General features: G+C 33.0%; 2 protein-coding genes across 2 annotated transcripts; one reads left to right on the top strand and one right to left on the bottom strand.

Moving 5' to 3' along the window:
* Nucleotides 1–38,546: 38,546 nt before the first annotated feature.
* On the bottom strand, nucleotides 38,547–107,395 carry LOC129222211 (zinc finger MYND domain-containing protein 11-like). Its single transcript, XM_054856686.1, has 12 exons — nucleotides 107,133–107,395; nucleotides 62,342–62,622; nucleotides 60,981–61,127; nucleotides 58,663–58,758; nucleotides 57,536–57,719; nucleotides 54,453–54,589; nucleotides 51,108–51,226; nucleotides 50,675–51,020; nucleotides 48,085–48,183; nucleotides 46,734–46,901; nucleotides 44,242–44,427; nucleotides 38,547–39,442 (listed from the first exon to the last, which is right to left on the bottom strand). The coding sequence occupies exons 2-12, from the start codon at nucleotides 62,612–62,614 to the stop codon at nucleotides 39,320–39,322; spliced, it is 1,878 nt and encodes a 625-aa protein (XP_054712661.1). The 5' UTR covers nucleotides 62,615–62,622; nucleotides 107,133–107,395; the 3' UTR covers nucleotides 38,547–39,319.
* A 583-nt stretch (nucleotides 107,396–107,978) lies between these two features.
* On the top strand, nucleotides 107,979–140,696 carry LOC129222489 (formimidoyltransferase-cyclodeaminase-like). The gene is made up of 13 exons (XM_054857003.1): nucleotides 107,979–108,066; nucleotides 108,929–109,112; nucleotides 117,434–117,562; nucleotides 120,111–120,199; nucleotides 121,306–121,485; nucleotides 123,911–124,030; nucleotides 128,784–128,933; nucleotides 129,235–129,423; nucleotides 130,863–131,024; nucleotides 132,338–132,381; nucleotides 135,352–135,490; nucleotides 136,479–136,574; nucleotides 140,604–140,696. Exons 1-13 carry the CDS (start codon nucleotides 108,007–108,009, stop codon nucleotides 140,688–140,690), a joined length of 1,629 nt encoding a protein of 542 aa, XP_054712978.1. The 5' UTR covers nucleotides 107,979–108,006; the 3' UTR covers nucleotides 140,691–140,696.
* The last annotated feature ends 3,483 nt before the right edge of the window (nucleotides 140,697–144,179 follow it).

Below are 144,179 nucleotides of genomic sequence, written 5' to 3'. Positions count from 1 at the left end.
ATTAACGTTTTTCAAGTTGAATTCCTGTGTAATTTTTCGAGAGTGCCCACCGAAGGGGGGGGGGGGGGTCGGAATCATAGTCTCATAGTAATGATAGCTTTTCAACGGCTATAGTTATAAATAACTGTGCCCTTGAAATTTTAAGGGAGATGAGATGTTTTGGGGTTTTCTTTTTTTTTTTTTTTGAAGTTTTCATAATTGAAGGGGGTAGGGCACCGTCTACTTTGGGGGATGGCACCCAAGTATTCACGTCTTTTGAAAAGCATAAATTTGCTCAGCTAAGTTAACATTAATAATATGGTATTATGTACTTTAATTTGATGTTATGTCTTTGAAACATATTGCAGTCATGTTTCCCGTTTTCTTAAGTAAAAATGTTTATTTATTTTTTAAAATTTCATTTAATTCTTATTCAAATACAATAGTAATATTATTTTTTGTTTTGATGTAATTGTAAAATGAAAGTTCATTTATTTATTCCCTATTAGCAAAATTTCTTGCATCAACCTTGACAGATCTTGATATTATACTGACGGCGTCAATATTGACGTGTTTCATACTGCATAAAGCTTGCATAAAGATTAAAAAGCAATATTACAATAACAACACGTATGCAACATTGCATTCATCTTAAAATATCAATATTGATATTACCTTACAATAACAACATTGCATACATGTTGATGCCGTCAAGATGATATTGATTTCATGCTGTCGCCGTCAAGGTAATTAGTACACAATAGAACAGGTGGATCTTCGTTGATACTTGCGCATGCGCACAGTTATTTCTACCCAGCGTCCCTCGCTTTGTTGGCACATCTTTCTCCTTCGATCTCCGATTCAGTCGGTTCAGAGGAGCAGGAGCAGCACGTGGCGTTGCATTTCTTTAGGCTTCGTTAAGTTGGTTGCTTAGTTATTAGTGTGGAATCGTATTGTTTTAGGAATAACTTATGAATGACTGGATAACTGCTTTTGTTTATTAATATAATACTAAACAAGCCATATCGCAGACGATGTGCGATCAATGTTAAAAATGGCCGAAAATAACTTTTTTCGTCCTTAGACTTTGAAACAAAGGATATGAAGCCCAGAATTTCGTATTATCACTTCAATCTCATGAGTAAGATTAATTTTATTCAGTGGTTATTTATGTTATTCTTTAAGATAAATTCATGTGTTTTGTCAATGGGATATTTTCAATGCTGACATCCATTTGGAAATGTACTTAATGGTATTTATTTTCTTATTTATTATTTTGCTTTCTTTACTCCTAAATGTGTTATAAAAACTTCCGCAATTATTCCTAACTAGGCATTTTATGTCTTTATAATACAATTAGAAGCATGAATTTAAAAAATAAGTCAAGTAGTACGCAAAACGAAGAAACTTTCATTTTTTAAATTGAATTGCGAATACTATTAATACCTTTATATGAATTTCCGATCAGATGTCAGCTTTAAGAAAATATTCTTAGGCTAGAAAACTCTCTTGAAGAATAACAGAAATAATTAAAGAATGAAATTTAATTCTCGAGGTTGAAGTGAAAATAATACAAATAAATAAATAGATAAAACACCTTGCAAACGTGCTGATTTCATACTGTCATGTCAATGTATCCTGACATTTTCCTGTCATATCAATACGTATGCAATATTACAAAAGCAAGATCATCTTGCCTAGACCTTGATTTCATGCTGTCATGACAACATCTTGATATTATCCTGTCATATCAATACGTATGCAAGATTACAAAAGCAAGATCATCTTGCCTAGACCTTGATTTCATGCTGTCATGACAACATCTTGATATTATCCTGTCATATCAATACGTATGCAATATTACAAAAGCAGCCTACCTTGATATTTTCCTGATATTATCCTGCATACACCTTGTCAGTCAATATTGTGGCAGCCTGCTGACAGCATAAATGGAGTAACATAACAACATTGAGGCAGCATTAATGCAAGATGATTTTTCTTGCATGTCAACCTTTATGCAATACTGAGGCAAGATGTTTTGCTTACTGGGTTTGAGTACTTCTTAAGACTTAATGTTTCAATACAATATACAAGTAGTTAAAATGCAATTAGTTAAAAAACAATTTCCAATGAAAAATAAAACTGTGTTTATTTATCACTTTGTTTTAACATGATTGTAAAATAAAATCGTGTTTAGTTATTTGAATACTTTGTAATACTTATAAATGTTTTTATGTCAAATACTATGAATTAAGCTCAGTGTATTTTTTAATGTATGATTATCGGTTCCTTTTTATGTTTTCAAATGAAAAAGTAGAACTTGTAATGCTACTAAAATAACAGAAGTCAATAATAAATAAACCAAATAGTTTTATTTAACCAAAATATTAATCGAAGTGCTCACTTCCCAATATCATTGTGGATCGACAAACGATGACGTCATTTGCTAGTTGGATGGCCTTCCTATCTCGAAGGCCTCGGTTGCTGCCTCAGCGAGAAATGGCGAATAATCAATCTGTTAGACGACATCTGGATGTTTTTACCCGAGGTCGAATCATTGGGAAGTTGGAGGAAGGCCGCAGTGTGATAAGTGTGGCTGCAGAGTTCGGAATTGCTCACAGCATCGTTTCACGACTTTGGAGACAATTTCAAACTACAGGAACAGCTATCCGGGGGTTCAGTAGTGGTCGTCCACAAGGAACCGCACCCGCAGATGACCGGTATATTGTCTTACAGGCCAGAAGAAACAGGCGGCAGACAGCGGGAGAGATCGCTAGACACACGACACAGGCGAATGGACGACCGATATCTCGTTTTACCGTGGCCAGAAGACTGCACGGTGGTGGCAGGGCCGGACTAATACTCCGTCAGTCCGTGCCCCGGCACGGAGTAAAAATTTTTGAGGGGCGCAAAATCGCCAAATCAAAATGAGAAAAATATTTGCAATGAGCGACTGAAAAAAAAAAAAAAAAAAACCTAAGTTCTCTGGAAAAAATACTGGCACTATCTACAAATGAAGAGGGCGCATCGCGATATCCCTTTATCTATTCTATAATCGTAGTCTGCATAAGGTTGAAGTAAAAGGTGTTAGTTCTTTTACCTATTACAGAGACTTTAAAATCATTTTAAATGAAGGAGAATAATCTGTAGGATCAACACCAGCCGGGACGCGTCCCGAACTGAAATTTTTTTTGGAAGATCACAGTGACTTCCCATCGGAGTGCCCATACTCTCTTGGAGGGGGAAGGAGAGCGATGTAAACATCCCAGTTTTTTTAGAAAACGAGCAGCGAATTTGATTTTACTTATGTAACGAAAGGAAATCCTTCGTGGCGTTAAAGATTTAAAATAAAAAAATAACGAAAATGACAATTTTTTCTGTAAAATTTGAGAACAAAATGCAAATTAATATATATATATATATATATATATATATATATATATATATATATATATATATATATATATATATATATATATATATATATATCTTTAGTAATATATCAGAGAACATCTGTACTAATAAGAAAAACAAAGAGCCGCTGAGATGAACGTTTCAAACATCTTTAAACAGGGAAAAAAAAAACTACTGTAATAGGACGAACTTTCGCGAGCCGTAATTTTCACGAAAAGGAAGATAACGGTGATTTCGCGAGCTGAAAATTTCGCGATTTTTTTGTAAACAGAAGCGAAAGTTGAAAACTCCGACATAAAAAGAATTTTTGCGAGGTTTAAAATTTTCGATTATGACAGGGTTGCGAAAATTAAAACCTCTCGAAAAAAGTGCTTTTACAGTATTCAGTGCAATTTGGAAACTCATGGCAAGCTTTAGACTAAAAAATGTATAAATTTATAAAATAACAAGATAGCGTCTGGGGAGCTAATGTTTTTCTGTTTCTGTTTTTCTTACTTTCATTTTTTTTTTCTTACCATGAAAATCTCACAGCCAAATGCTGAAAAATGTATGTGCCGCTGAAATATGGTTCAAACAGATAAAAAATCAAAGTAGAGAGAAATGGAGAGAAGTGAGATTTAAACGATTGTTATGAAAAAACGCACCAGAAGTTGTTAAATGGTTGAAGGGAAAAAACGAAGGTTAGAATTCTACAGGAGATTAATGAGGCACGATATTTAAAATGAAACATAGTAGAAAATATGACCATAGTTATCACTCAAAAGTAAAAAATAAAATAATAAAAAATAAAAACACCTCCGTCCAAAACTGTGAAATATTCTACTGGGGCTGTAAGCGTTTGAATTCAAACATATTAAAATGTAAGGTAAGGGTGAAAATTGAAAATTTTAATGTTTGCATTTTTAGGACTGTCATTTCGAAAGAGTTCCAAGGGTTAGGGGAAATCCTAGAACCTGGTCCCTATAACATCATCAAAGATTGTCTACAGTTGTTTTCGAAACTTTATTTTTGAAAAATTTCCGAGGAAGTCTCCTCGAATCTTACCCCTTCCTCTAACGTCATCAAAGATTGCTTACAACTTGCGTAGTTATAATTTCAATTTTGAAACGTTTTCGCGGAAGTTTTTTCGAACCTTCCCTTTCCACCATTAAAGATCAACTTTTGTTTAAACGATTTAAATTCTGAAAAATTCCGAGGGGCGAGGCACTTAATCCTCTTCATCCTGACATCCCGAAGATCGTCTAAAACTAAGATTTTCGAAATTAAAACTTCTGACAATTTACTATGAAGAATTCGTCAATCCCAGACCCCATCCCGTTCCTCTACTTCAACAAGTGTTGCCTGCCGACTGAGTGGTGTAATGGTTAGGAGTTGGCATCTTACGCCTGAAAACACAGGTTCAAACCTGGCTCCAATCGCTGGATTTTCAAGATGCATAAAATAGACAGTGCTCGGATTGTATGATTTTTCGGCATGTGAAATATCCTTCGATTATTCATTTGGCTTGAAGTACTCTCGGAAAAATTAAATTCACAGCTCAGTTTCGCATTGTAAGAACTCAGGTACCTCCATCTGATACGGAAACTGGGCGTCGATATTATCGTGGCACGGTGCCACGTAAAAGAATGGATGCTACATCGGGAGATCGCACTAGGTCTACAAAAGTCGATACCTCTAACACAACCTCATTATAAATAAATAAAAAAAGACAAAAATTGCTAACAACTGCATTTTTGTTTTGAAAATTTTCCTCTCTAGACGTTTCAACAACCCTTTCTTCCCCTCCTTTTTTCAAATTTTGTTTACAGAAAAATTTCGAATGGTTTAAAATTTTGTTCTGAGCCTTCTAGTTCGAAAAATTCCAAAGTAAGGTCCCCTTAACATTTCTTCTCTTCCTAATATCATCAAAGATTGTCTAAAATAACGTTTTCAGAGCTACAATTCAGAAATTTTTTTAAGGTGTAACCCCTAGACCCCTTCATTATGCGAAAAGTTTACCCTTGACGCAATGTTCACATTGCTCTTTTTTTTTTTTTGAGCAATTATGAATTGCTTATTGTTTTCACTTGACCGTTGAACGACGTCCGTCCCTTGATTTTATTTTTCTATTTAATGCAGGCGTCCACGTGCCTCAGAACCGAATTATTTATAAACAACCTTCTCGACTGTACAATTTTTTTTTTCGCGAAAAAAGTATCCAGCACATAGCATTCAGCACATAATTTGAGTCTTGAGTTCCAATTTTCGTTACGATAAGAGCCATTAGTAGAACCCAACGAGTAGGGTCCTTTCGCAATTCGTAATTGCAAAAAACATAATCTGATTTTAAAATCTCAAAATTGAAACTATTTTATTTATTTATTTGCACATAGAAAAAGGATTATTAATATGCATGCAACACATAAGCATAATTCTACTAATTCCAGATCCCACATATAGATAACACAAGTCCCTTTATTTATATGCTCATATTCTAGTAAGGACTCCCACTTAAACCAGATGTTAGACAGCTCTCTTTGAGACCGCTGTCATATGAATGGAGAATTGGAAATCATCAGAATCAAATCTGTCAACCGATTTGAAAATTATTATTAATATTTACAATTTACAATAAATGCCAAGTTACTTTGACACATTTTATGCGTTTGCCAAAAAATGTAAAAAAGAGCATATGTTTTTTATTTTAAGGGGGGGGAGGGGGGCTCTTTATACATGCAGTTCAAAAGGGGCGCAAATTTTCCTTTTGCACGGAGTGGTTCAAAAGCTAAATCCGGCCCTGGTGGTGGTCTGTTTGCATGACGCCCTATACGGTGTGTACCTCTAACGCCTGCCCATCGGAGAAGGCGTTCTCTGTGGTGCCGGGAACACCGGAATTGGAGAGACAATGAATGGGGATGAGTACTCTTTACAGATAAGAGCAGATTCAGTCTGAGTAGCGATTCTCATCGCATACTCATCTGGAGAGAGCGGGGAAGCCGCAATCTTCCCTCGAACCTCATTGAAAGGGACAGATATGGAGGTCGCAGTGTTCTCGTTTGGGGAGGCATCATGCTTGGTAGTCGTACAGACCTTCACATCTTCGACGCAGGTTCAGTTAACGGGACCCGTTATTGTAACGAGATTCTTCTTCCGTATGTGCGTCTTTTTAGAGGCGCTATGGGTCCGCAATTCCTTTTCATGGACGACAATGCACCATGTCATCGCACAGTAGCTGCCGAACAGCTCTTAAAGAGTGAGGATATTGAACGTATGGATTGGCCGGCACGATCTCCGGATCTCAATCCCATCGAGCATGTATGGGATTTTCTAGGCAGACGCTTGGCAGCTCGTACCTTACCACCAGTAACGATTTGGGAGCTTCGATTGGCGCTCAAGACGAATGGGCAGCAATGCCTCAACAACTCATTGACACCCTCATTCTCAGCACGGGCAGACGCTGCGAAACCTGCCTAGCAGTCGGGGGAGATCATATCCCCTACTAAAGACCGGATGTTTCGACCTTCAGTCGCATTGCGCTCCATGCTACTTTTTCAATAAAGCTTCTTTTTATCCCTCTGATTTCTCTTTTAGTAAGTGTTGCTTACATTACACATGCCCTTACGTATTGGGGATCTTACGGTATTAAATGTGTTGATTTGGAAAGCTTTTGTACAAAGTTATATTGAAAAAACCGTCTCGTCCTTAATTTTTGCACACCAGTGTACATATATATATATATATATATATATATATATATATATATATATATATATATATATATATATATATTTCTATTACGCCCGTAAAATCAAGCCTCTAGACTAGAATACCCCCTTAAGCGAAGCAAAAAATATGAAGAAAAAAGGCAAGAATATCAGATTTAATAGCGCCACCTATAAAACAGCCAGAATGGCGCAGAGATTTTTCTCATCTCAAAAACCTTACTTTCTAAGTTCTAAATATTTAATGAATTGTTTAATTTATTTTTGACCATTTTTTTTGTTTGTAGCTATATTTTTAAGATGCATTAAAAAATATATATAAAGTTGCATTCTAATAAAAAGGAGGAGCCTCCATTGCTTTGCAGCCCACAATACCATTGATTGGGCAGATGCATTGAATGTAATTTAATGTAGTTCTGTTAGCTGTAGCTGTAACTGTTAAAAATTGTGTCCTCTGAGCTCTGATTTTCTAGATTTATCTGTAAAGACGTGAAAGGTTAAAACATATTTCAATAAAATATTGCTCGATGGCTGCTGAAAAGCTCAAAGTTCACGCATCTGAACCGGAAGAGGAGGAAGATTTGGTTGATCCTATGGAAGAAGTTAGGGAAGAATGTATCGCACAGCATTGTGCCAATTTAAAAGAGTTGCTGGACGAATGCACCCAAAGAGTGACGAGCCGAAAGAAAACAACAGAAACTTGCACCGAAGAACTTATGGACCTTCTACACTGTCGCGACCATTGTGCTGCAGAGAAAATTTTTAAGCATGTTAAGTAAAGGTAATATTTATTTCATTTTCTAAAAATATACTAACACTTAGCCTACGCTATTATTTTCATTTTTCTACTTCTCCAAAGTTAGCCTATTTTTATTACATAACACTGTTTAACTTATAAAGTTCACAGTTCAAAATCATAGAAAACATAAATAATGGAAATAAACTCTGGTTCCTACCAGACCACTTTCGGATAACGGATATTTATTATTGAAAACCATATTTTTTTCAAATAAAAGAAAAAAAAAATATAATATCCACTTGCATACTAGCCTCTGCATTGCATGTGCACAAAGCTACTCTTCTCAGAAATACTTTTTGCATTTATTGCATGCAGCCAGAAAGGAGACCCCCCCCCCAAGAGAACCTCTGATCTCTTTGCTTCTCTCTAATGTAACAAGAAAAGTAAAATATGCATGCTTAGGACTTCAATTTAAAAAAAATTATGATGGAGAACCCCTCAACTGCCTTTTCCCCCTCATCTGACCAAAAATATAAAAAAATGTTTTTTTTTTTACTTTAAATTTCCGGATTCAATCTTATTGCTCCCTTTTCGCTTTCCTTAGGTATAGTCGCCAAAGATAGCTTAAAAAATATTTTTTTTTGCTATAGGAGAACTTCCACTCCCCGATCCCTTCTCTAAACATTACCAAAGATAGCTCAAATTTGGTTTTAGTGCCTCAGTATCCCAAGTTTTGAGTAGGACTTTTGCACATTCTTTTTTTCCCTAATTTCACTAAACAGACATAAAAAATGGGATTTTAGAACTTCAACTGCATTTTAAGAAAAAAAAAAGAAAACAAGGTCCTTTAAAACTCTTGAATTTGGCTATTATCTCTTTTAGGGCTGGGGGATGTAGGAATGTCTACATTGTGATGTATCGCCAACCTTAAATTGTGATGTACCGATGCATCACGATGTAAGTTTTTTTTTTTTTAAACTTAACTTGCTTTGTTTAAGTTTTAGAAACTATAAGGTAGAAAAATATATATCATGCTAGATACGAATTAATAGATTTCAGCACCAGAAAGAAATTTATTTGATTATATAGCAGTGCTAAAAGCACAAGTTAGGGAAAAATATGGAAGACAAGTTTTGAGTTTACAATGAGCCTGTTTTTTCAATGCAAAAATATCTAAGTAAATGGACGCAAAGACATGCATTCCATTCAAAAGCTCACATATTCTTGCATCAAAAAAGGTTCCTTGTAATCAGTGGCGGAAGAGGGGGGGGGGGGACGCACCAGGTGGACCCTCAAAGAGGGTTTCATAGTTTATAAAAATATAAGTACTTTGATTCTGAACATTTTTCCCAATATATCTTAAATTGTATTAAATTTAACAAAAATAAAGTGCCCAGTGTTGCAGGGAGAGGGGGAGGTTGTACAGTCGGACCCAGATTTAACAATCCTCTATTAAACAAATTTCGCACATTTTTCTTTTTTCCGTACTGAATTGAAGGCAAAACCCCCTATTTACTGAATAATAAACCCCGAAATAACAAATTATTTTAACAGCCAAAACAAATTTCTTTTTGTTAATTTGAGTTAGGAAATATTGGATTGTTTTCCAAACGTTAGATCCATATTGTCCGAAGCAGAAAAAGACTTCTTAGAATCAGCAATTTTTGCCGGACGAGAGCGAAGGGGGTAATCAACGAATAGTAATTCTGTTTCTAAAACCGATAGTGAAACTCCCATTAAAACTTACTTTTTCAAATGCTATAGGGGAGAGGGGGGCACATGTAAACATGGGGCACATGTGAACAAACCATATTTTACCCAGATAACACGAGGAAAAAAATCTGAAAAAAATTCATGTAGATGACAGCAGTAGTACTGTATGCTGCCTGAAATTTCAAAGATCTCAACCATTCTGTTTTTTAGTTATCATAATAACTTCTGTTTTGGAAGGTGCCAGTAAACTTTCATGTTCCAGTTCTTAGAGTAAAAACACATTCAACACTATCTTTATTGTGATTTGAACTTTATTCATTTTGAAGTGGGATTTATAAAGTAAGTTTTTGTACTCTATTTTTTAAAAAAAATTTGAAAGTAATATTGCTTTTTATCAGATAAGGCTTAAGTTGTTGTATGGGGCACATGTGAACACACTATGTAGGGGCAGGTGTGAACTGTTTACATGTGCCCCATACTGTTTTTTTTAGTTATTTCAATTTCAAAAATTGTTTATTTTTTTATTTGATTAGGTTAATTAAGAAACATTGAATAATTAAAAATTTTAATAATTGAAGTTAGTATCAGCTGTATCGCGACTGTGTTGGAGGCTCCAAAAGTGATCACGGTTTGTGGAGAGAAACAAGTTGGACAAAACGTTTCAGGCGAGAGAGGTGAACTAGTATCATTTTGTGGTATAGTTAATGCAATGGGAAACACTGTACCTCCTGTTTTTGTATTCCCAAGAAAAAGATACAAAGATATTTTCTTAAATGGAGCACCATCAGAAAGCTTAGGGTTAGTATCCAAAACTGGATGGATGACAGCAGATATGTTCCTAGAAGTTGTAAAACACTTCCAAAAGTACTCCCGCTGTACCGCAGCAAATCCTGTTTTGCTTCTACTTGATAATCATGAAAGTCATATCAGTTTGGATGTAATATTATTTTGTCGTGAGAATGGAATAGTACTCCTTACATTTCCCCCTCATTGTTCACATCGCTTACAGCCTTTGGATGTAGGTGTTTATAGCCCCTTTAAATCTGCACTGAAAACTTCTTTCAATGACTGGTTGACATTACACCCAGGAAAAAGAATAACTATATATGAAATTGGTCAGTGCTCTTCACCAGCTTTCACAGCAGCCTTTGTTTACATCCAAAAATATTAAATCGGGTTTTTCTAAACCAGGAATTTGGCCGTTATCTCGGCTTGCTTTTACTGACGCTGATTTCATCCCAATTCAAATAACAAACTTGATGCCAGTTAATCCTGAGGATGCCTAAACCAGCTGCAATGCACATTCAAGTCCTACCCCAGAATGTGCGAGACCATTGCCTAGAATAGAATTTCACGATTCCACTCTAGGGAAAAGTAAGCAGCGTCAAAAAAGAAAATCAAGAATTTTCACAGACACCCCCGAAAAAGATATTGTTGTCAAAGCTATGGAAGAAAAGGCAGAGAAAATGAAGATAAAATGTGAAAGAGTTGCAAAGAAAGGAAAGTTAGAACTTGCTGAACTGTTGAAGAAGGAGCAGTGAAAGGTTGTAGTCAGTGACTCCGAGTCCGACATTAGCTTTGAAGAGAGTAGCCATCAAGAAATTTGTGCTGAAGTCAACCTTGCACCAGAAAATTTAGTTGTGAATGACTTTGTCCTCGTAGAATTCACTACAAAAAAGACAAATTCACTATGTTGGCCGTATCGAGAAAATGGAGAGTGATGAAGCAAATGTTAAATTCGTGAGAAAGCAGAAGAAAGAAACCTTTGTATTTCCAGAAACAGATGATACATCGATGGTAAACACTGATGATATTCTGCTAAAATTACCCCCACCTACAATTTTAGGTAGCACATATCGAGCTGCTTCTTCAGTTTCTTTTTCTGTAAAACTTGAAGGCTATAATGTTCGTTGAATCAAGTTAATTTATTATGTACTCAATATTTATATTTTCATTGTGTTTATTAATGTGTAATAAAGAGTACTTAAAGATATGCTTAGGTGCATTTTATACCATTTATGTATCTGTTCACTTGTGCCCCAGGTGTGTTTACAACTGCCCCCCCACCGGGGCAGATGTGAACAAAATGTAACATATTTTAAAATTATTTTTTAGGTTGGAATTTACTCTTGTAGAAGGGGGATAACTGCATGAAAATATTAGCAAATGTTTGATTTATCATATTTAGCACCTTTTTCTTTTTTATCTCAAATCAATAATGAAAAATATAGAAAAATGTCGTTTTTGTTCACATGTGCCCCCCTCTCCCCTACATGGCCTGGAAACTAACAACATATCTCACAAGGGCGCCCATATGCAAAATTTAAAGGGGGGGTGCTCAGATATTTTCCCCATGGTTTAGCAGGATATTTTCCCCAAAAAAAACCAATTTCAGTATAGATTAGAGCTATTAATTTTTAATAACTTATTCATTAATTGCTGGAGAAGAAATGTTTTTATATTTTTGCCAAGAAAAAAGTACTAAAAGCAAGGAAGTTCTAATTTCAAGGAGGGGGGGGGGGCTTGAGCCCCCACTTGTCCCCCCCTTCCCCCTATTTGAGCCCCCTTGATATCATGCAGCACAGGCTGCAAAAAACACAGTATTTACTTCTCTCTTTAAAGTTAAAAAAGAGAGCTATTTCGAGTCAAATATCAAGGAAAGTCCAAATATCTATTACTCAGTAGTTAAAAATTTCAAATTAATTAGCGTGTAATAAGTTGTGGAAGTCTGAATAAAAAGTGTAAACTTTCTAATTATCGATATTTTTGCGCAGTTGCTTATTAGGGGTTTGAGATAAGATAAGTGAAATTGCACCCCGATATTATGAATAACCCTGATTTAACGTATAAAAGTTTCGGTCCCAGAAAATTCATTAAATCGGGGTCCGAATGTATGTATCATCTAGGACTAATTTTGCATAAAATGGATTTGCAGTTTATATTTGTCTTCCAAACTTTTGTTATGTCACAAAAATAGAACTGAGTTGTTTCTAAAAATTATATAAATTTCATATTTACATAAAACATTTATTAAGTTTTTTACTTCCTTTTACAAAAAAAGGAAGTATTGTATTCGCGAAAAAATTTTCACTCAAAAATCAACCTTAATTTCCATTTTGCTCACCCCCAAATGAATGTTGAGTTTTTTTTCGACCCGACCACATGTACATAACATATGTACCTAAGAACGTATAGACGCCCGAAATATCCATTTTGAGGTTTCCCCGAGTTAATTACCACTAGTTTTCTCGTGACGTCTGTATGTACGTGTGTATGTATGTCGCATAACTCAAGAACGGTATTCTTAGAAAGTTGAAATTTGGTACATAGACTCCTAGTGAGGTCTAGTTGTGCACCTCCCCTTTTGGTTGCATTCGGGTGTTTCTAAAGGGGTCTTTTACCCCTTTTTTGGTGGAAATCATTGTTAATTTTAATGCAAACTCAAGTGGCGTTATAATTTGGCGGGCACTTGGCGATATATTGCCAGTCTTTTGGTTGCCAATTTGGCAATTATTTTATTTTTTTAAATATGGTTTTAATGTGGCCATTGTTGGCAATATTTAGCGAGTTAATTCTTGAATCACATAAAAATTGCAATAATGGGAAAATAACATAAATTGGTGTAAAAGGAAGTCATGTGATGCACACATCAGCTCGTTTTTTTTTTTTTTTTTTTTTGAGGAGAGGGGGTCGATGACACAAGTTACCGTTTGCTATTAAAATTTTACCTTTTTTCTGGCAAGTGACTATATGATGAACTTAATAGTTCATCAACATATCTTTTGCCTGTGACCAAGAACGCATGTGCAATTCTTACCTGTTTTGGGAGACTTTCATTGTTAAACCAGATTGGATTGACACACTGCTAATTAACATTAGTATGAAAAAATTAGAGAATATAACAGCAGCAACTCCTTACAGATGTCTGCACATCGGAGCAGTATCGATGCATCAGTTTAGAGAAAAATTCTAAGCTCGTTTAACGATGGGGGATGCACCCCGGTTTTTAGCTATGCGTCACCCACCTCCTTAAATAATCCTTTTTTTTTTTAGTTCTATAAATTAGCCTCCTTATGTTTTTTTACCGCTAATCCCAAAAGTTGAACTTATTAATGTTTTTTTCTTCTTAATTTTATCAAACATAATGGAAATCACACATAAAATAGCTCGACCTCCACCAAATTCTATTTAATTATCTACATCAGAACAACAACTTTATTTTGCAATGTTATTACATTTCTAAAAGTTTTAAAATTTAATTTATTTCTAACCTTTTTGAGTTTTTTGAAATTGATATTACTAAAAAAACTAAATAAGTCTAAATTCTGTACCTCGGAGTCAGACTGATGTCAGTCTAAATATTGCGATTTTCAGTTTATTAGTGCATTGCATGTGAACCTTATTCTAAAACTATTTACTAGTGTTAAAAGAGCTTGCATCCCATCTTTTGCATGCACCAGTCAACCTCTTCTCACCTGTAAAGTCTCGATTATGTGACTTATGTTGTTCTGGGTCTAAGGTACAGAATTGCCTGTTTTGGTTTAAGTCTCAATTGGATTAAAAATATTTGATTTGCAAGTATTTATTTTTTGATCACTGATGATATGGAAAGGCAAATATCCGGCTTATAGTTGGAAATGGACGCATCTATTATTTTGCAGGTATGCCCGCTTTTGTTGATGTGCGTTAGTCTAACATTAAGTTGGGTTACATTGAAAGGAATGAACCACAAGCTCCCAAGTATTTTTATTTTCCCCCCTCTTTCAGAAAGACTTGTCTAAACTGGTCATTTGCCATTTCCATATCAACTGTGATCAGGTAGTTTTTGTTTATTGTGTAGTATTTTCAGGGCTGTGGAGTCAGGCAGATTTTGGGGTAAAGGAGTCGGGAGTCGATCGTTAGAAGTTTTAAAGAGTCGGAATCTGTCTTTTACTTTCAAAGTTCGCAACTCTGCCAGTGCTTGCAGAGTTGGATCGATTTTGTGGTACAGAAATCGAAGTCAAAGCCACCAAAATTCCCAGAATCGATCATTTGTCCTCAGACTCTGCAGCCCTAGTATATTCTTATGTATAGGCAGGGTGATTCACCAGTAATTGACAACTCAAGCACAAAAATGTACAAGACAAAAATAAATAAGTAAATACTCTTAATCTGATTGATTGAACTAATTTTTAGCATGCCATGAAATGCTATTAATATTTATAGTTGTAACTAAAGTTTTGATTGAAGGTTAGGACCGTACACTTCGAAAGTCACTTTTCTTACAAGAAACTTTTTTTGGTATGAAATGAAATGTTTAATTGCATTTCTTTCAGGTTAAATTTTATTTTGCAGGTTCATTTACTGAGACATGCTGATTATCCATGTTTGTTCTAAGTAAATGAAGAAAACTGCATTTAAGTATACTAACCAATTATGTTTGGATTAAGGGGTGGTTAATAAGTAGTCATCTATAATGATCTCAGTAATTGACAAAAGTGATCAGTAATGAACTTAATAAGTTCACATTTTTTGTGCCTAAGATAAAATATGATAGAAGTTTCATTCAGAAAAAAGTATTTTTGCTAGTAATTGATTAGTTTGGCTAATTAATGGCACTTGGTCAACCTTTAAATAATTGTAGAAAATCGCCATATTTCTATAGCTTATTATTGATTTTTTTTTCTTCATAAAAAGCATTCACTATTAGCAGGGAAAACTATGTCAAGACTGCCCAAAGAGTATGTCAGTGAGTTCGGAAACGAAACTTCTGCTGGAAATTGCTATATACAGTAAAATCCCGTTACAATGAACTTCAAGGGGCCAAGAATTTTGTTTGTTGTGGCAGAATCCATGATACAGTAAAACCTCGCTTAACGGACACCCCTTTAAAGCGGACACCTCTCTTTATGGACAGTTTCTTTTTTTCCCGTCCCTTTTCTATAGTTAAGCCATTAAAATGCCCCTCATTAAAGCGGACACTCACTTAACCGGACACGGACACAACATTTCTTGGAAAAAAGCTCTTTCTTCTCTCATTAAAGCGGACACCGACGGACTATTTCAGCAAATCTGACTCTTTCTCCTTGAAAGAAAAAAGAGAGAGATTTATTGAACATCCTAGATTGGGGTTCACTTCCAATACAGGACTTTTTCAATAATTGATACAAAGAGAACCAGAGATAACAATGAGCAACACCTTTCCTCCTTCCACAATAAACCATAAAAGTTATTTACCCCATTGCGAAAATGCACAACCGGTTCAGAATCTGCCAGGAAAAAATCTGCTGAGGTGGGAAACGAATGTAGAACCCATTGTTTGGGGGTAGGGAGTACATTTTAGGCTCCTGGGGACAGCTCGGATACCCAGAAAGGCAATTGTTGGTTATTGAGTGCGGCTTAAGTGAACAAAACGCATGGTACACTGGCCGAACACCTTATCTTTCCCAAGAGTAATTAAACTGTCCGCCATGTGGTCTTCAGAGTTTACAAAAGAGAATTGGCGATTCGTTTATATATTTTTAAGTTTTATTGCTGCGGCCTTTGCTGTTCTTCATCGGCGCCTTTTAATGGACGGGGCCGATGGTTGAGAAGTGATGCGTTCTTAATTCCAGTTATTGAGTTTATTTTAAAGGGAAAAAGAAAGCTGAAAATTTATGGATTGGAATAATGGGGGATCGTTGCCAAAGAAAGGGGGGGTGGAGCAGCTTCCTTGGAAGGATTATTTCTTTTTAAGAGTTTTTGGAATAAGTTTTGCGTTTGACCCTGTAGTGGAGTGTGTCCTTATTCGAATCGACGTTGGAAAAAATGCCTCACAAAGCTTTGATTTTAAAAGAAAAAATTGAGGTGCTTGAATATCACAAAAGTGAAAAATGTGGTGTAAGAAAATTAGCAGAGCATTTTAACGTAGGGAAAACACAAGCGGCAGAAATTGTAAAAAATAGAGAAAAGTTAATGAAAGCTTGGTGCGAGAATGGAAACAGCAAGCAGTACAGAATGTCATCTGAAAAGGGACCTTCATATCAAATTGATAAATGCGTGTTCGAATGGTTTTGCCAAGTGCGAAGCAATCAAGTTCCCGTGTCAGGACCAATGCTGCAAACAAAAGCACTAGAAGCTGCGCAGAGCCTTGGAGTAAAGGATTTTAAAGCCTCGAATGGATGACTTGAAAGATTTCGGAAGAGACATTCTGTTTCTTTTAATGCAATAAGTGGAGAGTCCGCTACTATAAATCCAGAAACGGTAAATGAATGGGTCGAGAAACTGTCATCCATAATTAAAGACTATGATCCCGAAAATATTTTAAATGCCGATGAAACAGGGCTTTTTTACCGTGCATTACCTGAAAAAACCATGTGCTTTAAAAGTGAAAAATGTCATGGTGACAAAATGTCAAAAGAGCGTTTAACGGTCTTATTATGCTCTAGTATGGATGGTGTTAAAGAGCAACCCTTAATTATAGGAAAAGCGGCAAAGCCAAGGTGCTTTAAAGGTATGAATCCGCAAAAATTTGGCTTTCAATGGAAAGCGAACAGAAAAGCCTGGATGAACATGGATTTAATGACTGAATGGCTAATGGAACTAAATAAAAAAATGAAACGTCAGAAGCGCACAGTTTTTCTTATTCTGGACAATGCAACCTCTCATCCAAATGTGAAACTGAGCAATGTAAATATTGTTTTTTTCCCTCCAAATGTTACATCTGTCTGCCAACCTTTGGATCAAGGTGTCATAAAAAACTTCAAAGTGTTTTATCGACAACTAATTTTAAAGCACATCGTTTCAGGTTTAGATGGAGGAAAATGTAGTGCAAGCTCGGTAAAAATCGATGTCTTACAGGCATCTTCATGGATAAATGCAGCGTGGCAAAAAGTCAAGGCGACTACAATTACCAGCTGTTTTCTAAAAGCTCGGTTCAAAAAAGGTCTACCTGTTGCTGAAGAAGGAGCAGTAAATGACGAAGAACCCGTTAATGATTTAACAAAATTAATACGCCTCAGTGGTGAAAATGTTTTAATTGGCAATGAATTTGCTGAAATTGATGGTGATGTTGAATGTGAAATCAATTCCTTAGAAATGGAGGAGATAGTTGAAAGCATAGCACATAACGAAACCGAAAGTGAAGGAGAAGACGACGATCCTCAGATAGTAGTGGAAGTATCTTCTGAAGAAACGAAAATTAGAAGCTTATGTGATGCTCAAATATACATTGATCAACTAAGACATTTTTACACCGAAAGAAATGATGAAGTAGGGGTAAAATTAACGCAAGAACTTAAAATTTATCATGAAGATATGATGAGCAAAAACTACTCAAAACAAACTTCAATTACATCTTTTTTCACGAAACTGACATAGGTATGTTTTTGTATTTTCTCTGGGCGTCTTTTATAGTTTATTTCTTGAAAACCTTGAATTGAAGCATACGTAACACTTATTACATTTTGTTACTTTTCTGTAATTACAAGCATATAACTTTTGATCTCAGAATAAGTTTTCTTTTAAGAAGTGTTATTAATTATTTTGTAATAAGTAGGTTATTTAAAAACTCGTTTTTTATTTTTTTACGTGTCCCTCGGGAAAGCGGACACCCCTTTAAACCGGACAATATTTATGTCCCCGTAGGTGTCCGTAATAGAGAGGTTTTACTGTATTATGAAAATTAAATCAGAATTGAAAATTAACTTCGTTGAAACAGACATTTTGTTGTAACAGGATTTCGCTGTTGTAGATATTCTGGGGTCGTCGATTAGGTACTGGTACTAGGTTTGTCAAAATGATTGAAAAATATTTGCTCAAAAACTTCATCTTACTTTTTTTTTTGACTTGGTAAAACTATAGTTTCATTATATGTATAAACACATATGTCTAGAGTTATTACTTAACTTTCCCCTTTGTCATAACCAAATTTTATACTATTTTTACAATACCCCCCAAAGCAGAATACTACTAAATTTGCGACGCACGTCGCAGAACTGATGCCTGAGCTGCAGAAAAATGCTACTCAAATGTGAGAGAAAAAACTCAGACAAATTTTCTGCAGAAATTCTACAGATTTCTGTGGAATTTCTGCAGAAAATCTGCAGAAACTGCAATTTTTCTGCAAATATCTTCCAACTCAAGATAAAATTTTTCAAAAAGTCTGCAGATATCTTTAAAATACCATTAAATCTAAAATTCTTGGAAATTACAATAATTCGGCGGAAAACTCGCAAAAAATGTTGAATTCGATAAGTCATCTGCAGGAACTTAAGATTTACTTTGAACTTAAAGAAATCTACAGAATTTGCGCAAAGCTTCTGCAGAAATTTCATATTTTAAATCTGAAAAGATTCTGATTTTTCTAACGCTTTTAGTTTTTTCCTGAATCGACCCTCATCCACTGCAGTTTCCTCCATAAACCTTTTTTTTTTATACATTCCAACGTCTATCGCCGAAAATTACATGTCTTGTTTGAGATTTCAATCCTTTTGTATCCAGAAAATAATTCAGTTATTTAGAAAGTTTTTAAGTGTTTTATTATTTGCTACCCTAATTTGACTCATTTTACTTATTATTTAAGTAATTTATTATTTTTTTTAACATTATTTTAATTTCTTAGAAGAATTTTTAGAAAATTTAGTATCTTTGCTCTTTTTATGCATTTTAGGAAGCATGTAAAACATTTTTGGAGAATCTCAATCGGTTTAGGTTCCACAGAGATGCACAGCAGCAGTAAAGTTTTAAAAAGAGAAAAAAAAAAAAAACTCCTGTATGAAACGATTTTGATTTAGGGCTCCCGATTTGTGGAAAAGATCACATTGGTTGCTTGTGCATACAATGCTTGAAGTACTTGCTGAACAATTTTGGTCAAATGATTTTACGTTGCAGAACATCGTCAAGTATTCTGCTTTGGGGACAATACCTATTAAAGATGAGTTCTTTTGTTTTTTGTTATACTGTTCCTGAACTCCTTTTTTTACTTCCTTTTACAAAAAAAGAGGTGTTGTATTCGCGGAAATTTTGCACTGAAAATTCGGCCTTAATTTCCATTTTTCTCACTCCGGAATTAATGTTGATTTTTTTTTTCAACCCGACCACACGCGGATAAGTGCCTAAGAACGTATAGACACCCAAAATATCCATTTTGACATTCCCCGAGTTTATTACGGTGACTTTTCTCGTGATGTACGTACGTATGTGCGGATGTGTGTTATGTCGCATAACTCAAGAACAGTATGTCCTAGGTAGTTGAAATTTGGTACGTAGACTCCTAGTGGGGTCTAGTTGTGCGCCTCCCTTTTTGATTACATTTGGATGTTCCAAAGGGGGTCTTTTACACCGTTTTGGGGGAAAATCAATGTTAATTTCAATGCAAACTCAAGTGCTGTTATAATTTATGCAAACACTTGGCAATATATTGCCAAGCTTTTGGTTGCCAACTTGGCGACAAATTTGGCAATTTTTTTTTTTTAATCTGGTTTTAATTTGGCCATTGTTGGTGATATTTAGAGAGTTAACTATTGAATCAGATTAAAGTTGCCAATAATGGGGAAATAACTTTAAATAGGTGTAAAAAGAAGTCATGTGATGCACACATCAGCTTTTTTTTTTATTGACCTTGTAGGGGGGACTGGGATGAGGATTATTATGCATGGACGGACCCCCTTTAAATGTAGTATAGAATAACCCCAATTGTAGGGAGTCCCAGAAAATTTTTGAATAGTAGATTTAAAATTCTGTATTTTTAGGCCTTATGGGGGACGGGACTTTGATTATAAGGACAGAGGGTTCAAAGATTCTCCAGAGGAATTTTTCGAAAATGAAGTTGTAAATATGCAATTGCATATCACATTTGGTTATATAAGGGAATGTGGTTCTTTACTTTCCCTAGAAATTCTTTCGACATGATAGTCCTCAATACATAATTAAACCATCTTTGACAAATTTAAACAAAGGAATGGAGTTCTAAGCTTCCCCAAGAAAATTTTGCAAATAGGAAGTTTAAAAAAACCTTCACTTTAGAGGATCTATGGTGATGTTAGGGAGATATTAGTCCAAAAATCGAAAAAAAAAAAAGACCGAAAGAGGGAGTTTAAAGAAAAATTGTTCAAAAAACAAGGGGCGTCCATCGTTTCCAAAGCGGCTTGAAAGCGGCTCCACCAATCGTCACAGTTAGGCAAATCAGAAGTGATCTTTGGACCGGTGCCCCAATTTAGCGTTCGTTAGTCGTATTTTGCGACTATAAATTTTGTTTTGACGACTGCGATTTTTAACTTGGTTGTCATTCTGACGCCAAACTTTTTGCTTCCCCCTCAATGTCTTATTCCCAGTTTCACTTTCAGAAGATTTGTTTTCAAACATCTACTTCCTACTCTTCCTCAGATTATCACTGTCCCCCCCCCCCCTCCTCGCATACAACTGGAGCGCACTAGCACAATGTTTTGTTTTCTTTCAGCTCCCTTTCCATCTTTTCTTCCTTTCATTCTGTATCATGGGCTCTCTGGAATTCCTTCCCATTTCAGTCTTGCCCTTTCACCTGTCCATTCCTTACCAGCATCATACCTGCAATGTGATAATGCTCTTAGTCGAAAAAGCCAAGCTCACCGTGTTTCCATTTGTAACTACCTTAAACATTCAGCCGTTAGTAGCCACACATACACATTCTTTGCAGGGGTGAATCAGAAATCCAGCAGAATTAATTGAGTTTACAACTTAGTAAAATTGTAAATGTACTTTTTTCCTTCATTTTTTTTAATTTCCTTATGATTTTAAAATGTTATAGATATTCAGGTATGACTATTTTCCGTGTTTTCGCAGGATCAATCTAAATCCGTTGGGGGATTCGTGACTTAAGTGTAGGGAGGGGGGGGGGGGGGGTAACATTTAAACAGATTTCTTGTAGTGTAGAAGTTTTATCATTTCAAACTTGTATAAGTGAAAAATGAATTTATTTTGGAAACATGCCAACATCACACACATGCATGTCCGAAAATGGGGAGCTAATTTTGAGATTCCAATCCTTTTGCATCCGGAAAGTATTTCATTCTTCTGAAAGTTAAAAGCTGTTTTAACCCTTGTTACCTTTAATCGGAGTTCGAAAATATCGAAAGTATCCAATATTTTGTTACATATCGGACATTTTGATTTATATCCGATATTTTCAATCAACACAAGATTAAGTCAGTAAATTGTAACTGCTTCCTCAAATCACTGATTTTAGAAGAAAAAAAAAATATATATATATATATATATATATTGTTCAAGCTTTTTAAGTTTAACTGTAGGTGACGCAGTTGGGACACCGATATATATTGCATGTCTGTTTAATTTGTCTGACTTGTTATTTTGTTTCTTCTGAGTTCTTGTACTTAGTTTATTTAGCCTTGTTTGAACTTTATCTCTTGACTCTTGAAATCTTGGATTGATATAATTGACTTTAGTTTCTTTAGTATTCTTTACAAAAGTTTTAGTTGCTTTTAATGTATTAAGTAAAATAAAGGACGTTTTTACGAACCTTTTTTGAGTTGTGAACTGCTGAAAATAGCCCATGTAGTTACGATACATGTTTTTGGTGAACGTGGACGTAATATTTATGCAAGAAAAACCTGTACAGCGAAGGTAAGCTGTTGAAATATATTCTTACCGTAAATAATTAAATCTTTTGAGAATGGAATCAGTTGAGTTGACAAATCGAAAGCTAAGCGACAATATGTGCGCGCAAGTTGCACTAAATTACTTACAAAATTAGAGACTGCTTTAACTAGTGATATTGAAGAAATTGATGTGGAAGAGCTTTTGGAACTTAATGAACATTTTCTTGAAAAAGAAGGCTTGTTGAAAACATTAAATTCGGAAATTGAAAAGCAATGGACTGAAGCCGAGGGCTTTGAAAAAGAACTTGAAACTTGCGAAAAATATTCTGAGCAAATTTTGTCCGCCAAGTTTAAAATTAAACAGCGGATTAAGAAGTTAAATAAGGACCAGGGGCGGCTCGTCGCTATGGGCAGGGTGGGCCCGGCCCACCCAAAAAATTGTGATTGATAAACTACATTATTAACAAAAATATCATTTTGTGTTTCAGTTAAAAAAAGTAAAAAGTAAGGCGCACAACAGATTTCAAACATCTAGCCCACCCCCCTCTCCGCATATCTCTAAACATAACCAGAAAATTTTTAAATCCCATTAATTTTAGCGCTGTGCACAGTTTTGGGAGCTGCGGGCTCGCGTGAAGCTGCCCCCGAAACTAAGAGTCAGACCTCTGCCCTTAGCCAATCGCAATGACTGAATCAGAAAGCGAAAAACGGCGGGTGATAACACCCAAAGGAATTGATTGCAACTCAAGGGTGGGCAAAATTCGCCGAGCCCAAACGAAATCGTAGTTGTCTATAGCGGTTTGGAGGGAAGAGTCGAGGTCAGCGGAGAAGAGTCTAGCAACGTCGCTCACTAGAATAACATGTAAAAGGGCAGAGAATCGGCTGCCCCTGCCCATGTGTCAGGGAAAACCTTTTATCATACCGTTCCGCTTCTGTTTTTTCTTTTTTTTTTTTTTTTTGTCTTAATTTTTTCCTCTTCAACAGCTATTACTATATATATATATATATATATATATATATATATATATATATATATATATATATATATATAAGGCATGGAGATTGCCGGTTTCATGAGATTCCGTACATTTGTTTTACAACGCATGCATAATTTTTTTAGTTATTTGTTTCTTTTTGGAGTTAGAGATGCTTATTTTCAAAATTTCTGTGTAACGACTTTCTTTTCGAATAGTAGAGCAGCCCGGTGGTCTGACGCACCGGCAAAAAAAAAGGCTGATCCTCAGATTTTTTTGGTCGTCCACGTAAAAAATTAAAGGAAAAGAAAGGAAACTCCATAATACCTAATGATAATATTATCCAACACTTGATCTTTTACGTCAGTTTTAAGATTAATTTTCATAATTTTTTATGATTTCTCAGTAGCTTTTTTAAAAATTGTGTCCATTTTTTTGACCATAGTTACTTCTTCTCTTAACATTTAAATACTTGTGTAGCAGTCATTTAATAGAGTTTTATTTATATATTTACTTATTCATTTATTATTATTATTACTTTGTAAAAAAGGAAGGGGAAAAAACTTCAGCCGTTCGTAATTTTTTTTTCATTAGTTTTTAACGGTTCGCGAACATTTTTTTTTTTTACAAGTTAACAAGAAAACAGCACAAGTCCACGTGAATTTTTTTGAAAAGCTTTTGCAGGCCCGCATGTCAGAAAAGGTCGAGAGACACTGTAGAAATTACATTACTCTTTTTCATCAGATCGCAGTTCTATTGGTACGTACCTTAGCTTTTTTTCTCTATCATATAGGATAGGTATAGTTTTGACATTAATTAAAATATTTAAGATCCTTTCAAGCTAATGTGCCTATAACTAGTCGATTAAATATTTTGTTAAGGGTATATGTGTGACCGTAATTAATTTTTCAACCACTCTTACTCAAAATTGTTATTTAATAATGATGATAAAACATAAGTTAAATTTGAAAGTCGATTAGTAACAAATGCAGCAATAGAAATATTATGTTTATTTCTTTTATTTCATTTACTTATTTTTGTTGTTGTTCAGACGGACCTTTTAGACGCTATTTGTCAGTTATCCATGTTTTAATTATAAGGTTGCTTGAATTATTATGTCAAGATGCGTATACTGTAATTAAAGTATTTTTTTTTAAATATTGTTGAATACCTTTTTATGCCTGTCCTGAAAATAATTTAATTCACCAAGCAAAACCATTTTTCACGGGGGTGTTTTTAGTGGTAAGGGGTCTTCCTCTTTTTGAGAGTCTGGTTCCTTAATGTTTCATGGTGTGCCACCTCTCTTGGAGGGAGGGGAATGGCACAGTTGATGAGATTAATATTTTTATTACAACATATTATTATTATTATTACTGCTGTTAATATTATTATCAATTTGATCGCTTAAGGGAAGCCGAGTGTTTCATTTAAAATATGCAGGGTGTTCCCCTGCATATTTTAAATGAAACACTATTGGTTTTAACCAATAAGACCTTCATTTTCGCAACTGTTTGTTCAAGGTGCATACTTCCAATTGCAGAAATGTTCAAAATCAGATGCAGAGTTAAGATACTAAAAGTTTAAAGCGAAAAAAAAAAGAGTCAAAAACTAAAAATAACTTTTTATACTGACCCTAGGTCTCCTAACTTATATTTAGGGAAATAATCTCAATTGAAATATATTACTAACAGAAACAATTTGACATTTATGCGACCAAAACTCAAGGAGATATTCGAGTTTAAAGTTTTAAGGGACCAGATAGAAATGAGATAGGAACTTATCATCCTTTCAGAAGAATGATAGGTTATCAAAGTTAAAAAACAAAGTATTTATGTTTTTTAATGCTATTCAAAAACAAATGCAAATTTTATGCTGTGATACGCGAAAACACTACAAAACATTAATCAATTTGAAAAACCAGTTTTGCACACAAAAATTTTAAGCCTTTTTAAACTGCTATATTTTCCCTCAAAAGGTGTTATTGACAGTGAGTGTGAAGTGGTGTAAGTCACGAAACGCTGCGTTTCATATCTGGATGAACATTGGTCGTACTAATGTCAAACTTTTTGTGTTGGAATTACATTTTAATGGTGATGACTTCTCTGAATATAAGTTGGAGAACCTAGGGCCCGTATAAAAAATTGAATTTTGTATCATTTGACTCATTCTTATTTTTGCTTCAAACTTTCAATTCCTTAACCTTGCACCTGATTTTGAACATTTTTGCAATTAGAAGTATGCATCTTGGACAAACGGTTGCAAAAAAGAATTTTTTTGTGTGATTTTTTTTTTCCCGCGATATATGAAAATTTCAATCAGATTGGGACTCAATTGACGAAATTATTTATGAAACAGAGAAAATGTTTTTTAAAATGAACGAAGTTATCTTTAAAACGAACAATTTGTTTTTATGAGGTTCTTATCCACCGTACAAAAACAGGTTTGGGAGTATTAAATCAAGTGGTATAATTTTGTAGGGCTATCTGAAGTTTGTATTAACTGATTTAAGTATCATTTTATGTTCCTCAGCATTAGTTTACCAACCATTGTTTTCATCATTTTATCTGTGTAAACATATAAGGGTCATTCTCCAGAAAACGTAACTTTTGAACGCAAATATTTTTCAATTTTGAAACCTTTTGTTTTCTTTTTTTTTTCATTCCTACAAGAAAGTGTTACCTTCTAGAAATAACCATAAACCATTGCCCAGCTAAGTTCCAATTATTTTACTCATAAATAAAAAAAAATAAAAATCATAAATTTTCATATTATGACATACTATGTATATGTTCACGTTACACAAATTGTGCTTAGTAGATTACTGGGAGTATACCCTCAGGAAAATTGATGGGAACATCACTGCTTTTAATTAAACAAGTTATTAAGCAACAAAAACAGTTACACAAGAAGTATGACACGCCACAAAGGTTGTGAACCAAAAATTTTCTTTAAAAAAAAATTAAATTGCTGTCAGGTTTAAATAGATATATTTTTGATGACATTAAAAATCATCGTTAAATGAATTGTTCAATAAAGTTTTTACTGTAAAAGCCGTGTGACAGAAAAGTTACACTTTTTGAAGAATGACCCATAAACATAACTGCGGGCCCACCCACTAAATTAAGGCACGAGCCGCCACTGATAAGGACAATACTTGCAACGAAAGTGCTTTGTTGAACTCGATTGTTTCTGAAACAGGTGCTTCTAACATGAAATTGCCTAAATTACGAATTGATAAATTTTCTGGTGATCCTAGTTCCAGGGTTCATACTCTATTTGGATAAAAAAATTCCATGACTTTTCCAAGACTTTTTCATGACTTCAATGAAAATTTTCATGACCTCGTTACACGAAGAGAATAGCACTATTTAATCTCAAACTTGGTAATATTTGGAAATGAGCATTAGCAAAACATCCCACAGCCTCATTGAAGCACTTACTCGTTGTGGAAAAAATATAAGTGCACACTTAAAAAACTAAACTATTCTTATTTGTCTTTATCATATAAATTTAAATACAGTAAAAATGCAGTGAAAAAAATATGATGATGCTTAAATGTATGATTTTTTAAAAAAAACAGACAGAATGATATTGAATGGGACAAAGGTTGAATGAGTCATCATTAAGTTTCAATAAATTTGCTTCAAAAGTTACCTTTTAGCGTCAACAGTGCCTTTAATCATCCACATAACTTGACAGTATTTTGGTTCTTTAAAGTAAAGCCACATAGTTTAGTTCTTTATGTTTCCAAACCAGATCTTTTTTGAAAAAACCATTCAGTAATGAATCAATCTTTCTGATTCAAAAGTATATTTGTTTTGTTTACAAATTTGCATTTTCAAATGCATATAAATTAATAGGTACAGAAATTTCAGAACACATTTAATTCCCGACATTGAACGTAGCAGTGGGTCGCATGGATTAGTTTTGTGTGCCGTATGTTGGGCACTACTGTTTTAGAGCATTCGAATTCCTCTTTTTCTGTATTCTGTCGCCTCACTTAATATCTATATTTTCTAAAACATTCAATAAATTAAGATAAACTCTGAAAAATTTAATAATAAAAGTTCTTACAAGTGATGGAATCGAACTCGCATGCAACTGAATTGCTTTTTTTTGAGTGGGCGTGGCAAAACTAAGAATGTGAAATTTTGCTACTACAGAATATGAAACATAAGAAGTGTTGAAAATAACAGAAAATTCAAAATAAATGACGTCCAGGCAGTAAAATCACATCGCAAAAAATGGCAAGCGGCTGCAACAGAAGTGGATGCAATGAGATTTCAAATTTCAGATTTGATTTTTGGATCGTTCAATTTTCCACATTTAATAGCTTTTATGTGCTATACTGTTAAATCACTCAAGATTTCTAATGCTCCTTTAGTTACTGTTCCTTTCTCTTTGTCCAGGACATTTTTCCATGACTTGAAATAAATTTCCATGACTTTCACTGAAAATTTCAATTTTCCATGACTTTTCCAGGTCTGAAATTCTGTTATTTTTTTCCCATGACTTTCCAGGATTTCCATGACCCGTACGAACCCTGTAGTTCATGGTTAGAATTCTTTAACAGTTTTCAGACATCAATTCATCAAAATAAATCGCTGAGTAAAATTGAAAAATTTTCCTACTTGAAATCACTGTTAACTGGACAAGCTTACAATGTTGTGAAAGAATTTCAACTTTCTGAAGAAAATTACGAGTCGTGTCTTGAGCTTTTGAAGCAGTGTTTCGGTGAAACCGATCTTATTATAAACACTCACGTGAATAATCTACTGGACCTTCAACCCGTTAAAAATTCTTCAAATTTAAGCGGTCTACGGGAATTGCAAGTCCAGTGCGAAGTTAACATTAGAAGTTTGCAAAATCTTGGAGTCACATCTGGTTCATACGGTCATTTATTGAATCCAATTCTTATGAAATTACTACCTCAAGATATGATGTTGGATTTTCATCGTAAGTGTAAACCCGAAAGCGGTAAGGACGTTTCTGAATTGCTTAATTTTTTGAGAAATGAAATTAAGTGTCGTGAAGTAATGTTGACTGTTTATAACTCTTGTAGTTCTAGTAAAGTATGCAGTGAGTCGAGGACTAAACCTAATAATGGTCAAACACAGTACCCACGATATGGGAAGGGAAACATTTCAACAATGACTTTAAATACAGCTCAAAATGTACTAGCAGACAAATTGTTTTGTATATTTTGTAAATCTCATAATAATCATTTTTCTAATAATTGTGACGTAGTAGCAGATAATGTTAAAAGACAAATACTTAAGAAAGAAATTCGTTGTTATAAATGTTTTCGTAAGAACTATCTTTCTGCTGAATGCAGAAGTAAAATTGATAAATGTAACTTTTGTAATGAATTTAGTCATAACAAATTGTTTTGCAAATTAAATCAAACTTCTACCAATAATCCTAATACAAATACTCTTGTATCTCTAACGCAATCTGAAACATCTAAGGAATTAAAGCGACACTTTTGCAGACTTGCATTGTTGCTATACCCAGCAAATAGCGGTAAAGAACTAGTAAATTGTTTTATTGACCCTGGAAGTGAAAGGACATTTTTAATGAGAAAACTTGTAAACACTTTAAAATTAAAACCAATTAGGAAAGAAAAACTAATGATCTATTCTTTTGGTCAGCCTAAACCCCAAGAAATTATTTATGATGTTGTGTCAGTGGAGTTAAGCAGCATATTTAATTCTAGTTCCCTGAAAATTGAAGCTCTAGTTACAGATGTTATTACTTGCGCAAAATTGAAACAAGCTCCTCGCGACCTTCACAGACTTCTTTGCTCACAAGGGTACAAATTGTGTGATCCTAAAAGGAAAGATGAAATAGGAATCCTGTTAGGCTCTGATTATGCTTGGCAAACTATGAGGGGTGAAGTTAAACAATTACCGGGTGGGTTGTTTATTAGTGAAACTATATTCGGACATACTGTTCAGGGCCCCTTGGAATCGGAAAACTTTAACTCAACAGCGGGAGTGCATTTTATGAGCACAGCTGATGCAGAATTAAACAATGAAATAAAGAAATTTTGGAGTTTGGAATCGCCAGGCATAATAGCTAACGAGGCAAATAATTCAGATTTGGCTATCGTGAAAGATTTCAAAGATAACCTAAAATTTGTCGATGGTAGGTATGAAACGAAACTTTTGTGGAAACCCCATGAACTTCCGTTAAGCAATAACTTTAAGATTGCAGAGTACCGTTTCGAAAATTTAAAACCTAAATTATATAAAAACGAATGGTTGCTGGAAAATTACAATGCTATTATGCTAGAACAGTTAAGAGACGGTGTAATTGAATCATGTAAATGTGAAACGCGTGATACAAAAAGTTATTATATGCCGCACAGACCTGTAGTAAGAAAAGAAAAATCAACGACAAAGGTTAGGATTGTTTATGATGCCTCATCAAAATCAACTAATTGTAACTCTCTTAATGAATGTCTTGATTCAGGACCGAATTTAAATCCAAACATTTTAGATGTCATATTAAAATTTCGAAAAAATAAAATAGGATTTTCCGCTGATATCGAGAAAGCTTTTCTCCAAATTAAAATTGCAGAAAAAGATAGGGATTACTTGAGATTCTTATATTTTGAAAATTGTGACAGTAGCAAAGAAACCAAATCTTATCGAATGACTCGTGTCCCCTTTGGTGTGACGAGTAGCTCCTTTATTTTAGCTTCCACTATTAAGTATCACATAAAAAAATACGAAAAAAGTAATTTTGAAACATACAACATGCTTAACACTTCACTTTACGTGAATGATTTATTTTTTGGTTCTGAAACTGTTGAATCTGCTGTTAAATTGTCCACTGAAGCTGTTACGATCTTGAAAGAAGCGGGTATGAATCTTAGAAAATTTCAGACTAATTCAGTTGAATTAAAAAATGAATGGCATAAATCTGACTTTTGCGTAAGTACGGAGGAAAATACAAAAAAGCCTTTTCAAGTATTAGGTATAAATTGGGACACTGATAATGATGTTTTAGGACTGGAGCTAATGCCTCTATTAGACATGTTACAAAAACCCTTAAAATGTAGCAAAAGAGTTGTGTTACAGACAGCGGCTAAATACTTTGATCCTGCTGGATTTATTTCTCCTTTCCTAATTCGAATTAAGTGTATTGTACAAGAACTGTGGGAAATAGGACTTGATTGGGACGAAACGTTCAATGCAGAAATTAGAAAGAAGTGGTCTGAATGGTGTTCTGAGCTAAATGTATTAAGACATTTTTCAATTCCAAGATATTATTTTACACATTCTTCCGAAGTAGTGGAAGAAACACTACGGTTGCATATTTTTTCTCACGCTACCCAAAGGCGTACGGGGCAGTAGCCTATTTCAGATTTATTTCGAAAAATAATGTGATTGAAACAAGTTTTATTATGTCAAAATCGAGAGTAGCGTCTCTGAAAAAAATAACTCTTCCAAGACTTGAATTGATGGGTGCTGTAATTGCAGCACGCCTAGGAAAATATCTTGAGAATTTATTTAGTGTTCACACTATTTTCTTTTGGACTGACAGTACTATTACTTTGTGCTGGATTAAGGGATCTGCTTCAAAGTGGAAACCGTTTGTTTCCAATAAACTCTTGAAATTCAAGATTTAACAAGTCCTCATACTTGGCGATTTTGAGATAGCAAGAGCAATGCAGCAGATTTTATTTCCAGGGGCTGCAAAGCTGAAGAGTTAATTGGTAACAGAAAATGGTTACACGGTCCTGCTTGGTTATCAGAAAACGAAGAATTATGGCCCAAACTTCAACTTAAAGAAAGTGAAATTGATCTAGAAGCTGAACAAAAGAATGTCAGAAATTGTACAGCAATTAATCTAGTTCATTCTGGACAAGAAAAATTTAACCTCTTGACCAAATTTTCCTCATGGTCAAAGCTTTTGCGAGTGACCGCATGGTGCCTACGGTTTTTCACGAACTTGAAATTGAAATCAGTTTCTGTCATAAAACGTGATTATTTGACGTGCGAAGAATTGAAAAAGACATCGGAAGTAATTATAAGAATTATTCAGGAAGAAGAATTTTCGGAAGAAATAAAATGCTTGAAACAAGGAAAACCGATTACTTCTAATAGTAAAATTAGTTCACTTAATCCATTCATAGATAAAAGTAGAATACTACGAGTCGGGGGAAGACTAAGAAATGCAGAAATAGCTGAATCGCAAAAATATTCTATTCTTCTACCGAAAGAAAATTTTATCACTAATTTAATAATCAAGTATTATCACGAAGAACATCTTCATGGCGGAGTCCAATTGCTGCTATTCGTATTAAGACAAGAATTTTGGATCATCAATGCTAGAATTGAAATTAAAAAATGCGTCTGGAAATGTGTGAAATGTTGTCCATTCAGGGCAAAGACGCAATCACAACTAATGGGTGATCTACCTACCAACAGAGTTATTCAAAGTAGAATTTTTTCTAGAACTGGAGCTGATTTCACTGGGCCATTCCTTGTGAAAATAAAGAAAAGAAGAGGAGTTAGACCAACTAAATGTTATGTTTGCATTTTTATTTGCTTCGTTACTAAAGCTGTACACTTGGAATTAGTTGGAGATCTGTCCAGCGAATCAATTATTGCAGCTTTTGAAAAGATTTACAGCAAGAAGGGGAAGACCCGAAGAAATAAGTACGAACTGCGGTACCAATTTTGTTAGCGCTGATAGAATTTTGAAGAAAGAAATTTCTATTCTAAATTTAAGTCCTGAATTCCGTAATTGGATTTTGGCGGAAAATATAAAGTGGAATTTCAACCCCTCATCAGCACCACATCATGGAGGACTTTGGGAAGCTGCCGTTAGGTCCATGAAATATCACTTACGCCGGATGATTGGTTGTCAAATCCTCGCCTATGAGGAATTCCTCACGCTGATCACTCAGGTTGAAGGGTGTTTAAATTCAAGACCGATTACCCCAATTTCTAATGATCCTAATGAGTTGGGCGCCCTCACACCGGGAACATTTTCTTATTGGGGCACCTTTGACAGCAGTACCAGAACAGGGCTTGACTTCGAAAAGAGTAACCCCTCTGCAAAGGTGGTTGTTAACGCAGCAAATATTACAGGGATTTTGGAAACGTTGGTCAAGTGAGTATTTATGTCAGTTACAGCAACGGGGGGAAGTGGAGAAATCCTTGTGAGAATCTTCATATTCATGACTTAGTGTTGATAAAAGAGGATAATCAACCACCATTGACTTGGAAATTAGGTAGCATCATTAAACTTTTTCCAGGAGCAGATGCGAAAGTTCGTGTTGTTTCAGTAAAGACATTAAATGGTGAATTGAAATGTCCAATTACAAAATTGTGCAAATTACCTATTGATAATATTGAAACTTGAAAAAAAAAAAAAAAACTTTTATTGTATATGAATTTATTATGATTATTAATTTTATAGGCTAATCTACGAGGGATGTTTTTAAAGTAAGTACCGTTTTGAAATAAAAAAAGAACAAGTAAAGATAGAGCAAAGAAATTTATTGCACAAAAATCTACCTGCCTTACGCTATTTTTCAACATTGCTCCCGTGATTTTCCAAGCATTTGTCATAGCGTGGTACAGGTTTTTGTGCACCTATTCGTAGCAAGTTGCCGCCTGTGTAGTCAACTCTGGGGTAGCATGTTCTCTGAGCTCATCATTGATGTTGTGCCATCGACCACCAAGGAAAGACTTTACATGCCTAAACAAATTAAAGTTGCTGCAAGCAAGGTCGAGTCAGTCCGGAGAATGTTCAAAAATGTTCCAACTCAAGTCACGTAAGAATCCTCACAGTTAACTACACAGGCGGCAACTTTCTACGAAAAGGTAAACAAAAACTTGTACCACGTTATGACAAATGCTTAGAAAATCACGGGAGCAATGTCGAAAAAAAGCATAAGGGTGGTAGATTTTTGTGCAATAAATTTCTTTGCTCTATCTGTACTTGTTCTTTTTCCATTTCAAATCGGTACTTACTTTAAAAACATCCCTCGTAGTTGATTGCTTTGAAATATTGATTTAATTGTGATTATTTTGATATGAATGTTTAATTTGCTTAATTTTAAGTTAGCAGTTAAAGGAATTATTGCTTCAAAATATTAAAATTTTAGATTTCAGTTTTTTGGAATATTAATTATGATATTCATCCGGGGGGGGGGGAGGATGTTCAAGCTTTTTAACTTCATCTTTCTTTTTTTACCAATTAAAATTGTTGCATTACAAACAATTTTATGAATAGAAAATAGAGAAGGAAGTTGATTATATTTACATTATATTAATGATACATTAATATGTTATATGAAAATATTACTTTTGATTATTTATAATCATAAAACAAAATTAATATGATTTTAATGTGATTTAACTTTTATATCACAAATGTTGAAAAAATAAATAATCGAAAATATCAAAACATCATGATACATATATCGACGATCCCTGCCTTTAATCGACCCATTTTATTTTTTGAATTATTAAGAAATTTATTTATCCTTTCTTTTTGCTATTAACTCATTGATGCGTCCCAATGTAATTATTTGCCTATAAAAGTATGCATTTAATTAGGGGTGCCCATGTAGGAGGTGGGGTCATACGCCATTAAAACTTTAAGAGGAGTGTTTTAAGTTTTTTTTTTTGGGGGGGGGGTGCTCCTGTATTGGGTACTTTGTGGTAGATTTGCTATTAAAAAATGTATTGTTTTGCTTGATGTGTTGACTGTTGCGGTGTAAAATAATATTTTTATCCCCTGTTGTTAACCATTTGTTATGTGGATCTAATCACTGTAAATTGGAAATTGCAACCAAACCAAACATTTTGGCAATTAAGAAAAAATATTAGGTGCCATTGCCACCTAACTGATGGATGCTGATTTTAACTTCTACTTTAGACGGACATACATACATAGATATGGCCGAATTTAAATTTTTTAAAATTTTTTTACTGCATTAAAAACTGTGAGCCGGACACTGGTCAATTACTGGTAAAATCTCTTTTTAAAAAAAACTACCATTGAAAATAGTAAATAGATTAATTATTGGTTAATTCTGATAGTTTTGATATATATGGAAATATTTTTTAAATTAATCCTTTAAAAGTAAATTTTTATTGAAGTCAAGAAGAAAGGTTTTTGATTATTCATTTTTTCCCTTTTTATAGGTTAGGTCAAAATGAAATGGAAATATTATTATGCATCTAAGTTTGCAAGTAATTTGAACATCAGAAAAATACTGCAATTCTTTCTTTGGATGTAGATGATTTACTGAAATTTTTACTAATAATAACTTCAAGCATTTTCTGTGTTATGCGATAGATCAGTCATCAATGCAAATGTTCTCTGCAGACACCCAATAAAAATATCATACTGTCATTCCTTTGTATTTAATCAGTAGTCAAGTCTCAAACCACCATCAGTAAAATTAAGTATTTTTAAGATGGGGCGTCTCTAACCACTTAGATCCACAAAGCACTGTTTAATATCAGATAGTGAGATTTCAGCCATATAATCAATGAACCTCGTAAACCTTTATTCAAAACGAAATAATTTAATCAAGAATTGGTTGTCTTAGAATTAATTTCTATCCTTAAAAAAGTTTGCTATAACAATATGTAGCAAAAAGACTAATTCACTTATACTAGTTTTAAAACTTTATTACCAATCACCAGGTCAGACATTTAAATTTGGTATAAATACATGAAAATTCAATATATATATATCGAATACTAACAATTTATTGTATCACTTCATACTAAAAATACTCAAACAAATTGGACACAATAAGTTTTTCCAAAGACAAAAAACAAAAGCATCTAATACTCATTTGAATGCAATAATCTCCAGAACTAAGCTTAAAATGAAAGCCGCGCTTCAAAACGTATAACTTTTCTTAAAAATTGCAACATAACAAAAATAGTTTTTCTTCTTAGAAATGACTTCAGTTTACAAATGTTTTTCATATATGTACAAAAGAAAACAAACTGAAAGCTACTAGTAAACACTTCTTGGTAGCAATTCATATAGGCCGGACAACTTATATAAAGCTGCAGTAAAATTAACATCAACAAGTAAGCTGTCAAATAATGAATAACATAACTTTTACATGATGTTAATCACATATATTTGCAATGAGCTGGTTCTGTTGAAATTAATTTTTTAATTCCACTAAATTAAATAATTAATCCAGATTTTTTTTTTTTTTTTTCAAAAAGTGAAATGAAAGGCACTTACAAGTTTATACATTCAACTCTAAAATTTTAAAGCAATTATTAAACAATTTATAATAAAATTGTAAACTATTTGTCGAATTTTCATTATTTGTAATTGAAATTCAACTTTTTTATGCAATGTGAAATTTAAAATAAATAAAATATTTGTTCAATTTAGAAGGCACTTTTAGAGAAAATCAAAATATAAATTAAAATTTCGCTAAACAGCTTTTACACCCTTTTTTTTTTATAAATAAATATATCACCCTCAGATTTGAATACCAAAATAAAAATATGAATTGTGTAAAAACTGTCAAAATCAATGCATTTTAGAAGTTGACACTTGTGTATTTTATCTGCCATAAAAAGAAAGTAATTTAAACTAGAAACAAGGCAAATATTTTAAAATAAATCATTTTTACAAGCAGCTGTATACATTTTTCTACACTCAGATTTTGATAACACAAAAAATAAATTTGTTATTTTCAGGAAAACAAAGCCTGCTGCTATTTTATCCATTTAAAAAGATGACTATATTTTCATCACTTTAAAAAAATGCTTAAAAAAATTGCTGGTATCTTTGGAATTTCCAAGAGTCTTTGTGCTTAATCCATTGTTGCTGAAGTGACATTTGAACATACACTGGGATACAGAAATCTCCACTATTCGGGAGTGTACGTTAAGGGAGGTTTCACTGTACTAATTTACATGTTGTGGGTATGATTTCCTAAGTCACATCTTGAACATGCACAAACTATTATTTTTTAAGAAAAAATGCTCTTAGATGGTTGAATAAAAATCACTATTATGCTCTTCTATATAAAGAGTTCAAGTATATAAAAATTAAAAGCCAAAATTTAAAATTCTTGAAATAAAGAGCTAATATATTGTCTTAGAGCAACAGTAAGACATCTGATCCCAGAAACAACACTGAGATATCTTACTGTTGCTGTGAGGCGATATATGCACAAATGTCACAATTGCAACAATGAATTTAACATTTACTGATAAGAAAGGTGATGGAAAAGTACACTTTTAAAGGAATTTTAAACTAAAACAGCTTCATGATGTAAGAGAGTAAAAAAGTTTCTTTAAGACACTCAAAAGTTGAAAAAAAAACATAAACATCATATGTATATCAAATGCACTATGTTTATAACAAATTATCATGAATTTCTACTAAATAAATTGGTAAATCTTCGTTATCTGACTTTTTTATTAGAAGAAAACTATTTAAAACTTTTAATTTCAAAAATTATAACAATGAAGGCTGTGCCTTTGAGGAAATAATTATAAAATAAATAAAAGAATATTGTATAACAGTTTTTAAAAAAAATCCTATTTTTACTGTAATCTAAGCACACAAAATGATAATGATTTAATACTTTACTAGTCAAATGGATATAAATAAATTTATATTCAGAAAAATTCACTATGATTGTCATCCCCCTGCAATGTAAAATGCATCATGATGTGTTGGAGATTATGAAAGCATGAGTCAAATTTCACATTATTAAGGTTTTCACATACATAAATATCAACTAACAAATTTTAATCTTAAATGCTTTATATTTTGATATAAATGTACATATGTTTTTGAATATATTCTTTTTTGCAACAGAGTTTTCAGTTTATAATCAACCTGGGATTGGTCAAATTCTTCTCCAGGTTTTTTTTTGTGTATTTTTTATAATACAAATAACTACACCTTTACCATCAATTTCAAAAGACAACCTATAGATACACACATGCATATACACTAAATGCAATAGACTATACTATATGTTTATTTTTTCTTCGCCTAAAATGCTTTCAAATACAATAGAATTAATGATAATAATATAAACGGAACATTTTGAAATATATCCAAACTAACGCAAAAAGATACTTAACCAAAGTATGTAAGATTTTATTGATTAGTTGTTAACATTGTTAACAACACCAGATAGGATAAGGGAACCAGTCACAAACATGCTTAAGACATCCCATCTAATGTTTGGCTGCTTCTGGATCTTCTGAATTGATTAATTCTACTTTTATATGCTCAATTTAAAAAAAAGTTCCGACTCCTCAGTAACAGACACAAAGAATCTGGTGATAACCAGGAAAACACACAGGCTAATAAAATGATGAATAACACAGGGGGATTAAGAGACAAAATTGCGATTTTCTCTTCAAGATTAGCAAAAGTTTTTTACTTTTAGAACTAAAGCTTTATTAAATTCAAATGAACATGAAATACCAGCTAACCTCATGGTAGCTGTTCATAACCTTCCACTACTGCCTTGTAAATACCAACTGGTTCATGAAATTCACTCTGATAACACTAGCTGGCTTCACCATATTCATGGACTACAGCAACATCAGTTTTGCCTGCCTAAAAGGCTTTATTTAAATTCAAACTTATGACTGTCTGTTACTGGTGACCTTACCCTAAAACTCATAAAAGCTTACAGAATTTAACGAGGATCCTCAGACTTTGAGTAACTAATTAAATGCAAGGTTTTTTATTAATATGGAATTGCCTGAGCAACATTCAGGTAATTCTGTGAACAAAGAATTTTTTCTCTACATAGGTTTAAAGAAACATTTACACGGCAATATAAAAGACTAGATATAAAATAATATATATATGTACAAAATGATGCAAAGTGTTAGTCACCGCAATGCTTACATCTTGTAATTATAAAAATTTGGTAGTTGTAATCTTTCTTGTGTACAAACATACTGAATAAATTAAATTTTTCAGAAGTTTTGATTTTATCAAGAAGATCGGTGACTACAAACAAAAATTAAAGAATATGTCTGGATGTGGTGTGAACCGCTTGTAATTATAAAAAATAGAAGCATTGCAATAACAAACCAAAACAGAAAAATTTACTATTTTGATTATCTGCAAATACTGCATATTTGATCAATTAAGTATCTGAAAGTGTTGCATAAACAAACAAAAGAAACATCTGATAATTTACTAATTTCAATAAAGTTGTGATTCTGATGCTATTGCTATGTATCACTTTGGAAAGGGAAAAGATTATTATTGGTTTATTGCTAGTTTGTTTGCAGCATTTCTATTCAAATTGGATAAAATAAACACAAGATCTTTGGTTTTTTTCTCCTTTTTTAAATATGTATACAGTATTTGGTTCGTAATTAATTTCTGAAAAAATCACTTATAGAGCAACTCCAACAACAATCAATAGATATTTAAAACATTACGAATAAAGATAGGGTTTAATGTCTTATGAAATAATTGAAAAGTTTTTTTTAAAGGGTTTGTTTTTATTTTTTATTAAGCATATATTAGAAGAAGAAAGATCACTTCTGTAATACTTATTGATATTTAAAAAGGAAGAAAAAGACATGCATGATCAACTTTGAAATTTCAAAAACTATGCAGTGTGCTCTATTTCTTTTCAATATATTGGATCTTAATGGTGACTGACATTCTTAAAAGAAAAGTTTAAGAGACCTTAGTTCAAATACCATTTTAAAATCTTATTCTTCTTATTTCCTACTGGAGTCTTGTATGATTTCTCTAAAATCAATGAAATGTAAAAACAAAAAGCTGATACACATTAACATGATTTGTGAAACTTATATTTAAAAATAAGTTGCAGAAAATAATAAAAACTTAAAATAATTATGAAATGAATGTATAAAAATGAATGCAGATGTCAGGAGAATTTTTTGTCATGGAATGTTACATTAATTGAAAAGATTTCCATGATGGACAAAAAATTATAAATATAAAAAATCCTCATGATACATATGTATGATGCTGATATTCTGATGAGTTTTGACCCTGAAAACACTCGAAATGAAATTGCAAAATAGGGTTTTACAGTCACATGTACATAGGAAACAATTTCATTTAAATAGTGGGACAGTCTTGCACAGATGATATCAGGACTCAACAAATGATATAAAATGATAGTTACTCTTTGAGTTATGATGGAAATGGGCTTTGGCAAAACTTGTTTCCCTTGAACCACAAGAGCCAATGCATGGGGAGAAATGGAAGGTATTATCGTTTTCTTCGACAAGTGCGTTTGTGCTCTTTGTGCCAATGGACTTGTTGACAATCAACACTGCAATAAGAGGTATTCCAGCAACAGTGATAAATGGCTTCTGCTTCACAATTGTAACACTGTATGGGGGGAAAAAACTTCATTAGGAAGATAATATCATAGAAATTGATTTCATAGCATCAAAAGCACAGAGTGAAATTCCGAGTGAGAATCTCTCCTTGAAAGTTGTCTGGATACTCTCATGATTATACATCATTACTGATTACTCTCATAATGTAAGATTCATCAAAGCCTAGAGCAGTGGTGCTTAACCTACAGCCCGCCCGCAAAGATGACCAGAGTGGCTCGTTGATTTTTTCAACTTAACTAGGGATTGCAATATCGGACCAAAAATGCAATACCGGTATTCGGTGTTTTTTTTTTTTTTTTAAGTGATACCGGGATACCGGTATTAAAAATTTCCCAAAAAACATTAAAAACCATAATATTTTTGTTGCCATATTTTATTGTTTTGTTCAAAAAGAGCATTATTTACTTATAGTGAACAAATCTTTACTAATAATAAAGCTGAAAGTCTCTCTGTCTGCATATCTGGATTTCTGTTACGCACATAGCGCCTAGACCGTTCTGCCAATTTTTATGCAATTTGGCACAAAATTAGTTTGTAGCATGGAGTATGAACCTCAAAGCGATTTTTCGAAAATTCGATTTTGTTCCTTTTCTATTCCAATTTTAAGAACATTTTCCCGAGCAAAATTATCATAAGATGGACGAGTAAATTACCAAGTTATCATAAGGTGGAACCATAACATGGGCAAGCCAAAAGACCTTTTAATTTTCTACAATGGGCAAAGCCGTGCGAGTGCCACTAGTTATAAATAAATGGTAAATTTTACTAACAAAATATTTTTATGATTACTTAATACAAGAGAGTTTATCCTCAAATTGACAAGCATAGACATTCAATGCAGTCAAAGCCAGATCAGTGAAATGTATCATTAAATTGAGGAAATTGTCAAATTGAATCTATACTATATATGGTGGCCTGCCACAACCACTTTAATATGAGGTGTGTCCCTTGAGTAAAAACAGGTTGAGCACCACTGGCATAGATATCAAGTATAGGAATATGGGACTAAGTGAAATGGTGAAATATTTACTGGTTTTAGCACCACCTATCTTCCAATATTTTAACCATGTATAAACACAAATCAGGGGTCTGTCCAGGATTTTTCACAGGGTCCGTTTTTTGTGAAAAATCAAATAATTTTGTGAAAAATGAATTAATTTTGTGAAAAATCAAATAACTTCGCAAAAAAAAAAAAAAAAAAAAAATTGTTAAAACGAAATTTTAGAATTTAGAGATGGCACGAACTGCATCAATTCAACTTAAAGTTAAGTGTTTTCCTCTTCTATGTCGAGAAAATCATTCTGGAGTGTTTTTCCGATATTTGGCCCGGGGGGGGGGGGAGCATCGCCCTCTCAAGTATCAATATTTATCTACCCTTCTACATTATGTCAAATTATACCAGAAATATTTCTGTACGGCATTTAAAATAATTGTAACAAAAAAATAAGTAAATAACATAAAGTTCAGAATAGGGGGTTCAGCATTTAATTTTTTGACCCAAGACACTCTTAAAAAAGCACAGAATTTCGTTTAAAACTTATAAATTCCGTGATTTTAACACAAATAAAAGGATATTTTAATTGTTTACCTCTTAACAAAGCGTAATAATCATCAAAAGTTCGAAAAATCGGATTCCCATAGCGGATGCAAAGAAATCGCAATTCTCAAAGTGAAGGCATCAAAAGTATAAAAACGACTTGTAAAAAAATATTTTTGATAAAATTATTTTAAAATTGCATTTTAGAGACCTATGATAAACAGTTCATTAATATCTGTGGACACAGTTGATGCAAATAAATAAATAAATAAAATAAAATAAACCATCTACTTAGCATTTTAATTTTTGACTCATAACAGAAAATGGAATTTTGCTTTAAAAACTTGAAATGAGAGTCCTAACAGAAATAAAGAGACTTTTCATTTATTTGCATCCTAATAAAGCGAAGTTAGCTTGAAAAAAGAACAAAGTATGATTCTCATATCGGATGTTAAAAGATTGCATTTTTCAAAATGTAGACATCTAAAGAAAAAAAAAACGTTAATTAAAAGGGTTTGTTTAAAGTTAATCATCCTTGTTAGCATCCAAAAATCAAAACCCATATAATTTTCTCCCAAAATAACAATTAAACATCGCATCGCACCCGTAAAAACGCAAATATTGACAAGCTGGTAAAATGATGAGAATATTTTCGAGTCAAGTCATTATAAAGGTTCAACGCCAGACGCTAAGTGGTGATAATTTTGAAGTTGGTAACCCTATCTGAAGCGATCATATTTTCCCCCACCCTTACTATCCCTTTGCAGTTCTAAGTTCATTTCGCAGATATATATTATTATTGTTTATTAAATCATGAGTGGGGAGAAAAGTGCTTACCAATTCCTTTTCAGAAAAGTTTACAACACCGCTGCTAATTAGCTGTGATAAAACAAACAACCATTATATTTATTTGGCAGTAGCAATTATTTATCGCTTGCAGGGAGCATCGCAAGAGAGCCAGCCGATTTTTTTTTTTTTCAAAATTAGCCGATTTTGATCCTTCTAATTTGACTTAAAAAAAGGTTCCAAAAATTATCGGTTTATACACAGAAATATGCGTTATTTTGCTTTCTGATTTGCTTTTTCAATAAACAATTTGTGAAAGATCCGATCTTGTTTATCAGAATTTTGTGAAGGGTCCGTTTTGTTTGATCGGGATTTTGTGAAAGGTCCGTTTTGTTTGACCGGGGATTTTGTGAAAGGTCCGTTTTGGTTGATCGGATTTTTGTGAAGGGTCCGTTAACGGACTCAAATATCCTCTGGCCAGACCCCTGCAAATAGTCTATTATAGTCATGAAAAAGACACACATTTGAAGATCAAAGCCTATAACAATACAAAAATTGACATTTTCAAAAATTGATACTCATATTGTAATATTTTGGATTAAGCATTTTTGTCATTATAAAATGAATATAAGTTCTTGTAATTAACATTTTGAATGTTAGTTGAGACCTACTAATATTCAGTGCAGTATTAATTTATGTAATATTAAGCTAATTTTTAGAGTACATTTTTTGTGCAATACCTCAAGTGCATGCGGAGTTAAGTGAAATAGTTCTTTTTGTTTACTTATTTAATCATTTGTTAAATAACTAACATTTTTATTTATTAATTAGTTTAATTGCATTCCTTCATTTAATAATTCACTTATTTATTGATTCATTCACTTACTTTCTTATTCATTTTCTATTTTATTTCCTTATTTATTTTTTCTCATACATTAATTACTTTATTGGTTTATTCCTTCATTACCTATTTATTCCTTGCTCACTGAACAGTTTGATCAAAAATATTTTAATGATTCCCAAATAGAAAAATATTTTATTTTTTATTTTGCACAGCAAAGGGGGAAGATTTTTACTTTTTTTTTTGGAGAGGTACACATTAACTACCACACCTTTTTTGTTATTTCAAAATAAATTTCCAAAGTGATTTAACTATTTCACTCTTTGCCCTACAATCTTCTACTTTAGGTTTGCAGCAATGTTTAAGCTGTTTACACAGAAGAATAAAAGTAAGCAGTTCTGAACAGCCATGAAAGCTGCACTGGTTGAAAGTATGTGGGAACATTGAATCCAAAGGCGACAATTTAAATTTTACAGTTCAATGCAGTGTAAGATTCTTGAATGAAACACTTAAAATCAAAGTTCTTTCATTTCAGTTGATGCACTGATGCACAAAGGACTAAAAAAGTTCAAACTGTTCAATAACAAAATAATAATAATAATAAAATAAAAAAAAAAATTTTCTTATGAAACTAAAGTTTTGACAATCATGGATTGCTGCCAGGATTCTGATTTTTTTTACCTCCTTTTAAACTTCCTAAAAATGCAATTGTGTCCCAAATTTTTATCAAAACAACAAAATTCCTTTAAAAAAAAAAGGATTTTCAGAGATAAAGTTAAGAAACGATTCTTACAGTGAAACAATAGTGATTGCAAAAGTGAAATCTCTCTTTTGCACAAATATAAAACTGCAAGTCATCATTTTGGAAACATTTTAATTTCATTTTCCTTCTTTTAAAAACTTGTACATTCCAAAAATGGGATAAAACTCTCCCAATTCTTTTCTAATTTAAAAAAAAAAAAAAAACTTGTTGCAAGGCATGTTTAGAAAGTAAACAAACTTATAGTATTTAAAAAAAATTTTAAGCCTAAATGCTATAGATTGCAGGTCCTCTACAGTCTTAATTTTAGATAAATCCTACTCGCTTTTAGAAGTTAAATTCCCCCGGCTTTCCAGAAATATTTCCACAAAATTCTAGGCTCTGTTTTTGAATTGAGGTTTTCTTTTAATGAATCTAAAAATTATGATTTCCTTTGCAATATTACAAAAATAAACTATTAAGCATTTTATAATGTCAGATCCCTAATAATCATTCCTTAATTCTGAAAAAAAAAAAAAAAAAAAACTTAATGCAAAGGGATTTCTTTGTCAGCCCATTCCAAATTGTAAAGTCTTTTAAAAACTCATCTTGTAAATTTTGACTAACAAAAATTTATCTGATAATTTCAGGTTTACCAGGTATGTTCTGACCCATGGGAACTCTAACTAAGCTTATTATCAGTCAGTTGTCATGTTTAAATCATGGAAAAATAAAAATATTTGAGGGAGATTTTTGTTTTCGATTTGATGTTGCCATAGCTTTTCATTGCTTGTTTTCAAAGTAACCACGTAAGCAGAACACTGGCAACCAACATTTAAAAAAAATCTAACTGAAGTGCCTTAATTCAAAATAAAATCAATTTACCCATTGTTTTTTCTTGATTTCAGACACTTCCATCCGATGACGCTCCATTATTTCACTGACTTCCATTTGTTGAGCAGATCGAAGTTGATCTTCTGATTTTCTTTTTTCTTCACCTAAATCTTGTTCTACTTTTTCCATTGCAGCTGAAACAACTCTTTGCTTTTCTTCCTCAAAATCTTGCCTTAACTAAAAGGATTTAAAGTAAAATGTCAATAATATAACCATACCGCATAACATGTTGAAAAACTACCCAAAAACGATTTTAGGAAAAGTAGACAATATTTACACCATAACCAATGCAAGTATACCACAATTTTAAATTTTTTGAAACGTGTTAAATAACTTTGTGCATACAAAGTAAAATAAGAAATAACAATGTCAAATAGCACAAATTGCAGATTACTGCACACACATGTTTCAAAAGCTTTTTTTGAATGCCCTTTCATCTATAAGCTCATTTTTGCATTGAAAATGCGTTTTTTGTTACACCAAAACAAGTGTCTGCAGTAATCTGCAATTTGCGTAAATTGACGCCGTTATTTCTTATTTTTCTTTGAAACATGTTCATATTATAGTACAAAATAACTTTACAGATTTTATCAACTACAGGGTGTGATCTGAAAGTAGTAGAACTCATTTTTAAAAAAAATTCACTAGAAGCTCAAATGATAAGAATTTTTTAAAGTAGAATTCATCTGCATCTACACACTGCTGCCAACGAGTTTTCCAGTTTTTATACGCCTCTAGGAATGCCTAAACGAGAATGCAGTTTAGCTCCCTCATCACAGCCTGTTGAACCGCCTCTACCCAGCCATGATGCTTCAAAAATTGTCTAAACATTTGGGTTCCTTGCTCACATAATGAAGAAGATCCTGGCAGTTAGTTCCCTTTCCGGTTGACCTTATGCTCCTTGGACAACGCTTGCAACACAAGTTTTGTGCACTTTCCTCAGGACTAAATTTTCTGTCACAATCTCAAAAACTTTGGTTTGCAAAATGCTCAATTCATTAGCAATCAATATGATACTCATCCTATGATCACTGTTTAATAATCAGATCACTCCCGACACATTTTTGTTGGTCTTGCTTGTCTGGAGCAGTTGCCATTTCAGATTTTAACCCTAACTTCTTGAAACAGCTTGTGCCACTCAAAAACACTCAATCTACACATGGCAGCACAACCATAGGCCTCCTAAATCATGTCATGAGTCTCTTCACCCGTTTTACCAAGCTTTACACAAAATTTGGTCGCATATTGCTGCTCCAGAGAACGCTCCATAATTCTCCATAACAAGGCATATGACAGGGTAGCACTGCACAAGTGACCTGTTCTCTTCAACGCCCAACTGCCAATTTTTTCCAGCGTTCTTGATATCCGCCTTCTTTAACTGTGCCCCTCTCGTCTGAATGTTCTCTCAGGAAAAAAACAATCCTACTACTTTCAGAACACCTCTCTGTCTTTAAAAAAAGAAAATTGTGCAAAATAGTAACGCAGTTAGTACATGTATTACAAATTTAACTGTTAGTTATTAACACTATTTAGCATACGTAGCATCAAGTTGACACTTAAAGTATGGACAATTTTTCATTCAAGTAAATTAGCAGCGCTGCCGTTGTGTTCTGCTACTGAAAGTAGTTGCTGTAGTAGCCTGTAATATGAAAAATAGTCACCAGATGTTGTTTCTGAAATAGTTTTCTTTTTTTTTTTAAATATCATTTATATCATAGTAATGTAATGATACTTCTATAAATAAATAGACCTATCTTGACTGTGTGGTATTTTATTGGGACCACTCAGAACAGGAGGCTAGATGCAATACGGATTTTTAAGATAATTATCCCTAAGCAACCATTTTGGGGTGGGGGGAGGGAGGAAAACTGCTTTATATATACTTTTGTCCAACCTTTTAAATGAACACCAAAAGGAACAAGTACTAACAAATTCTAGAATTATTTCTCATTGCCTGACAACAGTATAAGATTGACCACATAAAAGAGCTAGAAACGCTTCATGATGTTTCCTTACATTAATAGGTTAAGTAACTAAGTTACACAAATTCTAATTTTATACAGGGAAACACCTTTTTATTATTATACTATATGACATTATTCAGGAACTAGAAAATCACCCACCAAGGTATTACGGGTGAAAATTGCTTCTACATTTGAAAAAGGCAATTGCCTGTTTGGTGATATTTTGATAGTTGAAATTTTAACCCTAACTCCAGTGGATTAACCCTAAAATCCAGTAGATAGCATTCATTGTTGAACCTTTTTATGTTTCTTCATTATCCTAAAATGACAGTATTACCAGTAAAATGGTCAAGTTACTGAATCCAGTTCAGCCCTGGCAAAATAAAGCATGTCAAATATTGCCAAAAAATATTATCAAATTATCATGCCATGGCACGAGTTTCATCGTTGATGGAGTCAGCGTTACTCGATCATTCGCTATTATATATATGAGGATGAGCAATAGCAATAAATACTTACTCTTTCTGCTAATTCTCTGAGAGATCGTTCTTTTTCTTCTTTCTGTTCAGCTTCAAGGCGCTCTTTAAACTCCTTAAACATTTTACTATATTTCTGCTCACAATCACATGGAGGTATTTCTTTTTCTTCAGGTTTGACCGGTTTCGGAGGTATTAGAGAAGCTAAGAGCTGAAATCAAAGGGTATATTTAAAGAACAACACTAATAGTTCTTTCAATGTGAAATTTAATTGTAATAAATTGTATGATTTTCTGTAATAATTTGTTTAATAAGCAGATAAGGATTGTTCAAATGCTGTAATGTCACAAAGTTATGAGTTAAAAGCATTAAAAGCAAAATTTATATTCTTGACAAGATGTAAAAAGCTCAAAAGAAGGAAATAGACAGTTTGAGAAGAATGAAAATAAAATGCAATGAACAAATTAAAGATCAGATTTTATACTTGTATTATCTTCTTAGAATCTTGATTTTTTTTTACCATAGGCACCCATATGGGGGGAAGGGGGCAAGTGGGCTCATGTTCCCCTTAGAAATTAGAACTTCCTTGCTTTTAGTACTTTTTTCTTTGCAAAAATTTAAAAATATTTTTTCTCCAGCCATTAATGAATAAGTTATTAAAAAAGTCAAATTTTAATAACTCTATTCTGTATTGAAATTGGTTTCCATGGGGAAAATATCTGAGCCCCCCCCCTCCCCTCTTAAAGTTATGCATATGGGCGCCCATGTTCTTTAGTGTTATGTGGACGCCAGTTGATTGAATGAAACACTGCAGCGGTTGATTCATTAAACCAGAGCATCATTATTGGATTCATTAAACCATCGTGGTGGTTTAATGAATCAAATTGTCAAAAACAGAACAAAATCCAGTTTCTTTGAATTAGCTGCTTTATTGAATTAGCCGCTTTATGGAATCAAAACTGTTTGGAACAAAGGTAATAAATAAAAGTGTCGGCCACTGTATTAAGTTCATTTTTCAAATTACAAATACTGTTATTCATGTTGCTTGAATAAAGAAACAGTTACACTAAAACTTTGATTTTGAATTTTGTTTGCATTATTGAATTAAATATTTAAAAATTAATTCAAGCTGGGAAAATTTAAGTATTCAAAATATTGGATTCCTGTTTTTTCTGGCGATAAGCTTTAGTATAACTCCGAATGCCTAACAATAAATCAAAGATAGTATAAACGCAAACTAAAAAGCATTACTGAAAATTGAGAGTTGCGAAATCCTAACAAAGACAATTAGCTCATTTAAAAAAGGCAATTAACCTTCAAGCAATTAGATAATTTTATAAAGACAATAGATTTAAAAGGAGAATCATCAAGTACAAATGACTCTAAATGGATACCTTTTTATGAGTCTGTGTAGAAACAGTAACTTTAGCACATGGAGATGATTCTTGGCAAGAAGAAGAAACAACATTGTGATCCTCTGGGGTGGGAGCATCCTAAATGAAAAATGTTAAAACATGTATGAATAAATAAAATAGAAAAATATTTATTAATAAATAAAATAACTTAGCTTAGATAAAAACACCTTTTTGTGTTATTATGGGAGTTTCTAATATTTCATTAATTAATTTATAGAAATAGCAGCAGTCAAGTCTTTAAGAAATTAAGAAAGTTTTCTATGGATGAACTTTGAATTAGATGAAGCAGTTATTTACTTTATGCGCTAAATTGTTTATCCAGCTTTTCCAAAGAAAAAAAAAACCCTATTTTATTTTTCATATTTTCAAAAACTTTTTGTCGCTCAACAAAACTATACAAATAGCTCATGTCTATAAACATTTGAAATTATATTTATTACTTCTTTTTCAACTGCTGATGAACTACTGTTACTATTAGGTGTTGTTACTATGCCTGCTTCATATTCCCACAAAGCAACAATGCTCGTAGCATTGCGATTTTTGACATGCTTATGGTGGCATTGGACTTACTCTGTCAAAATGTTTATTTATTGTATCCTGCTGATTAGGTTGAACATGGCCACAGCAGTTGCTCAGCTCGTTATGTTGTTTCAATAATGAATTTAAACAGATTGTAAGCATTTTTTTAAAAAAAATTTTACATGGTACTATGTGCCTGATAACTTGCTCTGTGCATCAAAACAAATCTCAGCATCAATCTGCCTCCATAACACCGACGAAACTGCAATCTCTAGACGTCATTACAGGATGAAGGTATATTGCATGCAGTGCTGTCTTAGCTCTTGTTTAAGGGCGGTAACTTACTGCTTACAAAGAAGAGTGTGTACTGTACGGTGGTTCAAAAATACCTGTAAAAAAGTTTCTCCTAGATAACAGGAGACCCCTCAATATTTTTAGACTTGTAGGTAGTAATATACTGGAAGAATTTTATTTTCTATTTCAAATGAAAGAGGGTGCTCAACCCCTTTTTCCCAAACTTCATAAGTATGGGGAGGGAGGTTAAAAATATATATTGAACTGAAAAAACAATGCTACATATTATAATATACACGAGTAATGTGTATATACATTGCAATAAAATAATTATTCACAAAAAAACAGCATTTGGGTCATTGAGCACCCTCTTAAAATTTGAGTAAAAAGCTAAAACTTTTACAGCATAATATTATTAGCAAGTCTAAAAAAATAGGGGGTGTCCTGGACTCTAGCTGAAAAAAAGTTTTTTTGAATCACCCTAGTTTACCTGCTTACAAAGAAGAGTGTTTCCTGGATATACACAACACTTAATTTATCTACTAACCTGATAAGATCACTTGACTTTTTCGGTATTCAATGCTGATGCTGGAACATAGCATGGCAAAAAGTAGACTTAACATCAATTTTACTCAAATGCATAATGTAAATATGACAGAAAATCTTACGACATAGGTTTTGTTTAATAATTATCCCAACAGAGAGCAGTATGAGTCTGCACATGCTTCGAAAAACCCAGCGCAATAAAAGAGGCTTTTGTAGGTAGCCAATCAAGTATGTTTTCACTACAACAATATGGATTTTTAGCCAATAATTGACATTCTCACGCCTTCAACCTTTCTCAGCCAAAAGACAAGTAAGGATCGAATTTCTATAGTTAGTTGCTATGATAGATGTGTTTCACTATGCTTTTCTGGAGGATTCTCTTGTATGGATGGGAAACACAAAAAAACAGCAGCATTTTAAAGGAAAAGAAAATATCCAACTATTGTACTAATTTGATAACTTATGTGGCTAAGAAGAACATTCTGTGAAAAATATAAAATCTACATTTTAAGATCTAGTAGGATGCATTTCGAACAACTACATGGGTCATAAGGCCTAATTCCTGATTTTCAGTTTGATAAGAAGTATTATTAGAGAAAAGCAGACTCTCTCAGTAATTGAAGAGCTGAATTTCTCACATATATAAGAATAATCTGAATTCCAAATCCTTGTGAAATTTTAACAGGAACTCTTTCTGCTTGAAAGACTTTGCAGACCTTCACAATGTTCTGTGAAATACAGTGAAATCCCGTTACAACGAACTTCAAGGGACAGCAAATTTTGTTCGTTGTAACGGGAATTTTGTTGTAATGGAATTTAAATAATGCAATGGCAGTTATATAGGGACTGAAAATGTATTTCGTTAAAACGGAACTTTCGTTGTATTGGTATTCGTTGTAACGGAATTTCACTGTATTACTATGCCTTTTAATTTTTAAAACTATACACACTTAATAGGATTTGATGACCAAGCATGCATTTACGTTTTAATAAATAAATATAAATCAATAAAGCATTCTTTAATTATTTCATTATTATTTCTTGTGTTAATTTCTGCTCCACATTATCTAGCTGACACAACACAATTCAGGAATTCAATTATTAAATTTTTCAACTAAAATTTAGCATTCATATAAATACTTTAACAGTAAACATCTAGTCAATCATGCTACTGAAATAAATGTCATAAAACGAAAGGAAAGGTACTTGCCTTAAAGCGGGCTTGTTTCGGTGATGATGAAGAGGGACATTCATCTTGTGAAGAATTGCCATCTTCAACTTCATTCTCTGACATTGCTTCACTTGAAACAGAACCTTTGCGTGAACGAGATCTTGACCCCGAATTTGAACGTGATGAGCTGGTAGACCGTGGACGTGATCTTTCTTTTTTATTAGTGTTTTTCTTGGGTGAAAGATCTTTAGCAGGTGTTTGACCTAAGAGCTGCTGATGACGTTTCAATTCTTCCAAAGCCTTATTGAGTCCAGCACTCCTTTTTAATTGGAGTTGTTGCAAACTAGTGGTAATGGGTTTAATATGGTCTTTTTCAATATTAGCTCTGTGAAGGAAATAATAATTAGCAAAAATTAATTTTACTTATGAGTTTATTTTCATTATGGAAAATATAAAAGTGATTATTTCCAACCTTTGGTGATATCCTCCAAAAAATCGAACATCATATACTCCATTGTTCACACGAATTACTTTTGCTGGCCAATATGGAAAACCCTTTTGTTTTGCATACACTAGTTCATGAGGAGGGTCCTATAAATATTTATTGCAATGAATTTTCAAACAAAAGAGTTCATTAATATTTGTTTTTGACTAAAACTTTTTTAAATTGAAATGTCCTGAAGTATATTCATTATGTATTTTCTTTAAATTTTAATGAGGTTATGTAATGTCATCAAAAGTACATATAAAGAACAAGCAAAATATTTCAAGATAAATGAGTAGATGAGATGAGATAAACCAAGTACTTCTTTAATCAGTTAGGGGCCATTTCATAGTATTTTGTCCTAACGTAGAAACCACAACATCACATTTTTTTGCCATACCTTTTTAATTTATTCTTTGATTAGCACATTGTTTTATTTTGAGTTAGTGTGTTGGTAGGACTAACTTGAAGTAAAATTTTGAGCTAATAAAACAGTAAATTAAATAATTATAGCAAAAGAAGTTTTATGTTACGTACTCTACATTTGGACAAGATACTGTGAAACGGCCCTTAGACAACCCTAAAGGTTCCAAAGTCTAAAATGCCTAAATAAAGACACCCATTCCCTGCACTCAATTACCTTGTTAACATTAATAATATCATTACAGGAAAAACTCAAAAGTTTTACCTTTGTAGTTTGTAAAAAGTAGCACTAGGGTTTGAAAAACAATGTATTCTACATTTAATTTTTCAATCAATATTATAGAGCTTTAAAATTATAAAGTAGGAAAATGTGGGGAAAAGTGAAAAAGTCCTTGGGCCAAAGTAACCCAAACATAAGTGTGACAATGGCCCACACAAAAGCAATTAAAATGAGTACTAACACTTAAAAAATAAATAAATTAAGAGTACAATAAATGTGCAAGAAAGGTTTTCATAGCTTAGAAATAGGAATAGAAATAAAATTAGGAAAAGAAAAAAAAAGTTCCAAAAATGTGAACCAAACTATCCCATATTTAATCCTTTGTCAGTGTTACGTGAATGTTAGTTGTGAGGATTAATTTCACTATTTCATTTAGTTTTAAGCAAATTTTGCATTGATTGTCGTTATTTTAGGCAGTTCACTTTCATGTTACATGTTATACTTACGTTGAAGAAAAGTATTCATTAATTGTTAATAAATTTATTCATCTTGGTTTTTTGTTCAAAGAATAGTCAAAGATTTAAAAATAAAAAAGTATTTTTAAAATATTTCCCCCTCTGATTAATGGGCAAAATTTGAACAATGAAATGATCACTAAAGTGACCAGTTACCGATTACTGCCGATTAATTTGCATATCTCTAGTAAACATAATAAGCATTTTGTTTTTGTCTCAGTCCACAGCTCTGGAAAAGTGTGATGCATATTAGCAAATATGAGACTGACACATAATACCTGATAATATATTTTAACAGAGGTCTTGATTCTATCCCACAGCTTTTGATTCTTGACTATGTTGGCCCTCGGGAAAAGGACCAACGGATGTAGAATGGTAAGGTTGGGAGAAATGAAGCAATGGAAACTGAATTTCAATTTAAACAACATTTTATTTAAAACATATGTATATGTGTAAACAGGAAAAACAAACATTCAACATTTATAAAATCAAATCCCCATAAACAAATTAAATATATTTCCCCCCAACATATATCAACAAGAAATATCACATTATTCGTTTTCTCTAAATTTCAGTTCTAAAACGTCCTCAATCAACAACCCTAAACAGCATGCCACATTTCCAAGAAAAAACTATTGGAAAAATTTCATACCCTTGTAAGTCCACTCACAAGCACTTGGCACACAAAAACATGAAGGCCACATCCATCAATAGGATGAACTTTTGAGTTGAAAAGAACCACACGTCCACTCGTGGACGACAGACCATCCTCTGTCAATGGTCACTGCGTTCCAGGCACACCCATACCACAGTAGAGGATTCCTCACCATATGCAGTACAGGAAATTATTTACCTGGTTTCTTTGCCAAGCAGGAGAACATTCAGTAGTAGAGTCTCTTAGAGGTCACCTCACCATTCGAAGAAATGCCTCACCCTACACTGAACCTGTACGGTCCGACCAGCTCGGAACCTAGGATGAGCAGCTTTGGTCCTCCGGTCCTGTTAAGCCTATTTCAATACATCAACTCTTTCTTTCTAATTTTATTTTTTTACAAAACCGCCTTCCAAACATAGGGTACTGTTTCAGAACTTATCCTGCACTACTAGCAGGCAAAACGAATTTAATTTTCACATTTCTTGAACAAACTTCCACGTCCCCTGCGTGGACAAATCAACCAGAGCTCACATGCTCATATCAAAACAAACCATCTGCAGAACGGAAGCAAATCATAAGAGATCGATTGATCGATTGACTTTCTATTTAAACTATCACTGTTTCCCCGACGCAATGACGTGACGTCATCAAAATTTGCATCTACTGCCTCTCAAAGCAACTCAACAGTTACTACTTTAACTGTTGCTATTTTAAATTATCTTCTTCACTGCTTTCAGCAGAAAGATCCTCAACTCCGAGTTCTGACATGACGTCACGTCCGCCGACGGGCGAAACACGTGATCGACTTGTTGGGTGTTTAGACACTTGGGGATTTTATACGCCTGCCGGATAATTTACGTCTTTTAAGACCGGGAATCTATTTTTCTCGGATAGGTTTGATTCTGCAGGTAAGTTTGAAACAATTTAAAATACAGTCAAGCTTTTTACGAATCTCTCCAAGAACAAAAAAAAAAAAAAAAAAAAAAAAAAAGGCTTTTGCCAACAGACTAAGTTCTTGTCATTACATAGTTACAATTGATCATTAAAAACCTTCTATGAATGATGTACCAAAATCGAGGACAAACCTGAATTTTTCAAAAGTGCAAGCAGACATAGAATTGTCCTGAAAATGTGGCTGTGTCCACATAAATGCTGAAATATGGTAACTTTAGGCAAGACATGTCAATATTTGGACGATATTGTCAGAAACACTTAACACCATAATGTTCTTCATTTTTTGCATTCGTCAGTTACATATTGGCAAAGGAGCAACAAATTTTAATTCATATAGTTTCCTTTCATAAATTATTATTTCGAATAAAAAGTTTGGTTATACCTCTCTCCCTTTTTTAAGGAGAATTGTTGAATTTTTCAAAGAAAAAGAAATAAGAAAAACATATTCTACGCAACTGAAATTAAAAACATGGTTTCAAAATAACACAAAAGATTTCAAAATGTACTACAAATGAAAATAACCGGAGAAACAAATAAGAAGCAATTTTAGGAAATGCATTTCTTACACAAGGCTGGCAAAACCAGTGTCGGTCACTTTTTTCATTGGATGTGCGGTAACAATCTCTGCATTGCCTAATTTCTCCAAGGTCATAACGACAATCTCTCAACATTTGTCGAGCTGTATCTGCCAATGTACTATGAACTAAAGAAAAAACATACATTTTTTTTTCATATAAAATGGGATTTCTATGCATTGAAATTTCAAGATTCTTTTTAGAATTATATACAGTGCTGTAGCTACGGAAAAAAATATTTGGGGAAACTCACCTTGGGGTTTGGGAGAATAACCAAAAGAAAAGATTGTTTGAAACAAATCTATATTACACTAGCTGCATCGTCTGGCTTTGCATGGTCTTTCTCAGAAAATAAAAGTTTCGTCAAGCGACGTGTGTTCAATAATCAGACTTGAACAAATTGTTTTAAAAAAAAACTATTTCACGGTGGAATAATGACCAGTCCCTAAAACCCCCATTAAAACGTGAATGATAGTACATAAAAATTCCCATTTGAGTAACAAAGCTTTGTAAACAAAATTAACACAACCATAAAAACTTTAATGACAGACCTGAAAACCTTATGAAATGAAAAAACAAGAGATTGGGTCAAAGTTTCAAGGGAAAAAACAGGAGATTTTAAACAACGTTACTGGAGGAAAAAATATGGTTTTATCAAGCATTTTTAGTTTAAAAACTATTAATTTAATATAAAAATTTAATAACATCTCAGAGTTCTGACAGATTCTTTATAAAATAGATTGCAAATGACAGAAGCTTTATCAAACATTAATTTACTCAAAAAAAAAAAAAAAAATCATTAGTTCAAATAAGACACTTATGTCACCTTAGTTACAATTTTAATTATGTTAATAAGATAAAATATATAATACAAGTTATAAAATGAAGTATATCTACTGAAAAAAATGTCATCAAACACAGTTTTCTACAGAAATGCACTTCAAGTAGAACAATAAATAAATTGCTATTAAAAATGCAATTTTTCTGGCGGGGGGGGGGGGGGGGTAATAGCAAGGGTTGCCAAAAATAACGTTATTCGTTTTAGCTCAATAGGAACTGCACAGTGTACAATTCAGGAAATAATTTGAAAAAAGACAAACCAGAAACAGATGTCAAAAGATTGCTGCTCAATTACGTGCAATACTCTGAAAATTGCCTAAGCATTTTTCCTATGTACATACGATATACTGTACAGAACAGTGGTTCCATCGGGTCTTGGAAAGGTTGAGAAGTTATGGCTGTTTCCTTTAATAAGGATCAGAAAAACTTTTTCTCTTACAAATGAAAATATGGATAAATTACAACCAAATGATGATAAAATAAAAAATCTAAACAACTCCCCCCCCCCCCACCCCCGGGAGAAATTGATACTCAAACCTTAACACGTGGGAAGTGGACAAAAAATGGGAGCCTCTTATGAAAAACGAGAGTTGGCAGGTCTGTAATGAGTATGGAGCAATTTATCTTAAAGGGTCATTAGAATTACCGTAAGCGTCCCAAAATAGCATCAGAAACAAACAATATAAAAATTGAATTAGGACAACAATCCTCACTGAACAGAAGAATCCAAGAATTCAGCTATAAGCAATCAGGAAGAAAATATTGAAAATAACTTTATTCTTTTCATTTACTGAACCCTCAAACACCTTTGGAACTTTGAATTTATCTTCTGCTACTACTTGCCTCAAACGAAAAGGTTTTTGCAAACAAATTTTACACCAAAACTACACCAAAACGCTTTTATCCGCAAAATTACCATTTTTACTTTTTTTTTAAAATTAAAATATTAACATTTTCTAAAACACTCAAGAGTACTTCATCACGATATCCTTAAGCAAATGATTTTAAACTAGAATTTTGTCTATGTAAAAGGCATTTAAAGACGTTTTAATGTTAAATTTTTTTTAAAAATGAGTCTCCAAGTCGCAATCGTTAAAATAATGAGATGCACTTCTGCTGTGACAAACATTTAGAATGTTCTATTTCGATGCTATGCTCGTTAAATGAATTTTGTGCAACATAATATAAAAATATTTTGTTTAAATAGATATTTATCTAAATGGTTCAAGCAATAAACTAAACTGCAAGGAAAAAAGAGAGAGAGAGAGCTTCCCCTACTTCAATTCCAAAAATTTCGCACTTGAAAATTTAGTAACGGTGAGAAATCTCAGCCTACTTTTTCACTTAGAGTGAACATAACATATGCACATCCTTAAGTGCAGTGGCATACCTAGCATGGGTGACACCTGAGGCGGTAATTTGTGATGACACCCCACCCCCAGGAGAATTGTCAAGTCTGTAGTCCCTAAAAATGCATTTTTGCTTTATATCTCTCAATTACTTGCAATTTCACTTTGAGAGTCAGCCCCCAGACAGGTGACACTCAGGGTTAACTGCCCCCCCCCCCCAAGTACTGATGCCACTGCCTAAGTGGTAGCATAAATATGTTACATGGATGGCTTCACTTGCCAAATCGATTAACTCCATAAAACAAAAAGTCGAGAAAAGTGATGAAGAAGATAGCGTTTTACATAGAAGTGAATGGGCCCTCGTGTTACATTTTCTGTAATCGCAGGATCAGAAATGTACTGAACCAAAAGTTTAATATAAATCCACATTCTAAGCATTAATTAAACACTAATAAAGCAGAAATGAGGTTTTTTTTTCGATGTGGAGTTAATCGATTTGGCAACTGAGGCATCCACATGTTTGGTTAGAGTTACAAAAGATAAAAATTTTTTTTTGAGATTTATGTAACAAGTAAAGGATTGAAAGGATGACAGTATCAAAAAGACAACATGAGAAAATTCATTTCAAAAAATATTTTCACAATTAGGATAAATAATTGATTATGAATTTGGTAGAAAACCCTGCATAATTAAATGAAAAAATGTTTCCTACGAAATGTATAGAAAGAAGAACAGTGAAACGGTAAGAACCCGAGATTTCAAATTAATACTGTAACTATTCAGTAGCTTCTATTGATTTTTTCAAATAAAGGAAGGCAGAATAACTAATTACAAATGCTAACATCAGTAATACTTAAAGTTTCAAAGCTCTAAAATAAATTATACCTCCATAGTAAAGTACAATATTATGCACTAATGTCTGAGCATCAACTTGGAATTCTTCTATAGATTTGTAGGCATTTTCTTGTGTTTTATCTTCTATAACAGTCAAATCCATTTCTTCAAAGATTAGGTAATTATGGCGCCATTTTTCATCTTCTGTCAGGGGCATTTTGTGAAGTTCTCGACACTAAAAAAGAGCAAAAATTTAACAAACAGCAAAATTACAATTTCAACAAAGTGCATTAAAGATTAATGGGTATACATTTTTTCGAAGTAAATAGTTTGAGTCTTAATCCAACATCTACTCAATATCACAAAAAAAAAGAGACTTTTTTTTTTAAATTTCTCATATTTTAAATTAAAAGCACTACCCTCATTAAAAAAAAAATGTGCTTTTCAAATAAAACAGTAAAATACTGTCATGAATGTTACCAGATCAATTAGTTATAAATAACTAGACTATTAATAGAAAAATGAAGAAATGCGTATTAAATTAACACAAAGGTAACAGACAAGTTTGATTTTTATACGATTAAGAAAATGTCAAAACTTTGCTTCTACTAGTTATTCTGTTCAACCCTTTGTGTTTGAACAGAGGAAAATTTATAAGTTGATTTCAAACTTTATCAAATTTTTTATTAAATCACAATAAAATTATTGAAACTTGCACGAGTATAATACAGAAAACAACACTTTATGAGCTGAATATTAATAAATACCTTTGTGCTGAAAAGTAAAGTAAGAAATAAGAACGTCAAGAAGCACAAAATGCATACTGCAAATTTGTGCTTTTTGACTATCTATTTCTTATCTAACACTTAATTAAATTAATAGATTCGAATGTGATTAGACAGTGGAATATTTCATGACTATTTATTTCGAGTCACGTAAATTTACATTCTGATACTACACTTCTTGCTAGCAAAATAAGTACTTTCCTGCAGTTTAAAATTTTCTGCGTGCAGAATGTTGGATTTTTCCTGATGGATTGTGTCATTAAGTGCCTTCTTGAGTGAGAAGACCATGTTAATGCACAATTCTTTGAAGGAAAAAAAAAAGTTAAGTCGCAAGAGAGAATTTTAATTGAAAATAGCAAGCAATAAACAGAAAAATATAAACTTTATACATACATTTAGGGCTTTTTCTTTCATCCTGAGGCATGCATATCCTAACAAGAGGTTTAGATCATCTTTTTTGATCTTCAGGATGTCCTTTGTTTTAACCAACTATAAGAAAGGTATATTATATATATATAGATGTCAGGCTTTATTAATCAATACAACATTCAAACTTTTTCTAAAGGAGAATTTAATTACGGTCTGAATCTTTATGTCTTTATTTTTCATAGCGCTTAGAATAACAAAATGTTAAAGAGAAAAATAACACATTTTACAGTATATGTAAACACAAAACTGCTTTGTTTAAGCATTTGTGGTAAAATTTTAATTGATACCATTTTAAATACATCCATTATGTTTTGTAGTTTGCTGTCTGTCACAAGTTTCCCATTTCATACGCAAGCAATTATGTTGCACATACTCATTAAATCTATCGGCATTCTATTTTGTTTAACTAATGATTGTACATAAAGCAAAAATGAAATGATTCAAGGGCAAGAACTTTTATAAAAAGTTTTTCTAATCTAAATTCTACAAAGCAAAAATTAATTTCTCACAGTTGTCTTGAACTAATAACATGTCATGGCTGTCTTAAATCTATTAGAAATCTATTACTTATCATCTCCGACTCCAAAAATGATCTCAGTTTTAGTCTATCCCGCTTTTTTAAGCAACATTTTGCTCAAAGTGATCAATTTACAAAATATAGGACATCTTTAAAAAATATAGGACAAATATTAGAATTGTCAAATAAAACTAATTTGAACAACAAACTTTATTTCCATTCAACAAACTTTAAAACACAAAATGAAAAACAAACTTTATTTCAAACGTTCATTTCAGCCAATAAAAGAGCAATAAGGCTTTTTGTAACACACCCTCCAACATGGAGTGGTAGAGAAAAAAACTTGGCATGATAGAAGAAAACTAACTTAGTTTTGAAATCAGCATGCCTCTGTTATTCTAAAACACCTTAAAGTTTCACTAAAACACCTTAAAGTTTCACCACTTATGCTTTAACTTTTCCTAATTTTTAAACTTTTCTTAACAGAAACTAAAAAACACATCACAAAATTATAACAATATTTCTTCCTAAAGTTGTAACATACCTCTCAAGCTTAAAGCCTTGTTGCTGAAAAAACTTCATTTCCTCAAAAATAAAGTTTCTAATATTGATGAAGATAAAGTCATCTACTTTACCGTAAATTGAACTATTCGGACAATATAATTGTTATTTTAATATGTTTGAACAGCTGCTTTGTGTTTTGTTGGGTTCATCTGGTTCCTTCCAGTTTTTTTCAATTTCTTCCACTGTCCTGGAAAAAAACTGGTTTCTTCCAGAAGGAACCCAATGCGGTCTTATAATTCAAGGTTTATTTCCAATCACCTTTTCCTGCATCAGAACATGGATAGATAACAGAAATGTGCATAAAACTATTTTTATTCAGTAATGAAACTGTGGACATTAACAAAATATTACGGTAAAAATATTATCACAGTTGGACAAACTCCAAAAACCTAAGAATATTAAGAAACTTTCAAGTTGAGAAATGTAATCAATTTTCAAGAATTTAGCAAATTTAGATTAGGAACAGTCAACATATTGAGAAACAGATTTTTGGATTGCAGTAAATACCATGCCTTGATAAAAGCACAACAAGTTGATGTGTGCATCACATGACTTCCTTTTACTTCCAGTTTAATGCCATTTTCTTACTATCGGCAGTTTTAATATGATTCAATAGTTCACTCTCTAAATTTCACCAACAGTGGCCAAATTAAAACCAGATTTAAAATTTAAAAAAAAATCTCCAAATTTGTCGCCAAGTTGGCGACAAAACTTGGCGACCAAAAAGACTGGCGATATATCGCCAAGTGTCTGCCAAATTATAACATTACTTGAGTTTACATCGAAATTAACAATGATTTCCTCCCAAAAAGGGGCAAAAGACCCCCTCTGGAGCATCCAAATGCAACCAAAAAGGAAGGTGCACAACTAGACCCCACTAGGAGTCTATGTACCAAATTTTAACTTTCTAGGACATTCCGTTTTTGAGTTATGCGACACACATACATACAGACGTCACGAGAAAACTCGTTGTAATTGACTCAGGGATCATCAAAATGAATATTTCGAGTGTCTGCACGTTCCTAGGCACATAGCTACGTGTGGTCGGTTTGAAAAAAAAACTCAGTCATTTGGGGGTGAGCAAAGTGAAAATTAAGGCCGATTTTTGGGTGAAATTTTTTTTTGCGAATACAATATACTTCCTTTTTTGTAAAAGGAAGTAACAATACCCTGGTATGGAAATATTTAAAAGTTACTTTACCTTACATGCATCACAAACAAATTTTTCATTTTCTGAGGCAGATTCTTTTATGCAATCTTCATGATATACTCTGTGACACGTTGAACAATAGATAATTTCTCCTTCTTTATGACATTCAAAGCAATACCAGTCATGCCCATCTTTTTCCTGAAAGCAGAATTAAAGAAATTATGTTTTCAATTAAATTAATCTTCAATTTGAATGCAGATTAACTAGTCTATTTATGCAATTCAAAGATCAAAACCTCTTAGCAATAATAAAATTTTAAAAGCTGTATTAAACATTGATTATTAAATATTGGAAATAAAGTTTTAGGAATTTTTATCTTTTTTTATATCAAGGTCACTTTCTTAGTCACTATCTACTTTTTAATATGTCAGATATTTTAATTAAGGCTAAATGCTATTATCAAACAGAAAAAAAAAGAGGGGGGGGGGGACATTTTAAGGACCTTTTAAAAATAAATAAAGGACCTCAGAAATATTAACTATACTCATCAAATACACACATATTTTATAGATTATATAGACATCAGGGTTTTCCCTATGATTGCATTTTTTGTGAAAGTGCCGTTTTATGTTATGAAAATGGAGGGATGCATTTTCGCTTTTTTGCTCGAGAAAAAAAGAGAGAGAAAGGGGGGAACCAAAAAGCATGGCAATATTCAATTCAACTTGTTATAAATCTTGGCAAAAATGTTTAAATTACTATCAAGTTCAACAGTGTTACTTAGTTTTAATGGGCATTATATCCCCCCCCCCAATAAATGCATTATTGGGGAGAGGAGACTTCTAACGTTTTCAAAATCAAACTTTGGTTTTCTCAATGATGAGTACAATTTATTTCAAATCAAAAATAAGACAAAAATCTTAACCACTTTGTATTTATTTCTTCAAATATGCCATATAGCTGAATATTGAATTTAGTTTTCACTGGAGATGAATCACAGTGAGGAAAAAATTAAAAGATATGGCATTCATTAACCTTTGACATTTTAGCATATTGCTAAAGAGTTTTTAAACTCGGCTTAAACCCTGAGAGACATTTTAAAAATTAATTTACAAAATAAATCAAACAGATATTTAAAACTCAAAAAATCGTGTTCTGAACTTTCTTCCTTTCCTTGCTAATTCCAAGATTAGAGAGAATCTTAAGTTGTAAACTGGACATTTTAATATTAATTTCGAATTTAAGATGTATGAGAATTTTTGATGCAACATCATGCAGAAAGAAGTGCATCATGCTGTCCCAAAAATATGGTACATATTCAAAGTTAATGTAAGCGAAAAAAGGTCAACTCTTACTGTTTTACAAAAAATATGTTTAAATCCATTTCACTACATAACAAAAAATAGTCTCACCACATCTTTTTCTGGTATTCTGTATGTATCTTGTTCAACTCCAACTTTAGAACCCTTGCAACCTACTCTTTTCTTCATTTCTATGAGAGTATCGTGAACTGCATATTCTATTTGCTTTTCCAGTTCTTCAGGAGAAATGTGATGCTTTCTTCGCATGTAATTAGCAATGCGCTCCAAATTTGGGACTTGCTTCTGTTGTCGAACATATACTATGGCATCCCATAAATGCTGAATCGTCTCTGTGCTAGCGATTCTCCGTTTAACAACTGTCATCTTTAAACCTGCAAACATATGAAATTTTAATAAAATGAAATTTTGGGTGTACAAGGCAGTTATGGACACTCAAACAGTAATGGGCAGATTCGTCTAGTATTGACCATAATGTTAAGTCTGTAATGGATATTCCAGGAACACCTGTAATGGATTCTCAAAATAGCATCTTTCAAGATCATCTCCTACCGCATTTTCCTCAAACACAAGCAGGGCTTGCATTTGCCTGCTGTACTTAGGTTTTTTAGTCGAAGTTGACAGAAGGGGACCTAACTTCCAAGTAATTTCCGATCCTGGGGACCCAATAACCAAAACAAAGGGAAACCAAAAAAAATTTGGGGAAAATAAAGATTTATTTAAAGATTATGCCTTTTATGTTTCAATGACTAGGAGTATTAAACAGAAAGGGATAAAAAGAATCCTATCTCCATATCAGTTATTCAAATACATCCCTGTTGACCACTCAATCCAGATTTAGGGGTGGACAGAAGATTATGATGACCTCCTATGGAGTCAGAGAGTAAAATATTGCACCTGCTGTTCAATCCCAACTGTAATCTCAGAATAAGGCCCACTCAACTTTATCAAGGGGAAATTTCTTAAAACACTAATAAAGGGTAAAAATAAAAGAAAGTGCCGCTTCAAAGGAACCTTTTGGATTAGTATAAGACAGGTAAGGTAAAAGCTTACCTATTCACATGCACGTAACCAGAATTTCTCCTAAAAATCATTATTTTGCCACTCCAGTAAAGAGATAAAAGAAAAAAATGGATCTTTCTTAAGGACCTGATTTTGTTGTCTTGATCAGATCACAGTTTATTGGTCCGTACTCATTCCTTGTTTTTTTGAGCGATCACGATTACTTATTGCTTTCATTTGACTATTTTTGGCGTCCTATCATTTGATTTTTCCCACCGCCACCCTCCGCACCCGTCAACCGGCTCCTCACAATGCTGTTCCTATAGCGAAAGCCGTCTCTAGGTTGCATCCATATCCTACACACAAGCGCATACACACACAACTACACATGCACACACCACACACACACACCAGGGGTCTGTCCAGGATTTTTCACAGGGTCCGTTTTTTGTGAAAAATCAAATAATTTTGTGAAAAATGAATTAATTTTGTGAAAAATCAAAAAATTTCGCAAAAAAAATTTTTTTTTTTTTGTTAAAACGAAATTTTAGAATTTAGAGATGGCACAAACTGCATCAATTAAACTTCAAGTTGAGTGTTTTCCTCTTCCACGTCGAGAAAATCATTCTGGGTTTTTTTCCTGATATTTGGTGGTGGGGGGGGGGGGGCATCGCTCTTTCAAGTATCAATATTTATCTACCATTCTACATTATGTTAAATTATACCAGATATATTTCTGTACAGTACTTAAAATAATTGTAACAAAAATATAACTAAATAAAATAAAATTCAGAATAGGGTTCAGCATTCATCTCTTAAAAAGCACAGAATTTCGTTTAAAACTTATAAATTCCGTGATTTTAACAAAAATAAAAAGATATTTCAATTGTTTACCTCTTAACAAAGCGAAATAGTCATTAAAAATTCGAAAAATCGGATTCCCATAGCGGATGCAAAGAGATCGCAATTCTCAAAGTGAAGGCATCAAAAGTAGAAAAACGGCTTGTAAAAGAAATATTTTTGATAAAATTATTTTAAAATTGCATTTTAGAGTCCTATGATAAACATATCATTAATATCTGTGGACACAGTTGACCCAAAAAATAAAATAAAATAAACCATCTATTTAGCATTTTAATTTTTGACTCATAACAGAAAATGGAATTTTGCTTTAAAAACTTGAAATGAAAGTTCTAACAGAAATAAAGAGACTTTTCATTTATTTGAATCCTAATAAAGCGAAGTTAGCTTGAAAAAAGAACAAAATATGATTATCATATCGGATGTTAAAAGATTGCATTTTTCAAAATGTAGACATCTAAAGAAAAAAAACGGTAATTAAAAGAGTTTATTTAAAGTTAATCATCCTTGTTAGCATCGAAAAATCAAAACCCATACAATTTTCTCCCAAAATAACAATTAAACATCGCACCGCACCACCGTAAAAACGCAAATATGACAAGCCAACAAAATGATGAGAATATTTTCTAATCAAGTCATTATAAAGGTTCAACGTCAGACACTAAGTGGTGATAGTTTTGAAGTTGGTAACCCTATCTGAAGCGATCATATTTTTTCCTCACCCTTACTATCCCTTTGCAGTTCTAAGTTCATTTCGCAGATATATATTATTATTGTTTATTAAATCATGAGTGGAGAAAAGTGCTTACCAATGCCTTTTCAGAAAAGTTTACAACAACACCGCTGCTAATTAGCTGTGATAAAACAAACAACCATTATATTTATTTGGCAGTAGCAATTATTTATCGCTCGCAGGAGCATTGCAGGAGCATCAGGAGTGCCGATTTTTTCTTTTTTTTTTTCAGATTTTTTCTTTTTTTTTTTTTCAAAATTATCCGATTTTGTATAAGCTGATCCCTCTAATTTGACTTAAAAAAACGTTCCAAAAATTATCGGTTTATACCCAGAAATATGCGTTATTTTGCTTTCAGATTTGCTCTGTCAATAAACAATTTGACAGATCCGATCTTGTTTATCGGAATTTTGTGAAGGGTCCGTTTTGTTTGATCGGGATTTTGTGAAAGGTCCGTTTTGTTTGACCGGGATTTTGTGAAAGGTCCGTTTTGGTTGATCGGATTTTTGTGAAGGGTCCGTTAACGGACCCAAATATCCTCTGGCCAGACCCCTGCACACACATACACATACAGACAGACAGACATCTACACATACACACAACTACTCACACACTTATGCCAGCACACAGACACAAACACATATACCCCCTACACACAAACACACACGCCTACATACACACACTCGTGATTGCGAAAAACATAATTTGAATTCAAGATGTCAAAATTCAAATTAATTTTTCTTTTTTTATATATAGATTTATTTTTGACATTAATCAACATATTTTAGATCTTTTTGAGCTAATGTGCCCAGAACTAGTCAACTAAAAATCAGTATTTTAGTTTTGGACAAATATAACCATAATTAAATTTTAGGTCATTCTTACTCAAAATTATTTTGGATTGATGATAAAATACAAGCAAAATTTGGCAAACAATAAATAAAAAATGTAGCAGTAGAATAGCTCTATTTCATTTTCTTTATTTATTTCCTTTCGTGGTTGTTGTGCAGATGAACCTTTCAAAGAGATTTCTCTGTTCTCCATTTTTTAATTTTAATGTTGGCAAGTCAGGATATTTGAAATTTGATTAAATTGTAAGAAAAATAAGTGTTTTAATATTGTTGAACACTTTTTTGGTGTATTTCTAAAAAATAATTCGATTTAGCTAGCATGATCATCGCTAGTTTTTTGGTAGGGGGAGGTGGGGTACATTGGACCGCGGGGCACCTTGGACTGGTCTCAATTATTTTAATACTATTAACATATTTTTTGTTTATTTTATGACTAACAAACAGCACCTATGGTCCTACAAATCTTATAATAAAATCACATGGCACAGTTATATTGAACAAATTTTATTCAAGAAAGTGTTATTTCAGTAGTCCTGAGTAATTTTCAGAAAACAGTATTTTTATTTTTTTTAATGGTTTTTTTCTTCAAGATTGCAGGGGAAAAATTGAACTCCTTTCTTAAAGTAACTTCCTTTAGTTCATAATAATTGGCAATTTTTTTCATTTTTTGTCAAAAAGAAAAAAGTTATGATATCACTTTTTTAGACCAAGAAGGTGGGGTAGATTGGTCCACTCTTTGTAGGGCACGTTGGACCGGACCAACCTACCCCAGATAATTTTTAAACATTTTTTTCCTCTTAAATCTCAATAATTATACCAATATTTTATGATTTTTAAAAAATAATTGTGTACTAATGGTGAACGCTTATTGCTGTTTTTAAATAATGATGATTTATCAAAAAATCAATTCAATATGTTATATTGATCTTTAAACTTAATATTTTTCACTCGACACACAACAGAGAATAAGGTAGTTACAAAGTTTAATAGTATTTATCATTAAAATTATAACAAATGTTGTTTGAGTTATGGGATCCAACGTGCTCCACCAGGCGGACCAACGTACCCCACCAGTGGGGAACGTTGGTCCACTTTACGAGGATCCATTAAAAAAATAATATTAAAAAAGTTTATCAATTCAACACTTTCAAAAAAATCTGTGGGATTGAGAAGTGTTTAGCGAAAATTATTGTAGAAAATCAAACTGATCATTAAATTTTTTGATGAGATAAAAAATTACTTTTTATTCATAGTCCCGTTTCACTCAAATGCGGTAAAAAACTTATTTCTTCAAAAGTTAAAATAAATTTTTTCATTGTATCTATGATAAGTGAGCTGAAAATTTCATACACGAGAATATGATACGGAATTTGCTGACATTTGTTGTTTCAATATATTCTGTACACAAAGCTTTGATTCCTTGAAAAGTAAAAAAGCAGACCAACATGCCCAACATCCCCTTATGCCCAGAACTAATTGAGCGTGTGTGACCATAACTGGTAAAAGCTACTTGAATATTCCAAATTATTTCAAATGTATTTTTTAAATCATAATTAAAAGTAATAAAATTTTCAGCCATTAGAGTGCAATTTCTAAGCTCTAACACCGTGAGAGTTAGGTATTTCCATGAGCTAAACCAGCAACATCACAGTTCAACAGCAATTCAAGCTTTAAAAAAAAACCTTAACTATGCTCATAATTTGTCATTTACCCTATACAGCAAACAATGAACAATAAAAAATCAACAATTCTTTAAGATCTTGCATTGAGCCTTCAGAGAATAGGTCGCTGGTGCCAGGCTCGTGTCCAGATTTTCACTAAGGGATGGTTTTTTAATGCTTCTACAGCCTTACCTGGGGAGGGGGAACCCCTCACAAACTTTACATCAAATTGTCGATCCCAGAATGGCATTTATATACCTGGAAGGACTAATGTACACCCCACCCTCCCGAAGGATGATTCTGGCTGCTCAAGTGACCGCAGTATTTTTTTCATTCCACAGCTTCTTTTTAATTTAATCAAACCTTGTTCGTTAATTTTTAATCAAATCTGTTTACTATGAGGTATATTGCAATAAGTACTAAAATCTGTCTAAAAATTATTTTGCAATGTAGCATTTATATCAGTTTTAATACTCTGAAATAAGCTAAATAAGAGCCTGTTGCTGATATAAATTACAGTACCAAACACAATCACTTATGCATCTTCATAGCTCGCAACATTTGCAAAATTCATCATAACGTCATTACACTAAGCAATAATGCTTTATATTGATAAATCATTCAGCGATTAAGAGTCTTAAATTGCAGAAAAACTTCAGAAAGAAAAGTCTTTTTTTTTTTAAAGTGTTGCACACAAACTTTCATATTTCAGTTTATTTCAGTCAAATATACAGTGGCTTCCAAAAGTGTTCGTACACCTACGACTTTCAATGAAATAGGTCCCTATGCATTAGTTAAAATTAATATTTCGGAACAAGTATTTAATTATAAGATATATGATCTATTTTTAACAAAACTACACGAAAATTTTTAATAAACATTAAAACTTATTTTTTTTTAAATCAAAAACCAAAACGTGACGGAAATTTTATCTCACAAAAGACTTTGTACACTTTGAAAAAATGTCAAAAAATTTGTAAATACTCTAACTTTTTACAAAATTATTATTTAGTAGAATATCATGCAGTATCAACAACAACTTTTTAAACGTCTGGAAATAGATTTCATTGTTTTTTCTTTCTTTTTTATGCAATTTCTGAGTAAGTGTTTGGTCGCACTTTGAGTCTTACTGTTTCTAGTTCGCTTCAATGGTGTATTTTCATAATCTAGCCACCAGATATCTCCAAATATGTTCCATTAAGTTTAAATCTGGCGATTGAGGAGATATTTCTAAGCTTAAGGACAGTTTTTGAGGCACCAAACGCAAACGTGTACTTCTTATCGTTATTTTGATAAAAAACAAAGTTGTTTCCGATTACCAAATTTTGAGCTAATAGTTTAAAATTGTTTTTAAAATATTTAAATGAACAGCATGATTCATTATTTCATCAAAAAATTCCAAAATACCAAATCCTGATGCTGATATGCACCCTCACACAAGAATACCTTCACCGTCCTGATTAACTAGTCCAACTAAGTTCTTAAGATTAAGTTCCCAATTTCTTGTTCTTTTGACAATTGTACAACATTTTAACCCAAAATATTAAATTTATTTTCATCTATAAGTAAGATGTTGTTCCAAAACGTTTTGAGCTTATTTATCATTGATTTTACGACGGAAAGCGTAAGCTTACTGTTTTTGGCACGAACAAGAAAAATTCTGCGGGAAGAGGTCCCCTTCAGTACAGCTAATCAGAGAACTTAGTGAACAATTTTAGGTGAAAATTAAACGTAAAATGTTTCATTCAATTCGGCAGAAACTTTTTCGGCAATCAAATGCGTATTTTTCATAATTTTTTTAACTGTAAACCTCCGATCATGCTTTGTTAACTTTGCCAGTTGACCTTTACCTTGTTTTCGATCCTATTATTGTCTTAAAAGCATTTTATCCAGCACTGCACTATAGAATGGTATAAATTAACTAATTTAGAAACATTTCAAACCAATTTATGGTTACTGTGAGGGGAAAAAAACTAATTTCGAATCGTGTTTGTTGTTTTCTAAGCATGGGTTTTATTCAGAATGGCATAGGAATGGTGCAAAAAAAAAAATTGGACTTCATATTTGAATTCAGTTTTGCGTTATTCGGGCTTTACTGCAAAATCTCAAGGTGTACGAACACTTTTGGGAGCCACTGTACATTTTCTTCATTGTGCGCATTATTTTTTTCCCCAATGGGAGGGGTTTAACCCCTAAAGCCCTCCCCTTAGACACTGCGCTGGCTGGTGCATCAAAAAAGTAGAGGGTCACAAGAAGTGTAGGGGTTAAGGGGCGTGGCCCCTGAAGCTGATTTTTTTTTTTTGTTGTTGTTGTAAAATTTGGCCATATCATGGCTTTTAATATTACTGATCAAATAACTTCTAAAAAATGCATAACATAGCATGGAAAATTGGGATAGATGACCACAGCAGACTTTCCCTTCCATTTAAAAATTATATTCTTATGAAATAAGATGGGACAGGTTCATTTGTTTGGAATGTTTAGTTTTTATTCTCCTAAAACAAATCAGTCCACCCTATTATAATAATTTTTCAATTAATTATAGATTTTTAACTCTGAAAAGAGAAGGGGCAAGTCCCCTTCACCTTTGGAAGTGAAGGAGCAGTCCCCCCCCCTCACCCCCAATGGTATGTATTTCATATAGAATTAAAAATTAAAAAAAAAAAAAAAAACTGTAGAATAAAAACATGTTCAATAGAATTTAACATTCAAGTCTATTTATGCTGTTGAAAGAATAAAATTCCCAAGTTTAGCAACATTCTTAAGTAAATTCATAAAGCAAGATTATTTAAAAGATTTTGTGAACTTCAGCATTCCGAAGAGAAAAAAAAATCGATAAATCAATGGAAATACATAAAAAATTTAAAAGTGTTGAAAAACAACAAGATTTAACAAATAAAAGCACACAATTAGAGAGCAAAAAATATTCAAATTATTCTCTTTCACCCTTTTCTTTAAAAATTGAAAATGAACGATTTTTATGTACTAATTGTACGCTAAAATCATTAGATTTTAAAGGTCTTTTTTTACAAGATTCTCAAAAAGGGAAGATATTTCTAATGCAGAACAAAATATAGTTGAATCAACAAACAAATAACTGAGGATAACCATGCAGAAATGCAAAACAAACGAAGAATGATCACTTGCATAGAATCTAACAGCAATAAATTCTAAACTAATCAAATGTTTATATGATTGCGCGCGCATGCATATCAAACCGAACATTCGCAAAAAAACAGACAAACGTGGAACTTCAGATAAGAATATGAACTTCTACGAAAATTAAAATTCGAAATCCACTACCTCACTAACCATCCCGGAACGCATGAACGGAAATACCATCGAAAAGCTAATAATGTATTGACCCCAACACAGGCGCATTCGCAGCTCCATTGTTGTTGGTTGGCCTCAGAAGATCGAACAGCTGAATCTGTCACAACAACTCGGGTGCAAATTACAGCGGATTTCGGTAACAATTATGATCAAAGAGTATTTACCTTTTCTGCAAGGTTCCGGAAAGAGCGTTCTGCGTAATTAAAGAAAATAAATGAAATTATAAAAGTAAGACTCGGCCGCACACACACAAGCAAACGACAACACCGCTCGCGTGCAACGGACGCCACTTCGATAACACGTCGGGGGGAAGCGAGGGGAAGGACACAAGCGGGCGGATTCTCAACCCAGACAGATGAAAGAATCAGACGCTTCGCTGTTGCTAGAGCTGCCTACTGGGTGAGGCGCTCCAGGGAAGCCGGTATGGAAACTGAAATAATGCGGGGAAGGGGGGGGGGGGGGATTTAAGTAATTTTTTTCTGTGCATTACGTGATGTTATAGAACAAAATTTAACCATCCAACTGGACATTCAAAATGTTTTTGTTGATTTCCGACGGCGCAGCGTGCAACATTATCAATTGCAATATACACACATTTTGTGAATTTTTTTTTAGAATAAAAACAGACCTCAAAATTGATTGCAAATGATTGTCAATATGAAAAACATTTGAAATGTGTGGAGAGGTATCTTCGCTTTCGCATCTTTATCGTGTTGGTAAGAAATATTCCCCCCATTAATCATCATTAATGCACGTATACATCCAACACCAGTCTCCCTCAAGGATGTGTAATGTGACGCACCCTCTTAAAAATGATTCACAGCACCCCCTCCAGAACGGGAGCCTATATTAAATTGAGGTAAAAAAGAAAAAACCCTCTTAACAGGCCCGTTTTAAAGGGGTCAAAGAGGGGGAGGGGGTTCAGTGGCGGATTTAGTAGGGGGTGGGGGCGACCGCCTCCTCCGTAACCATCATTTTCTGAAAACAATAACATGAAATTGAAGAAATTACTATCAATAGCTACTACAATAATCAAGTAAATTCTATGAATTTGCTTTTAATTAGTTTTAGACAGTAGTGTAATCGAGGATGGACGGATTTTTAATTTTAATTGGAAATGTCCCCCAATTGTTTTGAGTTTTCGACAGTTTTATAGCCATTATTTTCATTTGGATATAAAGGGAGCGTTATATTAGCAAGTAACACTCTTCTGAAGGCTAGAGAGGTGCAAAGTTCAAAAGCATGAACATTTGGAGGAAGTTGGGAGACTCATGAGCTTTCTTAAATATTTACAACATCATTTAAACCGATCTTTTTTTCCTAGGGGCAAAAAACCAGAGGACTCACTTCTATGAGCTCTATGTTCGAAAAATGTTCACTTTGCAAATTAAAAAAAAATCTTCTAGGGGGATTGTAATATACTTCCTAACCCCCCCCCCCACACACACACGTGATGAGTCCGGGGGTAGCTTTTAGGCTTTTCAACCGCCACCCCCCTTGCATAGACTATAAATCTGCCGCTGGGGGTGTCGATTGCACCCCTCATCCTCGACTTTGATGAATTAATGTTTTTACATCTAAGTGGGCGAAGTTTTTGCTCAAAGAGAAAGTTGGTTTGTTACTGCTAATTTTGGTAAATGCCATCAAAATCATCTCTACATAGTATAAAATGAAGTCTCCAAAAAGCGTCTGTGTGTTTGAACTCGCAAAACTCGAAAACTACCCGGCCGATTTTGCTAAAATTTTCACAGTTTGTTCCTTTAAGTCCTGAAAGGGTTTGCAGACCAGTTCGAATAAAATTCGATGAATAGTTCTTTTTTTATTCCAATCTAGACCCAATTTTCACATAAATTCTCGAATATGGGGGTGGAAAATTACTCGCAAATAGTAATATTATATATCGTTGGAAAGGAAAGAATTTTCCGCGTTCTACGCAATTTGTTACAATGCTCTAACTTTATTACGGTGGGAGTTGTTTGCGTTTTTAGCTCGAATTTTTTTTAGTCTTAGCTTAAATTTAGGCACTACTTTCCTCATTAAGTAAATCAATAAAAAGTGAAGGAATTGTCCGACAGCTTTCTTTTTGACGCCATTCGAAAAAGCGACCTTTTTTACTCCAGATCTAACTCGACCTATGGTCGAAAAAATAAGCTTTTATCTCGAAAGGAAAAAAAGTTACAATACTTTTTAAATCAAGTTTAAGAAATCTCGATTCCATTCAAATTGTGAACCATTTTCTTTCGCATTTTAATTCCTCAAACTTATTTTATTTTGTGTTTCCATGGTGACGCATTTTAAATCCATCTTTCTGGATTTAATTTTTTAAAAGTATTTTAATATCTGTCGTCATTGTTTCGAAGGGAAATCATGATTTTTTTTATTTATTTTTTACGCCTGATAGTTGAATATACGTCACTTGACACAATTTTTATTTTCAAGGTAGACCGGGCAAAGCCGGGTAACGCAGCTAGTGTTTAATAAATTGTTTAGTTCTATGAATTTCTAACAGATGGTGGGGTAAGTTAACTCTTCGAGAGAGCGCTTGCCGACAGTGTCGATAGAAACCATGCCCATGCTACGCTGTTGTAATCAACGAAGAGATTTTTGAATGCGTTTTTGTTTCGATGTTCAAATACATAATTTGATTTTATAGGATTTTTATGTTTGGTTTAGTTTTCCTTATTTCTTCAACGTTTGTTCTTGTTCTTATAGTTGAAGATGGTTACTTATCTAAGTAAATAATTTGATTTGTCTTATTGTTCAATTATGATTGTTTTTTTATAACGTTTTTATTATAGCATTGTTTATTTGGTGAAACACTTGAAATTGCAAGGGGAAAAAACGCTTCACTTGCTCAAGGGCAGGGTTACTGTAGCGTGTGTGCTTGTCGCGTTAAGCGGTGAACTATGTAGTTGAAGGATTATTTTGAGTTTTAAAGCTACTGTTAATGTTTTTATGTGTTTTGGCGAATAGTTTTAAATTCCAGAGAGACTTTAATAGGTCTTTTTAAAAGGTGTGTCCGCGTTTTAGTTGAATAAAAATGATCATTTCACATCAGAAGGGGGGCAGGAGCGTGGAATTTTTTTGTTCAACGGAATTCCTTTAACGTTTTAGCACGGGCATCGCCGTGCGAGTACTGCTAGTTACAGATAAATAAAAATTTCCTTTTTTTATTCATTTATTTGAGAAGCTTTATATGCATAAAAAAGGCTTCTATTGGAGAATTTTTTTCTCTTGCTTAAAAAAAACTTTCATTTTTAAGAACTGTTGCTAAGGAAATATATCCTTATTTTTGGCAATTTTTGGTAAAATTTGGACAGAATATTTTTTAATCATTTTTTAAAAAAATACTCTGACTGGGGTCGTTTCCAAAACTTTAAAAGTACTTTTTTTTTCTGAAAGAGCATGCTTAAAAACATAGGATCTGACCATTTTTTTTTTTTTTTGATAAATTTGTTTCCGTTTAATATTTAAAAAAAAATTACTTAAATCGGAGCGCTTTCATTGTTTACGGCTTCTGCCGATGACATCACAAATGATGAAATGCCATTCAAAGTGCAAAATATTTAATTCGCATCTTTACTCACCTGTATTGGCAACGATACTGTTAGTAGCAAGCGTGGAGCGCAATTTTAATTCGCTGCTTGATTATCATAACGTGGAAATGTAGTAGAAATATGCGGCAAAGTGCATCATTTGTGACGTCATCAAGACCACGCCTTGTTCGAAAAATCGGACATTTTAAAAAATTAATGTAAAAAAACTGTTGGGAAAATAAAAGTATTTTCTGGGTCCATGTTATTATTATTATTATTTTTGCTCATTCTATCTATTTCAATGGCTAAAAGTAATATTTTGACTGAAGGAAACCACCCCATTGTTTAAAAAAAAAATTAATAATGTATTTTGAACAATTAATCATTCAAAATTGTGCTTTAAACGTAACCTGCGCTTTGTTTTTAGACAAAAATGAGCGAATAACTCCGCTTTGATTGTGGTCGAATATTCGGTAATCGGCCGAATCACTAGTATACGGGGTCTACCGCTCTTGTCGAACTTAAGGAATGACGTCCCCTCCCTCGCACCATTTTGCAGAAATTCAATAAAATTAATAACATTTGCAATTCATGGTGAAACATCAATTCAAAAATATTCGCTCTTAAACAAAAGTCAGAATATTTACATTTTTCACTTCTAACGTATGAATCATTCCCGGCTCCTGGGGTAGGTGACCTGTGCCAGCGTAGGATGATAAATTTCGTGGTGGCAAAAAAAGGAGGGAAAAAAATGAAAAACTGATTTTTTTTTTAGGGTTTTTTTTTTTTTTTTTTTTTTTTTGCAGCTCAAATTGCAGCAATACGTGAGAGTATGTTCGATGATTTTGATAAGGGGGCGGCAATTGTCAAAATCGCCTGGGGCGGCGAAACTGAGCCGGCTTTGCCTATAATAATGCTGTCCCCCCCACGCCCAAGGTAGGGCATTGATTTTGAATTTGTTGTTTGGAACATTAGACGATTACGTAACACCAAACATAATAATAACATTTTCGGAAAGAAAGAAAAAAAGAAGTTCAAAACACGATGTAAAATAAGAATAAAGATTCGATTATATGATTAGAAAATCAAAACCGAACAGGTAAAACTTAAAATTGGGGCCCTATTTCAGACAGTGCCGTTGCGAGTTCAAAAAGACTTACGGAAGTGTGTGAGTTTGTCGGTCGCTTAATTTTTTCAAACGTTGTACGGCAATGTTGTACTTTTTTCTTTTCTTCCACAATTATTCATTTGTCACCTTCTAAAGAACAAGACAATACATATTTATCAGTGCTAAATAATACTTGTTTATACGGAGGCTTAATATAAGTACTAAAATGCCATTAAAGCTCGACCACGGTGATATGGCGGATGACCTTGAAGCGGAAACATCATTTCTGTACCTCAGAGCCCAGAGTGACGTAAGTCCAAAAATTGCAATTTTCCGTTCATTAGCGCATTGTATGTAGCAGACTGTCCCGCATCGAGCCATGTAAACCGTTATTCTTAAAATAATTTTTTTTTTTTTTTTATTTTTTTTTTTTTTTTTAACAGGGTTAAAAGAACGCGCGTCCCATCCTTTTGCATGCACCAAAAAAAGTTTTTCCTCTCTCCTGTAAAATTATCATAATTAACGTCCTTCTGGCTCTGAGGTACAGATTTGTATATTTGTAATAGGTAGAATCAGCCAGAAAGCGCCGAGTAGGTAAGAGGCGCGTTCTCGCTGATGCTATCTGTCAAAAAATAATAACAAACAACCTATTACAAATGATACAAGTGATGTTTCCGCTTCAAGGGCATCCACCATCTTTCCGTGGTCAAACTTTCTTATCCACTGTCCCTTATCAGAATTTCTGTCTTTAATAGTCTATCTGCTTTATATAAAAAAAAAAATCTAATTTGAATTCTGAAACTTTGAATTCAAATTATATTTTTCGCAATCACGAGTTGCGACAAGACCCTACTCATTAGAGTTATTGTTTCTAGAAATGGCTCCCCCCCCCAAGCATGTCCCTCCTCCTGGGTGGTTATGTGTGTATTGTTGTGTGTGTGCAGGCTTAAGTGTGTGCACGTAGGCCTGTGTATGTGTGTAAAGGCGCTCACGCGTTGGCAGGGGCGGATCTAGAGGGGGGCCATGGGGGCCATGGCCCCTCCCAAAGCCTTGTGATTGTAGGAATTTTTTTAAGAAAAAAAAAGAAAAAATATTATGAGAGGATAACTAAATTTAACACATGTGTTTTATTGATAAAGAAGTATAGCCCTTAATTGGGAGATAAATTATATCCCTATCCTCAAAACAAAACTTTTATTTCCAAAATTTTTCTCCATCTTTTACATCATTTCTTGATTCCAACTACAGACACGTGGACGATCTCTAAATGCTGATGTTCTCAGAGTATACCTATTGTTCCAAAGAGAGCCTAAATTTTCGTTTTTATCGCTTTAATTTCGAAACTAGGGGGAGAACCCCCTTTTCCCATTCGTTTCCACAAATGCCTTGATATGTAGCAAAAAATTGCATTTTAAGTCTTTTATTTGGAAAAAAAAATATCAACGGAAACTAGCTTATCCAGCCCTTATCACTTAATTTGCTTGAAAGCAACTTAAATGAAATTTTTTGGGACTTCAATTACAAATGATTTTTGATAGGATCCCCTCCCTCCCTAGTTTATATCGTGATGATAGTTTTAAAAGGAGGTTTTTGGAGGACCTCACGAATCTTCCATCCCTTTCTAAAATATGTATAAATATAGTTAAAAATCGAATTTTTAGAGCCAAAAAGCAAAAGAAGAGAGCCAAAGGCAAAATATTTCCAGGAAGGAAGGATTCTAAGCATCCTCATACTTCCTTTAATGTAAGCAAACATTACCTAAAGGTGTATTTTTAGGCTGGACAGCTGAAGAGCTAGAGAAGAGCACCCCTCCTCTTCTAAATTCTTAATGTATAATGACAGAATATTTTGGTTTCTAAGCTTTATTTTCAAAAAGTATTTTGGGGCCAGCGCCCGAAACCTGACCTTTCTCCGTACATCATCAAAAATAGACAAAATGCGTTTTTATTTTCCTAATTTTCAAAAATTACTCGGAAATTTAAATTTTGAAACATTTTCGAGGGAGATTCCTAAATCCACCCCCTCACCTAATGTCTCGATACCCCGAAAATTGAGTTTTTAAAACTTCATTTTAATAAAATTTCTGGGGAGTTCGGAGTTTGTTCAAAAAATTAGGATGGCCCCTCCCAAAATAATCGGCTGGATCCGCCACTGCGCGTTGGCGAGTGTGTATGAGCATGCGTGTGAAGGATATGGACGCCACCACCCAGCAGAAGTGGATTCCGGGGGACAGTGCTCAGGAACAGAGCAGCCGTGCCGCCGCCGCGCCGGTGGGCGGTGGTGCTGCTGCTGGTCCAAGCTGAAAAATAATCCCAACGTCAAGGACTGTCAAATAAGAACAATAAGCAATCGTGATTGCTCAAAAAAAAAAAAAAAAAAAAAAAAAACCTAAATTGTATCTCCAAAGTAGTTTTTTACAATACTTCAAGTATCCTTATTTGAAGTCAAGTTTCTTGTTTGCTTGATTGCCTATATTAATATGTTTTTTTTTTATATAAAACTTCGCCCAAACCATTTCGCGTCACAGCCCTCCAACATTTTTTACAGGCTTTCACGATCAAGGCGCAAATGGCAGCTCAAATACCTTGTAGTTTCAGGGCCGGCGAGAGGCCACTTCAGCGTAGCCGAAAACGAGGGGCCCGGCCTATGGGGGCGGGGAGGAGAGACCTGGCTTGGAATCGGAGTGATATATTTGTTTTTAGTTTTATGGAGGGACGGGGCCCAACGACAAAGCTGATAAGGAGCCCTCCTTGGTTCTCGACCACCCTGTGCAATTTTAGTAGCAGCCATCATAACTTTGTTTGTAAAATCCGAATTTTGTATGTTGAAATTTCTAAGCTTCCTGATTAGATGTATTTAACATCGAATTAAATAGAAAAAAAAAATACGTCAGTCATTACCATCTTTACTTATAATGAGTTACTTCTAACCATTAATGCGCAATTTCGTTCTTTTTATGTTTATAATAAGTGAACCTTTGTTCAAAGAACTGTGAGAAACAGAGTGTTTTCCGAAACCGTAGCTTTAAAAACACAGTTTTTAGACAATCTTTGATAATTTTGGGTAAAAAAGACGATAGGAGAGGTTCAAGGTGCTCCCCCGAAAAATTGTCAAAATGCAGTCAACTCTCGATAACTCGAAGTCCCAAGGGACCAGTAAAAACGCTCGAGTTATTGGTAGTTCGAATAATGGGAAGTTTCCACAACAGTCTCAAAAGTTTGGGACCCAATAAAAACTTCGAGATAAAGGAATATTCGAGTTATAAGCTTCGAGTTATCCAGGTCCGATTGCACAATCCATATAAACTCAGTTTTAGACGACTTTGGGTGATGCGAAGGGGAGGAGGGATTCGTGGCGGTCTTTCGGAAATTTTTCAAAACTGAAATCATGAGGATGCGATTTGTAGGCCTTCTTTGCTTATGTCAGAGGATCGGTAGTTTTCCCGAAATTTAAGCTTCAAAAATCTTAGCCGATGATATTAGGGGGTGGTGGGAGTTTTCGTTTTCAGGTACTCTGCTTCGGATTTTTTCGAAGTTGAAGCCGAATTTTAAGATCATTTTTAATGATGTTGGTGCGAGGGGGTGGGTGCGCTCTCAAGAAAATAAGTAGTAGATGTAAAAACGCAGTTTCAGACGGTCTTTGGTAATGTTAGGGGAAGGAATTCCTCCACTTTTGAATTATCATGGATAGTTATATTGTATACGTTGGTAAAAAGAAAAAAAAAACGGTTTTTTTTTTGTTTAAACCAGGTTTTTTTTTTTTTTTTTTTTGTTTAAACCGGGTTTATTTGGTTTAAATACTATACCTGGACGACCGAGCCTTGCTCGGCTTTAAAAGAATTATTTTTTGTCAACTCGTGTTTTTTTAAGGTTCAATACTTTCCCAAATATACTTTAAAAGCTTCACGTTAACGAAATATTAAGCACTCGACCTTCTTATAACACTAAAGTACCAAACAAAGAAGATTCTGAATATATTGAAATCAACATTTTGCCTTTAAACTATCTGTTACATTTGTTTCCACTATACAATTTTCTTGTCAGTAATTAAAATATTTTGACCTTGGAGCCAGTTTTGCTATGGTGAAATCGGTTTTTAACCAAATACTTCCTTTCATACTATGATGCGTTTCACTATTTTATTCCAATCGAGATTTTCTTTTTGAATATGTACTTTTAGTATAGTTGGTCACTTTACGCCAGAAAATGCTACAATCACGCATGATATCCATCAAAACTGATGATCCACAAACCATTCCAACAAATGATAACAACTGTCTTAACAAAACATAAACAGTCTTAAGACATACGTTTCTTCGAAATAAAATTTAGATGCGTGATTTAAAAACCATGTTAAACTATTTGAAGTGTAAAAAGAAAATAAATAAATAAAATAAAGTAGGACGGTCAAGCAATAGTTTCACTTAAAAAAGAAAAAAGCCTTACATCGGCTTACATAATGCTTTTGAGTTGTTTTCAGCCAAGTGTGTTTGAAATTAGCCAAAGTGGCCAATACCAGCCAAGCCTGGCAACCCTAAGCAAATTTAAAACTTTAAAGCGAGAAGAGACAAATTTTCACTGTTATGGTTGCAAATCGCCTGCCTGATGCGTCAATTCACAGTTTACTTCAAGGCTTAACTCAATTAGACTTTGTATTAAAAAACCTTTTTTTGTAAAAAAAATCGCGTTTTTACAGAAAAAAACACTGATGTAGATCAACTTAGAATGCTAATTTACAATTAAATCCAAAATTTCATCCAAATCGTTAGAGCCGTTTTCGAGATACGAAATATATACATACCCACAAGAATTGCTCGTTTAAATATATAAGATTACTAGAGGACCCGACAGACGTTGTTCTGTTCAAACTTTATAAATTGAAAAGTTATATTTCAACAAACTATCAAGTGTTTGAACCATTTTGTTGAAAAAAATAAGTAAAAAGAAAATGATTTAAGCTGCTTGGTGTCAAAATGCGTATTTATATTACAACTTGATTTATCTAATGCCCACTGAGCAGTTGTTATACTAATTATTTTTTCTCCCGTACTTGATGGCCTTTTCCTTCAGACATACTCAAAGGATAAAATGCGTCCTCAGACATTAAGTGTAAAAACTAACTACCCATCTAGAACAAACGGGAAATCCCGCTGCAACATCTCCCATATGAAAAAGAATAAAACAATCGAAAGGATATCGTTTTAAAAAAATGATAAAGGTAAAAACAGTTCTCTGAATAAGCAAAAATCACTCATCCCCCCCCCCCTTCCCGATGTAAAATAAACACATTCTTCAACTAAAATGACTAAACACTCTTTAAAAATGAAAAACAATTCTTTGCAATTTGAAATATTTCGCTAAATAAACAAAAATACAATAAATTACATTAACAGTAGCTTTAAAATGTAAACAAATGATCACGCAACTCTACAGTTTTTTTCGCCAAAGTCGCCAAGCCACCACGTTACTGTAATCCAATCCATCAGTGAGGGAAGCTAACTCCGACCGATTAGAGGTTCGATCTTTTGAACGAAAACTTTTTAAACTTCATACATTGCCTAATTTGTTCTTTCCACCAAAGATAAAGATCTTCCACTGCACTGATCTTTTGTGTACAGAACTACCCTGTTGCAATTTATCTGGACGAAAATAAAATTTGTTCGTCTTTAAATTTCATCATCTTCTCCTTTAATAATGTACTGATTAGTTAGATAATCCTTAAAGTATTCTTGACATTGGTGCCAAAACTCAGATGGATCTGAGCCGAGAAACAAATGTTGCTAGGTACAGTAATTTCTGATCATTTGGGTTAGGAAAACCTAAAGCACCGATCCAGTCCCATGGTTCAACTACGACGACAGAACACACGTTTTGCGTGAACCTTCCAGTACTTTACTTTAAAATATTAGTACAGTAAAATTAGGCCAAAAAATGGCCAAACCCAAACATCCAAAAAAAAAAAAAAGTGAAACCTGTTGCAAATTACTTCTTACCCTTCCAGCAAGAAGGGGTAAAAAGTCCCAGCAATTTGCGCGTCGGGTTTTGGGGGGAAGGGGGGGGACAAAATAATCCTCTATTTAAATAAAAATAATTTCTATTACTTAAAAAAAATTCTCAAACCTCGCAGAAACCACTCTATAATAGTAAAATAATAAACTCTAACAGAAAAAAATTCTAATTAACAGGGGTGCACAGGCGGGGGGGGGGGGGGGGTCATGGAGCAGCTTTGCGTCATTGGAATTTTTAAGGCAGTTTTTTCAAGGGGTATTTCTTTGTTTTTTGAGGGCTTTTATTCTTGATGGATACTCCGTCACACTTAAGGGGTGCACCTTCCCTTTTTTTTTTGGGGGGGGGGGCTGAATTTACATTCTAAAATCAACTATTGCAGTGAAGTTCACGAAAAAATTTCCCTGATTTAAACTTTTCCGAAGTACAAAATGCCGCACAATGATATAGTAATGTCAGAATGATAATTCTAAAAGATCTAAGCGAGCTCATTAACCAAATTATTTGTGACTGGAGTTATTAAACTGTTTAGAACGCTGGAAAAACAAAATTCCTGTGCAGCATAAAAAAAGTCCAAATTGACCAAAGTTTCCCTACTTCGTCTTGATTAACAAACTTCAACTATTCTACAATCTTTTGCCATCACCGTAAGGGGGGGACAAACCGAAACTGCCAATAGTGAGATGGGCAATGCTGCACCCTCTAAGTCGGTGGGGATTCTCATTTGCAAATGCCGAGCTACTTCTCTTTTACGCAGCTGGTTATGTGAATTATGCTAAATATGCGGACATATACTTTCAACACTATCTCAAACTTTTGAGTACAGTATGCGATAAAAAAAATTTTGATCACATCAAACATCAGCTATACAACGATCTAACTCAGTGACAAATTCAGGTGGTCTAGAACCTGTAGTGATTCAACGATAGAACAAGTCTTGATGAGAGCAATGAGCAATACAACAATAGAATGCTAAATATTTACACCTTTTTGTCTCCCAGTTTGGAAATCACAATCCGTTTCTAAAGCCCCCAGAAGTTCATCCCTCTCAAGTTGGTAGTGGTATCGCTCGCTGATGATAAGGTGAGTTGCGATGAGACCTTTAACGTTCGGGTAGTAACATCAAAGGATATTGAAAGGCAAACAATTTTGTGGCATTTCTTTGTAAAGGAGGTAAACAGTTATATTTTAGCTTCTGTTAGGAGAGTAGTTACTATTGGTAAAGATGTGTAAGCCCAAACCCTCTTTTACACCGAATGGTATGAACAGTAAAGATGGAATAACAAATTGTTAAAAACTTTTGGTACGAGTTATGCGCTGATCCTCCATTAATATTCGATGAATCTGGTTTCAGAAGGAAAGAAATCTTGTATAGTTAAAGTGCTATTATCTGAAGCAAAAGGTTCATCCACCATCAGAGAACGAACAGCTGGTGTCATATATGAGGCAGTGAGAAGCAAAGGGATGTAAGTGGACACTTTCAAGTTTTGAATAAAAGGCGTTTAAAGATAAGATCCTAGGTAGGTTTTCATTGATTTTCTTTTCTAAATTATGCTGTATAGAAGCAACTACCAGGTCTACTAGTACCATCTCTTGCCTCAACATAGAGGAGAGGTTCACCAACCATTTGTACTGGTTATCTCCAAATTTTTAATTTTTTCACTTGCATTCCTTTGCTTCTCACTGCCTCATATGTAATAGATGGAAGATACCTGCTTGATCATATTTTTGGTAATGATCTGTAAACTTCAAGGAAATATGCCAGCAATGCGGTGTATAGGTAATTTGTAAGTATGGGAAAGCTAGTGTCATTTTTGATGGGTGCAAAGAAAGCACCACAGAAATATAATCTGCGTCCTATTACAACTGTCAAGCCTTCTGCTCTAGAAGACTTTCTGCGTCTCAAACCTTGTGCTTGCTCTGAGGAGTTCATTGGATATAGTGAATGTTTGAAAAGTCTGAAAGTGGACTGAAGTGCTCAATTATATGCACAAACTGTGTTAGACATAGCTGCAACAATAACGAGTTTGCTGAGGATCCAGATTCCAAAAAACATCTTGATAACGAAAACTTTTTGTTAGAAACTTAGGAGAAATCATTTGAAAGCAAAAAAACAGTTCAGCGTAATTTTTCTGGCCATTTAATTAAATGTGCACCATTAGAGGGGGTGGGGGGAAGGATAATATTTTAGTATATAATTTCGTTTTGGGAGGTGAACTACTGTTCTTATGGAGTGGACAGTCCTGATTTAATGCATTTTTGATTTGCATGAAATAATACTTCTTGAAATAAAAGGGAAGGGGGGGGGGATGAGGATTTATTTTATTTGGTGGAGCGGGGGGGGGGGGGGGTGCTGCAGCTTTGAGAGGAGGTGCATCATCGATTTTGGAAAATGGACACACTCGATTTCTAACTTTAACTTAGCATAAAATAATGTTTCCATATGAAACGTATGGAGGGGTTCGGGGGTACTGCTTCGTTTTACGGGGATAGGAGGGATCTGTAGCATTGGTGGGTTACGTCATCCCTCTTGGGGGTCAAACACCTTTAATTTCATGCTTTTAAATTTAGTAAAACATAATATTCTCACTTTAAATTTACTCTAAAATTTCTGGAAAAATACCCAAAACAGCAATTTTTAGATGCCCCCCATTCCAAAACCCGACGCACAATTGGGTGGGACTTTTTACCTGTTCTTTTTGGGAGGGTAATAAACAATTTGCACCAGGTTTAGCTTTTTTTTTTTTTGGATGTTTGGGTCCGACCCCTATTTTTACTGTACTATATATCTCGGGACCTAAAATCGTTGCTTTCAAGAAATAAAGGCTTCACTCTCACTCTCTACGTTTTATCTATTCTCAATTGACATCTCACAGTAGGAAATTTCATTATAAAAAGCAGAGCTGGCTTTCTTATTGTCCTTTGGCAACGGGTTAAATATTTATTTCAGTTCTCGCTCAACAATAGGTTAAAATAAATATTAATCATTTGGGAGATTTTGCCATCCAATGTTAAATGAATTAATTAACAAAAACGTTTCCGATTCGATCCATCGCGCTTCGAAACATGCTTGCCACAACTGAATTACATATAAAAAATTTGATAAAAATCGGTCCAGCCGTTTAAAAGCCTTATGGTGACAAATGTACGCACAGAAGATTTTTATATATTAAGATACTTAGAAATATAGTATATTAGTTAGAAAAGCAATTTTATTTTAGGAAAACCATAAAGATTTTATGAATTAATTGTTGGAGGAATGTTTAATATTCATATTTGTACCTAATTTCTTCGCAATTAATTAAACAATTGAGAGTAAAATCTCGTAATTTCATTTCCTCGTACTTAGAGATTTCTGTAGAAGAATATTGTTTGAAAATCTTCACTTTTTTTTTCGATACAATACGTAAATGGGCCTTGGTATGAAAAAAACCAAAGAAATAATTTACTGTGATAGTTCAGACAAGACATTATTAATTACAAATAACGAAGAATAAATTCTTGTTAATTAGTTCCCTCATAATCATAGTTATCTACGATAATTTAAAAAAAAAAGTAAAATTAAAATCACGCAATCTTAAACATGGAAACTGTTTTGCATTATCTAGAAATGATATAGAAGTCTGATGTATTACAGAACTTTAAAAATCAAAAGATCAACGCATATTTTGTTTAAAGATTTTAATAAAAGCTACAAATCATGTAATTTATTTACCTAATGTAACAGTGACAACAATTAGAAACAGTACAAGTAGGTTTTAAGAAAATCATTATGTTTTCCATTATAGACATTCTTTCTCCTGGTTTAATGCATTTAGGAATAACTTTTTTTTATCAAAGAAAAAAAAATCCTTTTAATTAAAAGCCTCAGTATGAAACAACTCTTTTGACAAATTTTACTCGTAATAATAAAGATTGTCATAAAAATTAATGTTATTGATTCTTCCCCATGCATACATAAGACTTTTTTTTTATCATATTGAGATTAGAGAAAAATTCTTTGAAAAGTGAAAATTTGTCATTAATTTTTTTTTTTTTTTTATAAGAGCACTGAGTTACATGAACATTTTCTGTTTTCATAATTTCATATATTTGATTTTTTCTTGCTCTGATTGCATCGGCTATCGGGGATGCATAAAGTGTGCAGGCATAAAAGCAATTTTATGCCTATTCTAAGTGTTCTTGGACTTCTTTAGTTATTTTTTCTGTCTTGTCATTTAAATATTCTTAGCGTCAAGATTAATATACACTATGCAGCGCTTCAATGGTACATAATCTATCTCAATAAATCTTAAGTAATCAAGCAAATTAGGGTGTTAATGAAGTGTAATGAAAAACTCACATGGTTAAAAAAAAAAACTTTGCTTGCCAGGGTTGTTTGGTTTAAACTAACGTGGTTTAAACCAAACAACCCTGATTGTACACATTTATCTAATTTAAAAACTATTTTATTTCTTTCACCACCGACAGGTAAAATGCCACCCCCGTTTCCGAAAAAAAAGGGGGGATCATCCGGGGTAAAATACCTTCTGCCACCCTCCTTGGATTCATACCCTGGTGTGCAGAAGTTTTTCAATAACACAGGAGGGAATCATTTGATCTCCTGAATACGCCACACATGCAAAATTCCTCTTTTTTTCTTTTTTTTTTTTGAGAATTAAGGCCTGTTTCATTTTGACATCTAGCTCTAGTCTTACCAACTCATCTTATCATTTTCCCCACTAACATAATCATTTAAGCATTTTACTAATTAACCACATTATTTTTTTCAAAATAATCTGAGTCAATTGCCATTGCCACTCCTCTCGTAGTTGCTCCCTCGGCGGGAGTCACCTCAGTCACTACCTGCTAGCGGCCTGATCGCAGGTAGCCATGCTCCAGTCAACACCTCTAGGTACGGCACTGGGTAAAGGAAAAAATTAAAGTACAACTAATTACAAATATAACTTACTAAGTAATAAGTTTCTTCATAATAGTAATTACAAGTGGGCAGGACAACTCAGTTTAAATACAGAGACTAACCAAAAGGCTGGTGGAAATTTGTAGACAAATGAATTTCAAGTAAATTTGTTATGGAAACGGAAAAAAGAATTAGTAAATACTAACAGAATTGGAAGAAATTTTTCAATACATTTTGCAACTGTAAGTGTTAACAGCAACAATTGTTTTGCAAGCGTTGAAATTGCATCATTTTAACGAAAGTTTGAATGACGCAATTTAAATGATTCATTTACACCAGTAATTCAGAGAATTATTCACAGTTGTGATGAAAAGTGATTCAGAAGTTTGTTAAAATTAATAAGCAGTTATTTGTGTCCCTTTTGACAATGATCAAGGGAGGGAAAATTTTAGAAATCTTACCAGCCATGTTCATTTTGTGCTGAAGGGTGGATCTTTCTTTTAGTAACAACACTTTAACGATAAGGGAGGCTGGGGTAATAAGAGATAAAAAGGGTAATAAGAAACAAAAAAATAATAATAAAATGTATACTAATATTCCAAATAACTTGAAACAAATACCTCATATTAACTGAGTTAAATGGACTCCTCTTGATTTTTTAGGCGATTATTCAACTTTAATATTTTGGTTAAATAAATGTTTAAAAATTTCAATAAATTCTTGTCTCTAATAACCCCATGTGGGGTAATAAGAGACTAAGGCTGCAACTCTTCATACATAGCAAGATAAAATCATGTGGAGTAATGAGAGACATCTGCAAACAATTTTGAATCCGCTAATATTTTAAAATGTTTGATATTTTCATCCGTTAAAAGATATTTTTTCTCAAAAATAAATGTTTACAATGTGTTTGTGAAATTCATTTCTTATAATACTAGGTCCTAAGTAATATAATATTAGACTTAATGATAGTTCTAAATAATGAACATAACCTAGGAATTGAAAAAAAACAACAACAATATAATTTTTAAAGTAGACAGAAAATATTTTAAAAGTTCTCCTAAGTATAGTCGAAAATATGTAAAAAACGTCTCTTTAAAGTATGAGTTATTAGGGATTTTTTCTAGTCCTTAAGTATAAATGAACTTAGGCTAATTATTATCTAATGAAGTAGTACTGATTTATTAGTAACTTACAGACATTCTACGCATAAAATCATACATTATTTTTCTTCGCCTCCCTTATGTATGATCTGTTTCATTCCATATAGTAAAGAATACATAGCATCAGCCCATGAAAGAAATTACAGCACAAAGAAGGGACATTCAGTTCCTCTGGTCTGTCATCCATTGCACAAAAGTCATCGGATTTTACCAGCTTCTTCAAAGAAACAATCAGACTCGATTTTTCTATATGTCTCTCATTTTATTTTTCCGAGAAGTATTTCTGTAGTGCTGCATTTATGAATCGCCATCTTTTTTTCCCCTCTAAAGATTTCCTCTTCTGCACACTAATTTGCCGAAATACAGAAATATTTCTTTGCTTACATTACCAAGAAGATTATATAGAAGCATCGTAGAGAGACGCCCACACTTCCAAGGACATGGCAAGACGTGGATCACGGAACGACCTAACTTCGATACTGAATTTCGGGGTCGGGGAAAGGGTCCGAGGTCGCACCTATTTGTGCCTGATTACTTCATTCCCCCGTTCCGATTTTGTGGGCTCATATAGTAACAGTGAGCCCCTCTTAGCGTTACGGCAAATATCTTAAAAGGACTTTAGGTAATCAATCTTTTTTTTTTTTAAATTAGTGTCATTTTACTTCTGCCAGAAAAGCAGTTCGCTCAAATCCCTCCCAAATCATAGGGAAGTATTACCCCAGCGTCACGAATTCTATTCTCTTCCAAGAACTGTTAAATTATACAACAGTACTTTCTGCATCCGGCAAGTACCTAACCTAGCTAGAACTTCTTAGGAGGGGAGGGGCCAAGGTTGAACTTCAAAACGGTACGAACTCCAAAAGAAGAGAAATGCTGAATCAGAGTTAATAGCGTTCATTAAGACAAGGCCGTATCCAGAATTTTTTTTCGGGAGGGGCCCGGATTAGCCATTGCCCTAACACACACACATATAGTATATATAGACACACCAAACGTATAAAAATGTTAACATAGAAGACTTTTTGTCTCGATTTTTAATGATTCCACTGTTTGGACTGTTGTTATTTTAATTTCTTATTATTTTTCTTATTCACCTTGTAGTGGTAAGGATAACAGGAGAGTATCCCTTTAAGTCGGATGTAGAACATCCATAATTTCAGAGGGTCCGGGGGGTTTTCTCCCGAGAAATTTTTGAAAAAATAATCTGTATTTTGAGGTCTTATATTAGATAATTGAGACTATAAAAATATGAAAAAAAAATAGGCAAACAAAGTCACTTAAAAGTTATACATTCTTTTGCAAATCAAGATCAAACAAAATAAAAATTGCTTGCTCGACAAATCATGGAACTTAATGGACAGAGAGGAAAAACGAGAGAGGAGAAAAGAGAAGCACCCCGCCATCTGCTCATATCGGCTTTTAGTGAAGTTTGTTTTTGATCACTCCCCCTACCCCCAATTTTTTTCCATTAAATGTCCTACAGTATGAAAATTGTACAAAACAGTTTAAAAGAAATGGTGTAGACATTCAGAAAATAAGAACGGAAGAGTAATATTCTGGCCATTTGGACAATTCATACTTTATTTTCTTGATAAGATACAAAATGGAAGAACTTTTCAAGGAATTTCAAAAACTTAAATAATTTTCAGACTCGCGAACAGTTGAAATTATTTGAAGCTTTTTATTTACACTTTTCAGAAGTTGACTGCACAGTCTTACAAAACGATTATAACTTTGTAAGACACATCCGTTTTAAGTTAAAAATAAATGCAACGAAATATTTCTCGAAACAAACTTTTTTTTTTCAATCACAAGTAGTGCAGAAAATGAGAGAGAGTAGAGTAAGTGTTATTTTTTCTCATATTTTAAGGTATTAACAGTATGCAGTAGAAGTAAGAAAAAAAAACAAGCAATAACAAAAGAACTTCCATGATACTGAATTCGGCATTAAATAAATGCAAGACAAGAAACATATCAGTCACAAAAATGATCTTGAAAATTATGCTACAGAAACGCGAGATTCGTGATTTTTGCATTTTTTACTCAGGATGTATCAAGGAGCTGAATTTGGCACATCTTGGTAACAAGATACTCGCCTAATCGGAAACTAGGGGCCCAGCCTTTGGGGAGTCCCGGCTCGAAATCAGTACAGTGTAAGTTTTATAAGAGTTTTAGGGGGAGGAGGGCAGGGTCGTGCGCAGAGGGGAGAAGGGACACCTGTTGGCCCGGGCCCGAGCTTAAATGGGGCCCAATATTTTTAAACCTAGGGTTGAAATTATGGGTAAACAAAATGGAGGGGGCCCAAAAAAAAGCATTTGTGACAGCCCCAAAATTTCTGTGCACGCCTCTGGAGGAGGAAGTGCACAGAAGTCAGTTCGGTAGACTTGAAAAGTCTACCGAACTGACAAAGGGCCTGCCTTGACCCTGGACTGCCCTGAATTGAATTGGGAAAGAGAGCAGGAAGTCCTAATTAAAGGTCTAAATTTCAAGTGTGCCTTGCAGCTAATGAGAACTAGAACTGCTTTTTCTGTATTTCTTCAAAATATTATAAATTTTGAATAGTAGCAAAATTAGGAATTAAAAAAAATTGTTATTTTCCTTTTCTGACAATAGGAATTTTAAAAAAAAGAAAAAAAAAAACCTTCTTCTGTTTTACGGTACAAAACATTTCGGGTTTCGGGGGGGGGGGGGCGTCAGTCCCCCCCTCGGGATACGGCCTTGCATTACGATTAATCCAATTAAAACTAAGTGTGAAAATTTAACACCCCCCAAGTTAGTTTTAGCAAGGCCCTACTAACTGAAAGTGAGGTCCAAGGCACACAATGCTTTGGAGGCCCCCTTCTGTATTCTATCACTTTAAGTCAACGCAAAATATTAAAATGATGTTTAGCAATATTTAAAAAAGGTGTGTCTTCAACTAATACATCATTAGTTTTTGTTATTTTCACAAAAACTAATGATGTTTCGATGGTATATATAAGTTTTTGAAAAACTTGGGGCCCCTTAGGAAGATGGGGCTCTTGGTCCAGGTGGCCTATACGGTAATCAGGCCCTGGGCCTGAGAGTCATCTAGTTGAAGCATTGCTTTTCTCCCAGCGACTGCAATTTCTTAGTGCGACCATGAGTCATGGAAAAACCTTTGCAAAAGAAGGGCGCTCTGCAGACAAGGGCTGAATTTTTTCCGTTGAAAAAAAGACTAGATACACTATTACAGCCTGTATAAGCATGATAAAAAATAAGTTGCAGTTTTCGCGACCCATAGTGAAGAGGTCATGTTCAGAATATCGTTGATAGGATTGGGAGTTGATCCTCGCCTTATATCGCTGCGGTAATACAGTTGGAACTAGTGATGTTCCGGATATCCGTATCCGCGGATATCCGAGGGAAAATAAAGATCCGTATCCGTATTCCTATCCGTTATTTTTTTGACGGATCTTAAACGGATCTTTTCTATTCTAAATTTTTTTAAATATTTGAATAAAAGACTTTTCTTTTATTCCCTATTTAAATTATAATGTATAATTTTCGAAGTCAATTTGTACCCTCCCCAACGCAAAAAGAAAGGGGTAATAAGTTTTAAAAGTGTGTATCTGTGTGTCTCTTTCTGGCATCGTAGCTTCTAAACAGATGAACCGATTTTGATTTTTTTTTTCTTTCAAAAGGTGACTTGATCGAAAGTGTTCTTAGCTTGGCTTCGTTTCTGTAGAACTTTAATTACTGGGGATATTAATTAAAACCGACTTAACGCTTTGCACAATCATGGTGGTAAAAACTTATCCGTACGTTAAAAATATTGGCCCTAATTGAAAGAATTATTTTCTGCGTTTGATATTTGTTTGGAACTTCTAAGTTATGTACAGTAAAAGCTATAATCTTGTTAAGTAAATTTTAAATGCAATTCTAAGCCTTTATACGCGTGATTGGTAGCGATTTCATAGTCGGAAAATGAGGAGAAAAAGGTCAATGATTTAAAATTTCTATCTGCTGTCCGTTCATATTTGTGAACAATGTGTATTCTGACTCGCGAAATTCATCTTAATATGAGGTCGGCCCTCTGGGACTTTTTTATTTTTAATTTTTAATTTAATATAAGTTTTTGTTATTGATTTGGGGTTTGTGTTATTCTTCATTTTGGTTTTTCTCAGCATACTTCAAAAAAAAAAAAAAAAGACTGAATTCCCTATTTACTGTTTGTAAAGGTGTTCCCGGCTCTGTTATTTCGTCGGTCGGAGTAAGTTGGGTGGAATAGGTCAGAGCTGCATTTATGCTGAAATAAAATGCGAAAAATTATTTCTAGCCTGTCCATTAGCAACTTTACACCCTTACTCCTGTATCCTAGATCTACCGAGCAAGCTAGAAATTTTTTTTTCACATTCTATTTAAGCATTAATGCAGCGCTGACAGATTCCTTCAAACTTTCCCTCAATTTTAACGGAGATTTCTTTAAAGAGTAAATCATAGTCTTGATTATATTTTCGTCGTAAATGACATTTTTTGAAGAAACAGTGCCAATACCCTGACGGGAATACCTTCCGTAACAAATTTTACACTTGGATAGTTGAATTGTGTAAAGAATTTTTGAGGTCCGTATCCGTATCCGCGGATTGTGACACTAATGATACGGATCCGCGGATCTACTTTTTTAACGATCCGGCACATCACTAGTTGGAACCTATTATTCTTCGCTTGATACAGAAGCAAAATCATCAAAACAGTGTCTTTGTTTATAACCGTGGTGGGCACATGTGCAGAGGCGGAAACTGCAGCATGCACAATTTTCTCATCAGCATTACGATCAATGTTTAGAAACACCCTTGTTTCCGCAACAAATCACTTATTAAAAAAATCAGCCTAAGATTTTCCGTTAAAATCGAAACCCTCAAAATTTGTGAATAAAAAAGAAGAAACATGCGAATCGAAAAGACGTAACTATGGCAACGCCAAATAAAGCATCAATAATTTGAATGGAAATGAGATTTTTTGAACTTGATTAAAACTGCTTGTAACTTTTTTTTCTTTGGAGATAGAAGCTAAGTTTTTCGACCATTAGTCGACTTAGATCTGGAGTAAAAAAGCCCGCTCTTTCCAGTGGTGTCAAAAAGAAAACTGTGGGACAATTCCTTCACTTTTTACTGATAGATTTAATGAGGAAAGTAGTTCCTAAATTTTAGCAAAGCCTAAAAAGGTTCGAGCTAGAAACGCAAATAACTCCCGCCGTATTTAAGTTAGAGCATTGAAACAAATTGCGTAGAACGCGGAAAATTCTACCCTTTCCAATGATATGTAATATTAATATTGCAAGTAATTTTTCACCCCTTTAATCGGCAATAATAGGCAATTTAAGCGAAATTTGAGCTTAAAAATTAATTACAAAAAAACTAATTCGAATTTTAATAAACAAAACCCCAGGTGCAAACCACCAGGACTCGAAGTAATTTTGTACAAAATTTCAAGGATGTAGGTGCTATGGGGTCTCCTGGACACAGACCCGCCACAGACTTCCTTTCAAAATTTTCTTTGACTTCACTTTTTTTAAATATAAAGAGATACAAGGGAAAAAATGTATGAAAAAAAAATCTTTTTAAATACTTAATTGACGCTTAATCTGCGAGTGTGGAGCTACTTTTAGTTCCATCAATGGGGTAAAAGATTTTTTTATTTCGGAATTCCGTTGCCTCTCAAAAGTGTCAGTTTGGTATCCTCAGTTGGGGAAAAATAATTTAAAAAATCTAAATTGGCATCTTCAGTTCGCGATTGAGGCTGAAAGTTAAAAAAAAATAATAATAATAAGCTAAAAATTTAATTTTTCTAAAAATAATAATATTAGTTTTTTTTTTTTTTTTTTTGATGCAACAGCCATAAATTGCCAGTGTATATCTTAAGTTTGAGCCTAAGAAATATTTTATAGCTTTTACGTAAGATCTTTAGTTCGCGCACATGACTTAGAATGGGCAGGAAATTTTAGCCCAATTTAAGGCGCATGCGCAAACGAAAGATCTTATGTAAAAGCTATAAAAACTTTTTTTTAAGTTCCAACGACGCTATATACTGACAATTTATGGCTGTTGCATTATAAAAATATATTTAAAAAACTAATTTTATTATTTTTGAAAAATTAAATTTTTAGCATATTTTTTTCAAACTTTCAGCTTTATACGCGAACTGAAGATGTCAACTTAGAACTTTTTTATTATTTTTCCCCCTTTTGAGAGGTAACGCAATTCCGAAATTTAAAAAAAAAAACGATTTTTTTCGAATCACCCTACTGTTGAAACTAAATAAGATGATAGTAGTAAAATTTCTGTGAGACCAAACTAAAAGTTAACTGAGCATTAATCTAACAAGTGACTGAGTGAGGAAGACTCAAAGTCTCTTTAGTACTGGGACTCCATATCGCCAAAATTGGAATCCGTTGTCCCTAAAGCCCCCCATCCCTCTCCTCGCAGTGAAGGGAAACTGTTAGATGGTAAGAACATAAGTTGTTACATCACAAGAAATAAGTTTTTAGACATTTGACGTCGAAAGTTTCTGAGCAATGGGATTTAAAAACATCCATCTCTCCCGCAAAGTCTCAACACATTGACTAAAATTTGGTTTTTTAAACCTCAATGTCAAAAAATTGTTATGGAACGGCTTCAAACTCTGCTCTATCATCAAACGTGCTCGTTAGGAGTTCTCCGAAAATTGCTTCAAACTTTTAAAGTTTTCAGTTTCAAAACATTTCTAAGGGATATTCTTAACGTGTGAGTTTCCTCTCTCGAAAGGTAGCGTCATGTTGCGTTTTTAAAATTCTAACTTCGATAAATTTCCATAGAAGCGGCCCCGAACCCCTCTTAGCCTTTTCCCTAAGGTCACCTCTGATAGCTTGAAATTTAGCTTTAAGAAAATTTCACGGAACAGCTCCACTCAACTTTCCTTAAAATAGACTAAATAAAATTGACGTCAGTTTCGAAAAACATTCTAGAGGCTGTCATCTCCTTTTTCCATTGTAGTTATCTAATTAGCCTAAAATTGCGTTTTTACACTTCAATATTGAAAAAATCTCGGAAGATTATTCAATCACCTAAGTTACTTTAATTAGAGCCGCTATATAGATAGGGGATTATTGGTCTTTGCTTTAATTGCTTCAGTTTTGAAATAATTCCCCCAGTCAATGAGTCAATAATCCATATTCTCTTTCACCTAATTTTACCAAAAATTGCCTACATTTGCTATTTTTTGCATCAGTTTTACAAATTCTTCCGGACGAGGGTTAAATCCTTGAAGAAGAGGAAGTTCGAGAAGGGAGAGGGGTTCAAAATTCGATTTTGAATCCCCCTCCCTTCTCAAAATTCTTCTGACTACATAAACTAGGTTTTTAAGACTTCAGTTTATAAAATTTTCCAGGGGAGGTTGCCCGACCTCCGTCCTATTGCTGATGTCACCAAAGACAGTCTAGAACTACATTTTTAAGTCTTGTAGCATTTGGTACATAATTTTTCTGTCAAAGCACTAAATTGCGCATCAAAAATTTCTCAGTGTTAAGTTGTCTAACTTTTTTTTTTAAATTCACTCTCATTCTGTTTTTGTGTCTCAAATGAAATGAAATATTCTATAAAGGGCCCTGACAGAATTTTCCTATCGGGCCCCGCATTCGTTAAGGCTGGCTCTGCCAACAGTACAAAATTGAAAAATAAAAAAAAAGGAAAAATTTCTGTTAGTATTCTGGATCCATTATCCAAATTAAATGCTTCAACTTTTGATTCCTTTGAAGACTCGTGAAGTATTTTCAGTACCCATTTAGGTCACCAATTGTACTTTTTTCCCTGACAAAAGAAAGGTTTACAGTATCAAAATGGCAGATATTTTTACCAGTTTTCATACTGAACCTAATGAAATACAAAAATTACATCAGTAAAGAAATTTGAAGATAGTTTTGGATTTGTTTGTGGATTGAGATGTTCAATATTCGTGCATAAGTAAGAGAGTTTGCGGGCTCTTCCGCGATTTTTTTTTTTAGGAACTCATTTTTAGAAGCTCTTTAGTGACTAATTGAGAAAGGGAGGTTTAGAGGATCCGGAAAATTTAAAAAAAAATGTTAAAATATAATTATTTGCGATCTTTGGTGGCTTGAAGGGAAAGGATGATATTCAGGAATTCTCTTCAGTCGTTTTTTTTTTTTTTTTGAAATAAGAGCTCCAATACACAAATTTTAGATATCTTTAATAATACTAAAAACAAGGGGGTTTGGGGGGTTTTCACTGAAAAATATTTTGGATTTGAAGTCCTAAAAATGCAATAGTAGACCACCTTTGATGACGTAGCAGAAGACATGGGGATCAGAACTTTTCTACAGAAATGTTTCGATGTAGAAGTTCCAAAAATGCAGATTTAAGACTATCTTTGAATGATGTTGAAAGATAAGGAAAGAAGGACTTCGGAGCTCCTCTCTGGAAATTTTTCGAAATTGAAGTCCCGAAAATGCAGCTGTAGGCCATCTTTTATAACGTTGGGGGAAGGACTATAGCTCGGAACTTTCCACCGGAAATTATTTGAAATTGGAGGCTTGAAAATGCGATTGTCGGACATCTTTGGTAGCGTTAAGAAAAGTGATGTTATCAGGAGCTGTCCCTTAACTTTTCGGTGTTAAAGCTTCAAAAGCGCAATGTTAGAAGATCTTCATTGATGTTAGGGGAAGTGTTTGGGCTCGTGGATCTCCCCCGAAATTTTTTCGGAATTGAAGTTTTAAAAATGCAATTGAAGGCCCTCTTCAAGTACATTAGGCGAAGGCATGAGGTTTAATTCCCCCCCCCCCCCTCCCCGGAAATATGTTGGCATTAAAGTTTCAAAAACATAGTTAATGATTTTTTTTTTTTTTAAGATGTTAGGAAAAGGTGAAGTTTTGTAGTCTTTCCGGGAAGTTTTTTGGAACTGGAGTCGTAAAAATGTAGTTGTAGGATGACTTTGGTAACATTAGGTAAAGGAGTGGGATTTAAGGAATCTTCCGCGACGAAATTTTCGAACTTGAAGTTTCAAAAAGTCAAAGTTTTTGATGATCATCAATGACAATGGAGAGAGGGAGTTCAGAGACTCTCACCAGGAAAATTTTTAGAAGTAATGTCGTACAAATACAGTTGTAGGCGATTTTTCGTGATGTGTGGCAGGGGGAGGTTTGGTGTTCTTCTCACGGAAAATTTTCAAATTTACAAAACTTTTTTGGGGGGCAGGGGGGGGGTCGCCCCCTGTAGATCTGCCACTGACCTTGCCTTACAATGTTACCGAGCAGTTTCTTTTTCCAATGAGAAGCAATTTGCTTATTCAGAGCCTGTTTAATCTTCCTGGAGAACTAACCACATGGGCCAAATTTTATTATTAACACCTTTTCTCCTGAACTGAGCATAATTCCCAACGGGTTTTCCTTAAATTCCGTCCACTGCAGAGGGATATAGCTATTTTTTAATTCTGACGAAAATACCTCTTTCAAACTCTGCCTTAGTACAGCTAAACCTGTGTTTCTGAAATCAGGCACAAACATAAAATTTTCATCTTTGTACATACAAAATTTGAAATTCATAACCTAATACTGTTGCGGTCCTTACTTCCAATGTGACTTCAAACACTCAACCCCTGAACAAAACTTCCCACGTCACAGAAAACAAGATCCAAAATCACATCCTGCCATGTTCTCTCTATACAAACACAAATGTGACGACCAGCAACAGGCTCTGGGCCCAGCTAGACTGGTTGTAGTTAGTCTAGCTGGGCCCAGTAGTACAACTTGGTCAAAGAAACAGTCACCACACACACAATTATTAGCTCAGTCAACCAGTGGCATAGCAAGGATTTCATTTTGGAGAGGGTCCAATCAGTGGTGTAGTCTGTAGTCAGGATTTCTCTGCGGGGGGGGGGGGGGGGCTAAAGTGGCGTAACTACAGCAATACCCCGCTGCGCTGGAGGGCCTGGAGTCGGAAGAGGGCCGAAAATTTTTGAGCTTTGTTTTCATTCAATTTGATTAAATTTCTCCGAACATCAAACTTAGTTTTAAAAGCTTATACTGGTTCTGGGGCCCTCTAGAACCCCAGAACCTATTGACCTAGGGCTCCCGATTAAGTAATCGGGGGCCCTAAGCCAAACACTTATTTGGGGGACCTCATGTAGCCAAACATTACAATTTTTGCTATTTGCTAAAACAGTTTTAGCCATTTGGGGCCCCCAAATAGGCCCCCAATAGACCCTAGTTAGCCTATTCAGTAAACAGGCCCTGAGTAGAGGGCAGGGGGCCTATGGCCCAACTTCCCTACGAGAAAACCAAACCTTGGCTCGGTGCAAAAAGTACCATATTGCCCTCCCTAGGCCACCTGCCCACGGAAAGAAGGGAAAATTCCTGAAAGAAAAGGAAAAGAAGGAAAAAGCCCTGACCGTACCAGAGTTCAGAAAAAGACAGCCAAAAGAAGCTTTTGGGTAGGGGGACTTAACCAAGAAGGTGGGAAAAGGGGGGATCCAAATTTAAGATTTTGGAACTTTGATTTTCAAAAAATGCCAGGAGAGTCCTGGAACCCCATCCCTTCTTGTCAGGTCATCAAAGGTGGCATACAATTACGTTTCAAGAATTCAATTCTGAAAAATTTCAGGGGGAGAGCCTCTGAAAACCCTCGTTCTATTTTAAATTACCGAAGACCATCTAACATTGTGTTTTGTGATCAAAATTTTTTTCCCAATTATTTTTCATATTTGAACAGCTTCCCCTTACAAAACATCCTAAAAAGCATTTTTGGACCACTTTTGATGAAGTTAGGAAGGGATGAGAGGTATTAAAAATTTGCCCCTTAATTTTTCGAAATGGAAGATCCAAAAAGGCAGTTTAAGGACGGCTTACAATCTCATTTTCAGCCTACTTTCCCAGTAAAAGTCAGAAAAAGAAGGAAAAGCATAGGAAAAGCATGAAAGAAGGCATTAATGTATCTTAAAAATATCGCGAAAAACAAAAAAAAAAAGTCAAAAATAAATAAAATAATTAAATAAATATTGAAAAATTAAAAATTGGAAAGTAGGGTATTGAGATGGGAAAAAATGTCTGTCGGTCTGTCCCCCCCCTCCCCCCTAATAACTTTTGAATGAATAGTCTGATTCGAACAAACTTTTTTTTTTTGTTCGAAAGATCTCGGCGAGGACACCTCATTCCCATAATTCACTTTTTGATTTGAACTATTTTTGTTCCATTTTGAATACTTCAAAAAAACTTAACATTAGCTCCTACGGGGAAATTCAAGGTAATTCCAAACTGTGAGGCGAATTTGCTTCAAACAAACTTAGTAGGAAAAAGCTTTTGATGAAAAACTTAAATATAAAATATCTTTTTGATTTGAACAATTTTCTGTTCAATTTTGAACAGTTCAAATTCCTTAACATTAGCACCTACCGGGAAACTGAAAGTCAATGTAGATTCCGTACTTGAAGGCGGATTTATTTCAAAAAAAATTTGGTTGGAAATAGCTCTTCACGCCAAACTCAGAATTTAGGGGCACCTGACTCTGAATCCGACTTCTGTGCCCGACAATTAATCGGACTCCGACTCCCCGACTTCGACGCTTTGGCAAAAATTTATACACGGAGGACAAATGACTGACTCTGATTCTTGGATATTCGTTTCCGACTCCTTTATCCCAAAATGAGATTGAATACAACTCCAACTCCGCATCTATGGTTTTAACTGTGAAATAATTGTTGTTGATATGACTTGTTTTTATTTTCACGCTAAAGTTTTAATTTAGCTATTCAGTTTTCGGCGAATAAACTCAAAGTCATTTATGTTTTTACATTAAGATATGAGCCGACGGCTTTTTTTTTTGACAATGAAAAGTATTTCTTTAAGTTGACATTTTCTTGTTTTTATTTATTTTGGTAAGTATTCATTTAAAAAATTATTTTTGGCAACAGGGGAAAAAGAAACCATATATTTTTTTTTTGATATGATATATTTATTTTAATGAGCTTATTAATTTTTATCATTAATTTTTCGTTTTGAAAGCTGTTAAAGAATTTTTTTTAATGGAAAAAAGTGTACTAGTTGCTTTGTTTAAAAGGTGCTGTTTTTTTTATTTATTTATTTATTTTTTTTATTCATCTAATTTTTTTAGATGAGTGAGGAATATTTTATTCCTAGAAATTAGCTTAAAATAGCGTAAAAAATATGTTTGAAACAATTTGCGATTCTAGCTATTTTTGAGAATACTGATCAGGTACTAGAAAGTAGTATGGGTACGGGAAAGTAGGCTCGTATAGTTCTAGACGGAACTTCTTGTTAAAAGTTCAGTTTCGAAAAATTTACAAAGAAGATCTCCAAAACATGCCATCTTCTTAATATCACCTACATTCGCCTAAAACTGCGTTTTTAGAACTTCAATTTCGAAAATTCTGGGGCAGAGTCCCCAATTTAATCCTGTATTGTAACGTCATCAAAGGTGGCCTACAATTTGTTTTTTTAAGAGTTCCATTTCAAAAAAAAACGGAAAGAGCCTCCAAATCCCCCTTTTCATTAACATAACGGAAAACGCTTTTAAAACTTTAATATTGAGAGATTTTCAGAAGAGTCTCTGACTCCTTCGCTTCAAAGGTGACTCCCAATTACGTGTGTAAAATGTTTCGAAAAATTTATGGGTAAGACCCTCGAAACTTCCATCCTCCTAACATCACTGACAAACGTTTGAAATCACTATTTGGGAAATTCGAAAAACTCCGGGGGAGAGTTCTGAACCTCATCCTTTCACCTAACGTGTGATCTATTGCATTTTTAGGTACTCCATTTCGAAAAATTCCCGGGCATAACCCCGAACACCATTGTTTTAACATCCTCGATGGTCTTCTAAAATTGTGTTTTTCGAATTTCCAATACCAAAATATTTGTGGAAGAGGGTCACTGACCCCTTTCCATTACGTTACAAAAAATGACTCGCAATCAAGGTTTCAAAACTTCAATTTCAAAAAGTTTACGACAAATTGAACCTTTCTTCTTCCACATATGGTCTGAAATTCCATTCTTAAAAGAAAATTTCAGAACAATTTTAGAATTCTCCGGATTTCTGTTGCTAATGTTCCCTTTCTTAACTAAAAACTCACCCCCTCTCTCTCTCTATGTATAAATATACACATAAACATATACATATATATATATATATATATATATATGTGTGTGTGTATGTGTATTTGAAAAAAAAATTGTGGGGCCGACAAAATCGAAAAATTGTACAACAAATATACATTAATACAATGTTTAGTAGGGGGGCCAAAATCAGATTTTGCGGATGGGCCGAAAATTTGAAGTTATGCTACTGGGGGGGGGGGGGGGGGCTAAGAAAATTTGACATATTGATATGGTGATCTTCTTAAAAAAAATAAACAAAATAGATTTTAGAGATGAAATTTTTTTATAAAACTGTTATTAATGACAAGTAATAATTTTGAAAGCATTTGAATTAAAAACAAGGAAACAAAAATTAATGTAAAAAAAATTAGAAAATTACAACAAAATTACAAAAGTAATCCTCTATTGGACACAAGCAGCAAAATTTAAAACAAAATAGAAATTTGAAAGTTACAACAAAATTACAAGAGTAATCCTCTGTTGGAAATAGTCATTTTTTAGTAACCTCACCGAGAGTTACATATTCATCAGCATAAGAAACAGATAGCAAAGCCAAACCTACCAACCTATTTTTGCTCATTTTACTACTCAGATATGTTTTAATTCTCTTTGAGTATAAGAAACTTCTTTTGAAAGAACACATTGTAATAGGAAGTGTGCTTAGTATTTTTAATTAATACTATTCAAACGGAATACTTATTTGTTCTACGAGGAAAATGAAGCCAAAAATGAAAGTTTCAATATCATTCTTACTGTCATGAAGCATGACCCTAAAAAAATACTAATGAATCTACTCACCAGCAGAATGGTTCCTTTGCTACGATGGGGATGCTCTGAAAGTATTTTCTCCGGTTCTCTGTCTTGTTCCGAAGCTATATTCCCCACTTCCACAGAAAGCCCACGTAGTGACAAAATTCCATGAAATTTGGAGGGAACTAGACAAAGAAGTGACTTTAGTTCGATTCGGAACAGGTATATTCTCAGAATCTGTATTTTGTTTCAACGAACACCAATGTTTTGGATGCTGGAGAGGAATATTTTCGCACTAAAGAAAACTAGAGAATCATTGCAAAATAAAGCTCTATGTATTACAGCCGCTCCCCCCCCCCCCCTTCCGTATAGTTCATTTTACTGAATCAATTTTCCCTTTAAAAAACTTTCTTTTGTATGTAATATATTTTACAAGAAATATATATATTTATACTTTTTCTATTTTTTTACTGGAATGTTTTTTACTAGAAAAATGGAAAGTTGGGAAAAAACCCTTTCATTTTCAAATTATCAAACCTTAAGAGCCATTGTCTGTAAGGATCAGGCAGGTTGTGATTGTTGACATTTTTAATTTTCTTTATTTTTTCAAATGTTGTTCATTATCATGAATGTAATGTTTGTGCATAATATGAGCTTTGTTTGCCTTACCGTTTTTGGGAAATTAAATTTTTTAATTTAGGGGGCGTGGCACATTTTTGCGTGTTTTTCAAATTTGCAGGTTTTAAAGTTCTTGTTGCTTTAAGCTCCCCTATAATGACATGAATTTTTTAAACTCTATGCTATTATATGATCTTCTTAGATACTATTACAACTATCAAATAGGTGTCACTACGAGGGCGACGGCCACAAACTCCGTTTAAAAATGACCGAAAATGAACTTTTTCACTACATTCAATGCCAATTTTCTCAAAGCGCCTTCATGATAACACCAACGTTTTTTACATAAATTCCTAGCTACACTTGCATGCATCAAAAATATGTAATAAAATTGGTGTCACTATAAGGGCGCCAGAAGATATTAGAACTTTTATGTGATAAATTTCACAAAAATGCAAATGTTTAAAAACCTAACTACTACTCTCGCCCTCATAGCAGAGATCTGAAACTAATTAAGTTTGATAACCAACATGTTCATCTAACATATGAACTAAAAAAATCGGTGTCACTCCTATTACTTTCGGAAATATAATCATTCGAAATTAGTATGTTATGGAGTTATTTAAAAAAAGACTTTTCTAATTCGAATGGTTTTTTGCACGTTTTGTTTTAAACTTTAATATAAAATTACAGTAGTGACACCTAAAATAATGTTTCTAATGCTTTTTATAAAATAAAGCTTTATAAAAAAAGCATTAGAAACACAGTAAATATATATAGGTACAGATGGACGTGTTGTGTAATGTGCATTACAGGCTAAAATAGTTGTACTAATATTCATATTTTTTCAACCATACTAATTTTTTATCTGTTATTTATAAATGCAACTATTTATAACATAATGTCTTAAATAGTTATGAACATAATGTATTATATAGCGAGGATTCAGAAACATAATTTGAGGATGACGTTGACTGAAACAAAGAAAACATAAAAAATCAAATCACCCAGTTTCAGAGTTTCAGAAAGACGGTCATCTCTTATTGATATCTGGTAATTTTGTAGCACTAAAGCTTGGGAAAACATGGTATCCCAGAGAAATAGAAGTTGACCATTTGGCTAATCAGAATACAACTAGTCCTTCATAGCAGAGATCTGAAACTAATTAAACTTGATAACCAACACGTTTGTCTAACATTTGAACTAATAAAATTAGTGTCACTCCTATTACTTTTGGAAATATAATCATTCGAAGTTAGTATATTGTGGTGAATTTTTTTCATTTATTATTATTATTTATTTATTTTATTTGTTTATTTATGTATTTTGTTAATTTAATCTTATCACACCCAGATAGTGTTTTAAACATATTTATTTTTAATTTATATTGCAAAGAAGCAACGTTTAACATAAACAGCTTTGGGTAGTAAGAGCGTCTTTATCTTGAATAGAAAATGCTTGTTTTGATATAGGTACAGGTGGATCTATTGTGCATTATATGTTTAGATTATCATAGCAATACTCGCCTTTTTTCCGGTTAAATAAATTTATTTATTCCAATCCTTCTTGCTATGCATTTCACCTTTACTTGCAAATGGTCAACTTCTACTATTTCTCCGGGATACCATGTTTTCCCAAGCTTTAGTGCTACAAAATTACCAGATCAATAAGAGATGACCATCTTTCTGAAACTGAGTGATTTGATCTTTTATGCTTTCTTTATTTTAGTCTACGTCATCCTCAAATTATGTTTCAGATTCTGAATGCTCGCTATATAATACATTATGTTCATAACTTTTTAAGACATTATATTATAAATAGTTGCATTTTTAATATAAATAACAGATAAAAAATTAGCATGGTTGAAAAAATATGAATATTAGTACGACAATTTTAGCCTATAATGCACATTACACAATTCGTCCATATGTACCTATATCGATTTACTGTGTATCTACTGCTTTTTATAAAGCTTTTTTTACAAAAAGCATTAGAAATATATTATTTTAGGTGTCAATACTGTAATTTTATATTAAAGTTTAAAACAAACCGTGCAAAAAGCCATTCAAATTAGAAAAGTCTTTTTTTAAATAACTCCATAACATACTAATTTCAAATGATTATATTTCCGAAAGTAATAGGAGTGACACCGATTTTTTTAGTTCATATGTTAGACTAACATGTTGGTTATCAAACTTAATTAGTTTCAGATCTCTGCTATGAGGGCGAGAGTAGTAGTTAGGTTTTAAACATTTGCATTTTTGTGAAATTTATCACATAAAAGTTCCAATATCTTTTGGCGCCCTTATAGTGACACCAATTTTATTACATATTTTTGATGTATGCCAGTGTAGCTAGGAATTTATGTAAAAATGTTGGTGTCATCATGAAGGCGCTTTGGGAAAATTGGCATTGAATGTAGTGAAAAAGTTCATTTTCGGTCATTTTTAAACAGAGTTTGTGGCCGTCCCCCTCGTAGTGACACCGATTTGATAGTTGTAATAGTATCTAAGAAGACCATATAATAGTATAGAATTTAAAAATCCATGTCATTATAAGGGCGCTTAAAGCAACAAGAACTTTAAAATCTGCAAATTTGAAAAACACGCAAAAATGTGCCACACCCCCTAAATTAAAAAATTTAATTTCCCAAAAACGGCAAGGCAGACAAAGCTCATATTTTGCACAAACATTACATTCATGATAAGGAAAAACATATGTGAAAATAAGAAAAATTAAAAATGTCAACAATCACTAATGCCTTAAACTGCCTGATTCTTACAGACAATGGCTCTTAAACATTTGAGAAAATGTAGTTACAAACTATGAATTTTTAAATTTCTAACGAATGTGATTGGAAGAGGGGAAGAACAAATTGTACCAAATTCAGCTCCTTGCTACATCCGGTATCCAAATGGATGCATGGAAATCATGGTTCTCACTTCTGTAACATGTAGCTTGAGATATTTTTTTGTGATTCATGTTTCATATCTTGTTAATTATTTAATCCCAAATTCAGTACTTTAAAAAGTTCTTATGTTATTGCTGGCTTTCATCTTACTTCAACTTAATCTGTTTAGCACGATATAATATTGAAAAAAAATATTGCTCTACCTCTTTCCTTTTCCACACTACTTGTTCATGAAAAAAATATTGTTGTAATGAGAAATCTAGTTTTTGAAAAAATAAAAACTTACAACAAAGGTTTCTTACAAGTTTAGAACAATTTGATAAAACAATATTAAAATGTTTGAAACTGAAAATGAAGTGCTTATAAGTTTAATTTTTGCAGAGTCTTTGAAAATAATTAATAAGTCTTTGTGTTTACTTGAAATGTACTTCAATTTTAATTTCTTATCTAGTGTATAAACTTCAAATGGTTTGAATGACTAGGATGTACTCTCTCCCCTTACCTATTCTCTAAATCTCCAAACCATTTCTTTGAAGAGTTTTCTGGATTTTTTACTAGTTAAGGGGAGGTAGGGTACTTTGGTCTGCTTTTTTACTTATCACTTTTTTATCTCATGAAAAAATGTAATGATTAGTTCTATTTTCTACAATAAGTTTCAATTAAGACTTCTCAACACCAAAGATTTTTTTGAAAGTGTTGAATTGATAAACTTTGTTTATGTTAATTTTTTAATGGAACCTCCTAAAGTGAACCAACGTGCTCCATGGGTGAGATACCTTGGTCCGCCTGGTGGGGCACGTTGGACCGCATAACTCAAACAACATTTGTTATAATTTTGTGATAAATACTATTAAACTTTGTAACTATTCCTTATTCTCTGTTGTGCGTAGAGTAAAAAATATTAAGTTTAAAGAGCAATATAACATATTGAATTGATTTTTTGATAAATCCTCTTTATTTAAAAACAGCAATAAGCATTCACCATTAGTATGCAATTATTTTTTTAAAAATCAAAAGAAAATCATTGAATATTGTTATAATTATTGAGATTTAAGAACAAAAAAAAAAGTTTTAAAATTATGTGGGGTAGATTGGTTGGGTCCAACGTGCCCCACAAAGATTGGACGATCGTACCCTACCTTCTTGATCTGAAAAAGTGATGTCATAATTATTTTCTTTTTGATAAAAAATGAAAAAATTGCCAATTATATCCAACTAAAGAAAAATACTTTAAGAAAGGAATTCATTTTTTTCCCCGCAATTTTGATGAAAACCATTAAGGAAAATTAAGTTACATTTTTCTGAAAATTACTCAGAACTACTGAAATTAACACTTTCTGGAATAAAATTTGTTCAATATAACTGTACCATGTGATTTTATTATAGAATTTTTAGGATCACAGGTGCTATTTGTTGGTCATAAAATAAAATAAAAAATATTAAGCATTGATCTTTCTCCTGTCTATCAATGTCAATGATTTGTTGAACCAAAAAAAAATTTCATTTTGCATTTTCTTAAATTGCAAAAGAGTGAAACTGACACAAAGTTTTGGTTTGCTTTTTTTTCCTAATATTTTTCTAGTTTGAACTGTGCTTTATAAGGCCTCAAAAGCCGGACTTTGCATGTATTTCTCAAAATTGTCCCCGGACCCCCTCAAACTGAGAATATTCCATATCGTCTTTAAGGTGGTCTTTGAATCACTCTCGTGATACTCCCTCTCTTCCAAGGTCAAACCTAAATGTATATAAGTGAGGATTGTGTGGAGAAAAGAATGTTTTGCTAACTTTAATTAGGCATGATTAGGGTTAAATTATATTGATATAGATTTTTTTTTTTTTTTTCAATAAATTCACAGGGGTTCCCACCAGGCGGGAGCAAAGGCTAAAACTGAGTCACTGAAATCTTTAAGGGGCTGGTTCTAGAGACATTTACCCACTTTCTCGAGGGGTCACGTTCGGGGCGGGGGGGGGGGGGCATCACTCTGGCAGTGGGGATCCCAGTAATTAATATTTTTTTATTGGGGTCCCCTCAAAAAGTCATTGCCCAGGTCCCCGCAAAACCTAGACCCGCCACTGATGAAGATAACTAGTTTTTTTGATTTTAGATTTCATTTGCATTGTTTTTTTTAATGCTCTCAAATTCTCATAGAAAGTTGTAATGCTCGACTGTTGAAGAAAGAATTAATTACAATGAGAGCACGTGAACATAAACTAAAAGCAGGATTCAAATATTTTCATCTTGCCGAAAAATATTCCCAAGCTTAGGGCAAACAACCAGTCAATTTAATTTTTTTGAATTAAAGGAAGCACAAATATGAAATAGCACACTTACTTGAAGTTCCGATGAACAAAAAAGTTTCCACATATATTATGTGAACTGAGAAGGGACCTCTTTGATGACTGATTTTATAATTTTACAATGAAGCAAAATACCACGCACGCATAGAGAATAAACAAACTTTGGTTTCCGTCTGCTTTCTGCCAAAGCTTCTTCTCATACTAAAATTAAATCCATTTTATAACTCTCCCTTTAAATGTTAGTATCTTCTAATACTATAATAAGTTACTTATCGCTTCATAAAATTCTTATATAGCAAGTTTACATAAGAAAATTTTCGCCAAAAGCGACAAAAAAAAAAAAACCTTCCGCGCAGCAAAAACTAGCCAACTGAATCAATAAATATGGTTCGACGAAGGTTCGCCGGATGCAAAGCCGGAGAATATATTTTCATCCTGATTTTTAAGTGATTATTTCTTATTTTTATGATTTTTTTATGTCTTATGATTTTTTGTTTCAACAACTTTCTCAGTTTCTGAAGCTTTGATTATTTTTCGTAATAATCTTACTCAACTGTCATAATTCAATTTTCTAACTGCGGCTGCAGCGTGTGTCAAGTGTCAACAACAAGCAAGCAAGCCGGCTGTCGCTCGCATTGGAATGCAGTAACGCGTTTGATTGCTATCAATACACAAAAAAAAGCATGTTTCAGATTGCTTTTCCACTAGTATAAATCAGAAACTAAATAGATTGATAGAGATAAGGAATGATTCGTACAGCATCGTCTTAATACAGTTATCATGAGGTTTATCTTATCTGGTATAAACATTTCGAGTTCTAAAGTTCATGTGAACTAGGTTTTGTATAAATTGCATCTGTTTTCGTCTTAAATTTTTATTCCTTTGGTTCCTAATTCCTTCAATCAAACATGATGAAGACAAAAATCGTAGAATGTGTCCCGAACTTTTCTGAAGGGCAAAATCAAGAAGTAAGTTTCTGTGTGATTTCTAATTGTGTATTTTTATGTATTCATGTTCAATTTTATTTTTAAGTTCTCGAATGTGTGTGTAAAAGAAGCAAATACAGAAGCATTTGCTCCTTGCTCTAATCAGTTTTTTTAAAGCATAGTTTAGAAAAGTGAAGTATCAATTTTTAAGGCTCTGTAGCAAACTTTTAGCTTATTTAGTGTTTCCCATAGACCAGAAAACCGGCAGGAAGCTTCCAAAAAAAAAACAAAAAAACGATACATTAATTCAGTCAATAAAGAACTTTTTGATATAAAATTTTGAAAAAGAAATACTTTTTTTTATTGAAACCCAAGCATTTTTTGATAGTAATTTTTTTTAAATATTGAAAAGCTTTTTAATGTTAAGTTTAAAAAATTACGCTAAAGCATAAAAAATTCTGAAAAATATTCTAATTAAATTCTAGTAGATGAAGGGAAAAAGGAGGAAGTGAAAATTCTTGTTACAATTAATGGCTTCTGCCGATAGTGGTGGCAAATGAAAGAATGAATGCTATGTAGGATTACATTTGGCAGCTAAAGGTAAAGCCTCTAAGTCATCCCCTTTCTTCTTCTTCTTTTTCGGCACTACTGCCTATGGCAGGCCAAGACCGTCTCAATCAGTTTCCTCCATCCCACCCTGTCAGAAACAGATTTCCTCCATCCACTGAGGCCAACAGTTTTTAAATCTCTTGCGCAGACCATCTGGAATTGTGAAGGTGACTTTATTAGTCATCCCCTTTAGAAAGGCAAAAAATCATATAGAAGGAAAATTTAGTTTACTCTTTTCATTAAACATAAATTTATGATTTTAAAAATGGTAAAATTTCATTTATTTATGTATTAGGTTATTGATGCAATTTCAAATGCAATAAAATCAACTGCGGGAGTTTCTTTGCTGGATGTTGATCCCGGGCCATCGACTAACAGAACGGTTTATACTTTTGTCGGCTCTCCAGATGCTGTCATAGAAGGAGCTCTGAATGCTGCTCGAATTGCCAATAATTTGATTGATATGGCTAAACATCGAGGTACTGTTTACTTGTTTTATTTTATGTGATGTCTTTGTGATAATGTTCTAAGATTCTTAACCTTGCCTTGGAAGTTTTTTGCTTATCAATATTGAATGGAAACTGTTGATTGTATCTATACCTTTTATACATAGGTTTGCCAGATTTCTGAAATGTTCAACCCGGACACAGGATTAAACGTATTTAAAAGTGTGAACATCCCTATCTGGTTTTATTGTGTTTTAGAGAGCAGTTCATTCTCAATGGTCATGCTATGAATAGATGGTTTATAATTTTGAGCCGAGGGCAATAATAAATGATACTAGCAGCTAAATTTTAACGTCTTATTTCTCACATGAAAAAATTTATAAGTTACTTTAGTAAGAAGAAAAACTTTGAAGGAGGAATAGAAAACTGAACAATATCTATTCATGTACTTTTCATTATCTAGGACTTTTTTTAGAAAGTCTTTTTCATTTTAAAAATTGTTGTAAAAATCCTCACAAGCTAATCCAATATTAGATCAAATTGTTTCTTAGATCAAATTGTAACTCAGGGTACTCGACAGGAAGCTATTTTGGATCTAGTTTTCTGCGACATGGAAGGCTCTGTTCAGGGGTTATATGTAGGGGAACACATTGGAGATAGTGACCACAACAGTATTAGGTTTGGGATTAAATTTGATATGCACAAAGTAGAGAATTTTAGATTTGTGCCCAATTTCAGAAATACTGACTTTGTGGCACTTCGGCAGAGTTTGAAAGCAGTTTTTTCTTCTGGATTGGACAATAGCGATGTGAATCTTCAATGGGCAGAGTTTAAGGAAAATCTAGCGAATACAGTTAGGGATCATGTTCCTTTTAGGAGAAAGGGTGTAAAAATTTGGCCAATGTGGTTCTCCAGGGAAACTAAAGACGTTCTAAATTACAAGCAAGCTGCTTTTCATAGGTTTAGAGAAACAGGTCACAGTGCAGATAGGCTCCAATATTGTAAGGCAAGGCGTAAATTTAAGTATTTGGTAGGGATTCAGAAAAGAGAGTTGGAGCAAAGACTGGCAGATAACATAAACAGGAATCCCAAGAGGTTTTTTGCATACGCTAATTCGGGGAAAATTCGAAATAGTCATATTGGGCCACTGGTTGATGAGCACGGAATTTTAATTCAGGACGATAGTGATATTGCTAATGTTCTTAATAACTTTTTTTCGAGTGTTTTTAACGATAACTGTATCTCAACAGTTGACACCAACAAGACACAAGCTATAGTACAGCTTGAGGACTTTATTTTCCAGGGATGACGTTTTACTTCATTTGAAAAAAATTAAAGCGACTAAGGCTCCGGGGCCAGATAATATTTATCCGAAAATTTTAGTTGAATGTGCAGAGGAATTAGCAGATGTAATCGTAAACATTTTCAATGCTTCTTATAATTCGGGGACAGTGCCAGAGGACTGGAAGCTGGCTAACATTACACCGCTCTTCAAGAAAGGGTCTAAAGGGTGTGCGGGAAATTATAGACCTGTGAGTCTAACTTCGGTGGTTTGCAAAATTTTTGAAACATTGATGAAAATTAAGATAGTAAATTTTCTAGAGGCTAATAATCTATTGACTAGTTTTCAGTACGGTTTCAGGAAGGGTAAATCTTGTGCAACTAATTTATTACATTTCTATGAAAAAGTTACCATGGCTTTGGACAATAAGAAGCCTGTAGATGTTGTTTACATTGATTTTCAAAAAGCTTTCGATAAGGTACCGCATGTTGCTCTACTTAGCAAATTAGCTGATATAGGAATAGGAGGAAAAACTTTCATTTGGGTAAAAAACTGGCTGACCGGAAGGAAACAAAGAGTAGTTGTAAGGGGAAATTATTCTAATTGGAGTGAGGTCTTAAGCGGGGTTCCTCAAGGATCAGTGTTAGGGCCTGTTTTGTTCATTGTCTTTATGAACGATATTCACAAAAATATTTCTGGGAACATGAATTGTTTTGCTGATGATGTCAAAGTTATGGGGACTGTGGAAAATGATGAACAAGCAAATCAGCTGCAAGAGGATCTAGATCATATTACGGAGTGGGCTGATAAATGGGGTATGGCTGTTAATGCTGGGAAATGTCAAGTGCTACATTTAGGGCATGGAAGCAAGTGTACAAGTTATTATTTGCAAGGTTCAGTCATTAGTCAGGCAGACAAAGTTACTGATCTGGGAGTCTTAATAAGTCAGGATTTAAAGTTTAGCCAACAGTGCAGCATTGCTAGCAACAAAGCCAATAAGATGCTTGGGTTTATCAATAGATCTATTTCAAATAAATCTAAAGAAGTTCTTCTGCCCTTATATAGAAGTTTGGTAAGACCCCATTTGGAGTATGCTGTTCAGTTTTGGTCTCCTTATCTTAAGAAAGACATTAATGTATTGGAAAGGGTTCAAAGGCGGGCTACAAGGCTAATAAGTGGACTTTCCCACTTAGATTATGATTCCAGGCTTAGAAGGCTAAAAATGTACAGTCTTGAGCAAAGAAGAGAGCGAGGGGACATGATTCAGCTGTTTAAATTTATTAAAACGAAAGATGTTACGGGGATAAAGTTTAGCACTGAAAACAGGACAAGGGGTCATTGTTTTAAGCTATTTAAATCTCAGGCTAACATGGATATTAGGAAAAATTATTATTTTAGCAGGGTAGTGGAACCTTGGAACAGCTTACCGGAAGAGGTGTTAATGAGCAAAGGAGTAGACAGTTTTAAGAGGGCCATTGATCTTCACTGGGGATTGTAAATTGACTAGGACCAGTCTAGCTGGGCCCAGAGCCTGTTGCTGGTCGTCACTTTTGTATTTGTATTTATTAATTTTACTAGTCAATGTTTCATACATAAATGTCCTAAATAATCTTTCACAGTTAATTATTTTTAGACTTTTTCGGTCATCTGTAACCTAATTTATCTTTTTCTGGGATGTGAAGTAAACCGGCCGGGACACTGGGATTTTGTCTGAAAGCCGGGACTGTCCCGGTCAAACCGGGACGTCTGGCAATCCTAATTATACAGATCTTGTTTATTATACAGATTTTCATTTACAGTGGCTCCCAAAAGTGTTCGTACACTTTGAAATTTTTCAGTAAAACCAAAATAACTAAAAACTGAATTCGAATATGGAGTCCAAAATTTTTCCACATCATTCCTATGTCATTCTAAATACAATCCATTGGTTTTTTCAAAATATTAACGGATCTACTTTTTGAAATGTGTCAGAAAACGAAGAGACAGAGAAATAACACGCCACAAAAGTCATCGTACACTCAAATATTTTCGAACAAATTCATGATTAAAATTATCATATGCCGTTTTATTAATATTTTTGCATTGTGTTGACCCTTAAAAGTCATTTGGCTTTAATTTTTTGTTTATTTATTTCTTAATATTGTGGTTATTGCTAAAAAATCGCTGGTATTCGTAAAACGCCGCAAATACCATTCAAAATTGGAATTTATTTCCCACAGTTGCGGTAAATTGGTCTGAAATGATTCTAAATTAGTTCATTTATTTGTTTGTATAGTAGAGTTCTTGATAAAATGCTTTAAACAAAGGAATCGGACCGAAAACAAGGTAAGAAAAGGTCAACCGGCAAAGTTGACAAAATGTGATCGGAGATTTAAAGTTGAAAAAATTATAAAAAAATACACATTTGTGTGCTGTAAAAGTTTCTACAGAGTTAAAAGAAAAATTTTACGTTTAATTTTCACCTAAAATTTTTCGCCAAGTTCTCTGATTAGCTGGATTAAATGGGGCCTCTTCCCGCAGAAATTTTCTTGTGCGCACAAAAAACACAAAGCTTACGCTTTTCGTCGCAAAATCAAGGTTAAATAAGCTAAAAACGTTTTAGAATTGCGTCTTATTTACAGATACAAATGAATTCAACACTTTTGGTTAAATTGTTGCATGATTGTAAGTAGAAGAAAAAATTAGGAACTTAATCTTAAGAACTTAGTTGAATCAGTTAATCACGACGGTGGAGGTGTTCTAGTGTGAGGGTGCATATCAGCATCAGGACTTGGTAGTTTGGAATTTTTTGATGAAATAATGAATCATATTGTTCCTTTAAACATTTTAAAAACCAATTTTGAACTCTGAACCAAAAATTTGGTTATTGGAAACAACTTTGTTTTTTATCAAGATAACGATATGAAGCACTCGGTTTTCAACGTTCGCGTCTAGTGCCTCAAAAATCGTCCTAAAATTCAGAAAATACCCCCTCAATCTCCAGATTTAAACTTAATGTAACATATTTAGAGATATCTATTGGCTAAATTACGAAAATACGGCTTTAAAACGAAAATAGAGCTAGAAACAGTAAGACTCGAAATGTGGTTGAACACTTACTCAGAAATTACGCAAAAAAAAAAAAAAAGAAAGAAAAAGAATGAAATCTATTCCCAGACGTTTAAAAGGTGTTATGATTACTGTATGATAATCTACTAATTAATAACTTAATAAAAAGTTATATTATTCAATAATATATAGACATTTTATAAAGTGTACGAAGACTTTTGTGACATAGAATTTCCGGCACTATTTGGTTTTTGATTTTTTAAAAAATAAGTTTTAATATTTTTTAAAAAATTTTCATGTAGTTTTGTTAAAAATTAATCATAGATCTTATAATTAAATACCTATTCCGAAATATTAATTCTAACCAATGGATTGGGGCCTATTTCTTTGAAAGTCATAGGTGTACGAAGACTTTTGGGAGCCACTGTATGTCAAGTGACGCATGTTCAACAATCAGGCTTCAATTAGAGGGAGAAATAAACTAAAATTTCCCGTCCAAACAATCATTCTTAAATAAGGAAAACGTCAAATCGAAAATTCCCAAAAAAATTAAACGATTAATTAAGCAACTTTCCTGATTACCTTCTGCTGGTGGTACAAAAAAAAAAGAAAGAAGATAAATTGCCAAATAATAATCAAAAGGAGACCTTCTGAAACTTTATTCATGCTAATTTAAAATGAGATTGCGCAAACGATAATTTTCCTAATATTAAATTTCTGCTTCATTAGGTTTAATAACGCTTTTCGAATGGGACCTGAATCAAAGAAATCGGGTAATCATTTCGGGTAGAAAGAGCCATCTAATGCCATCTTTGGGTCCTAAAATTAAAATTCGACAGTTCAGTTCTTTTTTGGCTTTTGAAAACCCCCCTATGTTCCTTCTTGGGTGCCCAAGTACCTCCCTGCCAATTTTGGTCAAGGTTCAATGTACGAGGGGGGACCCAAAAATAACCGGATTTTTGTTCTAAAACATTTATATATTAGTTTATTCATAAAATTTCTTTAGTGTCCTTCAAAGGGTTCACCTTTAGATGCAATACACTTGTTAATTCTTTTTCCCACTGTTAGAAGCTCCCCTGGAACTCACTAACTTTGACCATGTCAGTGCCCTTTGTAAAGCAGTTGTTACAGCCTCTACATCATCAAAACGCTTTTTTAAGAATTTTTTTCATCCCCGGGAACAAAAAAAGATCACGGGGGGGGGGGGGGGGCTAGGTCTGGTGAATAAGGGGGTTGAGGAACGACTGGCCACCCCTGGGAGGCCAAGTAGCGGTTAATAGTGAAAGCTATGTGTACGGGAGCGTTATCATGGTGAAGGAACCATTCTTCCAAACACCAGCGCAAGCTCCAGCTCATTCTTATTTCTTCTAAAGTTTCATTAATCATAAAACAACGACTCTCGTTGATTTTTTGGCGGATTTTTTCAATGTTTTCATCATTTCGAGAAGTTGTAGCGCGCTCAGAGGGAGCATGATCTTCAACATTCATGCTACCACATTTAAAGCACCTAAACAACTTGAAAACTTGTACGGCTCATAGCATCGTTCTTGAAAGCTTGTTGAAGCATTTGGTAAACTATTCCGTTGCCGACTTTTCAAGCAGGAAGCAAAATTTCAAACTTACAGTTTGTTCTTTTTAAATCTGCCATAATGAGTTTGCAGGCGGAAAGCAACAACACCTGAGAAAACCAACACTACGATTAGATATTATCAACTAAACTGACGCCACTTGCACAGCTGGTTTGTGAAGGTCTCTACTTGAGCCATCTAGCTGGAGAACACTCTACTACATCTAGAATTGGCATCGCACCATTAGTTTGGTTTCTTTTGGGTCCCCCCTCGTAAACTGTGGATTTGTATAGGGATCATATATATATACACATATATTCTCTGTTTTATTTATATAGATTTTTACTATAAACATTTGTTTCTGTGGTCAGTACTGTTACTATTACTGAGGGAAACTTTGTTCTGTAATTAGTACTTGCTGATAACTTGAACTAATTTATTTGTATTTAACTATAGAAAAGTGCCATCCAATGCTGTCATAAACTATTACATAAAAAACATTTTAAAGAAAGTTTAATGTGGTGTTTTTTTTTTTTTTAATTTTATTCTTGAACAAAGCTTTTAATGTCTATTAAACAGATTTTCATCAAGCAGAGTTGCAGTTGTTTTATGGGGGGGGGGGGAATCTTTATACAAGTTGTTCCTAACAATAAATTTTGGTAATTCATTGTTGTATTTAAAAAAAAATAATTATCCAATGTGGTAATGATTTTACTTATGAGCATTTTGAAAATAGAAGGACGTATTGGAGTAGGAGGAAGCTTGGTTGAAAACAAATTGAATCAGGTTACAAAGTATGCATCAAAGACTGGTTTAAAATGCACTAGACTGAAATGTTTTATTATGCTTTATCAATTTTTAAAAATCATTCCAGTTTTTTATTATATTGTAATAGAAGAAAATGTTTTTGACCTAAGTGATATGTAAGATTTATTCGGTAGGTGCAATTCTGGTGTTTCTATGTCTAAAATATGAATAAAAATTAACCATATTTTTAGAAATTATAAAGGAAAATATCCTTAAACTTTTAGTTATAGAAATGTGTGTTGATAATCATGCTCATATTCATCATCTTATGCTGTGTCACTGAAAAAAGATGGAAAGTAGCACAGTCATTTCCCAATGTCATCGAACCTTTTAGTGAGAATGCAATCAGCGAAAATCAATGCAGTAAATGGTCTGCCCATTTCAAATCTGGCAACATTAGCCTCAAAGATAATGCAAGAGGAGATCAACCATCAGATTTTGTAAACCAGACAGTTTTTGCGGCTGTGGAAAGGGACCAAAGCTTGACAATTCAAATACTGGTTGACAACGTCAATGTGTATCATTCAACCATCATTCCTAGTTTCAAAAAGCTTGAAAAAGTATGGATATTGGCTGGATAGGTCCCTTACAAATGCTGCAGCAACAGCAAGAGATGCCTGCAGGCCAAAAAATAATGCCAGATAATTATGCACCAACTCAGAAGTTGAACCTCGTTAACAAGATATTGCTTAACATGTAATATTCTTTCGGTCCCTTAAATAAATAATTGGTTAATAATTTATCGGATCAGATGAAATCCAGTGAATATGAAATAATTATCATGGTCCTGGGAATTTTGCATTAACAAGGTTCAATTGTAGCAATAAGTCTTAACTAATGACAATATAAAGCTATTTTCTGGAGATTGTATACAGATTTAGTAGGGGTGCCCACCCCCTTAAAAGCAAAGACACCCCCTCTAAATATTGCAAAGACCCTCCCAAAAAAAGTGAAAATGCTCCCCCCCCCCCTCTAAAAATTTCAATGACGCAGTCTGTGCCATGACCCCTCCTAGGTGGCTGGGATTGGCACCCCTGGATTTAGGAAAATCTCTAGCAAAAGGCGCAAACTGGTAATAACTGATGTTGGGTAAGGGATGCAAAGATGTGCACCCTACCTCTTAACTTAAATTGAACATTTTTTGTTTTTTTCATTACTTTAGTTAAGTATTAAGCATCACCAATATTCAGGGCCAACTCTATTAGTTTTGCCACCCCCTCGTCTTAATAATATGCAGTGAAGCACCGTTTATACGTTTTTGAAGGGACTGTATGAAAAAAGCGTACAGTAGGTATAGGTTAATGTGTATTAGACTCTGCAGGGACCAATTTAAAAAATGTATAAAAGAGAAACGTATAAACGGTGCTTCACTATATCTATTTTTTAAACATCAAGCCTACTCTTACATACTGCTGCAATTTTAGCTGAAAAGAAAAAAAAAACTAAGGAGCAAATTTGAGTTTTTATTTGTTTATTTATTTTTGCCTCCTTAATTTATACATCATGAAATTTGCCGTTTCTAAAATTTGCGGCCCTAAGCGGTGGCACAGGTCGCCTGCTCCAAGAGTATAATCGATAGAATATGCCAATAATATGTTTTGTTTCTATGTTTTTAAATATGTTTCTTTCTTTAAAAAAAAAAAAACTAGGCGAACATCCTCGCTTGGGAGCTCTTGATGTTTGTCCCTTCATTCCAGTTCAGGGTGTTGAAATGGAGGAATGTATATACTGTGCTCGAAAATTTGCTGAAAAGTTAGCAGCAGAACTCAAAGTACCAGGTTAGTAAACCTTTACTGCATTAACTTACTAGACTCAGCATAAAACTAAGGAATCAATTTGAAATTTTAATACCAAGTTTAATGTAGAGAAAAATTAGAAAATTAAAATATTTTGAATTTATTTGCAATCAATGTTACTGCAATTTTAAATGTTAAAGAATCAATGAAATATTATCAAGTTTATGCAAAGAAATCTTCTTAACAGCATTTTTTAAAGTTTGTATACATACTTTTGGGGTTGTCATCAAATCAAATATATAGTCAAATCTCGACTTACGTGACAGATGTGTTGCAAGCCCCTAGCGTAAGTCAAAGATTCGTTTTGTGGAAAAGAGTGTGTATGATTTTTTTTAGAAACATACTTGATTATTTTAGAGATGTTTGCAAACATCTCTCAAACAGTTTAAATCATTGCTTAACTATAGATTAAAATTTCTTACAAAAAGAACTGAATTTTTACTGTAATTGTTTTAAAAGCTGCATTATTCATCATAAAATACTGTTATGATGCCTAAAATCAATGATCAATGAGAGAGAGAGACGTAAAGTAAAACAGTACGGTACAGATCCACAATGGGTTGTCGAGCCAGTGATGATGATGATGAACAAGGTGATGGTTAGAATAGTATGGAGTGGGAACTTACGCTTCAATGATGCTAAAAGGGTGAAAGTACATTCCCGAAACCCCATATTGAATGATCAATAAAAAAAAAGTAAAGGGTTGAAAGTACTTATAGATTAACTTTCTGGTTTAGATTATTATGACATTCTTTATGATTTACATTTTAGAAAAATATACATGAAAAATGTGCTTTTGTATCGGCAAAATCTTAAGGCTGTAAGTGCCAGTCTGGCAACCTGATTGTTTGGCATGTGTCAAATTGGTAAGCACTTAAACTAAAGTATTTCACAGTCACAAACCAAGAGTAGTTCTCTTTGAATTCTCGGGAAAAGTGTGTGACCGCTGGGCACACTTTGGGTTTTGCTTACTATGAGTGCACTGTAAAATTACTATCAGTTTTGTTCAGTTCTTAAATAAATTTTTATGTAAAGAAGATATGTGATGTTTAAAATGTAGTACAAACAATTACAACCTGACATTTCAAAATACGTTTCAGTAAGTACATTATGCATTATTGAAAGTCTTTGTCTTTCTAATGAGGTTGCACTAGAAGCCTTACCTTTTTCAAACCTTTAAGAATTGCTTCCAATTTTCCTTTAAGGAAAAAACTGAGGAAGAGGAGAGAGGGAGGGTGCAGTCCATATCAAAGTTAACAACAACAGAGCATATGCTCAAAACAATGACGCTTGTTTTAAAGCTCTTAATATTTTTTCCTAAAAATGTCCTAAAATTTTATCAGAAATGTGTCTTTTTTTTAATTCCCACTCTGACCCCTGCTAACTAATAAATTAATCTGCAGATTTTGTAGAATAGTTTCACAGTAGAATACCTTTATAACACCGACCTACATAATGCAATTCTCTATAAACCGCACAACTTTTCAGAGGTAAACAATAGGTTTTGAACTTTAAAAAATCTCTGTTTGGTCTTGCAAACATAAAATTATTAGGCAAATTAAATTTTTTAAGTTTTTCATCTTTTTATCTTAATTTAAAGCTTTTAAATAAAAAATAGTATTCACAGGAAAAAGGAAATACCAGATGACTCTTAAAAATACAGCTGTTATGCAAACTATGAAGCTAACAGAAGTGCAGGATAATTCACTTTCTTTTGATTGTGAAACATTTTTATTTGAATGATTTATTGTATAATTAGTGCTTTAACACTCATTGCAGATAAAACACATTCTGAAGTGCTAATATATAGATATGTTCTAAACGTTAGTTACAAAATTTGAAATGACCTATATAACACCAAAACCTGTATAATGCAAAAGCTGTGGTACCATAGTATGCGTTATAATGGTCTTCTACTGTATCAACACTGGGTGCATTTAATAAATTGTTTCAAAATAAAAGCAATATGGATTTCATTGAAAGTCTGTGTTATGGAAAAAAGCATGTTTTTTTTTTTTTTTTTTTTTTCAATTTCCTTAACTACTTGGTTGCACTAGTACAGCAACAGGTAGTAGCTACAAGTTTAAGGCTTTTCAGCTTTGGGCAGGTCCTGTGTACTGAATAGGCCAACTAAGTGTTGTGGCCTAATCCCCCTGCTTTTTTTTGGGGCTCCAAATGGTTAAAGTTGCTTCAGTCAATGACTAAAACTGTAAGGTTTGACTACTGAAGAGCCCTAAAAAGACCGTTTGGCCTAGGTTCCCAGATATCTTAATCAAGCTTTGATTATGGGATACGTCATCTTTGTGTCTGTGATGCTTTAAATATCTTATATTGCTAATGAATTTAGTGATAGTACTTTATACTTTATGTTATAAAACTTTATGCTTTAAAAAATACAATAATGGTACCTTACTGTGTTTTTGCTTAGCTTCTTGAAGGCTTATATCTTTTGTCTGTTTTTGGCGACTTTAACGTTAAAATAAAATACTTTTAGTTGTGTTCTCAAGTCTACAAATTTATCTTTTTTCAGTATATTTATATGGTTATGCATCAGAAGTGGAGCATAGGAAGACTGTTCCTCAAATAAGAGCAGGGGAATATGAAGGATTATTAGAAAAGGTATTTCAGTGAGTATTAAACTTGAGCTGGTTTGAATTTTTTTTTTTTATTATTTGCAACTTCTGCAAATTTATTTCTGAGTCATAAATTTGATTTTTTTTTTCCGAAACCGAAAAGGGAGAGGTTAGCCCTCTGTGCCCTAGATTTAAGTCCCATTGTCAGTCCTGGTATTAATATATATGAATGCAAGGACTGATATGATCCCTCCCCAGAAGAAAATTCAGATTGTGCTACTGATTAACCACTGGTTACTTAAGATATAAAATAATTAATTATGATAATTTGAAAGACAAATTTTTTTAAAAGTTGATAGAAATTGTAGCCGAAAAATATTATAATGCTACTAAATGTGAAAAATTTAAGTTTGTGTATCGAAACTGTACATAATGTTGAAAGAAAGGAGGAAATATAAAGTTAACTTTGTTTCTAATTTATTACTTTAATTGAATTGCTTTTTTCCCACCTGATCCCACTCTTATTTTTAAGCAAAACACCAAGTACAATGAAATTAAACATGCATAAAATAAAAAACAAAGCAAAAATAACAAAAATAAAATTAATTTAATTTGAAAAAATGCTAATAAGCATTATAATCAGTCTTGGTTTTGTGCTATGTGTAAAAAAAGTAAAAGTAACTTGTTATTTGTAGTTACATTAAATGGTGAGCTGGAACAATGTTAGTAAATCAAATTGTATTTGTGCTATAATTCTAGTTCTTCGGTATTCAAAGAAATATCAAATGTTACATTTAACTTTTACCCATAAAAATGTAGATCTATATTGCAAGGTTATGCTACCCATAAAGTAAAAGTAAGTACACCTTCATTTCCAAATGCAAAATATTCTAGCTTATTTTATGCTGATTAATATTTGTCATCTCATTATTTAGTTGAAAAATATTAAAGACTGACTGGGTAAAATTACCGGCTAGGTCCTTTATGTTAAAACTTCAAAAATGTAGTAAAGGTCTAGTTTTTAAGGTTCTAAGTCTTTTTGTTTAAAATATCAATTTTTTCCCCTCTGAAGTTATAATATTTTAGAGTTTCATTGTAATTATAGTTTCTGAAGGTATTATTGTCAAATGTTTGAAAACTCCTGCATTTTAGATTGTAAAACCAGAATGGAAGCCAGATTTTGGACCTGCTGAATTCATTCCAAACTGGGGTGCTACAATGGCTGGTGCTAGGAAATTCCTCATTGCATATAATGTGAATGTTTTGGGTACGAAAGAGCAAGCTCACAGAATAGCATTAGACATTAGAGAGCAGGGACGAAACAAAGATGAGGTATAGTTGTACATATTTGATTGATTTACAAAGCATCAATTTTTGGTTTTTTAACTATAAAAAGTGATTATATTTGAGTTATTTTACTATTTTAAAGACTTGCATACTTTGATGATTTTCTTAGAAATATGATTTTTGATTTGATAAAGAATGTTAAAAAATACTTACTAATACAGTAGATTCTCGTTTTACTCGGGGGGTTACGTTCCACGGAAATGCCGTGTAAATCGAAACCGCGTAAATTGAGACCTAATACTAGTGTTTGAATAGGGGATTGATTCTGTCGATAACAAAATACTTCATTCTAGTGATGACTAATTGTATAATAGGTTTAATGTGTACTTATATCGTTTTTTATGCACAACATGCATAAGGAAAACATAAATTAATTTCGTGTCCTGTTTATAAAGAGGAGCTGGCTATGATAGCCTTTTGGCAGTCATTAACAATTTTTCTCAGTAATTCTCTGCAGTTTATTAACACATCCATGATCAGTTGCGTCATTTCCATTATCGAATCTTTCTTCACTAACAAATCGGAAAGATCATTTCTATTGTCAAGGAATGACTCAAAATTTTCAATGTGAACATTTTTGGTTGTGCGATACCGACAGGGCCGGATTTAGGGGAGGGCAGGCGGGGCAGCTGCCCCGGGGCCTCCACAACAAAGGGACCCCCACAATAAAATTTTTACAAAATATCCTAACTTTCACAGGTCGAAAATATCGGATATATACATAAATATCAAAATATTCGGATATATATCAAAGTATCGGATATTTTTGAAAATATAATGATCTTTTCGAACACTGATTAGGAGCCTCCACACTTACCAAATCCGACCCTGGACACCAACATCGGTATCCTCGTTGGTTTTGGCCTTCTTTGTCACACTTCTAAAAGCTCTTCTTCCAGTGAGTTCTGAGCTGTGTGAGTTTAATAACTTTACTTCTAGAAAGAGCTTTGGAACCAATCGCATAAAATGTCTCCAGTGGCCCAAGCTCGATTATTAGCACGCAATATTTAAGAGTTTAGATTTTGAAAAAGGGGAAAATGTTATCTGTTTGTATTGCCTCATCCGCATAAAATAAAATAAAGGTGTCAAGTCTTAAACCGCGTGTAATCGAAACCGCCTAAAACAAACCCGCATAAAACAAGGGTCTACTGTACTTCGTGTAAAAAACTTTTATGTGCTTATTTTATTTATATATATTTTTTAATTTCTTAAAAATAGCAAGCATTTTCTGTAGCAATTTTGTTTTTAAATGTCATTCCTTATTTTTTTATTTTCTTTCCTTTAAAAAAATACTATGTTTTGAGGAAAGGATTATTGGTTTGTATCCATCCATATTTTTACCCTGCTAATAAATGATTTATCAATAATGAAAAAGGAAGTATGGAAATAAAGTTATTTTTCAAAAGGTTGTCATATCAAGATTTTCTTATTAACAGTTTACTTTAAGTAGTTAAAAACGATGATGGAAATATAAGTGGATAGAAAATGATGTTATTCTTATATGTAATGTTATTAAATTTTAATGCATTTCCCATTGGAGTAATTGCAAACTGTGAACTTTTTTTTTTTAATGTTTGTAAGATGTCCTGGTATTCAGTGTCAATTTTATCTATTTATTCTTTTTTAATTGACAAATCCTTGAATTCCGGTGAAAAACCTCAAAATAATTTGCTACAATTTGTTAATGGGCATCCAGAAGGACAACTATTAAAGGTTCAAATAAGTTTAAATATGTAAGGCATCATAAATGTGATTCAGGAAAAAGTTTTGTTCAATTTTGTTCATCAGGGTATACTACTTCTCAAGTGTTGGGGAGGGGGGGGTGATAGTGTCATCTTTGAAAATGAGGAGATTCTAATCAATGTTCAATAAAGCATCAAATCTGCTTTTAACAAAACTGCAAGACCTCTTATCTAAATATATTTAAATTTCATTTGTCTTACCTTGAAGCTGTTGAATCTTCCTTTGAAATCCTTTTCCTCTTTTTCAAATCAGTATTTAAAATGAAAATGAAATTTTTCTTCCGAGTCTCAAAAATTTGATGTGATGTGGCAAATCATGGTATCTCAAATTTATGTTTTATCCTAAAATATATTAATCAAATATATTGTAGCAAAATTTCATTTTTGAAAAAACTTGAAATAATAATAAACTAAGAAAGATTGGTGTACCTTCTTGTTCTTAATATGATCTATATATGACTGATCAGTGAATGAACCCTTAAGCATAAAAATTTGTAACATTATTAAAAATTATAGTATTTGGCATATGTCAGTAAAAATATTTTAAATTATATGTATAACTATTTTTAAAAAATGGGAGCTGAGTCTACCCTAATTATATATTCATATTATTTTATTTTTAAAGAATTATATCTAAGTGTATTTATAATTTCTGTGTAAATTTGTAGCCTGGAAAGCTAAAGAAATGTCAAGCAATTGGTTGGTGGCTAGATGAAGCAAATATTGCTCAAGTATCCATAAATCTCACTGATCATGATGTTACTCCTATTCATACTGCATATGAAGAAGTAAGGCTTTTTTTCACCTTATGTATACGTTTGTTTATTACTTCAGTAGGGGCCGTTTAATGTGATCACTTTGGGACAAACACAGTTTGATAACAATAACTGAAAAGAATCCAGCCAATTATCTTCTTGGATTCTTTAAAATGAGTGCAGCTCGACAGGAGGACTTAAAAGAAGTTCAAAAGCTTTTGGAGACAACAAAAGTTTTTGCTGTGACACGTCAGTTCGAGGTGGTTAACTTTAGGTCCTGTCATTAATAAAATTGTACTCGTATATTCCTCACTGTGCGAATACTTCACCAGTTTTTTGCCACTGCAAAAACAATATTCTTCTACTGTTCAGTCAAACAGCAAATACTAAAGGATTGTAAAAATGTAAAAAAATCCTAAAACATTGGCTCAGCTTCAGTTTTTGGCTGACATTATTCCGACTTTGGAATCTTACTTGAACCTTACTTTGTTCCAAAATGAGGGACCTGTAGTCCATCGATTGTACAGTAAAATGAACGATCTGCTGAGAAACGTTATGCAACGTTTTGTTAAGAACAGTCGAATCAACAATCATGAAGGGCAGCAGCTTCTGGATATTGACATCAGTGTGTTGGATAACTTGAAGCTACTCAAAGAAATGGATGTGGGCATTGGTGCCAGGAAGACTATCATAAAAATCAAAGAATGTAATAGAAAAAATTTGAGGTGTTTTCTGACTGCATTAACTGCGGCCTTAAAGCAAAATCTGCCCATCGCAAATGGCTTCCTCAAAGATTTAAAGATATTATACCCCTTGTTGAGGAAGGAGTCCCTGGATAACACAGTCATTACACTATGCTCAAAGATGCCATCTCTGCAGCTGACAAATAGTCAAATCGACAGCATTGTCAGGGAATGGAAAGTATACCATGTTGACGAACATGTTGAAGAAATAACTGAATCTTCTTTGTGCAACATCAATGATGAAAATGCTGCAGTAAAATATGAAAGAATTGATTCATATTGGTCAAAGATGCTAAAGCTGACATCTAGGCTTACTGGATCAAAAAAGTATGAAAATATGTCCTGCCTTGTAAAAGCTTGCCTTTCATTATCACATGGCAATGCTGATGTCGATAGGGGCTTTTCAGCCAACAATGCAATTGTTTGCCCTGATCGAGCAAGACTTGGAGAGAAAGCCATTATTGGTTTGAAGAAGGTAAAAGATTCAATATGCAGGAGTGGAGGGATTTTAAATATCCCTATTACATTAAAATTGCTTAACTCAGTTACAAAGGCCTATTTGGCATATAAAAAAGTGAAAGAGGAAGAAGCTCTTCAGGCAAAAGAAAAAGCGAAAAGAAAACCAGAGTCTGAAAGTGAGCAAAAAAGAAAAAAAAAAAAGACCTGAAGAAAAAGTAGCAGAAGCGAAGGACCAAATTAAGACCTTAAAAGAAGAGTTCAGTGCTGCTCAAGCTTTGCTGAAAAGTGGGAATGAACGCTTACAAAAAGCTATCAAGAGCGAAAATTTCCTAGAAGTGAGTATAGCATCTGGAATGATTGAAACGGGGACAAATAAAGTCGATGTACTTGGCGAACAGCTTGCCAAAGCTGAGGAAACTTCAAAATAATTTTTTTTGTGTCTTTGACATTAGTAACACTTCCTTTTTAAATCTTAGGTTTCATTTTTATGCTATATGATGTATTTAGTTTTTTTTTTTTTTTTTTTTTTTTGCTGAAAATAAATAATTTTCACTTCAACTGCCAAATTTTATGTCATTTATGACACCTTTTTTTCTTTATCATTATGTTGTTGTCACAATTACGTGTCATAGAAGTCAAAGTCTTCTCCATAAGTTAATTCTTTAAATGATAAAATTTGATAATGTCTCATACATATATTGTGAGTCAAAATTGTGTTCAAGAAATGTTCCTTAAAAAAAAGAATACTCTGACTTCTATAGTATAAAGCAATTGCAAAATATATTTTTACACTTGGTGTTCTGATGGTTTTCAAATGACTTCCGATAGTTTCAAATTAAGAATTGCAAAATCATATATATATATATATATATATATATATATATATATATATATATATATATATATATATATATATATATATATATATATATGATTTTGCAATTCTTAATTCGAAAGCATCGGAAGTTATAGGAATAATTCTATTGTCCAAGTGTAAAAATATATTTTGCAATTGCTTTATACTATAGAAGTCAAAGTATTCTCCATAAGTTAATTCTTTAAATGATATATAATGCCTCATATATATATTTTAAGTCAAAATTGTGTTCAAGAAATGATGTTTATTCTAAAATATATATATATATATATATATATATATATATATATATATATATATATAATTTTCATGTTGTGATGTATGGATACTTGCATTTTATAATATATCAGTTGTTTTGCATCCTATCAGTGTTTCGATAATTTTGATGGTTGAAACCTGTTTTAACATATGCTAACTTAATCATCTTATTTCCTATAGTTGTTCACTGTGTTGCTTGTTTTGAGGATTTTTAGGAGGTCTTAGACAGTTGTTTGTTTAACCTCTCGTTTGCTGTTTTTGAAGTAAAAAATTTTCATATAATGGTATTTTAATACGATTGGTGTCTGCTGATGTTCATATGAGACTTCACTTATCGGAGCTCCTTGCAAAACTTCTAACCCCTCCCAGGAAACAATCCTGGGTGCGCCCTTGGTTTCAGATGATGTGAACAGAGTCCTTTTGGATCCTCTCAGTGTTTTATTTAAGTTATTGATTGTACTACTTATTTTGAGGATTCAACTTGGAATATATTCATAAAAAAGTATTTTAAGATGTTTATGATGTCAGCTGATGTTCATACTGGAGTAAATGTTTATTTTTAAAGGAACAAAAATTGTCAAAATAATCTAGACAAATATATAGTTTTGTGCAAATATCTTGAACAATACAGGTCTGATTGAAAAATAACTGGTCATTCTGTGGTGTCCTTCCTATGTCTTGGTAAATAGGGTCGGACAGTATAATATATGCAAACTAGGTTCTTTTGCATGCTGTAAATGTGTTCACTGTTTTGTCTGTTGGAAAATATTTTAACATATCTAACTTATTCTTGTTTTCTGTACGATTAAGTTATTATTTGTGCGACTCATTTTGAGGATGATAAGGAATTCATATTTAAGATGGTATTTTAAGATGTTTGTGATGTCCGCTGATGTTTGTTTATACAGAAGTAAATTGTTTTGAAAGGCAAGAAATAGTAGCGATAATCCAGAATTCTATTTTTTAAGATCAGGCAAAAGCGAGCAAAAAATTAGCTGAAAATATAGTCTTTCAAAGCATGTAAACTGAAGGTAGATGAATTTCAACACTTAAATCGAAATATATAAATGTTCGGCAATAAAAAATTACAGGAATATGAAATTCTTGTAAGTTGTACCATTTATTTTCCCCCCTTTGTAACTAAGAACAATTGTAATTATCTTATTTTACTAAAAATTGTTCAAAGTGGCACCAAAAAAAAAAAAAAAAAAAGACTTAGTTAAGAATAGAAAACATACAATTGACTTTGATTTGGTTTGATTAAATGTTTTACTTGCATTGAAAATGAAATTTGACATTTATCAATATAAGTTGATTTAATTTTTAACAGAATCCAATTCTTTCTTAAAAGTAATTGTGTTTCACAAGAAAAATATGGTGTCAATATTATTGTTTTACTGTCTAGTTTTCAGTTAGCGAACTCAGTCAGGAGTATTGCAAAAACAGACCAGAAAATATTGTTCGATTTTTATTTTATTTGTAAGACAGTATCACCATTTTCACCACATAAAAAGAATGTCCATTAGTGCATAGAATGAATATTCAGGAGCAACTTTCCCCAAAGTTTTCTGGAATCAGATGAGATTTTTCCTCAGTTTTTGCAGTTTTCCTTGAAATTTTTTCGTGAGCTTTCGCATACCAACTTTTTGAAAATTGTGAGTGGGTCATAGTCATACAAAATGCAATGCAAATATTTAACTGCACAAAATACTGTAACTTCATTCTACTATGTGTTTTGCTTGTGAAAAGTGTATTAAAATTCCTGACTTGATTATATGTAAGTTCTTAATTTGGATTCAAATGAACCAATTTGTTAATAAAAACATTTGAAAGTAGATTGAGAGTCTCTCTGTTGAAATTTCATTGCACATTCTAAGTATTGTTCCTGTTTTGACTGTTTTCAAAAGAATCCATTTGGGGGTTTTTAAATTATTATTTTGAACTTGTGAAACTAAAAAGACTCTTCAGTGAGCAACTTATGTTTATAGATTAATTATGGACTGTCAAGAATTGAATTAGTGATACAATTATTTTAAGAAAGATTTGTGTACACCTACAAAAAAATTTGTCTCATTAATAAATATTATTTTTAAAGGAGTACGCCTTAGTTGCAATTTAGTGCAATTTACAGTTTTACGCTCTTTTTTAACATACTGTTGATTTTGTGTGGATTTTTGAACTTGTTTATTTGTATATATTGCACTAATGTCTGGTAGTAGTCTTATTACATGATTTCAATCGAATAGTAGTATTGCGTTTTAATGCTATACTTGCCAGCCTTGTCATAAAAATTCCTATATTGATATAACTGAGCCTTTTTCTGGCATGCTGGTTAATGCTGGGTAATACGGTAATTTTGTTCACTATGTTTAAAGGAATTGCTCTCATTCTTCTTTGCAAAATTACAATATTTTTCTGATGTTATTTAATAATTTGTATGTTTTGCTAGGTTTGTAAAGGGGCCAAAGACCTGAAACTGGCTGTCACTGGATCACAAATTGTTGGTGTTGTACCTTTAAAAGCAATGCTGCAAGCTGCAGAGTTTTATGTACATAAGGAAAACCTTTTTGTTTTAGAAGAGGATCAAAAATTACATTTGGTATATTTATTTAAATTTAGTTCTGTGTTAATATCAATAGCTGTTTGCATATTTTGTTTCACTTAAGGGAAATTAAAAGATTTTATTTTTGGTATTTTGCATAGGACCTTATCTTTAAACGTGTTTTACTCAAAACTTGAAAATGTCCGCTTACATCTCTTTGCTTCTCACTGCCTCGTATACAAAAAGTAAAGTTTTTCTTAACAAGCAAACATTTTTTGTCTGTACTTCATTTGTACAATGTTAGCAAAATAGTTCACAGACTTTGTTTAATGTCAAGTTGATCGATGTTCTCTTACAGGCAATTCACAGATTAGGTCTGAATTCCTTGGGTCCTTTTAATCCAAAAGAAAGAATTATTGAATATATGTTGCCAGATAGTGATGTAAATTCTTTAACAAGTAAGACAGTTGATGACTTCGTCAAAACAGTTGCTGCTAGAACACCAGCTCCTGGTGGCGGTTCAGTTGCTGCTGCTGTTGCCGCCATGGTAAGATTAACTGTTAAATTTTTGTTAATGTATTTAGTTTATTTAACCACTTAATGCATTTCCCCATATCTGATACAGGCGAATGTTTACATCAAAGTTGCACTTGCCCTTGTCTCACACAGACGAACTTGTATCCTGCATTATTTTATTTCTAATGCACATCTGAGATCCCCTCTAATAAAAATAGATAGGCTAGAACATTGATTCTTAACTGATGGTCCAGCGAACTGACTTGCCTGGTCCTCAGAAGTTTTTGTTTGTTCATGTGAAAAAATTTTCCTTACTCAGAAGAAAAAAAAAACACCTTTGTGGTAATATTATTAATATCCTATACAACATCTTTTACTTGAATTTTATGATTAATTTTTGTACTTTTTTTAGGATTTTTTGGCAATATTTATTACTGATGTATAATCATTATAATAATTATTTGCCTTATTTTTAGCATTTAAATATTTTTTGTAACAATTATTTAACAGGAAAGTGATATTTATGTATTTATTAATTCATTGTTTACAATCACTTTTTCGTAAAAGAAAAAGAGGAAAACAAAAGAAACCTCAGCTGTTCGCAAAATGTTTAACAAATTCCGAGTCCAAAGTTTTTTTTTTTTTTTTTAATAATCTTCTATTTGTTGAAAAAAAAAATCACATGTTTTTGATGGACCTCAAATGCAAGTTTTTCTTGCTCTTTTTTTTTGCACAAAATAAATAAATAACAAAACAAATAAAAAATAATTCAAGAAAAAACATCACCAGTCCATGAATTTTTTTTATTTTTTTTTTTTTTTAGAAGCATATGCTGGTCTGCATATTAAAAAAAGGTTGAGAAATGCTGGGCTGAATCATACTTAAATTATTTACCAAAGATGGCGCCAGTATGCTATCTTTTTCTTGGATAAAATACTATTGTAAGAACTATAATGTTGAACTTATTGTCTTACCGTGCTTCAAACTGAAAGGAGCTAATTGTGCTGCCCTCATAAATATTTAAACAGAATAGAATTTTAAATGATTTCAATGTGTTGCAGAAGTAAATAATACTAGTATTGGTAGGCTTTGGCTTATTTTCAACTGTCTATCTTATCTGTGTTCAAGAAAATCTTTTTTACTTGGGCTCTGAATCTTCTATAACCTTATAATTGAGTTTTTGTTTATTTCTAATACTTTTTTCTGTCACTACAATGCATTTCTTTTTTTCAATAATGAGTTCTATATTTACTTACTTTCGTTGATAACTATTTTTGGTAGGTATATTTTTGGAATGTTTTGTTGACCCTAGAATAAAAGAAACACATTTTTAATACAAAGCTAGGCAAACTCCAACTAGCTAAGATTTTGACCATCCTATAATCATGTTTCATGTTTTGTTTCAACGAAATGTGTTTGTATCTGCTGCTTTTCTAAATTCTTTTTTCTATAAACTTTTCATTTATTTAGGGATCTGCATTATCATGTATGGTTGGCCAAATGACTTACGGCAAACGTCAATGGGAAAGATATGATTCTCAGATGAGGAGAATCATTCCTATTATGTATGACACAATGAAAGAATTGATGAATTTGATTGATGCAGATACATCAGCTTTTAATGATTACATGGTAAGATATTTTTTAGGTTTTTGAGGTTTGTTTGTAGTAGATTATCTGTGTTTATGATTGCAATATAAGGACCATCCTATATGTCATGGAATATAATAGCTTGCATGTTTTTTTTCCCCCGTGACCTAAGTGTAGCACATGACCAAGCACATCACTGAGGGGTGTTAGGAGGGACAATTGCCCAACCCCTGGCTTTGAGAAATCAATGCATTTACACACTAATAGATGTGGTTTTTGTTGTTTATATATATATATATATATATATATATATATATATATATATATATATATATATATATATATATATATATATATATAAATATATATATATATATATATATGATTTTCAAAGAGTTTATAACTTTTGAGCCCCTTTGAAAAAATTTCAAATGATATTCCTGCATTTGGCAGGTCCCCACTCTATTACCCATTTAGAAATCTGACCTTAAGCCTCTTGGCATTGTTTCACTTAACCTTCATTTTCAACAGTGCCTATAACTTTGCCATTAACAGAAAAAGTATTAATGATCCCAGAAAACCGCACTAACAAAATCAATAAATATAACAAACAACAGGGCTCTTTAACAGGACCTTGTAAAACAATGCTTACAACATATATCCACTGAGATTGTTATCCGTAACTACTGCTCTCTGTTTCCTCTCATTTAGGTCACATTTCTATTACATAAGTTATTCTTCCTTCCATTTCAACGTAAGCATGTTTGCTGCAAAGAGCGACTTAGAGTTCTTTATTGAAAGCATTTTGAAAGATAATATAAACACTTTTTGTTATCTATGGGTGTGACAAATTTGTCATATGAAAAAAGAAGTGATGAACCCTAAAACCAAACTGTAAGCCATTCTACAGAAAATGAGTAGTCTTAATTTGGATTGGAGTTTCAAAATTAGACTAGTTACCTTTAGACCCTTTTCCAAAAAGGGGCATTACATTAACCAGCTTCCAGTTCAAGGACATTTCCTCCCAAGTTATGAGAAAAGTTGTAAATATTGAAGAAAGCATCCACTAATTTCTCTGCACATTCTAGTAAAACTTCTGAATAAATATAATCTGGCTCTAGAGCCTTAATTGCTTAATGGTTCTTTAATGAGGTATTATTTCATTATAATAATAATTGTTGCTACTAATTAGCTTGAACACCTTTGCCTGTTCTGTTTGATTGTCTTTATCATGTTTACTTTACAAGCTTTTACATTGAGCTAAAATACCTTCACAATTTATTGTATTTTTTTTTTCTTTATTCTTTATGAGATTTAGTCTCATGAACTAACTAAAACTCATTTATCTTTATAAGGCTGCTTTAAAATTGCCAAAAGAAACACCTGAAGATCTAGCTATGTAAGTATTGTTGTCATATTAATAATGAAAATGTATGCATTCCTGTTTTGGACATAACAATTAAATCATTTTTTCAGATGCATAGTACTTCTCTGACATTTTCTGTGTAACTTTTAAACTTATAAAAGTATTTTTGTTATTGATGCATGTATTATTCCTGAAATAAATTTAGAGCATCAAAAAAGTTATATAAAATTTTTATGTGACTCAATGCCCCTCAACAAAATAAGGATTTGTCATTTTTCTCTAACATCAAGTACAAGTTTATGAAAGCACTATTGATTTCTTGCTTACTAAATATCTCAATGCAAAAACATAATGCTGGTTTCAAAGCTTCTTGTAACTCCTCAAAATTAATGGCAAAATGAGGAAAAGCTCATCAAAATGGAGGAGAAATGATAATTGCGACTGCCAAGGAAGTTTTGAAAACCGTTTTACACCATCCAACTTGTCCGAGGTAATCAATGTTTCATTAAGCAGCTATATAGTGGGGGGACAGATTAATAAAATGGCTAAAATGTGGACTCTTTGAGCAAACTTTTAAGCATTCACCAAATTTTGCCTTGGAGTTGATGAACCAACCTTATTGAATAATGAATCTTTACTGTTGGCTATTGTCACTGCTCTTCTGCAAATCAAGATACCAGATATTTTAGCTGCCCATTGCATTGGTCACAGACAGGGTTCGAAAATATCTGATATTTTGATAGATATCGGATATTTTGATCCAATATTTTCAGTCAGCACAAACTAAAGTCTTCGAAATAGTAAATGCATCTTCAAATCAGTTTTATTACATTATTATTATTACAATGTGTAGACTTAAAATTAGTGTTTCTTTCATTATTTATGTCTAATAGTTCATTTTACATTTTTATCAATTTTAATTGAGTTAATTTAACATCAGCTGTTTTATTTATTTTACTTCTGTTAGCTACTTTTACACATTTATGATTCAGAAATAAAAAATATGCATTTGTCGGTGCGCAGTCATAAGACATTTTCTTTTTTTCTGAACAATGTTTAATTAATTATGTACTTTTGATATGAATTAAAAGTATTACATTACTAATAATTTTATGAATATAAAATACAAATAAAGAAGGAATATTATATTAATTTAATATGTTAATGATGTATTAATACATCATAAAAATATGGCACATAATGTTTTGGTAATTTTTAATAATAAATGGACAATATTACTATGACTAATATATTTTTTATATTGAAGATACCGCAGTTGAAAAAATAAATATCGAAAATATAAAAATATTATAATATTTTTAAAATAAATATCGGATATATATCGTGATATATATTGACTGATATATATCAGCGAACCCTGGTCACAGACATTATTTAGTTGTGAGAAATCTTGTTTGCATCAGGTATTGCAATTTGTTACCTCTGCTGTAAACAAAATATGCAGTAATTCTCTCAACTATAGATTATTAGGACAGCATGTGAGGGGAAGAATTTATTTCGCTTGGAGAATTTATATCGCTTGGTGTTAGTTCATCCCGAGGTTAACTGAGTCTCCAAAGGTTCCTGCCTGAAAGAGTTCTGAACTCATTTTGACACCATACTTGAGTTGATCAAAAAGATCACAGGGAGAAAAGTTTCTACTACCTAAGCTCGAGGCTGCTCTCTCAGGGCTGATTTCTTTGCTAGTTTGATAGAATTAATCAACAGCTTTAAGATGACAAACTCAATTTGATCACAACTGAATTCCTTTCTTGTTCTTCCTGACTGACTGATCACAACTGAATTCCTTCCTTCACTTCCTGAACTCTTCCGATCCTTGTTTTTTTGCTCTTAAAAAACTCATTTTTTGAAGCAGAATTTCGGTCGAATGGATTCAGCCAGTTGACAATCATGTCAAATTTACATAAGAAAGCTAAGTTTGGTTTGGTTCTACTGGGTTTAATGGCACAAGAGCCTTCGTAAACTAAAACTTTTTCCGATGATACACAAGTTTACTCTCAATACATTTTCATTAGAACTTCTCTAAGCATTTAAGAATATTTTATTTCAGAAAGCTCTTCATTGGTTTGTTAATCGTTTGTTGAGACAGCATAGGTTCAGAATCAGAGGAAATTGATTAAACTTCCAACCAACGAAGTTTTGACAACAACATCCAGGATGCTGATCATTTCAGTTTAGCTGCAATGAAATACTAGTCACCTCTACTCTAAACTGTAGACTATCTTTGAAAATTGTTTTAACGGCCTTTCTCTCTTACAACCATGTTGAAAAAGGATTCAGTTTTGTGACAGATCTATATAGCGTCAAAAAGGGGGGGGGGGGTGACAACGAAAAAAGTGGATTTGTCTTTTCATCTCGCTAAAAATATCAAACTTAACTTTAAGAACTGGCTGTAAAACACCAGCCATGGCCTTGTTGTCACATAGATAATTGATAGTTTATTTCACACAATTTATTTAGTGAGAAAAAGATTTGCCTGCTCTTTTTTTTTTTTTTTAAGTTTCAGAGTAAAAAATGTTTTAAGCATAAGTGTTTTTTTTTATATTAGTCATTTTGCAAACTCTTCAGGGCAAAAAAAATAAAAATAGAATTAAAAAGTTCAGTGTAAAACTATTGAAGAGCATTACTCCCCCTACCTTTTCCCTCATTCACAAAGAGGGTATTGAAAACAATTTTACTCCTAAAGGGGGCGGCAGAGAGAATTGAGTGAGGGTTGGTTGAAAATCACTGCTTTAAACCATCATAACTTTTTTGAAATTCTGACTTTTCTGATATTGATATTACATTTGTTTTTTTGTGGCAAACATAATATAATTTTGCTGAAATAATACCTTGCATTTGAAAATATTCTGTTGACTTATCCTCTTCCTGAAGTCTCATTTAATTTTTGTCTCAAACTGTTATGGTAAATGTTTAGGTTAAGTGTTTTTTTTGCAAGTATATTTATGTATTTTAAAAAATAGGATGCATTTTATGTTGTAGGAGAGAAACTGCAATGGAGGCAGGACTGAAGAAAGCAATAACTGTACCCATGTCTTTAGCAAAACATGTTAGCAAGTTGTGGGAACCTCTCAAAGAGCTTGCTGCTGTTGGAAATTTTGGCACAAAGTCTGATTTGCAGGTTGTAGTCTTAAACGAAAGATAAAATTTTAATTGCTCACATTTTTGTAATTTCTAATAGAGTTAAAGTATTTTAAAATTACATTTTCGACCGTATGTGCAATTACAAATCATGAATATCTTAAACATAGGCATGCTGTTTTGAAATTTTCTGGGGGAGCAGAGCAAAGGGTGCTTATCAAATCAGGAAAAAAATAAATAAAATAAAAAAAGAACACCCACCTGTATGGAACTAGAATAAATTTTAAAAGCAAGGATGGGGGGGGGGCGGTGCAACTGCCCCTCCTAGCCCACGTAAATAACAGACATAGTTAATCATCTTAAGTGCAATTGTTCATGGTGTACACAATTTAAATCAAGTGATTAAAAACTGATTTAAATCAGATGATTAATTTTAAAAAAATCATTGATAAAAAGGAAATATTTAACAAATAATATAACTTCACAAAGTATTATAAGATATTTATAATTTTAATTCATAAAATTAAAAAGTTGTCCCTGAAGTAATTCAAAATAGCTACTTTTAGTAGACCCAAATTTTCTCTTTTTTTAACTTAAACTAGTATCTTGCTTTATTAAAAATTAAAACCAATTGCAGTGACTGCTGGAAGTATCGGACATATCAGCAACTGCTCATATCAAAATCAAAACTTAGTTGAAGTGAAATTTGCTTTTTGTTTTGCACCTGTAGCTCTAATTGAGTTAATTTGTTAATGATCATATGTTTTGCTTTCATTATCTGCAACTATCTTAAATGAAGAATTCTGGTAGTCTAACAATATTTTGTCCATCCTGCCAGATATACATAATTATATTCAAGCAGATATTTTGAAGTAGCCTTTTCAGTGAATTTCTGAAACCCTTGATTAAGAACTGGAGGCAATGAGTAATGAATAATAAATAAATATTTATACATTATATTAGTTATGAATTGCCAATTTAGTTTATAATTTGCATGCGTGCATTTTTAATTGTTGCTGTGTCTTAAGGTTGGAGTTCGTTGTTTGGAAACTGGTGTCCTTGGTGCTTATTACAATGTTACCATAAATGCTGAAGGCATCAAAGATGAAAAATACAAAAATGGGGTAAGCTTTTCTCTCAATTCCCATCTTTTTTTTCAATTCCTTAACTTTTGGAACCATTTGATGCCCTCAGATCGAGTAACTTTTTCATCTTCTATCTCTAGTAGGAGAAATTAATCTCTAGTGCAAAAGTAGAATTTGTGTACATTTTAGTCTGAAGTGCTGACGCGATGTCTGACCACTTTCCTGCCAAGGAAAATGTACAAGATCTGCTCCCAAGAGAGCGCTAAACTTATTAGTTTGAGATGGGGGAAATTCTCAATTAGCCAAATGAAACTCTGAATTTTAGCAACTGATAAAATATAAGCTTGTGCACATATTTCTTATGAAAAAAGACAACATACCTCATTAAAATTGTAAAATCAGAAAAAAAAATTGCAGTTTGCAACATACAGTCTACAAATAAACAAAATTTGATGAGTAAGGAATTTTTTTGGAGATCATAGTGATTTGCTATCCTTCATTAGGGCACCCGCATTCACTCCCCAGTAGAACTGTTTTTACATGTGATGTATTCAGTGCCAGATCTAGTCATAGGCAGATTTAGGACTGAGTTCCTGGGGGGGGGGGCAGGATTTTTTTTAAGTAACATTTTTATAGCCCCCCCCCCCTTCCATGTTTTTGTCTGTTTCCTGTGATGCATAAATCCATGCTTTACTTTTTTGTGTGTCATTATCATCATTAATGTGTGTTTTCATGCTGTCCTTTTTGAATTGACCTTAAGAGAGGGAGCCGGTATCAAGAGAGTGACGCAGGGCTCCATTTTAAGTGGGAAATAGAATATCTCCAATTTTAGGGGGCCGGGGGTTTCTCCACTGGAGGAAATTTTGCAAAATGGATATAAAATTCTGCATTTTGAAGCCTTATAAAGGTTAATTGGATAGACATAGAAATTGATAACTAGATTATACAGTTGTACAGTATTATTCAAACTTAGTAAGAAACAGGCATTTTAAGTTTGAAAGAAAAATAAACTATAGATTTCTCATTACAATAACCTTTTTTAAATTATAAGTAGTGCAGAAAACGAAAAAGAATAGAGGTAGTGCATACATATTTTTTTTCCCTGGCTAAACAGATTAACAACATGCAGTAGAAGTAATTGGAGCCCACTTTGCTTAGGATTTTCAAAGACTTATCTAATTATTTTCAAGGACTCTAGAATAAATAAAATTATTTAACGCATTTCATTTGTGCTTTCCAATCTCTGATATTTTAGTACTTGATTGTAAATTTTTACAGTCCTGTTCTAACTTTGTGAGAAATAGCTATTTTAAATTTAGAAGAAAGTAGAAACCATAGATTTCTCATGACAACAACTTTTATTCAGTTGCAAGTGGGGCAAAAAACGAATAGAAATAGTGTGTATTTTTTCCCATATGCAGAAGAAATAAGGTAAAAGCAATCAATACAAAATAATTTCCAAAATACTGCATTTGGGATTGAATAAATAGCAAGATATGAAACATGTGAGTCACTAAAATTTATTTCAAATAATATGTTACAAACGAGAGAACCATGATTTTTACATTTTTAATACAGGATGTGGCTAGGAGCTGAATTTGACACATTTTGGCACTCCTCCCCCTCTACCAAATTTTAGAAATTTTAAAATTTAAGGTTTGTAGCCACACGTTTCCAAATATTCAAGTTTTCAAGCACTTAAAAATTAAATTAATTTTTTCAAGCAATTTCCATTTTTTAAGGAACGAATCATGAATTTTTTTTGGGAGTTAGAGACCAACCTCAAAGCAGGGGCCCTAAGCAATAGCTTGTTTATTTTTTGGAAAATTCGGCCCTGTTTGTAATTTACTCTTACCTGCAAATTTTTGCTTGATTTTTTGTAATTTTTACGAAAATACGTCAGTTTTTACGGTTAAAGGATTTTTACGATTTTACCAATCTTTGTTAGGTTTTTATAGACTTTTATAAAATTTTAGCAAATTTTTCCAAAACTTTTGATGACTCAATTATTTAGATTTCAATAATGACAAGGACTGACTCACTTACACTTAGATGATTATGACTTACCTTACTTTTTGAACAGTATTTATAAAGTAAGTAAAATTGTACTCTCCCTGAAAGTAAAAAGATTCATTTAATCAGAATACTCAGATAACTGAAATTTATTCAGTTTGCGATAGTATTTATTTTCTCTCTCTCATCTCTCTCTTTCTTAAAAAAAAAGAAGAAAAAGAGAAAGAGAAGGAAAAAAACTATGCTTTTTGGAATTTTTCAAAAGGCCAATTAATCTACTAAGAATATAAATATTATGCATAAATATACTTGAAATGTGTGGGCACAAATCATAACAAGTAGATCGTTCTGTTAGCGCGAATGGGGGGGGGAGTTTTTCCCCCTTGCTTTAGGTTCTAATTTGCTAAAATATTCGTCAATTATTATAAGTACTATTTGTATTTCATTTTCGTTTTTTTCCCCCCTTTTCTCTTCTCCCATCAGAAAAGGACATTCGCTTTTCTCTTCATTTTCATTGAACTATACAAAAAAGAAAAAGTCATGATTTTTTTGTTTAAAGATTTTGGAAGATGTTTTGTTACTATGTAAAGTCCTCCAAAAACTGGAGACATTGCTCCCTATGCCCCCCTATAAATCCACCCATGCCCTTCTGAACTATTCAGAAAAGAAAAAATAATTATTATTTTATTTAAAAAAAATTTTTTGGAAGATGTGTTGTTACTACATAAAGTCCTCCCAAAACTGGGGGGGCATTGCCCCCCTCTGCCCCCCCCATAAATCCGCCCATGGATCTAGTGGGGAGCAAGCCAGGGCCCTTGTCCTGGCTGACAACTGCTGGGAAGCAGCAAATTCACCCTATTTCGGTGTGTGGGGGGGGGGGCGGGGGTTGAAACTTGATATAAGAACTTTAAGCAAGATGTGTAAGGACGGCAGTTTCAAGATTTGCCCCAGCTCGGAAAAATCAGATCCAGCACTGGATTTATTGGGAAGAAAATAAGCGCAAGTTTTGCTGGCAAAAAACTTTACTTTAACAAAATAAAGAATAAAAGAAAAAGGGAATATACGACATATTGCTTTCTAAAGCTTTGGGAATAATTTTACTCGCAGTGCAAATGCTAGTATTTCTTTCGGAAGGTCGTATATATACACTCCAGCCAGTTGACACATTGACTGAGCAAGACATATATATTCCCCATTCTGACTTCATACATCCAATTATATATGAATTTATCGAGTTAACTTTTATGAATTTGCTCTCACATATTCAAACTTTAGGTGGTAATAAAGTATTTAAGTAGTTTTCTATGTGCTAATAAATTATTCTGAAACTATTTAACTTTGTTTAAATCCTACTTTAAAGAAAAATTCATAAATGAGTAGTGAAGAAAGTTTATAACAAAAGGTAGTTAAAATAGTTATGACTGTTTTAACAATAAAGAATGTATTTTAATACTTTATTTTTAATTCTATTTTAATAATTTATGTTAACATTGTAAGATGTTCAATTATTAAAATTCAGTATACTTAGAAGAAGAATTACTAAAAAAAAAATTCTCTCTATAACAGACATGTTAAATGTTTAAAAAGTTACTAGCAAGAAATATAGATTTAATATTACAATGAAAACAAAATTTCTAAAATGATAGCAAACAAATAAAATTCAAAATCCATTCATCTGTAACATTTATGACTTTAAAAAAAATTTCTTTGTTGCGGTACCAGCTTTCTATTTCTTAGAACAATTTAATTTCAGAAAATTGTACTTTCTCAAATTTTTACTTGCTTTGTTTCAATTTAGTTGCATTAATGTTGTCTCTTAAAAAGAAAAAAAATCTTGGTTGAGTTAAAACTTCCTTTTGCTAACTTAATTAATTAACAAATTTTGATCTTTTAAAAAATACTATAATGATTACATTTGTGTCAAAAATCTTTAAAAAACACGAGATCTTATTCAAAAACTAGAAAAATGAAGACTGATAAACTAAAAAAAAGTTTTGTGCAAAACTTGATTTCTGGCTTTGTATTTTGAATGATTCCAATTTTCAAATTTTATAGGTCCTGAATGAAATAGAGCAATACAGATTACTTGCGGATAGAGGTTGCCAAGAAGCTTTGCAAATTTTACAAGAAAGAAGAGCTTAAATAACACAACACAATGAATTGCTTGATTGGTTAATGTCATTCCTAATCTTGTAAAAAGTGTTACATTGTAAATTATTATCAAAATGCTCTGTACTAGCCATATGTTTATGTGCATACAGATGTGTATGTGAGTGCAACCATTTAAATTCTTTAGTTTACTACAAATTAAAAACTAAAAATATTAGGACATTTTTATACTTTTTCATGCTATTGGTATTTATAGCAATATGTATTCAACATGTGCCAACATTAGAAATAATTTCGTATTATGTAAATTTTCAATGTTAATTGTTATGTTAAACATTCTAATGAAATATATGCACATACATTTAATGGCTTCAAACTGACTTTGCATTAAAGTTTTATAATACTAAAAAAAAAACTTCACTGCACAAAAGTTTTTTTGTACACAAACTATATCTTGTTTCATTGTTCAGGGCCACTGAGAGGGTATGTCTGCCAAGTCGGAAACTGATAGCCCACCCAGCTGTGGAGGGGGTCTGGTTCTGGGCTTGGATTGTCTAGACCAGGGGTCAGCAAGCAGTTTTGAATGAGGTCCAGACACTTCTGGAAAAATTTTTTAGATCCTTATTTTACACTAACCATTAAAAACTTGAAATCAGTCACTCAATTACTTCAAAAAGACTAGAAAAAATTATAAAAATGTTGTTGTTAACATAAAAATATTTTAAAATAATTTTATTTAATGTAAATTTATACTTCCAAAACATCTTTGTAAATACAGTTTTTGACCTTCCACGGTTTTGCGCCAGGACTTCAGTTTGTCAGTTGCCGACCGCTGGTCTAGACTGTAGAGTATAAGGTTACAGATGGCGATGAAACTAGCATGGTAGCTTACCTTAGCTCTCTGCAGCCCTGTTTTTCTTGCAATTATTTTTGTAGAATGTATTTATTTTCATAGGATTTTTTAAATCTTCATTTTGGTGGAGCAGTTGGTGCTTTTTAAAACTAGTTTTACTGCTTCAGGAAAAAGGTGCATTTTTTAAAAATAAAATTAGTATGTGATAATTTAAGAAATAAAAAATTGAATCTCAATTGCATCAAAACTGTGCAAACTTCTATCTATACAAGATCGATGTCAAGCATCAAGTATCCTTAAAATAAATAATGGATATCCTTCTTTGTTCATAAGAAAGCGTTTAATTACCACTATAAATAGATGCATCCTATATGTACAGAAAAGTGGATCTGGAATGTTAGATCTGATTATTTTCTAGTAGTTTATCTAACCTTTGTTTTTATGTACCTGCCCTGCCTCTGTGTGTGTGTGTGTAGTGTATCAGCTATCAAAAATGTAGAAAATGCAGAAAATAGTTATCCAATAAAAATTTCTGTATTTATCAAAGAGACATCTACAATTTCTAGTAAGTAATTTTCCTACTACTTAAATTTATTATTTTTAGTGTATAAAGTTACCAGATTAGCTATTTTATATTTAATTGGACGATTGCAGCTAAGTTACAGAACTTTTTTTTAGTACTAATTGATATAATGTGTGCCAAGTCAAAATAGTGAAATGGCTACATTAAAACATAATGTGAGTTTTATTTTTTAACTGTTGAAGACAAGCTGAAATATGCTTTTTTAAAGAAGAAAAAATGAATAATCTTCTCGAAAATCAAAATTGGAAAATTCTGATTCCATGGAACACTTTATTTTTTATGATACAAATTATTTTTTTTAATATTATAAATAATGTGTTTTGGTTGTAAAATAAGTATAGTAACACATTTTAAATGACAGGTATAACGCATAACAAAGAGTCGAGTGCAATAAAAGCATACATATTTGAGCTAATATATCATTTTAATGTTTTACTGTACACTGTACAGTTAGACTCTGATAAAAAGACTTCTATTCGGTTGAGGCTTAAACTATTCCATTCGTTAAAATAGGGAAGAAGAGTTACCGATACTGATAGTTGGAAAGTGCCGTATTTACACGGGCTTACTAGGCTATAGCCCAGGACGGCATAATTGGAGGGCAAGGGCCTTTTTCCCATGTCAAAATAAGTAAAAACTTTTTTCATTAGTCTTAGAGCCATATGAGTGACCACATTATTTCATCATATAGCTATGGGGCTGTAATGCAAAGGGTAGTTTAATTTTTTGTAATAAGTTTTCAGCCCATTAAACCTACTGCCACCAAACAATACTATTTATGATAATCTGATTTTCTATTTATGATAATCTGATGCTGTTGTGTAGTGAAAAACCATAGAATCTGATGTAGGTAATCCATTTGTTTTTTAACTAAAAACAAATGGACTAGATCTCCAAACTCTATGAGAAAGCTTTAACCCTGCTCATTTTTTAGCATTTCTGTTCATGATTCTGTTGATTTTGATCAGAATCCTTTTTTAAAAAATGAGTTTAAAAAAAAGCTGATTTAAATTTCAAAAAAATTCAGTTTAATGTTTTTAAAAAAAAAATGTGATTTGTTTTCCAACTCCGTAATTCAACATCCCTAGAGGGCAGTCAGTTTCAAAAGTCCAGAGCCGCTTTACATCCAAATACGCCTCTGTAGATGGGGTTGTGCCAATCTAGGGATTTCTCCTTTTTCAACCCAAGCAAAATTGTGGATCCAAGCCAAAAGTCTTTTTATCAGTGCCTAAGTACAGCTTTCCTAACTGTTATATTATAATTATTTTACATTTTAAAAATGAAATCTGTCATAAAACTGACTTTCACACAAAACAAAACAACAGATGAACTTGATTTGCTTTTCCTAATTGGATTGATTACCTTGTGTGGCAAAAAAAAACCTTTCAAAATGCTTCTGACATTTCGTCAGCTGATTCTTATGTAAAATGACCCTCTGAATCCGAATATGACCTCCGTTTTACCTCTATAACGTACCTTTTTTTTTTTAAAGTCCCCCAAGTTTTTCAATTTTCTTTAGTTTCAGAGCAATTACTTTTTTTTTTCGAGGTGAAAGGAGCTAAGATCATGGACACCAATAGCAAAAGGGGTAACTTGGGGGGTATACCCCCCCCCCCCCCCCGCCCCCCCCCCCCCCCAAATACTGGAAAATACATGAAAAACGATCTTTTTATTCTGCTTTTCTAAAAAAGATGTTTTTTTTTTTTTAAATTTGGTGCAGAGTGAGAGTATAAGACTTCTTTCTATGACTAAAAAATTTTTTTAAAAATTAAAAAAGAAATTAATTTGAATTCTGCAACTTTGAATTCATATTATGTGTTTCGCAATCACAAGTTGCGACAGGACCTTACTCATTGGAGTTATTGTTTTTAGAAACGACTCCTGTGCGCCGATGCCTGCCCCTCCTCTTGAGTAGTTACGTGTGTATAGTTGTGCGTGTGCGTAGATGTGTGTATGCTCGTAGGCGTGTGTGAAAGCATGTGTGTATGTACGTGAAGGCGTGTGTGTGTAGGACATGGACGCCACCGACCATGAGAAGCGGGTTCCGGGGGAAAGTGCTGAGGACCAGAGGAGCCGCGCCTGCAGA

Source organism: Uloborus diversus, chromosome 5, assembly GCF_026930045.1.
Source record: "Uloborus diversus isolate 005 chromosome 5, Udiv.v.3.1, whole genome shotgun sequence".
NCBI lineage: Eukaryota > Metazoa > Arthropoda > Arachnida > Araneae > Uloboridae > Uloborus > Uloborus diversus.
Note: the sequence above shows the minus strand (reverse complement) of the source record. Positions and strands in the feature narration are given on the sequence as shown.

Bases quoted from the DNA above. Each gene is read 5' to 3' on its own strand.
- LOC129222211 (XM_054856686.1), bottom strand. From the start codon at position 62,614: ATGACAGTTGTTAAACGGAGAATCGCTAGCACAGAGACGATTCAGCAT. The intron at 51,021-51,107 runs GTTGGAAATAAT...TTTCCTTCACAG, and splicing joins TTTGGAGGATATCACCAAAG to AGCTAATATTGAAAAAGACC. The intron at 39,443-44,241 runs GTAAATTGATTT...CCCCCCATACAG, and splicing joins AAATCAAGAAAAAACAATGG to TGTTACAATTGTGAAGCAGA.
- LOC129222489 (XM_054857003.1), top strand. From the start codon at position 108,007: ATGATGAAGACAAAAATCGTAGAATGTGTCCCGAACTTTTCTGAAGGG. The intron at 108,067-108,928 runs GTAAGTTTCTGT...TTTATGTATTAG, and splicing joins CTGAAGGGCAAAATCAAGAA to GTTATTGATGCAATTTCAAA. The intron at 135,491-136,478 runs GTTGTAGTCTTA...CTGTGTCTTAAG, and splicing joins GCACAAAGTCTGATTTGCAG to GTTGGAGTTCGTTGTTTGGA.